Genomic DNA, 144,179 nt, shown 5'->3' with positions numbered 1-144,179 from the left:
GAAAAAGAGGCAAGGCATGGTGATGCATGTCTGTAATCTCTGCTGTAACTAGTAAATCACCTGAATTTGGGAGTTGAGCTATTATAGCAGGACTAAAGCTAAATGAGGGACCACACTAAGTCTAGCAACAGTATAAGTACTTGGAGCAGGTCACCAGGCTGACTAAAGAGGGGTGACTGAGTCTAGTTCAGAAGAATGGAGCTGGTTAAAGTTTCTGTGCAGATAGGTATTAGAATCCAGCCCAAGACCGGTTTCTGGAGTTCCAGCCTGGGGAAGACAGACTCCATCTCAAAACAAACAAAAAACCAGTAGGATTATTACAGTGAATGACACCTGATTATCAACTTATATCGAACTTGTAATCAATTAAAACCTCTAAGGTTTTTATTGATTGCAATTAAGTTGGCTCTTTCTCATCCTGTACTTGTGCAGTTTTTTTTAACCTAAGTAAAAGGTTTTACATTTATCCCTATTAAAGTTCATTTATTAGTTTGGCACATCACTATAGCCTACAGAAATCTGTTGAGTCTCAATACTGTCGTTTAATACGTTGATCCATGAACAAAATACTCCTCTGGCTCCAGGTAGCCTATCTGGCTGTCCCCCATGTCTCCCTCTTCAACTCTGATTACTAACCTCCCTGGCTTCCTTTAGGTCCCGACTAAAACCCCACCTTCTATAACAAGCCTTCCTCAAAACCTTTCTATTCCAGTGGCTTCCATATAATAATTATTTCCTATTTATCCTGTATATGGCTTGCTGTGTCTCTATGTTTGCATGCTGTCTCCCCCAAGAGATGGAAAGCTCTTTGAGGGCATGGATGGCCTTTTGCCTCTTTTTGTATCTCCAGTGCTTAGCACAGTACCTGGCACATAGTAGGCACTTAATAAATGGGTACTGATTGATAACTGACTACTGATAGATCAATTCACTGAATTTCTCCATGATGTGTGTCTTTCTGCATGAAAGCTAAATAGGACTTCTCTGCCTTCATTCAAACTATTTATGAACAAAATAGATTCCTGTGGAATACCTCTGTACACAGATACTTTCAGTGATTAGGGCTAATGAGGATCTGTAATCTTCCACAGAGAATGCTTTTAATAAGAAACTAGAATCTTTAGATATAAATTCAGAACTCAAACAGTAACTTTATACACACACACACAAGTTTGTATTTAATTTTTCTAGACAGAGTATGTAATTCCCCATTGGAAAAAGTGGTTTTCTTTCATTTTTCTAAGTGAAGTTTTTTGAGCCCCCAAAACTGGATTTCTAATACAGTCCCAAGAAAATTTTATCAATACACTGCTTCCAAATGCTACATAATATGAAGTTGAAAACCTTAATCTATATCTTCAAGCTTTAACATTTCTTGAATTTATTTTTGTGCATATGGCTCCATCCTTCAGCTACCAGAGTTTCAAAAGAAAAAAGTATAAGCAAGATTTTTATGCACATTGGATACAAATAAGGAATATGAAGTGAAAGCATGGTATGACAATAAAGAGCACTATACTTGAAGTCAGGAGACCTGGTTCTACCACCATCTCAGGTGTTAACTAGAAGTGTAACTTGGGCAAGGCACCTCCCCTCTACTTATTTTCCCTAGCCTATCAAACAAACGTGCTAGCTAAGATGATTCTGAGTTTCCTTCTGTCTAAAATTCTACATTGTTCTAGCACATCTCAAAGTAAAACTGATTGAAATTCATTAGTACTTCTTGTAATGTATGACTTCCATATTACTGTGAGCCTCTATCTTTCAAAATGCAAAAATGTTTTGTACATGGTATAAAAGAAAAATACTTTAAGTTCTTGAAACTACTTGTTAAAATGGCAACTTTATTTTTTAATGCCTGAAAATATTATTGCACCATATCTGAATAGTAAACTCTGAATTTAATAAAGACTAAAAATAGTTTCCATCATTAAGTACACACCTCAAAATTAAAGAGGAATTAAATCAGCTTGAGGTGCTGATAGGCAAAAGCAGTATGTCAACAAATTATATTCAAGGAGAAATACTGTATAACCAAGTCCCACCTGAACATTTGGAACTTTTACTCACTTTAAAACTGTGGTGATATCCAAAGTTGGCTCGCTAGCAAGATGAGGAAGGAGATCTCCCATTATCTGCCATTTCTGCAGAGGGAGATTTTTAAATAGAAAGTTATATTTTTCTTATTTCCCACAGAAATCTTAAGCGTCAAAAATTTTTGTAATGCTCCCCCAAAACAAATTCCAGAAGTGTACATTTCTACCATGTCCTTCAAATGAGGGGGGAGAATACAAAGCTTTGAAAAAATAATCTTTACACCTCAGGTTTGTATTCTATATAGATATTAAAATGGGCATGTTAATTTAAAATCCAAATTTGCTAAGTTATTGTAATAGCAAACAGAAATCTACAAAGCCCAGCTCATATTTCTAAAAATGTCTTCATATAATTTAGCCTTTTATATAGTGATTTTCATCATGAAAATTATAAGAGAATTAGAAAAGGAACAAATACAGTTAACAGGACATGAAAACTTATATTATTTTCCCTAGCTAGTTCCAACTTATTACAGCTTTGTTGGAACAGGAAGAGATGACTGACACATCACATATCATAAGATGACATATCATCAACCATTCCAGTCTCATTTTGACTAATGGCAGCAGAATTTAGACTGCTTATGGTCAACCTTACAGCTATGTGTACCTCTATTTAACTTTGGGTGATAAAGCTAAGAAATAGACAAAATAGGAGTCAAGGGTCATATCTTTTATTACTGTTGGCCCTCGTTAGTGGTAGTTCCCAATTTGAAAAGGAAATACAGTTCTTCTCCCTTGCTTTTCCCAGACATCTCCACAGATTCCTTAGTCTACTGAGGTGGGAGAGGGAGATTATAATAGAACATGGCTAGTAGTCAAAAGAATATAACAGAATATACAGAAGTCAAAAGAAAGAGCATTTCTTTAATTCTAATCTCTAGCCAACTACCAGTGATAATGACTGCCAGCTTAGTTTCATATAGAATGTTTTTGTTGCTGTTCACACATGTCTCAGACTTCATGACACCATGGACCACAGCATACCAATGCTGTCCAAGGGGTTTTCTTCGCAAAGATACTGGAGAGGTTTGCCACTTCCTTCTCCAGTAGATTAAAGCAAATAGAGGTTAAGTGACTTGCCCAGGGTCACACAGATAGTAATTGTCTGGGCCAAATTTGAACTCAGGTCTTTCTGATTCCAGCAGCACTCCATCCACTAAGTCACTTAGCTGCCTCCTAGGCAAACAGAGGTTAAATAGCATGCCTAGGGTTACACAGCTAATAAGCACCTGAGGTCAGATTTATAGTCAGTTCTTCCCGACTCCAGGTACTCTATCCACTGAGCCATCTAAGCTACCCATTGCATGGTGGTTGTTTTTTAGCTGTTTCAACTGTGTCCAATTCTTGTTCCCAAAGATTCTAGAGTGGTCTGCCATTTCCTTCTCTTGCTCATTTTATAGATGAGGAACTGAGGCAAACAGGGGTAAGTGTCACACAAGCCCAAGGTCATGCAGCTACCAAGTGTCTGAGGCCAGATTTGAACTCAGGAAGATGAGTTTTCCTCACTTCAGGCCTGGCACTCTATGCACTGTGCCACCTAGCAGCAGCCACCCTGCATATATATATATACATATATACACAAACAAATACACACATATATATGCATGCATGTATGTATGGAGATATATATACGTATATATATCTACATCTATTTACAGTTATATATATTTGTGTTAGTGTTTCTTATTAACACTATGGAAGACTTGAAAGAAAAACCATGTTTACAAAAGTGAGATATGACATTAGTCAATTTCATCTCAATAATTTATCATCATCATTATAACAACATCTGCAAACACAACTTCTTGACACTAAATGATTATTCCTACCACAGCCTCCAGAAATCTGTGCCAAAAGTTTACCACCCAACAACACAGTGATATCCCAGATTAATATTATTGCTGTCGGCAAAACAGAACACTGAGAAACAGTACTCTGGTTTAGACAACACAAGTCTAAGGTTTTATTTTCAAATGGAGGAAAATATCAATTCAGAGGAAAATATCAATTAGCTCATACATGAATACCAAAGAGCACAAAACAATATTAAAGACACTAATTTCAAGATTATAGCATGCTCTATGTAGGTGCATTTAACACATGTCTCAGAAAATTTAAAATATAGGTACTAAAAACCAAATTTAAGCATATATAGAGTAGAGCTTCTAGGATACTGAAGGAGAATTTCGCCTCTAAAAATAAGGCATAACACTCCTGGAATATCCACTGAAAATTTAGACTGGCTATTTTAGGCTAATGTTTTCTTCTAAGTCAAATTAACTAATTTTCACAACTGTAGCTGTTAACAGTCACAAAAATAGGCTAATGCTGAAAGTAGCAAAAAGCAGAAGGCAGTAAGACCCTTAAATCAAGAAAGCATGAATCAAAAACACTCACTGATTATTCTCTGTGCAGGAAGCCTGTGCTACAGATGCTTTTTTATTTACCATTTATTATCATTCTGATTCATTTCAATCTTGAATGATGGGGTAAGTAAATCTTGAAAAATCTTGAAAAATACCTTAAGTATCTAACCTTATGTATTGGTATACTAAGAAGCAAATCAATTCAAAATTTTGGATGAAAATATGAAATGTGGCTTTTAATCCTAAATCATATACATAATTCATTTCCTCAGTTCAAGGCAAAAAAGAGTATAACCTAATTAATGATTTCAATTACAAGTCATAGCAGTGTGCAAGAATGGAAAGAGAACAGAGAATTAGGAGTTCTAGGTTCAAGTCCTGCCTCCATCCCCATATAGCCATATGACCCTTTATAGTCACTTTACCTCTCTGGGTCTCCATTTTTTCATCTGTAATATGAAGATAATACTTGTTCTGCCTATTTCATGGGCTGTTAGGAGGATCAAAGGAGAAAAAGGACATCAAAGGGCTTTGTAAACAAACAAACATGAGGGATCATGGCATTAAAAGTACTACTCAAATAAGGTTTACCTTTTCTGCAATACTATATAAAACTTCATCCATTTTCATACAAGTAGGGTCCCAATCATGTCCAAACCTAATAACAACAACTCGGTCCTCTTCTGAAAGAATCGCTTGATCCACCTGCCAACCATTGTGCAAATGTGGAAGCATGTACGACATCCTGAACAGTCAGTCTGAGTCCTGTGGAGGAGAATTCACTTATCAGAAAGCATGCTTTCTTATCGTGCATCCCATTGCTTCTAACATTAAGAAATAATCCTGGCAACGGCAGACGATTAACACTTCAACACAGACTAGGGAGAATCGAAACACTCCCCAAGGCCCCTCACCGTCCCAACCGCGCCTACAACTCTACCGCTACAAGCTATACTCCTCCACACGCCAAGGAAGACCCTCCTCCTCCTCCTTCCACTCGAGGCCCACAGTCTAAGAAGCCCCTACAGAAGACTAAAAGGCAAACCAACTCAACATTTTGGGTCTTCATGGAAGACGCTGGCTTTTAATACCAGGTCATCCACTTTCCTCATTTCCTTAATTCAAGGGAAAACATAAACGTTTAAGAATCGAATTAAGGAGCTCAATGATGGGTGGCAGCAGCGTACAGTAACGGGGAAAGCAAGGGAAAACGAGGGGCTGCGAGTCCCACTCTGGCCCGCGCCCCTCCGTGTCCGCGGGGTCCTGCACAAGTCGTTTTACTTCTCTGCACTCAAGGCCTTGGCAGCCTCGGACTGACCTCCGGGGGGTCGCTAATTCATTCACACCACGGGGGAGGTCGCTCCCACTGCAGCTTTTCTGAGTCTGCCCTGCTGTCTAAGGGGGGCCGCGGCCGTGCACCCCGGCGCTAAGGACAAGGGCTGCGGCGGCATCCGTCACCGACCTCGGCCACGCGAGACCTCAGGGGCCGGCGGCGGACAACACGCTCCCGTCCGGGCCGCCAAACCGAGGCCGCGCGTGCCCAGAGGGCTACACCGGAGCCGAGCCTCGGAGAGCGAGGCGAAGCGAGAGAAGAAAAGGGCTCACAGCCGCAGCGGGGCCGGGTCCTGACGAAAGGAGGTGACGCACAAACCTGCCGGCAAAGAGAGAAGATCCAGCTCCGGGAACCGCCGGTGGAACCGCTGGCCCGACGTCTTCTCCGCCCCTAACGCGTCACACGTATGTGCGTAAGAGCGCAGAGCGTGCGCGCCCCCGGCCCAGTTGGGGGAACGCGCTCCCTGTAGGGCGCGCGCGCGCGTGCTTAGACCCGGGCGGATCGCTCTGCAGCTCCATCTCCAGCCTTATCTGAGCTAGCGTGGTTGCGCCGGTTCCTATCTATCCAAAGGGACAGAATGATGGATCAAATCCTCTAGGAGCTTACCTTTCATTAACGCTGTAAGGTTTGCAGAGCACTTCCCCCCCATATCAATCACGTCCCCCGCTGAATGAACAAGCGCCTACTTTGTGACCCTGCGCCAAGGACTGGGACGGTAGATCAGCAGTCCTTCAGGAGCTCCATTTCTACAGGGCAAGTCAGCGGTCAGATGCCTCTACACACGCCTTAGGTGCAGTGTAAAAGGAAGCAACCTCAGGGGGAAGGCCCTGCCAGCCGGAAAGAGAGAGGTGACCTCTGAGAATCCGAGGGGGCGCAAGCGAGGAGCGAGACCCCGGATCGATCAGAGCGCTACCTCCAGCGTCTTAGTGATCTTCTCAGCAACCGTGGTCCAACAGTGAGGCCCATAATGAAAGTATCACCCTCATTTTACAGAGGAGAACGTTTGGGGGTAGGTCAGCGGAGCAAGACGCGAATGACTGTCACTGACATGTAGAAAGAAGAGCTGGGTGAGGAGTGTGGGAAACAAATCAGGAGACTGGCGTAGGGAAGGGATGAGGACCGCGACAGGGGACTTCACTTATCCAGACATCCAGTTAATCAATAACCATTTACTAAGTGCCTACTGTGTGCCCAGCACTGTGCTAGGTGCAAAGGATAAAGCAAAAAGCAAAAGACAGTCCCTACCCTCAAAGAGCTCGAAGTCTGATGGGGAAGACAACATGCAAATACATACAAGCTATATACAGAATGAATAGGAGGTAATTATAGGAAAGGCTTCCTGTGAAAGGTGTGGTTTTGGTTGTAACTGGAAGGAAGCCGGGAAGCCAAAAGATAGAGAGAAGAGGAGGTAGAGCATTCCAGCGCACAGAGACAGCCAGAGAAAATGCCCAGCTGAAAAACTGAGCATCTTCTTTGTAGGAGAGCAAAAAGATCGGTGTCGTTGGGTCAAAGTGATGTGGGAGTCGGAGGGTGTTAAGTGTAAGAACTAAGTAAGAAGACTGGAAGGTAGATGGGGAGGTCTGTGTTTTGAACAGCTTTGAATGCCAAACCAAGGATTTTATATTTCATGAGGGAAGTGGGATGAGACACTGTTGTTCATTGAGTGCATGGGTGACATGGTTGGACAGTTCCACTGGTTAGAACTTTCTCTCTCTCTCTCCCTCCCTCCTTCCTTCCCTCCCTCCCTCCCTCCCTCTCTTTCTCTCTCTGTCTGTCTCTCTCTGTCTTTCTCTGTCTCTCTGTCTCTCGATGACAAAAGCAGAGCAGCTAAAGATCGCTTGTTTTTGCTTAGTGGTAATTTCTTCCTTCTAAAGGTAAAGAAACCAACGGGGAGAAATTCTATTTTGAATTTGATTCTCACTAACCACAAGGAATTGTTTGCTAGAGTAAAAATAATGAGATCCCTGGGGGAAAGTTACCACTTTTTCCTACAGTTTGTGATAGAGGAGAGGAAATACATCAATCTGACTTGCACTTTAGGTGTTTGAGAAATCAGGTTCAAAGGATTCACAAGAAAGATAGATAGAATCCCATGGACTAAAATGCTATAGAAATAGTCAGCCCGGGGGAATGGGAGTTACTCAAAAACAAAGAGAAACTCCTCATAAAAAGGAAAAAGATATGTAGAGAAAGAAAACCGAAACAGGACAGGTAATGGAGGATGAATATAAAGCAATGTGGTCCTAAAAATAATACGGAGTATCCCAAAAGACAATGCAGTTTTGAGCTTGAATTTAATTTAATAATAATAAATTTTAATTTAATTTAATAATTTAGTGGTTCAATTATTAAACCACTAATTATAAAATAATAATTAAAGGTTTAATTTTAATTTAATATTTAAACTTAAAACTACACTAAGACTTTTTGGGATATCCTATATGGTTAGGAATGCAAAAACTCAGAAAGAGCTGAGGCTAAAAAGCTAAGGACAAAGAAAAGGTTTGGGTTTTTGTTTTGTTTTGAATTAGTATTCATACTATATTGGGAGAAGACTAACTATATTTCCCTCCATCCTATCCTGCCCCCCATTTATTCTAGTCTCTCTTTTGACCTTGTCCCTCCCCAAGAGTGTTGACTTCTAATTGATCCCTCCTCCCATTGCCCTCCTTTCCATTATCTCCCCTGCTGTGCTTATCCCCTTCTCCCCCACTTTCCTGTGTTGTAAGATAGGTTTTCATACCAAAATGAGTGTGCATTTTATTCCTTCCTTAGTCAAATGTGATGAGAGTAAACTTCATGTTTTCCCTCTCACCTCCCCCCTTTTTCCCTCCATTGAAAAGTTTTTCTCTTGCCTCTTCTATGAGAAATAATTTGCCCCATTCCATTTCTCCCTTTCTCCTCCCATTATATTCCTCTCTCACCCCTTAATTTTATTTTTTTAGATTTGATCCCTTCCTATTCAACTCACCCTGTGCTTTCTGTCTCTCTCTCTCTCTCTCTCTCTCTCTCTCTCTCTCTCTGTGCGTTTGTGTGTGTGTGTGTGTGTGTGTGTGTCTAATCCCACCAACTACCCAGATACTGAAAAAAATTTCAAGAGTTACAAATATTGTCTTTCCGTGTAGGAAAGTAAACAATTCAACTTTAGTAAGTCCCTTATGATTTCTCCTTCCTATTTACCTTTTCATGCTTCTCTTGATTCTTGTGTCTGAAAGTCAGATTTTCTTTTTAGCTCTGATCTTTTCATCAAGAATGCCTGAAAGTCCTCTATTTCATTGAAAGACCAATTTTTCCCCTGAAGTATTATACTCAGTTTTGCTGAGTAGGTGATTCTTGGTTTTGGTCCTCGTTCCTTTGACTTCTGGAATATCCTGTGCCATGCCCTTTGATCTCTTAATGTAGAAGCTGCTAGATCTTGTGTTATCCTGATTGTATTTCCACAATATTTGAATTATTTCTTTCTAGCTGCTTGCAATATTTTCTCCTTGACCAGGAAACTCTGGAATTTGGCTACAATGTTCCTAGGAGTTTCTCTTTTTGGATCTCTTTCAGGAGGTGATTGGTGGATTCTTTCAATATTTATTTTGTCCTCTGGTTCTAGAATATCAGAGCAGTTTTCCTTGATAATTTCATGAGAGATGATGTCTAGGCTCTTTTTTGATCAAGGCTTTCAGGTAGTCCCATAATTTTTAAATTGTCTCTTCTGGATCTATTTTCCAGGTCAGTTGTTTTTCCAATGAGATATTTCACATTATCTTCCATTTTCTCTTTCTTTTGGTTTTGTTTTGTGATTTCTTGGTTTCTCATAAAGTCATTAGCCTCCATCTGTTCCATTCTAATTTTGAAAGAACTATTTTCTTCAGTGAGCTTTTGAACCTCCTTTTCCATTTGGCTAATTCTGCTTTTTAAAGCATTCTTCTCCTCATTGACTTGTTGAACCTCTTTTGCCAATTGAGTTAGCCTATTTTTAAAGGTGCTATTTTCTTCAGCATTTTTTTGGGTTTCCTTTCACAAGTTGTTGACTTGCTTTTCATGCTTTTCTTGCATCTCTCTCAATTCTCTTCCCAATTTTTCCTCTACCTCTCTTACTTGATTTTCAAAATCCTTTTTGAGCTCTTCCATGGCCTGAGCCCATTGCATATTTATTTTGGATGTTTGGGATGCAGAAGCCTTGACTTTTATTTCTTTCCCTGATGGTAAGCATTGTTCTTCCTCATCTGAAAAGATAGGAGAAGATATCTGTTCAGCAAGAAAGTAACCTTCTATAGTCTTATTTTTTTCCCCTTTTTTGGGCATTTTCCCAACCAGTTACTTGACTTTTGGGTCCTTTGTCAAGATAGGCTATACTCTGGAGATCTGTAAGATCTCAGTTCCTCCAAGGTGGCACAATCAAGTGTGTGCACTGGTCTGGGAGCAACAAGAGACTTTTTTGCCCAGAATCTGTGAGTAGTTCAGTTTTCTCTCCACAACCACCTGGCCTCCAGTTCTACCAAGCCAGCACTGGGGGCTAAGATTCAGATAAGCTGCTCAATTCCCCTGGGGCTTTAGGTGGGGGCAGGGCTGCCATACAGGGCTGAGGTACGGATCAACTTTTCAGTTCCCCCAGGGGCTTTACAATTCAACAATGGATGCAGGTTGCTGTGGAAGCTGGTGCCACTGATGTGGCCTCTGCCGCTGACACCTGAGGCCAGAGCTATGGGAAGACCCTGCTCCCTTCTCAGCCAGCTGAAAAAACCCTCTCACTGACCTTTGTTGCCTGTGGGTTGAGGGATCTACAAACTGCCACTACTGCCACTGGGGATTCTGCCCCTGAGGCCTGCTTGGGTCTTCCTCCCATCACGCAGCCAAGGCTAAGCTGGGCTCCACTCCGTATTTAGTGCGACAGACCTTTCCTGTTGGCCTTTCACGTCACCCTGGGCTGGAAATTTCCTCCCCTCTGTTGTTCTGTGGCTTCTCCTGCTCTAGAATTTGTTGAGAGTCTTTCTTTACAGATATTTTATGGGCTGTGGGGGAAGAGATAGTGTATGTGCACCTTTCTACTCTGCCATCTTGGCTCTGCCCCCCCCAATTTCCAGATTAAAGGTGAATCCTGAAGTGCTCCCAGAGAGAGAAAAACTGGTTTTAAAATCAGGAAGCAACTAAAAAGTAAGTAAAGTTTAATGTTCGCTGTGAAAGCTATGATGTTAGGTTAAGAAAACAGAAGAAATGAACTTAGCCTTTGAATGATTTGAAAGGAAATACAGAAAAAAATTATACCTTGAACTGTATCCCAAAGAGATCATAAAAATAGGAAAGGGTTTCACATGTGCAAAAATATTTATAGTAGCTCTCTTTGTGGTGGCCAAAAACTGGAAACTGAGGGATGCCCATCAACTGGGGAATGGCTGAACAGGTTGTTGTATATGAATATAATGGAATACTATTGTAAAATGATAAACAGGAAGACTTCAGAGAGGCCTGGAAGGACTTATATGAACTGATGCTGAGTGAAAGGAGGAGAGCCAGGAGAACTTTGTACACAGCAACAGCCACAGTGTGGGAGGAATTTTTCTGGTAGACTTAGTCCTTCAGAGCAATGCAAAGACCTAAAAAATTCCCAATGGACTCACAGCAAAATGCCTTCCACATCCAGAGAAAGAACTGTGGAACTGGATTGCAGAATGAAGCAGACCATTTTCTCTTGTGTTATATTTTGTTTTGTGGTTTCTCTCATTCGTTTTTTATATTAATTTTATTTTTAGTCTTCTACAATCACTACCATAAAAGTTAGATATTTTCCCCCCAGCTGCCCCCCCCACTCCTCCCTCCTTGAGACAGAACGCAATTCTATGTAGGATTTACACATACATTCCTACTGAATACATTTTCACTATAGTCATGCTATGTACAAGAACTAAAATAAATGGGAGAAATCATATAACAAACCAAAACATTAAACACACACACACACACACACAAATGATCTGCTACATTCTGCGACTGAATTCCATAGTTCTTTCTCTGGATGCGGAAGGCATTTTGCCTTAGAAGATCATTGGGAATTTTTTTTTTAAGTCCTTGCATTGCTATGAAGATCCAAGTCTACCAGAAAAAATTCTCACACACTGTGGTTGTTGCTGTGCACAAAGTTCTTCTGGTTCTACTCCTTTCACTCAGTATCAGATCATATAAGTCTTTCCAGGCCTCTCTGAAGTCTTCTTGTTCATCATTTCTTATAGTGCAATAGTATTCTATTACATTCGTATACCATAATTTATTCAGCCATTCCCCAATTGATGGGCATCCCCTTGATTTCCAGTTCTTGGCCACTACAAAGAGAGCTGCTATAAATAGTTTTGTACATGTGGGACCCTTTCCCATTTTTATGATCCCTTGGGGATTCTCCCATTCATTTTAATTCTTCTATGCAACATGACTAAGGTGAAAATGTATTTAATAAGAGTGTATGTGTAGAACCTACATAAGATTGCACACTATCTTGGAGAGGGAGTGGGAAAGGAGAGGGAAAAAAAGGGGAGGGAAAGAAAACAATCTAAGATATATGGAAGTGATTGTAAAAAACTGAAAACAAATAAAATAATTTAAAAAATTATATCCAGAACCCCTCAGAAAATTTTAGTCTTCATCAGACTGAAAGAAATGATTCACTGAGGACCCTTACTCAAACTTTAATCAGTATTAGTTCATTATGATTTTATAAAGGATAACAATTATTTGTAATTATTTTAATATGGTCATCTAGTAATAAATATCTAGTCAATCACCTAATAGTAGGTATAAGAACAAGCAATGTGTTAATCCCTACTTTGTGTAAGTCATGTGGGAATATAGATTCTAATATAAGTGTCCTAAACTAGGTCTCAAACTTTAATTCAATGTTCATTAGTTGTGTACTAGCTATGGAGTTCACTTGTGCAACCACAAGTCTCTTGGTACTTTAATCTGCTTTTATTCTAAGTTTTGATTTCCAGTATAAGTGTCTGGCCTCTCATAAAGGTACTAGTCCTTGGCATTCAAAGGAAATGCCATATTCTCCTGCAGTCTGAGGACTGCTTCTGGGAAAGTTGAAGGAGCAACCTTTTCAAAGTGAAGGTAAGAGTGTCTTGACTTAGTTTCCCTATTTTGGAAAACAAAGACATTTTCCCATCTAGGTATATCTGAGCCAAGCTGTGATACTCTGTGGCTCCTAATGAGTACTTCTGTGTGATTAGCTATTCACTATGACCCATAGCTTAAACCAAACAGAATTATGGAACTATAGGACATCCCTATTTTTTTTAATCAAATAGCAAATTCCATGGATAAAGACAAGTGTATAATGATACCTCAGTTTTTCATTGTAATATACATAAGAGATAAATCCTATTGTTGACTTTCTATTGAATAATATGTACTAGTATAGAAAAATTATAATTAGGAATAATTTTAAATTGTCATTTGCATTACTAATAATGGAGACCATTATAACTCTGTTAACAACAGAGGAGATACTTCCCTGACCTTAATTGATAGGGTATTTACTTAATAGCAGATCAATACTACAACATTCTTTCACTATGTTAATATAAATAGAAGGGGAATAAATTGGAATCAGATTTAGATAAATATAAATGAAGATAAATGAAAAAAAGGGGCTCATTTTATAAGTCAGATCCTGATACATTTCTTTTAGGATGGACAACAGTGATCATATAAGATACAAGGTCTGGATGATACACAGAGATACCCAGGGCTTAAATACTCTGAAGTTTCAGGTGTGGATTCCTAATTTGATGTTACTAAATTGTATTATTAAAATCTGTTTTTTAAAAGGCTATAGTAGGAACACCTAGGAACCTCTCCATTGACCAAGCAGCCAATCTCTAAAGACATACCTTCAAAGCTGCCATCAACTGAGACCTATGCTAGAATGAGACCATGAGAAATTGTTTTCAGGGACCACACAAATACTTGAAACATCTGAAACTCAACTGGAGATTAAATGGACATTGGGAGTAGGACATGTAAATTTTACCATTTTCTCTGTAAGGTTAACTTACTAAAGGAAATTGCCCCTAAAGAATTTTGTCAATGCATGGGCTATAGGTAACAAGGCTCTAGGACCAAAGCTCTCTGGAATCATGGGAGTCTATTCCCATTAAGACTCCTTTTGCTGGGTCATTTGTAAAAGTCAGCCAGCACCAGTAATAATAATCAAACCTCTCATGGTTGACCTTGTATAAAATGTTGAACCTTGTAATTGTTTCTTTCCATTGCCTCATTACTAATTTAATTCCAGTGGAGTCTGATCATATAAATTTCAATTCAATTCAATGGAAACATGGCTCTATAGAATCAAAGGGAAGGGAGAAAATGTGAAATTATTATTGATTATAGATTAATAGTTGAGAGTTTTAGTAACCAACATAACCAATTTCTAGGGCTTAGATTTGGATTTATTCTGATAGGCCTTGGTAGAAAAGTTTGGAAGAAACTATGTAAGAGATTGTGCATGCAGCTGAGACTGAACCTGCTTCCTGAGGGAGATAGGAGAAAATGAATGAAAGATGAATCAACCTGGAAGGAGATGTTTTTCCTTGCACTGGGTATCTCTGGTAAAGGAGTTGGCGGGGGGGGGGGGGGGGGGGGAGGGTGGCGTGGAATGTGTTTGAGGACTTTCTGGATGATGTTGAACTCTTTGTTTTCCTCGTAACTACGGATTTTGGAGGACGCCTCCCATTTTGCAAGTCAACATAATCATAGACCAATTACAGTCTGAGTTTAGTTGGCACCAGTAAACCTTATTAACAAGGTGGGTCTTTGATCAACTGTGTGTGTCTGTGTGTGTTGTGTGTGTGTGTGTGTGTGTGTATGTGTGCAGGGGACTGATTTCTATTATTGGCAGCTGTAAGCCTTGCCAATAGATTATGAGATTATGCTTGGACTTTTGTACCTCAGTTTCTCTTCATCATAGATTTTTATCATGACACTGTCATCTTTTCAAAGAAGGGAAGAAGGTCTATTCTCAAAGTTCTCCCTTTGGGGCCAAAACTTGGTCATTATAATTTCATAGTATTAAGTTTCTGTTGCCCTTTTATTCTTCCCATTTTCATGCTATCATCATTGTGTATATTGTTTTCCTGCCCTGCTTATTTCATCTTCCATCAATTTATGTCTTCCCATACTTCTCTGCTAGTTATGCTCTTCCTACTTTCATACCCATCAAAGGGTATGAATATTTTAATCACATTCTTAGCACAATTCATTATAGTTATTTCTTATATCACAATAATATTCCATTATGTTCACTTGTCACACATTGTTTAACTATTCCCCATCTGTAAATATCCACTTTATTTTCAGTTCTTTGCAACTTCAGAAAGTTCTGCTATAAATATTGTGGTGTATATGGGATATTTCTTTTTTATAATTGTCTTGGGGGGGCGGTGTTATATACTTAATAGGATCTATGGATCAAAGAGCATGAGTACTTTTGTCGTTTCCTTAGCATAATTTCAAATTGCTTTCCAGAATATTTGAAAAAATTCACAGCTCCATTAGTGTGGCTGACTTTTCAAAACCCTTATCCCACTTTTTGCCACTTTGTCAATTTGCTTCAGTTTGCTGGTCTGAGATGAAACTCTGAATTGTCTCAATTTGTATTTCTCTTATTAGTGATATGGAACATTTTTTCAGAGTTAACAATTTGAGAGAGAGAGAGAGAGACAGGAGAGAGAGAGAGAGAGAGAGAGAGAGAGAGAGAGAGAGAGAGAGAGAGAGAGAGAGAGAGAGAGAGAGAGAGAGAGAGAGAGAGAATACTATGCTATAACTGTAGACTATTACTTATTTCATTCTGTGACACTGAAAGTTTTTTTAAACCACTGGTGATCACAGTACCCACACTAACAAACTTAGCTCTTTAGTACAAAAGTGACAGACATGTTGGCAGACATGTCTAAAAATTATATCCGATTCATTTAAACAAACATTTATAAAGGAAAAATGGAGACACTGGGGTATACGTACTCAGCTCACACCCACACCAATTCACACAGAATTATACTGCCACCTGGTGGTCTTATAATATATTATACCCAAGCATTTTTGCAACTCTAGACATAAATTGAAATACTATAGCCCTTCGGGCAATTTCTCCTGTCCCATGGGGCAAATAAGTCAGGGGCCAGATGCAGCCTGAGAAGGAGCCTTGTGTACCTGGCTTTTATAGCAGTTAAAGTAATAGAATGGCCCCCTAAAACCACTAGTCCACATGTCTATGATCTGAAGAGCATAGAGTCCCTGATGTATACTCATGCATAGTTATGAAATAAGTGACTTTTTTCTCACCTCCCATGTGTAAAGCTATGTTTTTAAGACTCTGTAGTGCTCCCTCCTGTTGGGTAATCATTTCTTTAAGATATGTTTAAAACAAGGTATAGAGGCTCAAGATTGGCTTATAATTAAGAGCCTATCCCCTTGGGAACCACAAAAATGCTTACAATACTGAACAAACGACTTTAGGAAAAGAGAACATTCATCTTTGGACCCTTTCCCTTCCTGGAAGATGACTCAAATCTAGAAAAAATAGGCAACATATTGGATGCCAGTGTTAGAATATCAAAATAAGGATCTTGGTTGACTAGAATATGGAACTAAGTCTAGTTTATAGAATTAGATAGAAATTAATGAATAGTCCTATATTTTGATTTCAAAAAATCAACATCATAAACACAAGTGGGAGAAGCATGAGTAACAACATTCTTGTGTGTAAAATATCTAGGGATTTAATTGGACTGCAAACCCAATATGATTCAGTAGTGACAGCAAAAAAAAAAAAAAAATACCATCAGTTTTAGACTGCATTTTAAAAGGCATAGCATATGGAATGGAAGGCAATTACCTTTTTGTATTCTGCTATAGTCAGACCACATCTAAGTTCATTTCATAATGTTGAAGGAATAGGGAACATTTAGCTTGGAGAAGAGAAAACTAAGGGGAGAGGGTAGCAGTGTTCACATATTTGAAGGAAGAGGGATAATACTTGTTTTGCTTGAGTGTAGATTCAGCAACAATGGGTAAAAGTTGTAAAATTAAAGAATGATTAGAGACCTCTTAAAAACATAAAATCAAATGTTATCAATTAATCTGTCAAAGTACAAATAGTGTGGAATACATGATAAATTAGATAGGAATGTAGAGGAGGGGCAGAGTTACAGGTATCAATAGTAGGGTAATGCTTTTGGTTTGTTTCATATATCATGGATCGAGAGAGTGATCTGAAAGGTCATCTAGACCAAATTCTTCAGTTTACAGATGACTAAATTGAGACCCAGATGTCAAATGGATGGAATCAGCCTCTTACCTGTGGGTGACTGGAGCCTAACAGAGCAGGCAAGAGAAAGGAGAATCAGGAATCAAACAGAAGCATGATTTCAAAGGGAGGGAAATGTCTTGAAGCAAATATACACATGCCAGAGCCCTGCCCCTCACTGGGGGACCTGAGGCAGTGTGGAGAGATCTCAATATTTATACGTATGTCTATGCAGTGAGCTGTAGCCCTGATAGTGAGAGGTAACAACAATGATGAGACAAGTTTGATTCATAGCAAGGTTCCAAGACCAGAACATGGATATAGCAGGTACTTTTCTGAGCTCAGAGAACACTTGGTGCTAGTCAAATTAATATAATAATTATGTGATTTTACCAGAGGCTGAGATCATCCAGAGGGTGAGTGCAAAGGATTGTTGTTATGCCAAGCTCAGGGCACAACTTGCTTGCTGGGAAACTCTCTGTAAAACAGGGTATCTCCTAATATCTTGACATTTCCCTCTTTTGGCCAAAAGGAGTGGGTCTGAAAGAGCCCCTGCACTTATGACCAATAAAGGAGAAGGGGGTATAAGCTGAAATACCATGAGAGGCCAGTTGAGCCAGGATTAGATATTGCCCAGAGGATTAGATTGAGGGGACCTATTGGGGAAGTGTGCCCCAGGTATCAATGCTAGCCATTGTTTGCTTGCAAGGAGAAAAGAGAGAGGAATCAAAAATATAGGGGAAGAAAATGCCAACACATGCTTGAATCAGGGCCTAGGTGGTTGGGCACATAACACAAGGGAAGAGGAAAAAAACTAGGAAAGTATAATCAGCCATTGTCTGGAATCTTGGGAAAGCTGTCTCATCTAGATGTCTTCTGCTTCTGGGTCCTTGTAATGGCAAGTAAAATAGAATCTTTTGCTGTTTTTGTTTTTAGTATAATCAAGAAGTATAATGCTTCTATATGAATGTCACTAAGGAGGATCTTTCCTACTCATTGTGAAGCCTGGGAAGATTTGTAGGAAGGTCCATGGCTTTTGTTAATGAAACATGGATGCTCAAGAGTTGTGATGCCCTCTGGCTCTAAAATGTGTATAAAGACTCCAAGGGTGAGGTTTTGCTTGGGGGCTTATTGACTGGAAGTGTTTGTTTGGCCAGATGAAAACTCTGGGAAGCCACTAAAGGAGCCCCCTGGCTTTGAGAACCCAGATGTTGGTGCTTCCCTCTCTGTTAACTGTGGTCAGACAGTTGGACTATCTGTTAAATTATGGTCAGGCAGAGGAAACCATGTCTGTTCATTTTTTAATTTCTCTGTATTTTCTTTGAAATTCAGGGTGCTGACTCCCCTGAACCAGGTGAATGATGTATGTGTTTGGTTAAAGAAATGATATATGTGCTTGATTAAAGTGATTGTTAACTCCTTGAAAGTTGCTTTCCTTTTATGAATACAGATCTAAGAATCTGTGGTAGCAGGGCCCCCTGTGTATGTTGGGGTGTTTACTGATACATTATGATGATGAGGATGGGATCTGCATAAATTAAAAGGAAAGTATAGGGATTGGGATGATTGTCTGTTATTTCCCAGTTGTTCTAGCTATGATTCTGTGGAACCCTGGAATGTGGGGATGTTCAGAGCCAGGGTGAGTGGATTAACCCGACTCTGGCCTGGGCTGGAGGAGTGAAGGTTTTTAAAGTGTATTGTATTCAGAAACCAGACCAGAGTGGTGACAATTTGGAATGGAACCCTGGAACTTGAGTGGAAAACTGTCTTCATACTGATCCAGCTGACCTTGGTGAGGTGAGAAGAATGGGAGCACAGAGCTGCCTTTGCACAGACTCAGGCAGGAGCTAGGAGCAGATGGCTTCTGCTGGAGGAGGAGGAACCCAGGAGCTCAGAGTTCAGCTCTTCCTTTGTGTAACCTTGTGCATTTGACTCAATTCTTTATATATTTTAGAAATGAGGCCTTTATCACAGACATGAGTTGTAAAAATTCTTTCCCAGTTTTCTGCTTCCCTCTTAATCTTGGTTGCATGAGGTTTGTTTGTGCAAAAACTTTTCAATTTTATATAATCAAAATTATCCATTTTGCACTTTATGATGTTCTCTATCTCTTGTTTGGTCATAAATTTCTCCATTCTCCATAAATCTGAGAAATACACTATTCCTTTCTCCCCTTATTTGTTTATAGTATCAATCTTTATACCTAGATCATGTATCCATTTGGACTTTATTCTTGTGTACAGTGTCAGGTGTTGGTCTATTCCCAGTTTCTACCACACTGTTATCAAGTTTTCCCAGCAGTTTTTGTCAGACAGTGAGTTCTTATGCCAGAAGCTGGGGTTCTTGGATTTATCAAACAGTAGATTGCTATATTCATTGACTACTGTGTCTTGAGTACCTAACATATTCCACTGGTCTATCCCTCTGTTTCCTAGGCAGTACCAAGTGGTTTTGATGATTGCTGCTTTATAATACAATTTGAGATCTGATAGGGCTGGGCCACCTTCCCTAGCTTTTCTTTTCATTAGTTCAATTGATATTCTGGAGTTTTTGTTCTCCCAGATGAATTTTGTTATTTTTTTTTTCTAGCTCTAGAAAATTTATCTGATACTTTGATTGGTATGGCACTGAATAAGTAAATTAATTTAGGTAGAATTGTCATTTTTATTATATTAGCTTGGTCTACCCATGAGCAATTGATGTTTTTCCACTTACTTAGATCTGACTTTATTTGTGCAAAAAGTGTTTTGTAATTGTGTTCATATAGTCCCTGGGTTTGTTTTGGCAGGTAGACTCCCAGATATTTTATAGTGTCTACTGTAGCTTTAAATGAGATTTCTCTATCTTTTGCTGTTGGGCTTTGTTAGTAATATACAGAAATGCAGATGATTTATTTTGTAACCTGCAGCTTTGCCCAAGTTGTTTATTATTTCAAGTAGTTTTTTACTTGAATCTCTGGGATTCTCTAAATATATCATCATATCATCTGCAAAGAATGATAACTTAGTTTCTGCTTTGCCTATTCTAATTCCTTCAGTTTCTTTTTCTTCTCTTATTGCTAAAGCTAATATTTCTAGTACCATATTAGATAACAGTGGTGATAATGGACATCTTTGTTTCATCCCCGATCTTATTAGAAATGCATCCAGCTTATTCCCATTACATGTAATGCTTGCTGATACTGCTTATTATTTTATGGAAGACTCCATTTATTTCTATGTTCTCCAGTGTTTTCAATAGGAATGGGTATTGGATTTTGGTAAAAACTTTTTCTGCATCTATTTAGATAATGATATAGTTTCTGTTATTTTGTTGTTCCTATGATCAATAATGCTGATAGTTTTCCTAATATTGAACCAACCTTGCATTCCTGGAGTAATTCCTACCTGATCATAATGTATTATTCTTGTGATAAGTTGTTGCATTCTTTTTGCTAATATCTTATTTAAAAATTTTGCCTCTATATTCATTAGAGAAATTCGTCTATAATTTTTTTTCTCTGTTAGATTTATTGAGTTCAGAGATGGGGAGGTTAAGGTCCCCCACTAGTATAGTTTTGTTGTCTATTTCTTCCTGTAACCCTTAACTTCTCCTCTAAGAATTTGGATGCTATACCACTTGGAGCATATATGTTTAGTAGTGATATTGTTTCATTGTCTGTGGTGCCTTTTAGTGGGATATAGTTTTCTTCTTTATCTCTTTTGATTAGATCTATTTTTGCTTTTGCTTTGTCTAAGATTAGGATTGCTACCCCTGCTTTTTTTACATCAGCTGAATCATAATATATTGTGCTCCAACCTTTTACCTAGCTTTTAAAGTGGATCTCTGCTTCTGGGGGCACAGGAAACTCTGTCCCATGGTTCTTGTGCTTGGAACTTGAGACTTTGTGTATTGTGGCCTCAGGTTCTTTCAGCCAGAAGCTAAAATGCTGCTGTGGCTTACCTGGTACTGAGCTGGCTGGTGTGCCAAAATATAGGCCAGGTGAAGTCTTTCTGAGTTTTCCCAGAGTTACCCTAGACCTTGCTGTGCTGTGTAAGGTGTGAGGAAGGGGTGGTCTGGCCATAAGAAGCCTCCTCTCCTGAGCTGGAGCAGAAGCAGGCTCAGCAGTTTGTGAACCCTGTCTGTGCTAGTGTATTCCCGATTGCCCTGTTCTGTGCTGAGGCATTCCTGGGTGTTGGCATTTATGGACTCCACCCCACCTTGTACTCAGGATCTCCTTCTGGTTCACTGACATGGGGCTGTCTGGAACAGCTCTGATCCTGCTCTGGTCCCCTTCAGTCACAGCAAGAGGGACCCCCTCCTTAGTGATTTTCCTAGCCCCATGGGCTAAGAGATTGTTTACCCCTTCAGGAGATCCGACTGTTCCAGGATTTTTCCTGGGGAAATATTCTCTGGGTTTTTCAAAGTAAATAAGGGGAGGGGGATAGCATTTACAGATCACTCCACCATCTTTGCTCCTGGAAGTTCAAGTAGGTGACTTACAGACATTTGATCTGCAGGCTGATAGTCTCAGGAGCTGTTGTTGCTGCTGTTACCTTGGGTTCTGTGCTTCTCTTTCACTCAGTTCCACTGCACTCCCACCCTGGGCTGATGTGTTTGAGAATCTGCACTGCTTCAGACCACCTAGCGCTTCTTGCTCAGCTTTACTATGGTGGAGTCTGTGCTGATACAGCCTGTGCGCTCTGTGCTTCTCCAGCCCTGTGCAACACATCCTTCCTGTCAACCTTCCAGGCTGTCTTGTGCTGGAAATCTGCCACCTTTGTCTCCTATTGGATTGTGCCACTTTAAAATTTGTTCAGAGTCTCTTTTATTTGAAGGAGTTTGTCTTAGAGCTTAGGTGAATATTTGCTCTCCCTGTGCCATCTATCATTTCTCTTTTCCCAACTCTCACTTTTCTGTATGACAGTTAACTCACTCTTTCAGGAAAGAAGGTCTCTTAGTCCTTTTTCTCTGCGAATGACTTAGTCTCTCAGTCACAGCAGTTAATTCCAGATAACATTTAAACTGTAACTTTCCCCAAGATGCTATTCCTCCTTAAAGATATAGTAACAGTGCCTTTAATCTCCAAAAGAGGAAGTAAAATATTATATATTTAAATACAATTGATTTCATCTATGTGATATTATTTGGTGTATGTTATGTTCAGTACTTTTTCTTTTCTTTTCTTAAAGAAAGTATTCATGATGCATTTCTTTCTGTACAATCTACAAGTCTTTGATCTTTCTTATTCCTTATTCCTGGTCTATACTTTATTAACATATTTTTAGCTAACCTTGCCTATTTTGACCTTTGCATTGAAATCACCAACTAACAAAGTACATATAGATTTCATTTGGAAAGTTTCATTGAATTCTTTGTAGAATTTTTTTTATTTCATTTTCTACCACAGAAATTGATGCCTGGGATATGATTATTCTGATGGTCATCTTTTTGTAAATAGTTATCACTAGTAGCGCAATATTAGATAACCAGGTATTGAAGGAAATTATATTTGTTGACCTTGCATGTACAATCAAAGCAATTCTACCAACTCCTTTATTTGCAGTTCCAAGGGGAAGCTGTGAAACATCATTCCATTTAATTGGAACATTCATCTCTCACCTAAAACAGGCTTGTTATATTTAAATTCTTGATACATTTCAGTTGTTTCAGTAGCATGTTGACTTGTGCATTGAACAAGATTCCATATTTAGTATGAGCATTTAATTAGATTTTATAGACATTCTAAAAAGTATATGATCCTTATTACCATTTATTCTCCTTTACTCTACTCTACTACTCTCACTACAAAAGGGGAAGAGGCCTATGCATTCCTGAGAACCATTAAATCTTTTGTTTGTTTCTTTGTTTCATGGGTTGCCATGGCCAAGTTGTTGTTGTTATTCAGTGTTGAATTTTGCTAAAGAATATTAGCTAGTAGTAGATTGTCATGAAGTAACAGATTTTTGCTTATTACTATTTACCAGATAGAATTAGTATACATGTAAAAAAAATACACATATGCTGATAAACAAATGTTTTCCTGTCCAGACCTGAGGGAATTTCATTAAAAGATGGAAGGTTTTCTCAGTGAGAAAACTTCATCAGTGTAGTTATACAACTCAGAGTCTTGAGAGGACTGCTGAGGACAGTAAGGGGGTTTAGTGGCTGCTGGATTATGGCCACACTTCCAGTAAATACCAGGTGCTGAACTAGAACCCAACTCCTAAATCAAAGGGTAGACCTTTTTGCTCAACATTACTCTGGCTCTCACTTAGGGTACAGCAGTCAGTATAATGTACAAATAACCTTAATAAAATTTAAAATAAATCAACCACATGAGTCAACTGAAGATAATATTGCAGCATGAAATTTCAGTATTTGAAGCAAGACACACTAAGAAAAATCATCTGCTCCCAAGTATCTTGAAGAAGCTTTTTCTTTGTCCAGATGTTAGCAACATTCATGGCACTTATATGGAAAACTGAAAAAACTGGAACCTTGACAAATAAATTTAAAACCCATAAAAGAAAATTTTAAATTATCCAGAATGAAAAATATTTCAATTTGAAATACATTTGATACATTATCTCCAGACAAGTATTTGAATTGTAAATCTCCATAACAATTTTTTACTAATTTATACTAATTTTGATTATGGACAGTCTAGTAACAAATCAGATATAAATGGGAGCAAGTAGGGAGAAGGGCAAAGGTCAAAAAAAGCAATGAATCTAAGTATGTGGCCTAGCATAATTTCTAAAGGAATGGATGTCTTTTCCTTTCTGACAAGTAGTAAGAACATTGTATTTTTACTAATTTTGCTTAAGCAAGTCTAGTTTTAGTGTTGAATGAATTATTTCATTTAGCAAATTAAAGCTTATTGTTCTTTGGGGTATTTTTGACATTGAAGATCCGTTTCTTAAAGTAACAGTCACTTATCTGCTAGGAGTCTTCTAAGTTTACATGGTTTCTTTCTCCTGTTTTTGTTTTAATAAGATTTTCTTAGTCCCTTATTAGGAAAAAAAATCAAAGCTGGAAATAATTTCTTATCCCTATTGGATACTCTGTAACAGTCATTAGTTCTTCTTTCTGTACATCATCCTGCATGTGCCACCTCCTTCCATTTTATATGACTGCACTTTTTACATCACTGTTTCACATGTTAGTGATAGTAAAACTAACAACAACAAAATTGTAACAAATTCTAAGATATTCTACTTATATATCCTCTAGGATGAAATCCAGTGGCCATTTTATACAAGAAACAAAAATTATTTTGATACAATTCAATAAAAAAAATAAACTATAGATATCTTTTAGGCAAATTTTATTTAGTATAGCAAAGTATTTGAAGACATAAGATTAAGAAAATATTATTAAATTGAATCTTAGTTTGGGATTTACAATACAAAAATGAAAAATGAACAGAATTCTATAGTAAATCAAGAAAAAACAAAGACATGAAAACAAAATCAGGATACATATATTCCCCCAAAAGAAACCAAATGCACAAATATTAAAGTAGAAAGTCAGGTAGATTATATAATTGATATAATTATATAATTTTTCATGAAAACGATACAGCAATACCAATGGGCAGAACCTGAAATGCAGGGTCACATGCTGGTTGAGTCGCTGGAAATTCTGCCTTCAGTTCCTTCCTCTCAGGTTTCTGAATGATTTCATCTTGCAAGGTGGTAGCTATGTCATGGTATATGTTTACAGTAGCAACATTAGTCAAAGAATTTGGGTTTTCCAGGGGCAGAACTATATAAAGCTTACTACTTCCCTTTCATTACTGGTACTTATCATTTCAGTAGCATCATTAAACTGTTGAACTGACATTAAATAATCTAGTAAGGGATTATTATCTGGTTCACTGTTAGAGCTATCTTTACTCCATTCACCCTGCTCTACATGAGTATCTTCTTTATTTGGATTCTTACAACATCCAACTATTTCTATGAAATTATCTACTATAAAATTCCTGTAGAATTTATTTTAAAATCATGAGAAATTTACAAGTGATCTGTAAGGGAGAAATGAAAGCCAGAATCTGGAAACTGTAGGAGGGATTTTTCAAGTGGATCTGACATCTGAAAAAAACCAGTCAGAATAAGCAGCAGAAGAAGGCTCTTGATTTAGTGTGGTTAATGGAGAAGGCTTGAATGACACAGTACTTGACACAGGAACATGATACTGCCAGACAGAATTGAGGTAGTGGTTCACTGAAAGTTGCCAGTTTTGTGGGGATTTTATCTGAAAACAACAAGATAAGGTCTTGTTACGGATGATGAAACATTTCATAACCTATAAGGTATTCTATAAATATGTGATAACCTTAATATTACAAAGTCTATCTATGCTGGACAATATTGATAATATATTACAATGTAAGACGTTTCTGATAATCACGTAAGGTAAAAGAGGTTCTTTAAATGATTTAAATGCCCTTCTCTTTAAAAAATAAAGATGTTATTCCAAGTTCTTGCTCAGATGTCTTTTACTCAGATTTTATTGTAATAAGATCTGATCTATATCTATAAAACATAGGTTGGGATTCTTAGGACAGACAGTGTAGGCAAAGATGTCCAGTGTTGTGTTCAAATCACATTAATGTGTGATTTGAACTCAGAAAACGTAGGCAAAGAAAGCTCAAATGTGGTTGCTGATGTCAGTTAGAAAGAAATTAAAGCACTTCTCTCTCTTCTTTATTTCCTTTATTCTTTTATCTTTGCTTACCTGGTCCCAAAGGATTTTGACAGCTTACTTTGGCACAAGCTTCTGCATGTATTCTTCACTTCTTTCTTTTTTTCAATCTGTAGTAAAACAATATATTTCAATATATTTACTGATGTAAATAAAGCAGACTATTCTAATCTGTGTTTATTTTTTAGGGCCAGACCCGTGATTTCATTGGCATAAGAAACTCCTACCACAGGGTATCAGCAGCTGTTTTGCAATTTATAGTCTTAGAGAGGTAGAACTGCCCAAGGGGCTGAGAGGTGGGTGACTTGCCCAGGATCACACAGCTAGTACATAGCATGATTGAAAAGTGAACCCAAGTCTTTCTGACTTCAAAGCCACTTCCACCTCCATTAGGGGGCATGTTGTTCCCTGTATTCAATACTACAGTTTATTGCAAAAATGAATTTACTGGAATTTAGTAATATAGCTTTTCCACTTTGTAATAAGATCTCTTAAATGTTAGAATAAGCTTCAGTAATGAAATAAGCTGAGATGTTTGAATAAAGAGTAGCAGCTGGATAAACACTACAAGGCACAATCCATTTTTTTATAGGAATGCCAACATCAAAAGGAATGTCAATCACAGAAGCATAAAACAAGGTTTAAGATGGCTCTGTTTGTATTTTTGGGAAGTAGACTGTAAAGGACACAATCAATTATATATTTTTTCTGATATTTTCAGGCTTACATGGAATCTGTGCATCCTATTTTCAAAACCAATAAAAAGTGATAATGTATATAACTTGTCCTCTTAAGTTTAATGAAAAAGAATACAAACTATGCATTTTCTCATATGAGAATTAAATAAAGTCAATGGTCAGCAGAAAATGGAAATGTAACAAATTATGAATTTCATTTACCCATATCCAGTTAATTTGTATATATTTCATTGTTATATTTATATGGGAAATATATGATTTCACAACATGTTTGATGGATAGAAATGGAAGTTGAAATAAATTCTTTCATTACTCTCCAACACAAGTTATTTAAAACAAAATCTACTATTTCATTAAGTGAATTTGTGTCTTGGGCCACAGAACTTAATAAAGTTTGAATCCAAACTGCTATATTTAATGTCTGAAAAATTCTAACCTTTTGCCATTTTTGAACTTTCTTTCCCCATTCTCTCACTCCTGTAACTTAATAGTTCTTTTAAAAATCTTTTTATTCTCTTTATTTCCACTTGAATTATTTCTTTCAATTATTTAGTCACTTCCTAATTTTCCACACCTAAAAACAAATGGAGGCTGCCTAAAAGTCCCATGGAGAACTTTCTACCAACCAGGATGCACAATGTCTTGAATCTTGGCTATAAGGATTCAGTTTCCAGACTAACAGAAAGGCATGAGACAAGACTTCTGACCCACCTCTGTATTTCAACAGTTAAGCAGATGATGTGCTCTTGCATTCTACTGAGCCAAATTCATATCGTGCATCTTTAGCTTGAAGGATATGGCTTCTTGTGAAGAATTTCCTCCAGCAGGCCAAATTTGATTGTTGCTTCATTCATTTTCTGAAGAGCAGCGCTCTCTTGGTCCACAGCCATAGCTAGCTCAGATAAAATTCTGCAAGCGGATTTTTCTGAAATGGTTTTAGATAACATTTCATTGTTATTCAGTTCTGTGTTGGACATACTGTAACCTTCTGTTTTTAAAAGAGGAAGTACCATAATAGTAGCTAATACTGAACTATAACTAGGTATTGTTAGGTTAGGGCAAGGCAATATTCTACCTTATTTTCTTCTGGATTGGCCTTACTTTTCTGTGCTTCATTTGAAGTTTCTTCTGCAGGCCATAAAATCTCTTGTTCATCATTATCCACAGCATATCTTTTACCCTCATTCACAGATTCAGTCATAGCACCATCATCTTTTAGGTTCAAGTGAAATGGACGGACCAAGACAAGCACAGGCAAGAGTCAATTGAGAATTTGGGAGCGTCTTTATTAGCTGGTGGCTGTCCTTAGAGGAGGCAGCCCCGAACAAAGGTGTGTGTGCCTTTTAAGATCTTAGCACTTCCTGGTACAGCCTTGTGGTTTCAATAGCACACATTTTTCATAGAACAGTTTTGACAGGGGCTCCTAGGCGCTGCTAGGCAAGGGGGCACAACAGAGAGGGGGGCCCAAGCAGCTGCCAGGCAAAGGGGTACAACAGAGAGTGGCTGCTACAACAGAGGTGGTGGGGCTCCTAGGCGCTGCTAGGCAAGGGAGCGCAACAGAAAGTGGCTGGGCCCAACCCTGCCTAGAAACTCAACAGACATTTCTCAACCCAGGGCTCCGGGGCGGGGAGGCGGGGAGGGGCGGGAAATAACATCCACTTCAAGCACCATGTGCTATCAGTTCAATGATAGGAGATACTGGAGAAAACCCTGAGGCAACAGGCACAAAAGTAGACTCTAAAAGATAGAAGATTACAGTTCAGCTTGTCTTCATCTGTCTATCTTCCAAGAAAATTCAGAATGAGAATGCATTTCAGTTTGTACTGACTGAGCCAAGTAAAGTATTCTTTCTTTTTTCTTAATAGTATTTTATTTTGAAAGTCATGATTTAAAAAAAAAGAGCTTAGACATCAACTTTCAAGAAATTATCAAGGTAAATTGCCCTGATATTCTAGAACTGGAGGGTAAAATAGAAATTGAAAGAATCCACCAATCACCTCCTGAAAGGAGTACCAAAATGAAAACTACCAGAAATATAATAGCCAAATTCCAGAGTTCCCAGGTCAATGAGAAAATATTGCAAGCAGCCAGAAAGAAGCAATTCAAGTCAGTATAACACAAGATTTAGCAGCTTCTACATTAAAGGAATGGAGGACTTGTAATATGATATTTCAGAGGGCAAAGAAGCTAGAATTACAATCAAGAATCACCCAACCAGCAAAATTGAGTATAATCCTTCAGGGGGGAAATGGATATTCAGTGAGACAGAGGACTTTCAAGCATTCTTGATGAAAAGATCAGATCTGAGGAGAAAATCTGACCTTCAAATACAAGACTCAAGAGAAGCACAAAAAAGTAAAGAGGAAGGAAAACCATAAGGGACTTAATAAAGTTAAATTGTTTATATTCCTACACGAAAAGATGACACTTGTAACTCAAAAGACCTTTCTCATTATTAAGGTAGTTAGAAGGAGCATATATAAACAGAGGGCACAGTTTCATATGAGTTGCATATAAAGCAATGATATCTATGACTTTAAGGGGTGAAAGAAGAATGTTCTGGGAGAAAGAGAAAGGGAGAGGTAGAATGGGGTAAATTATCTCGCATAAAGGAGGCAAGAGAAAGTTTTTGTAGTGGAGGGGAAGAGGGGCAAGGTAAAGGGGAATGAGTTAACCTTACTCTCATCAGAATTGGCTCAAAGAAGGAATAACATACACACTCAGTTGGGTATAGAAAATCTATCTCACATACCCTACAGGAAAGTAGGAATTGAAGGGAATAAGAGAAGGGGGGAGAGGTGATAGAAGGGAAGATATATTGGGGTAGTCAGGGGTAGTCAGAAGCAAAACACTTTTGAGGAGGCACAGGGTAAAAGGAGCAAGAGAACAGAATGAGTGGAGGGAGGAATACAATGGAGGAAAATACAATTAGAAATACTAATTTTGTGAAAAATTTGAAGCAAATTTCTCCTATAAAGGCTTCATTTCTCAAACATATAGAGAACTGACTCAAATATATAAAAATAAGTCATTCTTCAATTGATAAGTGATCAAAATATATGATCAGTTTTCAGATGAAGTCATCAAAGCTATCTATAGCCATATGAAAAACTACTTTAACTCACTATTGATTGGAGAAATGAGAATTAAAACAATTTTGAGGTATTATCTCCTACCTATTAGATTGGCTAACAGGACAGAAAAGGTAAATGACAAATGTTGGAGAGAACTTTGGAAAAAATGAGACTTTAATGAGCTGTTGGTAGAGTTGTGAAGTGATTCAACCATTCTATAGAGCAATTTGGAATTATGCCCAAAGGGTTATAAAACCATGCATACCCTTTGACCTAGAAATACCACTACTAGGTCTATATCTCAAAAGATAAAAAAACAAAGAGGAAAAGAACCTAAATGTACAAAAATATTTTTAGCAGCTCTTTTCTGGGAGTGAAGAATTAGAAGTTGAGGGGATGCCCATCAATTGAGGAATGGCTGAACAAGTTGTGGTATGTGATTATGATGTACAATAAGAAATGATGAGCAGTATGCTCTCAGAAAAACCTGGGAAGACTTGCATGAGCAAGTAAAATGTACTGTGTACAAAGAAAAAGCAACATTGTAATCATCATTATCAGCCACGAATGGCTTAGTTATTCTCAGCCATACAATGATCCAAGACAACTCTGAAGGACTTATGATGAAAAATGCTATCCATCCCCAGAGAAAGAACTGTTGGTGTCTGAATATAGACTGAAGCATATTTTATACTTTATTTTTCTCGAGTTTTTTTTCTTGTCTATTTTCTTTCACAAAATGACTGTTATAAATATGTTTTGCCTGACTACACATGTATAACCTATAGAGAATTGTTTGCATTCTCAATGGGAGTCCGGGGAGTGAGAAAGGGAGAGAATTTGGAATGTTTTAAAATGTTTGGAGAGTTTTAAAAATGAATGTTAAAAACTGTTTTTACATTTAACTCAGGAAAAAGAAAATGCTAAATAAAAGCTTGAAAAAACCTTGAGTTAATTTCCTTCAAAAAAACCAGTCCTGTACAACTTGCATGGGCCACTCATGGCCCACCAAAGTCCTCTACATACTACAGATGTTTTCCTCTATGTTTTTTGACAACCATCTAAAATCATTTGGTGTTCTGCAAGAAGCCTGCAGGTTACAAGTTGTGCAGGCTTAGAATAAACATTCTGCTACAATCTCATTTAGATTATCAAGAAAAGAATAGGATTTTATTTTTTTCCAGTTACATGTAAAGACAGTTTTCCACAATCATTTTATAAAATTTTGAGTTCCAAATTTTTCTCCTTCCTTCATTCCCCTCCTGTCTCCCCACACAGCAAGCATTCTGATATGTTATACATGTACAATCACATTAAACATTATTAGTCACATTGTGAAAGAAGAATCAGAACAAAAGGGAAAACGGAAAGACAAAAAACAGCTGAAGATAGATTGCTTCAGTCTGCATTCAGACTACAAAGTTCTTTCTCTGGATGTGGTTGGTGTTTTCCATCACTAACCTTTTGAAACTGTCCTGGATCATTGTGTTGCTGAGAAGAGTTAAATCTGTCATAGGCAATCATCTCTTGGTTCTGCTCACTTCATGGTGTCAGTTTATGTAAGTATTTCCAGCTTTTTCTAAAATCTACCTGCTTATAATTTCTTTTTTTAAAATTATTTTAAAATTTTCAATATCCACTTCCATAAGTTTTAAATTTTCTCCACCTCCCCCACTTCCCTCCTCCCCAAGATGGCATATGATCAGATGTAGGCTCTACATATACATTATTATTAAACATGTTTTCACATTAGTCATGTTGTATAGATGAATTAGAACAAAGGGGAGGAACTATGAGAAAGAAAAAACTAAACTAAACTGAACTAAACAAAAAAGAGAGCAAATAGTATGCTTCAATCTGCATTCAGACTCCATATTTTTTTCTGTGGATGCAGATGGCATTTTCCATCATGAGTCTTTTGGGATTGTTGTAGGTCATTGCATTTCTGAGAAGAGCTAAGTCTACCAAAGTCAGTCATCACACAATGTGACTGTAACTATGTACAATGTTCTCTTGGTTCTGCTCACTTCACTCAGATTCAGTTCATATTCTTTCCAGATTTTTCTGAAGCCTGCCTGCTCATCATTTCTTATAACACAATAGTATTCCTTTACATTCATATACCACAACTTGTTCACTGTTTACTAATTGATGAGCATCCCATCAATTTCCAATCCTTTGCCACCAGAAAAACAGTGGTTATATATATTTTTGTGCATTTGGGTCCTTTCCCCTTTTTTATGATCTCTCTGGGATATAGAGCTAGAAGTGATATTGCTGGGTCAAAGGATATGCACAGGTTGGTTGCCCTTTGGCCATAGTTCCAAATTGCTCTCTAGAATGGTTGGGTCAGTTCACAACTCCACCAACAATGCATTAGTGTTCCAATTTTCCTACATCTTCACCAATATTTATCATTTTCCTTTCTTGTTACATTAGCTAGTCTGATAAGTGGGAAGTCATACCTCAGAGTTGTTTTAATTTGCATTTCTCAAATCAGTGATTTAGAGCATTTTTATATGATTATGGATAGCTTTAATTTCTTCCTCTGAAAACTATCTGTTCAAATCTTTTGACCATTTATCAAATGCGAAAAGACTTGTGTTCTTATCAATTTCACTTAGTTCTCTACATATTTTAGAAATAAGAGCTTTATCAGAAACACTGACTGTAAAATTTTTTTCCCAGATTTTTGCTTCCCTTCTAATCTTGCATTGTTTTGTTTGTGCAAAACCTTTTAAATTTAATGTAGTTGAAATTATCCATTTTTCATTTCATAATGTTCTCTGTCTCTTGTTTGGTCATAAATTCTTCCCTTTTCATACATCTGACAAGTAAACTATTCCTTGCTCTCCAAATTTGCTTATGGTATCATACTCTACGTCTAAATCTTGTACCCATTTTGACCTTATCTTGGTATAGAATATAAGATGTTGGTTGATGCCTAATTTCTTCCATACTATTTTTTGGTTTTCCCAGCAGTTTTTATCAAATAATGAGTTCTTATCCCAGAAGCTGGAATCTTTGATTTTATAAAACAATAGATTACTACAGTCACTTACTACTATGTCTTGTGTACCTAACCTTTTCCACTGATCCATCACTGTATTTCTTAGCCAGTACCAAGTAGTTTTGATGATTGCTGCTTTAGTTTTAAATCTGGTACGACTAGGCCACCTCTTTTTGCATTTTTTTATTGATTCCCATGAAATTCTTGACCGTATCTTCTTCCAGGTGAATTTGGTAATCATTTTTTCTAGCTCTATAAAATTATTTTTGGTAGTTTGATTGGTACGGCACTGAATAAATTAATTTATGTAGAATTGTCATTTCTGTTATATTCACTCAGCTTACCCATGAACAATTTATATTTTTCCAATTGTTTAGATTTGACTTTACTTGTGTGAATGGTATTTTGTAATTGTGTTCATATAGTTCCTGGGTTTGTCTTGGCAGGTAGACTCCCAAATATTTTATACCTTCTACAGTTATTTAAATGGAATATCTTAAATTGAGAGAATTTCTCTCCATCTTTTACTTCTGGGCTTTATTGGTAATGTAGAGAAATGCTGCTGATTTATGTGGGTTTATTTTATATCCTGCAAGTTTGCTAAGGTTGTTAACTGTTTCAAGTATTTTTTTGGTTGATTTTCTAGGATTCTCTAAGTATACCATCATATCATCTGCAAAGGTTGATACTTCTGTTTCCTCATTGTCTGTTCTAATTCCTTCTATTTCTTTTTCTTCTTTTATTGTTAACATTAACATTTCTAGTACAATACTGAATAATAGTTGTGATAATGGGTATCCTTGTTTTATCCCTGATCTTACTGAGAATGCTTCTACTTATCCTCATTATCTATAATGCTTGCTAATGGTTTTAGGTAAATGCTGCTTATCATTTTAAGGAAAAATACATTTATTTCTATGCTCTCTAATGCTTTTAATTTTGTCAAGAGATTTTTCTGTATCTATTGAGATAAACATACATTACTTTATCATTTTTTATCATTGATATAGTCAACTATGCTGATAGTTTTACTAATACTGAATTCGCCCTGAATTTCTGGTATAAATTCCACCTGGCCACAATGTGTTATCCTGGTGATAAATTGCTGTACTTCTTTGTTAGTATTTTATTTAAAATTTTTGCATCAATATTCATTAGGAAATATAATAGTCTTTTTCTTTTTTGGCTCTCCCCAGAAGAAAGGTAGTCTTAATAGCATATGAACAAGTAACATTGATGCTTTCTCATATCCAAGAATTTATTTGGATATCAGATTTTAGAAAACACAAAATTCCATTTAGATCACTAATTATTTATCTATCTTCTATTCAGTCTTAAATAAAACTCCCTAAAAAACAATAGAAGGCAATGAATTGCCAAAACCATCTCACTTTAATATTCCACATAAGTCTTACAGTTTAAAAAAGCAGTTTAAAAGCATACCAGCTAATAGTTTTTAATATTTACAACACTGGTCACAACATTATAAGTTGTGTAAGTGATATAATCTTGCTTTCTGGTTCATAAAAATGTTGATACACTGAAGATTCTTTATTTATAATAACAACCATCATAATAAGTATCCCTTTTCCTATCTAAACACTTGAGAAAAAACAAAAAGAGCAACATGCATAAAAACAAATGTGAGGTAATTGGTAAGGCTGATTTTTATTTATGGTTTGTAGGATCATCCACTAACTTTAGGGTTATGTCTTTATGTAGTACATTTGTTCTTTTAATGAGCAATCCATATAACCATTAAAATAAAATCACAGTAGTAGATTGGGATTTTACCACTCTCAACAAATATGACATTCTTGAGCTGGACTAAAGTCTTCAGGTTCAAGAGATGCCCCTAATTGTCTGGGACTGGAGAATGTGAAGACTTCTTCCTTTGGAGCTTGACATATCAACTGCCTCTTGTGGAGCCTAAAATCCGATAATATTTGGATGTTGGTAGGTAGACATCCACAAACTTTTTGCTAGTATCCCCCTCACCCTTTCCAAAGCTCTGAAAACTCATTTTAATGAAGCAGATAAAAAATGTTAGGAAAATAATTCATAAAAACACACTTGTACACCACACACACTTAAAAAATGTTGTCCTGGAATAACTTGATCAATGAAACCCAAAGTAAACACTTATAAATATGATGCTTTGAGTATGTCTATATATTATATCTATCACACACATATACTTAGCAGATACATCATATTTGTATATAATATTTAATCTAACTCCACCATATTGTGCAGAACGTCTGCTTGGCTTTCCTTCCCATAAGAAAAAAAGGGAAGGGAACAGGATCCCAAGGTTGCAAGAGGCAAAAATGAGAAGCTGCAGCTGTACTGCATTGATTTGCTCCTCCACAGTCTCAAAAGAACAACAGCTCTCAGCTCCTCTAAGTTCCTCAAAGCCTAGCAGAACTCCTTTTGGGATACATAATTTGCATATGAATTTGAATGATTGCATTCTTTCTTAAGAAGGAAAGATACTTCAATTAAAACTATTCTTTGAAACTTTATCAGTTATTGATTTAGACTTACCTTTGCTTGCTCATCATCTTCTTCAGCTTAGCATCTTCTACAATTTGAAGGTCCACTGTAGAGGCAGGAGGGCAAACAGTAGCCAAATACTGGATCAATTGAATGGGTTGACCAGACCGATATAAACTTCCTTTGCCTGAAAGGCTGAAGACATATTATAGTAATTAAACTTAAATTGCATCACTGGAGAAAAATATTATTGCCACCATTCTCTATCAGTTTCTCTTTATTCCATTAATCAATCAATTAGCATTTATTAAGTATCTGCTATGTCCCAGACTGTGCTAGAGACTGAGATTTTCTTTGATAAGTTAATCTTGATTCTTCTAGCTTATAAGATTGAATTTAGATAGCTTTACAATAAAATACTTATTAAATAAAATACTGTATTAAGCTAGTTATGCAATCAGGAAATCTATGTCAAAGGTTAAATTACTTATTTTTGCAGTACTTGGCTTTTGTGAAACCAAGTCAACATAGTCCCTCCTTTGTTTCCCAAGTCAACATTTATCATTTGTGGTCAGCTAAGTTAACACTCTAGACTACATGTAGTACAGCATCAGAATGTTTAAGTTACAGCAATATTTCCTTGATGGACAGACTGATTGATGCAGTACTGTGACTGATTAGATGGAGAGCCTGGTGAGTGTCCCTCCTCCAAATGCCCCATTACACCCCCAATAGGCATACACCTAAAATGTTGGCGATAGAGAATTATTTTACAAAAAAGAAAACAATTTGCATATTAAACTCTGATAATCAAATAAAATACATCAAGATTATTTTGAACAATCTTTTTTTTTAACTCCTTAAAAAATCTGAATCTATACTTAGAGAAAAACATGAAATTTTAAAAGTAGGCAATGTTAGGTTTATGGTGTTAATATATTTTGCAAAAGCTTAAGACAAGCATGAACAAGATTTGGAGCAAGCACTGAATGACACTGTCATGAAACACAAATGTATTGTCTTTGTGTCATTTTAGTTAAGTCAACTGAACAGACATCTCTTATGTGCTTGGCACTGTGTTAAGTTCTGGAGATACAAAGTATGGCCAAGAGAGTTCCTTCTCTAAAGGAGCTCATAATCTAATGAAGAGGACAATATGTAAACACCTATGTACACAGAATGAACTGGAGATGATCACAGAGGGAAGGCATTATTAAGTGGAGCCAAGTAAGATTCCTTGAGGAACCAGTTTTAATAAATTTACCACTTTCTAATGAATAGAGGCTGAGATAATAGATCAATTTTGTTTTAGGTCACTTGATGGTAAAGATATCTTATCAAATGAATCATACATACAACTTATAAGCATTTAAGAACTAGCAGCTTTTTCACTAATGCTTTATTATCTTGTCCAATAAACCAGAAAAGCCATTATTGCAAATGAGTACTTTAGGTGGTAATGCTATATTTCAAATTAAAAATGGTTTTAACACTCATCTGTAGTTATTACACAGAAAATCATAGAGCGAAGAGGTCATATTCACCTTTCTTTCTGAGAAATCATATATCCATCCAGGGCTTTGAGATTTAGGCACCAATCAACAGCATATGGTGGATAATTAAATCCTAGAACAGATGGCACAGCCATTACACAAGGATTGTTTCTTATTGATAACTGTTCCATCTCAGAAAGGGATGACAAGAAAGAGATCTGTAAGAAAAGATGTGTCTGTTGAACCGAAAGAGACTCAGTGTGAAACAGTGGGTAAGGTTTAATTATCTTCAGCATTTACAAGTGCAACAATTTCTCCCTTGGTCTAAAAATAAGTTTCTTTTCCATCTGCCAAATTTAAACCAACAATATTATCATATCTACTCTATTTTGGATGGATCCTTGGAAAGTATTATCTCCCTTCACCTTTTCTGTCAAAAAAGACAAATGGAAGTTTATTTTAAAAAACTTGTCTGGAAACCTAGAGATAAGTGGTTATTCCTTTTAACTTCTTTTACTCTGCTGGTCAAAGTACCACAGATTAATAAACAATATTATAAATGAGCATACATAAAACTCAGACTTGCCTTCTGCAACCATTAATGTGTTGAACAGAAATAGAAATTAAACTTCAGTTCCACACATTATTTCACATTTATGTGGCACCCTTCTATGCTGCACAACATTTGACGCAAATCCTTTTAAATCATGCTTTCACCCTTTTGGGATGAATGCACTAGTAAGTGCATGAAGCCGAATTTGAACTCAGGTAGATAAAACTTCTTGACTCCAGGCCTAGAACTCCATCCACCGTGCCACCTAGTTGTCCCATGTAACTTTTATGTTGGCACATTTCTCTTCATTTCTCATGTTGTCAGTGCTCTCTTTTCAAATCATCAAGCATGATTGTAAACTTATCTTGTGTGACTTTTATATCCTCCAATAGAATTTAAAGTTCTTGAGGGCAGGAATTATTTTTTTCCTGTGATTTTCAGTGCCTAACAAACTTTTTTTGGCATATAATATGCATTTGTTAAACAGAAAAAATAAATAGGAAGTTTATATTCTATTTCATATTACAGTTATTTGTGTATGTACTATGTCCCCCTAGATAAGATCCATGAGGGCATATACCATGTTTTATTTATGCCTGAATCTCCCCCAAAACTTAATGTAAGCTTTTAAATTGGGTTTTTCAATATTATCACAGCATCTGATTGTTTGAAATCTTTTAGAAAAAATGTTACTAAAAATATATTCCTGTTGATAGTAGCTGAATTACCTATTGTCTTCAAGGCCAAGAGTCTGCCTACTGCTCCTGATGTCAACTGGGAAAGTAAGATAAAAAACAGTTGTATGAAATTCTAATAGTGATTCCCAGATGTTATGTTTTTTAAAAATAATGTTTCCTTCCCTTTCTCCAAAGATCTGTATATCATATTTATAAAATTTAATTTAAAAAACTTGAGAAAACTAAAGATATCCTGAGATGCAACAAGACTAAATTTACATTTGATATTTACAGCTCTAGAAGCTAACTTAAAAACACTTAATTCTCTGACCTCAAAGATAAACTCTAATAACCTAGGAAGACAATTTTTTCATTTATGAAGAATAGGACGTAAGGCTCGTGTCTAAGAGTGTCAGTTTTCTTCCCTGTTTCACTTTAAGAAACTGACATCAAAAAAAGAGTTATGAAGGGCAAAACAAAAAATTCCATAGTTAAATTCCAATTTTAGAGGAATTTTTAGAGATGTTAGAATAGTACTGGTCCTTAGTGTTAGAGACATGCTTGACACTAACAAGGTATCAAGGAAAATTTATTGCAACAGAGTTCAGAGGAATTGAACACCTTTGGCCAAAAGCAGGCCTATCAGCCTCCTTAGGAAAGAAGGGCACTGAATACAGAAGTGAGATGAGCTATATACTGTTAGTTCAAGATAGATCCTCCCACCAGGAGATGAATTGGTCCATTCTCCATTAGGTCACCCTCTTCTCTACATGCCCATTATGTAACCACCCTTAGTGTGATCTCCCCTCTCAAACATGCTTTAACATAAGACTCATGATCAGAAAATGGAGGGATAATTTTATGCAGGGTGTGTTTCCTTATATGCATGAGATTCATCAAGCAAGCACAGTGAAAAAAACTTTCTCCAGGTTATTCTAGATCATTTTCTCCTGACTGGCTCAGGTTGATTTCAGGCCAGGACCTTCTTATCAAAACGTTTGTGAATTTCTGAAGGCCATTGTCTGTCTCCTGATTGGTTGAGTCCACCTGCAGTCTGCTGGTTTTCATATTATTTGACTTATTCTCAATGACTTCATCAATTAATAACTTCTGTGGAAACTTAACTTTTTGCTATCTCTCACATTAGGGACACATTCCCTAATGGTGGAAAACTAGCTTCTGACAGTCAGATAATTTGCAATGTATCTTAGGAGGGGAAGTGAGGTTGGTGACCTTGCACAGCCCTCCCTCACTCTAAACAAAGTCAAGTGCAAGTCATGTCATCATTTCTTTGATGTCATGATCTTCTTCATAAATGAAGAACGAACACACACACACACAGAACATCGAATCTCAAAGGAGCCTTGAGATCAGAAAAATACACATACCTTTTTGAGAATTGATATTGTCTGACAAATCAAAGTGTTGTAACGTTGTGCAGTTACTAATTCAATCTGTGGCCTATGAAAAAAGAAATTTAAATCACATTAGTTGTACTGTGAATTTCAAAAAGTAAACCACAATCCCAATTCCTTCATTATCTCCCTTAAAGTTTCATTTTCTGGTTACTATATGGTTTTTTTTAAAAAAACTGAAAATTGGAAGGAAAAGATTGAGCAAAAGGAGTTGCATGATTCAGGAAATCATAGACCTTTCTCTGTAACCCTACACAAACAATGAACTACTTCTTCTAATCTGGTATAATGAAAAGAACCACTGGACTTCAGAATCTGAAACTCAGTTTCAAGTTTCACTTTTTCATTTAACTAGCTATATGACTAAGTGAATTTATTTGACCTCTCAGAGTCTCAGATTGATCATCCACTAAATGAGGATAATTATATCGCACTACTTTCTTCACAAAGCTTTTTGTAAAGAAAGTGAAATATAAAATATAAATAAAAATGTATAAGTGTGAGCTATTGTTAATTGACAGAGTTTTAGCAAATTGACTCTCATTTAGCCTCTCTTCTTGAAAATGCACATTTTGAAAATTTTTTCTCTTCAAAAAGTTTGAATCCTTGTATCTGTTTTAAAATTATTTCAGCATATATACATTCAAATAAAATAAAATACATTATTGTTCGTTAGATTTGAAATAATTCCATTACTTTTCATTCAGAAACTAGATTTTATTTTAAAACAAAAAAAATTACCATGAGATTATTTCCTTCCAAATTGAGTCATTCCAAGTAAACTAGCTCTTTTAGGCCCTCCACTCAACCAGTGCAGATATGAAGCAAATTCAGCACTCAGAGCTGAGTTGACTTGGCCACACCCATCATTCAAATTAACTGGTTATTAGCTACTGATAACTGACATAACCAAAGAAAATATTATATTCAATGACAAAATACAGAGATCTCACATTTTTAAAAGAAATGAGGATTATTAATATCAAGAACTACTTTTAAATTGTGCCCCTATCTTTAAAATAAAACATACAAAATGGTCATAGAATGCCTATGCACATCACATTCCCTTTCATTCTTTTATTATTCATGTACCTGTACATTCATTTTTAGTCACATGTAACTATATTGTTCCAAATCTGCTTTCCTCGCTAAAAGTCTTTCTAAACTTCTCTGTATTTCTATTTTTATCATTGGAGTAGCATCAAAGAATTTGAACAAACAGTTCTCAAAAAAACCATTGCAAGTTATCATAAATTATATGAAACATCATTCAAAATCACCAATAAGATAAATGCAAATCAAAATATCTATGAGATTCTGTCTTTCTTACAGTGACATACAAGTTTGTCGAGATGTTCCCCAACTGTTGTACATTTAGGCCATTTTCTTTAAATAGTATCATAGGGGCAGCTAGGTGGTACAGTGGATAGAGCACCAGTGCAGGAGTCAGGAGGACCTGAGTTCAAACCTCACCTCAGACACTTGACTCTCACTAGCTGTGTGACCTTGGGCAAGTCATTTAGCCCCAACTGCCTCATCCTGGGTCATCTCCAGTCATCCTGATGAATATGTGGTCACTGGACTCAGATGGCTCTGGAGGAGAAGTGAGGCTGGTGACCTGCACAGCCCTCCACTCACTCAAAACAAAGTCAAGTGCAAGTCATGTCATTATTTCTCTGATGGCATGGTCTTCTTTGGCAATGAAGAACGAACACACGCAAATAATATCATATATATATATGTACACATATATATTACTGCAAAATATATCTTTTGATAGGTAAAACTTTTGATATGCATTCTCTATAATGGGATTTTAAATTCAAAATATATGGTGATTTTTGTGATTCTTGCTGCTGATGACCAATGTGCTCTCAAGGACTTTAGCAATTTGCAATTCCATCAGCAATATATAAGTGTACCAGTTTTCCCACATGCCAATCCAGACTAAGTTTTGATTATTTTCAATAATTCTTGTCAATTTGAGCAATATAAAATGGTACCAAAATGTGGTTTTTCTCCAGTTATTAATGAGGTTAAATTCAACTATCACTTTACATTTCAAATATAACACTTTTTTATTATTGTCCTTTTTCTCCCTATACCATGCATTTGGTTTTAATCTTCCCCTCCTGTCTCCTTCCGCCATCCCTAACTGAATCCTTCCTCTAAAAGTCTATATAGTTATCCCTTCCATGATGGGGCAGCTTTCCCCATCACAGTTTTGATCTGTGGTGGGGCTGCATAAGAAATTAAGGGGGAATTTGAGGGGAAGTTTTGTGGAAGCTGAAGACAATAAGCAAAGGTCAGCAAATGACACAGAGGCTATGACCTTATGATACTTAACCCAAATTTTACAATAAGGTACTACTGTAAACATCCCATAAAAGAAAAGGAAAAAAATTAGATTTCTTCTCTGGTACAAAAGAAAGGCCAAAAGATTTTTCAGGTAATGAGTGCCCCACACCCCTAAGCCCCATTATGTGGAAAGGACAACTGTGTTGTATTCCACATCTATAAGACTGAACCTTTCTCTTAAAAGGAAGGCAGGTACATTACATCATCTGCTTGACAGGACCAAGATTAGTTACTAATAATTACTCAGAGTTCAGGTTCCTTTAATTATTTTTTCTCAAATTATTTCTTTTTGTTCAAATTGTATTGGTCATTGTGTACATTGTGCCATTACAAGTTTACCTCTCTTTGTATTACATCATACAATTTGTTCCAATATTGCCAGGCCTAGAGGCCTGAGGGCTACCCGAGTCTTACCTTACCTATAGCAGGTCTTCAGCTGGCCAAACCGGATAAATGTATGAGAGAAGAGACTTTCCAGAGTCGAACAAGGGTTAGGCTTTATTCAGGGTCTTGGTTACATGTGCAGGGGGAACTCTTCCTTAGGAGAGAGGGAAATCTCCCAAGGAGGCAAAGATCTTACAGTAAGACAATGAAAGCAGAAGTGGAAGTGGGGAGAGAGGGGAGAGGGAAGAGCGAAGAGAGGAGAGAAGGAAGAGGGGCCTTCTGTCCTCTAAGGGCCCCTCAGCGCTAAGAGCCTTTCAGGCTCTCCTGACCCTACTTAAGCTCTCCTGCCGCATAGTTTGCACCTGAATACCGTGCCTGTTAGATAGCAATAGGTGTGCTCAGATCTGGGCCAATCTCGAGGGCGGGGATGTTCTCTCCCAGCACTTTTCTCACGGGAAGAGGCGGAAATGCACGAGATAGCTCGGTCTCACACCTCAATTCCCTGCTGTTCCCTGGGGGGCCTCATGAGAACTCTAAGGTTTAGAAGCTCTCACCTTTACCCGCCCGAGACTGTCCACATGGAACTGAGCTTACACCCCCAACACAATATTTCTCTGAATTCCACAAATTCATTCTTTTACAATAGTATTATATTATGTTATTTCACTGCTATATAGAATTCTTAAGTAATGAAACACCAATGCAGGTATTGTATTGTGATATTGACATATTGTGACATATCAGCAACTTCTCTGAAAATTATGGCTCAGCCCTAGACAGCTGTCTAGAGTACTGCCAGGTTAAGTGACTTCCTTGATGACATAGCCAGGATGTTTCAGAAGTGGGACTTGGACCCAAGTTTTCCTGGCATCAAGGCGGGCCCTCTATCCATGACATCATGCTGTCTGCCTCTCAACACATTCATATGCCACAGTTGTTGTTGTTTGCCATTCTTAACTTGATGAACATCCGTTTTGTTGCAATTTTTACTATCACAAAATGTTACAATGAATATTTTTGTTACACATAGGTAGGGCTGTGCTGGAGTCAACCCTAACTAGCTTGAAGTTGCATGTTAAATTTTTAGTGAATATCTACCCTTTCGAAATCAGCAAACTCTGCAAATCAGGGACTGATCAATCGTTTATTTTTATTTATCAATCAATTACTTAAGGAAATTTGAGAAAATGTTAATAATGCAGATTACACATAAAATGTCCTGTGTACTTTTTTTTTTTGGAGAGTCAGTTGTCAAACATTTACTGGCACAATTTTGCATATAGCATTTTTCTTTCTGTTATTGACCTTGTTTGAGGCTTATGGCTAGATGTGAGACCTAGTTCAAAGGACATGAAGTTTTATAATTTTTTTCAGACTGTTATATTGATTTTATTAATGTAAAAGTTTTTCAGTTTTATTTAATAAAAATATTTTATTTTACCTTTTATAATCATTTTTATGCACCCTTGCTTGGCAAGACATTATCAGATAGTCAAAGTTGTAAAATGCTTCCTCCTATTTTTGTTGTTTTTGTTGTTTGGTGGTATAACTTTGTAACCATTTGGAATTTACTTTCTTTAAATAATATTTGCCTTAAGATGTTAGTTTCAACTTAATTTCTGCAAAGTACCTTCCAGTTTTCCTAGCTGTGGGAAATACACTTGAGTTTACTGAACACTTGAGTGTTATCACAATGTTTATTTTCTGTTTCTCAGCAAAGGAAAGCAGAGACACAACAGCCAAAAGGCTGGAACAACTTTATGACTCAGTCACAGAGGAAAGCCATAATAATTTTGATCACAGTGGAGGAATTTATTTCTCATTATGAGAAGGGAAAATATCTTGAGATTTTAGTACAAATATTTTCACATCAACCATTTCTATTTTAGTAATATAAAAATGGTATAAATATTATCATTATAATAAATTGGTTTTATTCTTGGACATCTAAAATCAGTGCTTTACAACTTTACATAGATTTTTTAAAATAAGTAAGTTACTAAATAGTAATTTCCCTGAATTGCATACAATATCTGCAATAATGTTCTAAATTTCTCAAGATTTTGCAATTTAATAATTTAATTTTCATCAAGAATTAAACTAAGGATATTAGCTTTACAAGGCAAAATTGGATCCAATTTCTGTATTTCTTGATCTTGGAGAAAAGAGAAGGGGAAAGTATTATAAAGAAGAAGTAAAATAAGTACAAAAGATTTTGCATGGAGATAGAACTGTGGTTAGAATTAAAAAGCGAAAACATCTGAGATCTCAATGAATTAGCCATATAAATATTTTCTCTAAATTGCTCACTTTCACTATTTATGATATATGAGTTTTTTAAAAAATCAAATGCTCCAAATTTGGTAACCTCCAACAGTAATTTTGTATTGCAGACAAAATTATTAAGTAGAAAAAGGAACAATAAGAAAATCTGAGATCTAGTTCTAAATCTTCCATTAACTCCACCGTACAACTATACAAGTTGTCTTGAGGCCTCAGTTTTCACATCTGTAAAAGGAGAAGGTCAGATTAGATCAGAGGTTCTTGCCCTAGGGTCTGTGACCTTAAGAAAAATATTCTGATAATTCTATTTCAATGTAATTAACTTTATTTGTAATTGCATATATTTTATTTTACGCATTTAAAAACATGATTCTGAGAAGGGCTCACCATCAGCTTCACCAGACTGACAAAGAGGGTTCATTACTTACAAAAGGTTAAGAACCCATGAATTTGATGGTTTCTGAGATCCTTCTCTAGCTCTAAAGTTCTATTATACAATAAATATTATTTTAAAATATTGTTTTTGGTTTTTCAAAATAAGCAAAAGTAGTATCAGGATTATCTTGGTAAATGAACAGTTCCCCAAAATCCTTCTGTGATACCTCATTTTGGCATCAGTGACTCAGTGTTCTTGAAGGTTTTGCCAGCAGAGGGCAAGGCTCTTCCATCCTCAAAGGCTTCCAGTACAGACCTGGAATCACACTGCTTTGTGAGGCTCAACCTAGCTGAGTATTGGAATATTTATCGCCAATAAGCTAGCCACTTGGTGACAGTTTCTTCGGCTATGGCAACCTATAATACATCAAAATATAGAGTTTTGCCATATTCTATGGATGCTGAACTGAAATAAATTGTCACAGTGAGGCGCATAAGAGGGCACAGGTAAACACATAGAAATTGCCTTGGTCAGCACTTTATCTCTTGGACAAGTAGAAAGATATAGCAGCCAAGGTCAGTACTGATTCAGAACATAAGTTCATTTGTAAAATCTTATGGAGGAGGATGGTGGGAAAGTGTGAGCAGTATTACCCAATAAAACATCAAGAAGCCAGTCCCAGACACTCATTTTAGAAATTAAGAAAATAAGTCCTAAAGATGTTAAATGACTTATGCCATGTCACATAGTGAATGGCAGACCTAGGGTTGGAATCCAGGTTTCTGACTTCAAGTTTGATCCTTAGGTTTATTTTTATTAAGTTCACTTTATTATGTACACACACATATTTAAAGGTAGTGATTAAAATAATGGTCCAAAAAAAAATTCTGCTTAAGTACATAAAAATATGTGAAAACTTGGACTTTTCACCTTTTGTGTTTACTTCATGTACCAGATGGCAGAATACTTATTGGACACTTTTCTGAGACAAAGTTAGAATTCCATAGATTCATAGCACCTTGGAGAGGGCATTTGATTCACCTTTTATATCTACATGTACTGACATGATTCAAGGCCTAAAAGAAGACCTTCATGATGCTAGTAAATAGTAGCTGCCATTACAGAGACTGCTTCTTTGCTGATAGAGATGTTGAGAAATCAATAACATAATACTATCTTTTATACATAAAGATGTACTGATCCATCAATTCATTCGATAAGCATTTATTAAGGGACTACTATGTACAAAGTATCATACTAGATTTGGGAGGAAGATACAAAGGTAATTAAAACAAGATGCCTGGCATTCCTGAACTTAAAATCCAGTACAATAACAAATATGCAATATTAAAAATCAATTACAATACAGAATACTATATAATTAAGCATAACAAAATTATAAAGTGTTATTAAAAATTTGGAGGCAAGAAAACATTTCCAACTTGGGGGACAAGGAGGAGATCAGTGAATGCTTAATTGATGAGGTAACATTTGGGGTGGGTCTCAAGCCACAAAATTGCTAAAAGTGGAGATTTGAGGGTAAGAGAAAGGGCATTTCAGGATTAGGGAACTAGACTAGCAAAGGTATGGAGTGAAGGAAATGCTACATGTGTACAAAGACTATCTAGTAGTGGTTTAGCAAGACCATAGTGCACATGGAAGAGCATAACATGGTGTCTGTCAAAAGTTAAGAAGTTTAAATTTTATTCTGTAGATGGGTCATGACCAGGTGTATGGGTAAAGAAGATTAATCTGACAGTAGTGGCAAGAGTAGACTGGAAGCACAGAGAGACAAGGGATGTGGAGATCAGAATTAGGAGTCTATTGCAGTAGTTCATGCAAAGGGTAATGGAGTTCTGTAGGATTAGAAAGAAGACACCACCTGTAAGACACATAGGGAGTTTCATAAGTATTATAATTGTTTTATTACAATCAATTATTGCTATGCTTCTGTCTTGGTTCTTCCTTTATAACCACTTATTCTTATTTTGGTGGTTGGCAAGGGCTGGGAAAACCAGAGAATTTTAGTTGGAAGAGAACACAGGAACCATTTCATCCAACTCCCATGTGCCTCCCCCCCAAAAAAAATCCTCACTGTAATACACATGATAACAGATAAACGGTCATCCTGCCTCTGTTTATCAGCCTTCAATGAGGAGAAACTCACTAACTCCCAAGCAACCCATCTACTTCTGAATGTCTCATTATTAGGAAACTTTTCATTGTAGCAAAGCAAAAATTGCTTCTTTCCAGCTTCCATTTATTGCTCCTGGTTCTTCACTCTGAGGTCAAGCAGAACAAGCTTAATCTCTCATCCATATGATACCCTTTCAAGGGCTTGAAGACAGCAATCATTCCCACCCTTAGCCATGTCCCTATTCCCTAGTCTTTTTTTCTCCAGGCTAAATATCCTCCTCAACCCCCTTTCCCCTTTCTTTGAGCTAATCAATGCTGATGACATGCACTTGAAGCCCTTTTTCATCCACATTACTCTTTTGGATGCTCTCTAGCGTTCTGATACACATACTAAACTGTGACACCTACAAAGAATAAAATACACCAAAAGTGGTCTGGCCAGGGTAAAGTGCAACAGGACTTTCACTTCCTTATTCCGAGAAGCTAATCTTTTCTTAATTTAACCCAAGATTTAACCCAAGGATGCCATGGCACATTGATTCATATGAATTTGCAGTCCACTAAACCAAGATTTTCTGACAAACTTCTGCCTAACCATATTTTATGTATTACTGAATTTGGGTTTCTTCTTACTAATCAGAGTTTCAAAGTCTTTCTAAGTTGATTTTCTTTATAATATTATTATTATGCAAATTGCATTAATGATCCTGTTCACTTTACTTTTCATCTGTTCATGTGGGTCTTCCTAAGTTTCTCTGAAGCTCTCATTCCATACTTTCTTATGGTGCAATATTATTCCATTATATTCACATAACATTTTGCTTAGCCATTCACTAAAAGGTGGCAGCCCCCTTAGTTTCCAGTTCTCTGCCACCACCAAAAAAACCCTATAAATGTTTTTGTATATGTATATATGCCCGATTATGTGAATATATTACTTATAGGATACTTGGATTCACTTAATATGACATGTGCTTGAATATATGTCCCTAATATATATATATATACATACTCACTTCCTAAAAACACATAATTTAAAATTATGATTAATAAGAAAATCATTACCTGAAAGATCCTTCACTGGCTCATGACTAAAAACAAACAGCTCCCTTTACATTGAAATAGTCCTAGAAGCATCCACTATTAGGAGACAGAATTAGGAACTCTAGTTCCTTCTCCCTCTATCAGCAAGATAATATCACAGAAATGACTGGAAAGTCTTTGCTTGATTTGGTTGTTTTAAGATTATTGGACAATATTCTGAAGAAGATGTCATCACAAGATTTTTGGTGTCAGCCTGTTAAAAGTGAATTTAACATTGCAAGTTATCTGTGTAACATTTCTTTCTTTGGTAATCTGCTATGAAACTTAAGTTTTTCATTATTTTGGACTTTTTGTTCTTTGTATATGAAAATGTTTGTTGAGGTTTATCTATTCATGAATCTCATTATGCATAGCTTATTTTTATAATGTTTTAAAGTACATATTAAATTCTCCTATACCACCATCTGTTCTCTTTTGTAACTTTTAAAATACTTCATTCATATATTTTTGTATTGCTATCCCTAGCCCCTCTCATTAACAATTCTATCTCCCCAATACCTTCCCTTGCTAAAAAGTTAGTATATGTTGTCCATATCCAAAGTTGTATCGTATTCTGCATTTCTTGTTCATTACTTCTCTGTGAGGTGGGAGAGGGGTGGGGAAGAGAGAATATTCCATCATTGGTCCCCTGACTTGCACTCGTTTTAATGTCCTGTTCCTGACTCTGGACTTCTCTACAATTGTCCTGAAACTTTCTCAACCGGGAAGATTCTTCCATCCTTACTGCCCCTTGGTCCAACTGACAAGTTCCTTTCCAGAAAATGCCCAGACCAGTAACGCTTACTCCTTCATTTCTCTCCCAACTCTGCTCCTCATTCTCTGGACTTGTCCTCTCTAGTTACTTTCTCTTCTCCTATTCCCCACCCCACAAACTTATTTTCTTCTGTTACAATGGCAAGGACAATTTTTTTCTTTTTTCTTGCATTTGTATTCCCAGTGCTTGTTAAAGTACCTGGAACACAATAAGTGCTTAATAAATGGTGGATATCTTCATCACAGGAACTATGGCTGGCTATTTCATTGGTTAGAGGTCTTAATTCTTTCCAAGTTGCTTTTCTTTTTTGTTATTAGGTTGTTTCTGTCATGTCCAACTCTTTATTACCCCATTTGTGGTTTCTTTTGGCAAAGATACTGGAAAAGTTTGCAATTTTCTTCTCCAATTCATTTTATAGAAGAGGAGCTGAGGCAAATAGGGTTAAGTGACTTGCCCAGGGTCACAGGACTAGTTGCTGAGACTGGATTTGAATTCATGAAAATAAGTCTTACCAATTCCAAGAGCAGTGATTTAACCACTGGGCTACCTAGCTGCCCTGGCTCCCCTGCTTTTCTTTACAACATTGTTAATGTATGAATGTTGCAATTACTGTATAAATTGCTTTCCTGGTTCCGATCAACTCCTTCTGTATCAGTTCCTAAAAGTCATCCCATGTTTCTCTACATCTGTCCCTTTGATCTTTTCTTATGGCGTAAGAGCATTCATTCTATTATATTCATATGCCATATTATGGGCATCATCCCTCCCCTGCCCCCACTTAGTTTCCAGTTGTTTGCTTTAAAAAAAAAATACTACTATGAAAATTTTTATTCATCTGGGGTATTTCCTCCTTTTTTTTCATCTCCTTGGAATATATGCTTAATAGTGTATTTCCCTTACTACTAGTTTGAAACTTTTTAAAACAAGGTTCTTAAAAGCATACTCTCTTCTTTTGAGAATTACCTGCTATTTACCTATTGGGGAACAACACTTTATATATCTGAATCAGTTCCTTACATAGCTTCAATATCAGACTTTTATTAGAAAGATTTGTTGTAGTGGAGCCAAGATGGTGGAGCAGAAAGACACTAGCTCTTACCCCACAACCCATAAAATACCTGTAAAGAAGAACTCTCAACAAATTCTAGAGCAGCAGAAACTGCAGAACAATGGAGTGGAGGAGATTTCTAGCCCAGAGTGGTCTGAAAGACCAAAGGGAAAGGTCTATTTCACCAGACCTGGAGCAGAGCCCAGCCCAGCCTTGGCCACGCAGCACCTGGAGAAGAAGAACCCAGTAGGCTTCAGGGACAGAATCTCCAGCAGCAGTGCAGATCCCTCAACCCACAGGCACTAAAGGTCAGTGAGCAGGTTTTTTCAGTCAGCTGAGAAGGGAGCAGGGTGTCCCCATAACTCGGGCCTCTTCAGGTGGCAATAGTAGAGGCAGCAGCAGAAGGGGCTCCCAAAGCAGGCAGTAGCCTGCATCCATTATTGAAGGTCTCATTGTAAAGCCCCTGAGGGAACTGAGCCCTGTGTGGTGGCCCTGTCCCCACCTGAGCAGCTGATCTTAATCTCACACTGAATAGCGGCCCTGCCCCTGCCTAAACCCTGGGAGGGACTGGAGCAGCTCATCTGGATCTCAGCCCCCAGTGCTGGCTTGGTGGAACTGGAGGCAAGGTGGTTGTGGACAGGAAACTCAGAAGTGAAGTAACTGACTGGGAAAATGCCCAAAAAAGGGAAAAAAAAATAAGACCACAGAAGGTTGCTTTCTTGGGGAACAGGTGTCTCCCCCCATCCTTTCAGATGAGGAAGAACAAGGCATACTGTCAGAGAAAGTCAAGGCCTCTGCCTCCAGGGCCTCCAAAGGGAACTTAAAGGCAATAGAAGAGCTTGAAAAATGAGTTAGCAGCTTACTAAAGGAGAACCAAAAAAAATGCTGAGGAAAATAACAACTTTAAAAAGAGGCTAACTCAATTGGAAAAAGAGGTCCAAAAAGCCAATGAGGAGAAGGAGGTTTTAAAAAGCAGAATTAGTCAAATGGAGGAGAAGGTTCAAAAGCTCACTAAACAAAATAATTTGTTAAAAGAGAGAATTGAGTTCAGGGAAATGAATGACTGAGATAAACCAAGCAGTTAGTAAACAAAACCAAAAGTTTGAAAAAATAGAAGATAATATGAAATATCTCATTGGAAAAACAATTGACCTGGAAAATAGATCCAGGAAAAACAATTTAAAAATTATGGGACTACCTGAAAGCCATGATCAAAAAAAGAGCCTAGATATTATCTTCCATGAAATTATCAAGGAAAACTGCCCTGACATTCTAGAACCAGAGGGCAAAATAAATATTGAAAGAATCCACCAATCACCTCCTGAAAAAGACCCGAAAAGAGAAACTCCTAGGAATATTGTGGCCAAATTTCAGAGTTCCCAGATCAAGGAGAAAATACTGCAAGCAGCTAGAAAGAAACAATTTGAGTATTGTGGAAATATAATCAGGATAACACAGGATCTGGCAGCTTCAACATTAAGGGCTCAAAGGGCTTGGAATGGGATATACCAGGGGTCAAAGGAACTAGGATTGAAACCAAGAATCACCTACCCAGCAAATCTGAGTATAATACTTCAAGGGAATATATGGTCATTCAATGATATAGAGTACTTTCAATCATTCATATTGAGGAAAAGACCAGATTTGTATAGAAAATTTGACTTTACAATACAAGAATCAAGAGAAGCATGAAAAGGTAAACAGGAAAGAAAAATCATAAAAGACTTTCTAAAGCTGAACTGTTTACATTACTACATGGAAAGAAAATATTTATAACTCTTAAATCTTTTCTCAGTATTTGGGTAGATGGAGAGATTGTACATATACACACACACACATACACATATATAGACAGAGAGTACAGGGTGTGTTGAATCAGAAGAGATGATATCCACACACACACACACACACACACACACACACAATAAAATAAAATAAAAATTAAGAGGTGAGGAAGGAAAATACTGGGAAGAGAAAGGGAGAAATGGAGCGGGGCAGGCTATAACTCATAAAAGAGATAAGAAAAATCTTGTTCAATGGAGGAGAAAAGGGAGAAGGGGAGAGGGTGAAAATGAAGCTACTTTCTCCACATGTGGCTGAAGGAGGGAATAACATGCTCACTAAATTTGATATGAAAATCTATATTACACTACAGGAAAGTAGGGGAAGAGGCAACAAGTGAGGTGAGAGGAATGATAGAAGGGAGGGCAAATGGGAGAAGAGAGTAACTAGAAATAAACACTTTTGAGAAGGCACAAGGTCAATTGAGGGGGAAAAATAAGGGGGGATAGAGTAGGACAGAGGGCAATATAATTAGTATTACACAACATGATTATTATGAAAGTCTTTTGCAAAATGACACATATTTAGTCTGTATTGAATTGTTTGTCTTCTCAGTGGGGTTGAGGAGAGAGGGGGGAGGGAGAGAAGTTGGAATTCAAAGTATTAGCAATGAATGTTGAGAATTTTTATTGCATATAATCGGGAAATAAGAAATACAGAGAATGGGGTATAGAAATTTATCTTGCCCTACAAGAAAAGAGAGAAGATGGGGATAAGGGAAGGGTGGGGTGTGATAGAAGGGAGGGTACATTGAGGGAAGGAGTAATCAGAATGCAAGGTATTAGGAAGTGGGGGGAGGAGAGTGATGGGGAGAAAAATTGGACATGTTACAAAGTGAGGTAAAAGCAATTAGTATTAAAACAATTGACTGAATTAATTATTGAGAATAAATCAATGACTTCTTTAGTTTGGGGGAAAGAATTTTAGTCTAAATTTCCTAGAGGAAGGTAACCTTGGGTAAAATTTGGCATTGATGGAAAAGTTAAGGTTTTAATGGTAAATTTGATTTTATGATTGCTATTTAATCAAGAACTAGAACATGTATAGAAAAGCATGTCAGCCACTTAAGACTTGCCTCAAAAGATGTTCCTTAGCCAAAGTGAAATTATAATCATATTTGAAACCTGGTTATTGGAACCTGCCATTTTTAGATGCTATGGGACTATTAAGTGACTGTTCTTCTGAGTCTAACTCCAGGTATGGGAAGCAAAAAAGGCGGTCTGAGCCTCCAATCCATGATGCTAGTAAGCCTATAAGATGCTGGTATGAATTGCAAAAGGTGATCTCATGAGAAGGGTGGGAGAACGACTGTTCAGTTTGGGCTGAGGTAGGATTATCCTGACTCAATTTCCCCACTGACACCTGACAGACTTTAAGCCTGACTGAATGCAAGTGGACAATCTAATCCTGCCTGGAATTGACATGAAGTTGGGGAGATATTGTATCCCTGCAATGTCCCTACTCTTGGTGGCAATTTCCTATAGTAAAAAGGTTTGTAAGCTTAATACCTATTAAATTATATTATATAGATCTATTAAATTATATATTATTGGTAGGGGAACATCTGAGGTTAAGTCTAAAATTAAGCTATTAGGCATAGAACTTTAGACCAACAACAATAAGTTAGGGTCCTTTAATTCTTAGTAATACTGTGGAGACAATCAGTTCAAGAGCTTGTGAAGTTAGCAAACATAGATATTATTTGTGTCTCAGTTGGTTAATGTTTAAAAAAAATTCTTTTGTTTTCCATATTGTAAATGCTTTAAAAAGAAGTATCACCTGACCAAAAGTTTGAATTGTTTTATCTGTTATAAATTGTGTTAAAAAATGAAAAATAAAATTAAAAAAATGATTTGTTGCAAAATTTTTTCTTCAGTTAATTCTCTCCTGACTTTAGTTGCTTTGCCTTTGTTCATGAAAAGTTTTTCAATTTTATGTACACTTATAGGCATTTAATCATAATCCTACAGATGGTAGCTTTGTCTTATTGGCTTCTCAGCCAAGCAGATATCTGAACCTGAGGTTCTTCAGTCAAACACATACACCAAATGTCTAAACTTGACATTCTTCTCATAATGAATGGATTACTATGACAGCAGCTCATCATTAGTAGGGTAAAACTAAGTTGTTTCATGATGTTGGACTAGGTCCAACTCATGTTTCCTATTATTGGGTAAACAATCCAACACTTGGTGAATTTTGCTTCAAAATGATGGAAAGAATCAACAGTGAAGAATCAAAAAGCAATGATGCTATGAATGCTTGGCCACCATAAGCAGCATGAGATGTTTTCTGATTTCTGATTTCTGTCTGATGGCTTTCAAGTTTTTCCAGCAGTTTTTTGTTGAAGAATGTAGCCCTTTCCTTAGTAGGTAAAGTCCAGGGTGATTTCCTTCCTGGGTCTCCATTTTGGGGAAGGGGTTCAGGCCAGCTCATCTTCATTCCTCTTGGGCTGTGCTTCTGACTTTCGGGAATTCAACACTATCACTTTTCTCCTTCCCTTAGCTTCCTTTGTGTAATATTTTCCCCCATTGGAGTGTAACCCCTTAGAGAGCAGAGATTGTTTTTCTTTTCATTTGTATTTGTACCCCCAAAGTTCAGCACAGGTCCTTTGCATCCAAGTTTTCATGACTCCATTTGGGGATTTTCTTGGCAAAGATACTAGGGTGGTTTGTCATTTGTTTCTCCAGATCATTTTACAGATGAGGAACAAAGGTAAACAGGGTTTAGTGACTTGCCCAGGGTCAAACAGTGTCTGAGACTGGATTTGAACTCATGAAGATGGGTCTTCCTGATTCCATGCCCAATATTCTCTTCACTGATCCTCCTAGTTGCTCCTGGAACACCGTAAGTACATAGTAAATGTTTGTTGCCTTGCTTAACAAACATTATACTGTTGTATTCATTTACTTCTGGATCTTGTGTCCCTAAGCTGTCTCATTAAAAATTTTCTACTTTTTAAAACCAGTACCAACTCATTTTAATGACTACTTCTTTGCCAAGTAGTCTAATATGATATTTCTAGGTCCTTTCTTTACCACTTTTTTCATTATTTCCCTTATGATTTTTGATCTTTTGTTCTTCCAAATGAACTTTGTTATTTTTCTAGCTCTATCAGCAAACTTTTGGTAGTTTGACTGGCATTATACTGAATAAATGAATTAATTGAAGAAACATTATAATTTTTATTATATTGGCACAATCCAACAATGAACAATTAATCTTTCCAATTGTTAAGTCTTATCTTTATTTTTGTAGTGTTATGTAGTTTTATTAACATTGCATATATTCTAGTTATTTTTTTATTCTTTGATTTATTTATTTTTGGTTTTCAACATTCATTTCCACAAGATTTTGAGTTCCAAATTTTCTCCCCCTCTCTCCTCCCTCTCTGGAATGACATGCATTTTGAATACTATTTCCCCCAGTCTTCTCTCCCTTTTATCATCCCCCCCTTGTCTTCTTCCCCCTTACTTTCTTGTAGGGCAATATAGATTTCTATACCCCATTGCCTATATATATCTTATTTCCCAGTTGCATATAAAAACAATTTTTAACATTTGTTTTTAAAACTTTGAGCCCTAAATTCTCTTGCTTCTTCCCTTCCCTCATTGAGAAGACAAGCCATTCAATATGGGTTATACATGTGTAGTTAAGCAAAACACTTCCATAATAGTCATGTTGTGAAAGATGAACTATATTTCCTTCCATCATATTCCACCCTCCACTTATTCTGTTTTCAACTTTGACCCTGTCCCTTTTCAAAAGTGTTTGCTTCTGATTATCCCCTTCCTCAACCTGTTCTCCCTTCCATCATTCCTCCTCCATCCCTTTCCCCCTTACTTTCCAGTAGGGCAAGACACCCAATTGGTGTGTATGTTATTCCCTCCTTAAGTCAAATACAGTAAGAATAAGTTTCACTCATTCCCTCTCACCTCCCCCCTCCTTCTTCTCCATTGTGAAACCTTTTTCTTGCCTCTTTCATGTGAGATAATTTACCCCATTCTATTTCTCCTTTTCTCTTTTTCCCAATATATTATTCTGTTACCCTGTATTTTTATTTTTTAGATATCATCCCTTCATATTCAACTCACCCTGTGCCAAATATCTATCTATCTATTCATCTATATTTCCTCCAACTACCCTAATGCTAAGCAAGGTCTCATAAGTTACAAATATCATCTTTCTATGTAGGAATATAAACAGTTCAACTTTAATAAATCCCTATGATTTCTTTTTCCTGTTTACCTTTTCATGCTTCTCTTGATTCTTGTATCTGAAAGTCAAATTTTCTATTCAGCTCTGGTCTTTTCCGCAAAAGTGCAATTAAGTGACTTAGGGGAATGGGAAAAAGATATATTTCCTCATGAGAGAAGAGAAAATAACCAGTGGATTCAAAGTCAGCATAGACTAACAAAGAATTGTTTATTGCTTCATTAAGAGCAGGGATAGATTTTGGAAGAATCTCAGTAGGAGGTAGTTATAGAAGAAGAGACCTTCACCTCTTACCCCAAGGGATTTTGGGTACCATTCACTTGAGGGGGTAATGATGAGGTGCTTTTGCTTAAGCCCCCACCCTAAGATATTTTTATGTGTTTGTTTTGTGTTATCCCTTTATATTGTTGTGAAGTTATGTCTATACTTGTTCCCCCTAAACTCCCATTGACCTATTAATGGACACAAAAGACCTTGGGGCCTCATGTAATGTTAAGCGAATTTGAAGATCTTCCCTGTCCCTTAATAGTCCCATGTGATCTGCTTTGAGGTCTGGCCCAACCCATAGATTGAATCATATGGCGCTGATGGTATGAGGAGCTTGCTGAATGGGTGGAGCAGGAAGGGTAGAAGAGGGAGAGAGAGGAGGCAGAGCATAGCAGAGCAGCCAGTGTGAGTGAGAGAGTGAGTGATTTTGTCTAAGGGAACTTATTTGTGGGGAGGCCTAGGGAGGGAAGGTTTGGGGATGGTGGTCCTCTCTGTATTGGCAATGTATACAAACTTCATTGTTACCATAGTGGAATTGGCTTTCTGGTATCTGAATAAATATCTTGGTTTTGTCTTTGAAGAAGAGAGTTTATATTTTGTGAACTTACCCTAGAAATATACATGCATATCCACAGAGGCTGCTGCTGAACTGGCATTACAGCGCTTAATGAAGGTTTACAGGATAGAATGAGAAGTATATATAAAAATATATACAACATAAAGTTATTACACCCATGAAACAGGTAATTACAAGTAATAAAGAGTGCACTGGCACTGGATAAGAGTCAAGAAATGTTTAATGAAGAAGACAAAGCCTGAAGTATAACTTTATTTTTTTTTAAACAGCATTTGTATAACACTTGACGTATGTTACCTTATTCCTCGTGACAACCTGATTTGGTATGTGGTATTATAATCCTCATTTTACAAATGAAGAAACTGAGGTTGACAGAGATGAAGTGACTAGCCCAAGGTCATACTGCTAATAAGTTTCTGAGGCACTATTTGAACTCAGATTTTCCTAACTCCAAGCTCAGCACTATCCATTGTACCATCTATCTGTCTCAGCTGCAGCTTAAAGAAAACTCTACAAGGAGGAGATAAAGAGAGAGTGAATCCCAAGCAAGGAAGATGGAAGATGGGAGTTCTGTATTTAAGAAACAGAGAAGAAGCTGGCTTGATTAGGTTACAAATGAAGGGGAATAATGTCTAATGAGGCTAGAAAGATAGACTGGGATCACATTGTGAGGACTTTAAAGGCTATACAGAGGAATCAGTATTTTACCCTAGGCATAATAGGAAGCCACTTGAATTAGTTGAGTAGAGGAGTCATACAGTCAGATCTGCACTTCAGGAAAATACTTTGACAGAAGTATATAGGATAGATTGAAATGTTGAGTGACTCAAAGCAGAAAGACCAGCTGGGAGGCTGTTGCAATAATCTAGGCAAGAGGTGATAAGGGTCTGAATTATGTGAATGAGAAAGGATCAGGTTTGAGAAATGTTGGGAAGGCAGAAACAGGAAGATTTAGCAATTGATTAGATATGTAAGGTGAGAGGAAATGAAGAGTTCTGGATAAATGCTAAAATTATGAACCTGAGACATTAGAAGGATGGTGGTACCTTAGACAGAAATAGGGAAGTTTGGGAAAGAGGAACATTTAGGGGCAAAGATAATGAGTTCAGTTTTCAACATGATGAGCTTAATATCTCTCTAAGATTTCCACTTTAAAATATTTACTAGGTATTTGGTGGTCTAGGATTGAAGGAAGAGAGATTAGGGCTAATTATATAAATTATAAGTCATGTCATGGAGCATATGCATTTACTACTGATGTTGGTTTGTTATCTATGGTTCTTTTTAGCGTAACGTAGTTTTATATTGTGCTTGTTTTTACCTTGTCTGATAGCATGCCTGCAGGTCCTGCCTTCTTTCAAATTCATGTGAAGCAAAGTAAATTTTGTTCCAGTTCATCATTTTTATTCTGTATGTTTTTGTTTTTTAGGTATGTTTCATATAAGCAACAGATTGTAGTTTGATTTTCTTGCCCAATCTGTCACTTTTTTATTGGATTCAATCCATTCATAGTTAAAGTTATGAGAGCTAGATTTTCATTTTCTTCCATTTGCCTATAATTTTTTTGAATAAGTTTTATGTTGTTGTTGTTATTGACTCTCTTTCTCTGTAAAAAGTTTTTTCTCTCTCATTATTTTTGTTTAGTCTACTCTAAGGCAATCCTTTTTCCACAGTCATCTTACCCTCAAGTTCAAGTTTCCCCTTTCCTGTTTCTCACCCCTTACTCTAGTTTTAGATCTTTATTTAACTTTTGAGTAAAATTGCCTTTCTCCCCATCACCTTGTTCTAAAAATAATTTTCTTCTTTTTTCCCTTTGCTAGTTTAGATTTTAATTTTTTAGTTGTTGTATTCCCCATAGAATTAAAGATTCTAAATGATATATTTTTAAGTTCCTTCTAACAGCTTCTATGTTGTTACCTTGCCAGTCTTGCCATACCACTCCTCCAATTTTGGTTGTCCCTCACTCTTAGAAGTATTAATACCTGCAGGAGATAGAGGGGATAGAAATACTGCTGCATGGTAGAAATGTTTCTGTATACCTGAGTGTGCAGTTGTCTCTACTTACCCTCCCCATTGCTAGGAATTCTGAGTTCAAACTTTCTCACCTTTCTGGATGTTAACTGTTCAAAGGAACTCTGATTCCCTTTCTCCTGAGATAGGGCCCTGTCTCTAGAGACACAACACTCTCGGAAACAGTGGTCTCTATAAGCACCAAACGTCTGCAGATTTTACACACTTAGGCCCCCATTTCATCTCCCTTGGGAGTTGTTCTTTAGCAGAACCCCACCCCCCTTTCCACCACTACAATGAGTGATGAACCTTTCCATTCCCTCTATTTCAAACCCTTCCTTTGCCACCTCATCTATTCTCTCATTGCCCCACCCCCTTATTACTAACAAACTGTAACCATTGTTGTGCTTGTCCTTCATTGCCAAAGAAGACCATGCCATCAGAGAAATGATGACATGACTTACACTTGACTTTGTTTTGAGTGAGGGAGGGCTGTGCAGGTCACCAGCCTCACTTCTCCTCCAGAGCCATCTGAATCCAGTGACCAGATACTCATCAGGATGACTGGAGATGACCCAGGATGAGGCAAATGGGGTTAAGTGACATGTCCAATGTCACACAGGTAGTGAGTGTCAAGTGTCTGAGGTGAGATTTGAACTCAGGTCCTCCTAACTCCTGCACTGATGCTGTATCACTGCACCACCTAGCTGCCCCTGTAACCATTGACTTGATTAGAGAATGTCACACATTCCCCTCTATTTTCTTTCTCTTCTTTCTCCTTTTGTATACTTTTATATACTCTCTTGTCTTTCATTCTGTAGTTTGGTCCCACCAAAGACACCAATTCACCTGCAAGTGGGTGCTGTAGGTTTAATCTATGGTGTTTTGGGTCTATTCCTTCATCTATTCTTCTATTTAAGTTACACTTGCATGCTTGCCTCTTTGTGAACTTTCAGAAAGGAATCTCTTGATGTGCCTTCCATCATTATTCTGTTGTCTTCTAGGTTTTTTATGAGGTTATTTCATTGCTAATGCCTTCTTTGGTTGCCATGTTTATTTATTTTTCTTTTTTTTTTGTTGCCTGTGGTATTTGCAAAACAAATAAACTTTTCGAATCTGGATTTCTTTATAGGAATGCCTCACATACCTTAATCACAAATTTCATTTTCCTTGATGATGAAGCTTCACTTTGCAGGGTATGTCACTTTGGACTCCTTTGCTCTTCAAAACACATTGTTCCATTCCCTCATGCAGTTTCTGGTATTGTTATTCAAATTTTCTTTACTTTATAATTGAAGGTCTTTCCTTAATTGGCACTTTATTTTCTATGTTCAGAAATTCAAGGTAGTTTTTAAGGGGAACTGAACCTACCTGAGATGAGTTTAGCCGAGCCTAGCCTTGCTGTAGCCTAGCTGACCTTGCCCTAGCCAAGCCTAGCCAAGCTGAGCTTAGCCGAATCTAGCCAAGGTTAAGTCGGCTTGACTAGGCAAGGCTAGGCTAGTATCATCTAGAGTAGACTGGGCTAGGCTCAGCTAAGATTGTGTTGGCTAGGCTCAGGTTGGCTAGGATTGGCTTGGGTCAGCTTGGCTTAGGCTAGGTTTGCCCACCTCAGCTCAGATAGGCTATGTCACATAGCTCACATATGCCACACATGTCACATGTGTCACACATGCCACTTGTGCCTCTGGTGTCACATGTCACATGCTTCACAAATGCCACATGTGCCAATTGTGTCACATTTGTCACATATTCCACACATATCACGAGGATCGACTACGCTATGCTAGATTCAGCTAACCTTGGTTAGGCTAGGTTACGTTCAGGTAGTTTATGTTAATCTTGGCTAGGGTTGGCTCAGCTGGGCTTCCCAAGGCTAAGCCCAGCTCAGTTAGACTCCATGAGGCTCAACTAGACTAGGGGCTAGGCTTGGTTCAGCTAGGTTCAGTTTGTCTCAGCAAAGCTAGGTTAGGCTAGGATCATCTAGGCTAGACTAGGATTAGCTAAACTTGAGTTTTCTAGTCTCAGGTTGACTAGGACTGGCTCAGCTCAGTTCTGCTCAGCTGGGTTAAGCTCTGCTCAGTTAGGCTCGAGTAGACTCAGCTAGGCTAGGGCTTGGCTCGACTTGGCTATGTTTGCCTCCCCTCAGCTCAGCTAGGCCATGCCACATAGCTCAGATATACCACGTGTCACATATGTCACACCTGCCACTTGTGCCACCATGTTGCATGTGTTACATGTGCCACATATGTCACACCTGTCGCAAAGCTCAGCTAGGCAAGGCTCAGTTCAGTTAACCTAAGTTAGGCTCAGGTAGGGTCAGTTACTTTAGGTTAGGCAAGGCTATGTTTGCCTTGACAAGGCTTGGCATGTTGAGGCTCAGCAAGGCACAGCTCAGCTAGGCTTGGCTAAGCTCAGTTAGGCTCATCAAGGCTAGACGCAGCTAGGCTCAGATCAGGTAGGCTCAGCTCAGCTAGGCTCAGTTCAGCTCAGTTAGGCTCAGGTCAGGTAGTGTTGGCTCATTTAGTCTTAGTTAGGCAGACTCATCTAGATTAGGCTTGGCTCAGCTAGGCTCAGCTTGACTAGCCTTGGCTAGGATCATCTACGCTAGGCTGGGCTCAGCTAAGCTTGGTTGGCTAGGCTAGGCTTGGCTGGGCTCAGGTTGGGTCGACTTGACTGGGTTAGGCTCAGGTCAGTTAGGCTTGGCTAGGCTCAGCTAGGCTAGGGATAGCCTCAGCTTGGCTAGGTTTGCCTCCCCTTGGCTTGGCTTGGCCATGTCACATTGCTCAAACATGCCACATATCACATGTGCCGAATATGTCACTTGTGCCGTCTGTTTCACATGTGTCACCTTTTAAACATGTGCCACATGTACCAATTGTGTCACACATGTCACGAAGCTTGGCTAGGCCATGTTCAGCTAGGCTTGGGTAGATTCAGTTACTTTAGGTTAGGCTTGGCTCATCTAGGTTCAACTAGACATGGCTCAGTTGGGCTTGGCTAAGCTCAGTCAGGCTCATCCGGGCTAGACTGAGCTAGGTTCAGATCAGGTAGGCTCATCTCAACAAGTCTAGGCTCCTCTAGATTAGGCTCAGTTCATCTAGGCTTGGACAGGCTAGGTGTGGCTTGGATAGGCTAGGCACGACTCAGCTAGGCTAGGTTTGACTCAGCTCATTTAGGCAGGGCTAGGCTAGGATCATCTAGGCTAGGCTAGGCTTAGAGAAGCTTGGGTTGGATAGTCTTAGGTTGGCTACACTCGGCTCGGCTCTGCTTGACTAGGTTTGACTCAGCTAGGCTAGGGTAGGATCATATAGGCTAGGTTAGGCTCAGTTAAGCTTGGTTGGCTAGGCTTGGTTGGGCCAGTTAGGCTCAGCTCAGCTAGGTTGCCTCCCCTTGGGTTGGCTAGGCTATGTCACATAGCTCTCATATGCTACATATGCCTCCTTGTCACATTTGTCACACATGCCACATGTGTCAGATGTGTGACATATGCCACTTATGTCACACATGTCATGAGTGTTGGCTAGGCTAGGATAGGTTCAGCTAACCTAGGTTAGGCTAGAGTAGATTCAGTTAGTTTAGGTTAGGCTTGGCTAAGCCCACCTTGGCAAGGCTGGGCTCAGCTCAACTTGGGAAGGCTTGGCTTGGCAAGGCTCTACTCCTCTGTGCTTGGTAACTCATGTCTCAGCTAGGCTTAGCTAAGCTCAGTTAGGCTCATCAAGGCTAGACACTGCTAGGTTCAGATCAGGTAGACTTAATCCAGCTAGGCTAGGCTCAGCTAAGCTTGTCTTGGCTCAGTTAGGTTTGGCAATGCTAGGCTCATCTAGATTAGGCTCAGTTCGGCTAGGTTTGCCTTAGCTCAGCTCATTCAGGCTAGGCTAGGCTAGGCTAGGCTAGGTTCAGCTAAGCTTGGGTGGGCTAAGCTTGGCTCAGTTAGGCTCTGTTAGGCTCAGCTAGGTTAGGGCTTGGCTCGGCTTGGCTAGGTTCACCTCCCCTTGGCTCAGTTAGGCTATGTCACAATAGCTCACATATGCCACATATGTCACAAAAATGAAAATGACATCTTTAAGAACGCTGAAATTCTTGAAATAATTTCATCAAAAGGTGATTTCCTTTTCTTTTTTTAATGCTTAGTAGGAGTTAATCTCTAAGCAATCCAAACTTCAGGTTACAGTCATCAGTATCACATACTGTTAAATACCTAAATTATCATTCAGTTAAGTCGAAAGAATATGTATAAATTCTTTTTCTCCTTCTAATTTTGAAGTATAGGTTTTAATAGTATAGCATACTGTCTCATTGGTGAACATATCTTTTGACCTTGAAAAATGATATTTATTTTTGCATGTTAATTATCTAAAGTCTGTTTTTATTTAGCAGTTAAAAGAGCATTCTTTACTTATCAGGGAAACTTTCAGTCCAGTGACTGAGCCTAGATCTCAAGTTAGAAAGAAACTTCTGAACCAAACAAGGGATAGAGGTGAGAATAAAAGAGAATGTAAGCAATTTTTCTCAAATTAAAATGAAAAGAGTTTTACATGAATCAAATCTCTGCAGCTAGAATAAGGGAGAAAATGCTGTTTGGTTAAAAAAAAAAAGGAAAAAATTTTTGCATCAAACCTTTTTCATAAAGCCAAGTATCCAAGACATGTGAGACCAAGAATTATTCTCCAATAAATAAATGGCTGAAAGTTATTAACAAATGCAAACTATTGACAATCATATTTTGTTTTTTTTTATTTAATGGTGTTTGAATTAAAAAAAAAGTTTTGTGAACTTGACAAAATACCAGATAATGTGGGCATTTTCATATACACAGTAAAACAGGAAAAAGGAATTATACACAGCAGTATTATGAATTGCTATTCTATACAACTTCCTTTTCTTTTAAATATGTACTTCATCTCATATATTCAAAACTGTCCTGATTGCCTCTAATTTCTCTGCCTTTCTATTTTCTTCTGTCTTTAAAAAAATGCTTCAATGGCCACTTTAATTCCTTTTCTTTTTCTTATAATGGTTAACTCATTTGAATTCTTCCCCTTCAACCTCCTCTCACCAACTGAAAAATAAACCCTCAACAACCCTTGTAACAAATGTGCATAGCGAAATAGAACAAATCACCATTGACTCAGAAGAACAGTCACTTAGTAGTCCCATAGCACCTAAAAATGGCAGGTTCCTATAACCAGGTTTAAAATATGATTATAGTTTCACTTTGGCTAAGGAACATCTTTTAGGCAAGTCTTAAGTGTCTTACATGTTTTTCTATACATGTTCTGGTTTCTGATTAAATGGCAATCATAAAATCTAATTTACCATTACAACCTTGACTTTTCCATCAGTGCCAAATTTTATTGGAGGTTACCTTCCTCTTGGAAAGTTAGACTGAAATTCTTTTCTACAAACTAAAGATGTCATTGATTTATTCTCAGTAATTAATTCAATCTATTGTTTTAATATTAATTGCTTTTACCTCACTTTGTAACATGACCAATTTTTCTCCCCATCACCCCCCTCACCCCACTTCCTAATACCTTGCATTCTGGTTGCTCCTTCCCTCAATGTACCCTTTCCTCCACCACACCTCACCCCTGTCCTATCCCCGTCTTCCCTCTTTTCTTGCAGGGCAAGATAAATTTCCATACCCCTATCCCTGTAATTCTTATTTCCCAATTATATGCAGTAAAAATTCTCAACATTCATTTCTACTACTTTGAATTCCAACTTCTCTCCCTCCCCCCCTCCCTCTCCAACCCCACTAAGAAGGGAAGCACTTCAATATAGACTAAACATGTGCTGTTTTGCAAAAGACTTCCATAGTAATCATGTTGTGTAATATTAATTATATTGCCCTCTGACCTACCCTATCCCCCTTATTTTTCCCCCCTACAATTGACCTTGTCCCTTCTTGAAGGTGTATATTTCTAGTGACTCCCTTCTCCCATTTGCCGTCCCTTCTAACATTCCCTTCGCTCCACTTGTTACCTCCTCTCCTACTTTCCTGTGGTGTGATATAAATTTTCATATCAAATTTAGTGAGCGTGTTATTCCTTCCTTCAGCCACATGTGGGGAGAGTAGCTTTATTTCCCCCCCCTTCCCCTTCTCCCTTATCTCCTCTATTAAATAAGATTTTTTAAATCTCTCTTATGAGTTATAGCCTGCCTTGTTTCATTACTCCCTTTCTCTTCCCGGAATTTTCCTCCTTCACCCCTTAATTTTTATTTTATTTTATTTTATTTGTGTGTGTGTGTGTGTGTGTGTGTGTGTGTATGTAGATATCACTTCTTCTGATATAACACACCCTGTACTCTCTTTCTATCTATGTGTATGTGTGTGAGTGTGTGTGTACAATCTCTCCAACTACCCAAATACTGAGAAAAGATTCAAGAGTTAAAAATATTTTCTTTCCATGTAGCAATGTAAACAGTTCAGCTTTAGAGAGTCTTTTATGATTTTTCTTTTTTTCCCCCTATTTACCTTCTCATGCTTCTCTTGATTCTTGTCTTGGAAAGTCAAATTTTTAGATACAGATCTGGTCTTTTCCTCAATATGAAATCTTCAAATTTGTCTCTATCACTGAATGTCCATTTTTTCCCTTGAAGTATTATATTCAGATTTGCTGGGTAGGTGATTCTTGGCTTCAATCCCAGTTCCTTTGACTTCTGAAATATCCTACTCCAAGCCCTTCCATCCCTTAATGTGAAACTGCCAGATCCTGTTATCCTGATTGTATTTCCACAGTACTCAAATTGTTTCTTTCTAACTGCTTGCAGTATTTTCTCCTTGACGTGGGAACTCTGAAATTTGGCCACAATATTCCTAGGAGTTTCTCTGTTAGGGTTTCTTTCAGGGGATGAGTGATGAATTTTTTCAATATCCATTTTGCCCTCTGATTCTATAACATCAAGTCAGGTTTCCTTGATAATTTCATGGAAGATAGTATCTAGGCTCTTTTTTTGATCATGGCTTTCAGGTAGTCCAATAATTTTTGAATTATTTCTCCTGGATCTGTTTTTCAGGTCAGTTGTTTTTCCAATGAATTCTTTCACCTCATCTTTTATTTTTTTAAATTTTTGGTTTTGTTTACTAACTTCTTGGTTTAACTCATAGTCATTCATTTCCCTGGACTCATTTCTCTCAACGAATTATTTTGTTCAGTGAACTTTTGAACCTTCTCCTCCATTTGGCTAATTCTGCTTTTTAAAACCTCCTTCTCCTCGTTGGCTTTTTGGACTTCTTTTTCAAATTAAGTTAGCTCTTTTTAAAGCTGCTGTTTTTCTCCACGTTTTCTTGATACTCCTTTAGTAAGCTGCTACCTTGTTTTTTAAGGTCTTCTATTTCCTGAGCCAAGTTTAAGTCCCTTTTGGAGGGGGGGCCTTTGACTTCCTCTGAAAGTATAACTTGTTCTTCGTCATCCAAAAGGATGGGGGGAAACACCTGTTTCCAAAGAAAGTAATCTTCTATGGTCTTATTTATTCCCCCCTTTTCTGGGCATTTTCCCAGCCAATTACTTGACTTCTGAGTTTCCTCTCCACACCCATCTCACCTCCAGTTCTGCCCAGCTAGTGCTTAGGGGCTGAGATTCAAATGCTGATTCCCAGCCTCAGGGCTTTTGGAGGGGGGCTGCTATTCAGTGTGAGATTAAGTTCAAGTGCTCAGGTGGGGGCAGGGCAGCCACATGGGGCTCAGTTCCCTCAGGGGGTTTACTGGGAGACCTTCAACAATGGATCCAGGCTCCAGTCTGCTTTGGGAGCCCCTGTCTGCTGTTGCCTCCTGAGGGGACCTGGGTTATGGAGACACCCCGCTCCCCTCTTTGCAAGCTGAAAAGACATTCTCACTGACCTTTGGGGCCTGGGGGTGAAGGGACCTGTGTTGTGGCTAGAGATTCTGTCCCTGAATCCTGCTTGGATCTGCTCCCATCGGTGTCACCCAGCCAAGGCAAGGCTGGGGTCTGCTCTGGGTCGAGTGCATGACAGACCTTTGGTGTAGGTTTTTCAGATCTCTCTGGAACAGAAACCTCCTCCACTCCATTGTTCTGTGGCTTCTGCTGCTCCAGAATTTGTTGGGAGTTCTTCTTTACAGGTATTCTATGGGCTGTGGGTTAGGAGCTAGCATATGTGTGTCTTTCTACTCCACTATCTTGGCTCCTCCCCTCCAGAAAACTAATTTTTTTAATGAAATCTGAGTAATTTTTTAAAATGGAGGGGGCGGAGCCAAGATGGTGGAGTGAAAGCAACGACTCACCTAAGCTCCTGGACAAATTCCTCTAGATACCTCTGAAAGGAGAATCTGACCAAACTTTGGAGGTGTGGAATCCAGTGGATGACAGACTTTGACGGATTTGGAGCCTAGGTTAGACTGGAAGGTCCACGGGAAGGATCTGTTCCGCGGGGGTGAGCCCCCAGCACACAGCGCAGCTCGGTCAGCGCAGCAGGGCAGAAGGGACCTGAGAAGCCTGAGAGCGGCGGGCGGAAGCAGCGGAGCAGGAGACCAGCCAAACCGAGCCGGTGAGAGCCGCTGAGCTCCAGATATCCATGCAGCAGCCCTTGAAACCTTCAGCCTGAAGACTAAACTTCGGTAAGTCACGTACTTGAACTTCCAGGAGCCAGGATGGCAGAGTGATCAGTAAATGCTCTCCCCTCCCCCCTGATGACCGTGAAAGAACCATAAAATATGTCCCTGGAAAAATCCTGGATCAGTGGGAACAGCAGAAGGGGGCAAATAGTCTCATAACACCAGAGGCTAGGAAAATAGCAAAGGGGGATTCTTCCTACTGTGGTGGAGGCGATCTGGAAGGACAGAGGACCCAGGGCAGAGAAAATTCGCACTGAGACCCAGGCAAGCCTCACCTCCGCAAGACGAGCCCCAGGAGGGGTGGGAACACGCATTAGCATCTAGGCGTGCCTCAGCCCTCCAGGGGAAAGGGAAGACAATAGGGAAGCTGGGATCACCATCCCCAGAGGTTGCCTTTGCCTCAGTACAGCTGAGGAAATCTCCTGTGACCAGACCACCCCTCCCACACACTTAACAAGCTAACCCCAGGTTTGATCTGGGAAACAAAAACCAAAAACCTGCTTTTAGCTTTTTCACACATCAGCTCAATCCAAAGTTCTATACCTTCTGACTGAAAGAATCAGAAGCTACAACACTCAGCCAACATCATGAATAGGAAAAAGCAGAAAGGAGAAAAAAACATAGAATCTTTCTATGGGGATAAGGACCAAAACACAAACACCAAAGAGGTCAGAGATGAGACTGTACTTCCAACTTCAGAAGGGATTATGAACCTCTCGCAAGCACAACTAGCTTTCCTGGAACAGGTGAAGAAGGAAATAGAAGAAAAACTGGCCAATGATTTTAAAATTATAAAAAAAGAATTCACTGATGAGAACATAACTTTGAAAAGGAAAATTGAACAAATGGAAAAGGAAGTTCAAAAGTTAACTGGAGAAAATAATTCCCTAAAAGGAAGAGTTAATCAAACGGAAAAGGAAACTCAAAACCTAATTGGGAAAATTGATCAAATGGAAAAGGAAACACAAAACCTAACTGGGAAAATTGGTCGAATGGAAAAGGAAGTACAAAAATTAAATGGAGAAAATAGCTCCTTAAAGGGAAAAATTGGTCAGATGGAAAAGGAGATGCAAAAGTTAACTGAAGAAAACAATACGATGAAGATTAGAATTGGGCAAGTAGAAACTAATGACTCAATGAGGCAACAAGAATCAGCCAAACAAAATCTAAAGAATGAAAAGATAGAAGAAAATGTAAAATATTTAATTGGAAAAACAACTGACCTGGAAAATAGATCCAGGAGAGAAAATTTAAGAATTATTAGCCTGCCAGAAACCCATGATGAAGAAAAGAGTCTGGACAATATCTTCCAGGAAATCATCAAGGAAAACTGCCCAGAAGTACTAGACTCAGAGGGCAAAATAGTCATCGAAGAATCCACCGTTCCCCTCCCGAAAGGGATTCCCAAACTCAAAACCCCAAGAAATATCATGGCCAAATTCCAGAGCTATCAAGTGAAAGAGAAAATACTACAAGCAGCCAGAAAGAAACAATTCAAATATCAAGGACATACAGTCAGGATCACACAGGACCTGGCAGCTTCTACATTAAAAGATGGAAAGAATTGGAACCCAATATTCCATAAGGCAAAGGAGTTGGGACTTCAACCAAGGATCAACTACCTAGCAAAGTTCAGCATAACATTTCAGGCAAGGAGAAAGTCATTCAACGAAATAAGGGATTTCCAGAGCTTCCTGACCAAAACGCCAGAACTCAGTAGACAATTTGATCTTCAAATGCAGGTCTCAAGAGAATCATAAAAAGGTAAACAGAGGGGAAAAAACAAAAACAAAAACTTGTTACTCAATTAGGGCAAACTGTTTACCTCCCTATAAGGGAAGATGATACCTGTTAATCTTGAGAACTGTGTAGCTATTATGATAAAAGGGATATACATGGAGGGAATGGGTATAAAGTAAATGATGTCATGTCAAAAATATGATTTAAGTATGAGAAGGGATTGTAATAGGAGGTGTGAAAAAGGGGAAGCAGAAAATGGCAAATTACATCACAGGAAGAAGTACAAAACTATAGTAGAGGGAAGGAGGGGAGGGAGATGAGCATTGTTTGAGAGGTACTCTCATCTGATTTGTTTAAAGGAGGGAACAATAATCTTAAGTAGATAATCCTAACTAGCTCTATAGGAGGGGAAGGGGGAAGAAAGGCGAGGGAGGCTAAAAGGGAGGGAAGAAGCAATAAGAGTAAAGGGGAGTAAAAGGGAGGGGGGCTAAAAGAAGGAGGGGAAGGCTGCAGGAGGAGGGGGTGAAAAGTGAGTACTATTGAGGAGGGGAAGGGAGACAGGAGAGCTAAAAGCACAAATGGTGGGAAAGAGGATAGAGGGAAATACACAGATTGTAATCAAAACTGTGAATGTGAATGGAATGAATTCTCCCATAAAACGGAGATGGATAGCAGAATGGATTAAAAGCCATAATCTAACAATATGCTGCTTACAAGAAACACATTTGAAACGGGGGGATACACATAAGATAAAGGTCAAAGGATGGAGCAGAATATATTGTCCTTCAGCTCATGTAAGAAAGGCAGGAGTAGCAATCCTAATCTCAGACAAAGCAAAAGCAGAAATAGATCTAATCAAAAGGGATAAGGATGGAAACTAATCTGCTAAAAGGCACCATAGACAATGAAGCAATATCATTACTAAACATGTATGCTCCAAGTGGGATAGCATCCAGATTCTTAGAGGAGAGGTTGGGGGAGTTAAAGGAAGAAATTGACAGCAAAACTATACTAGTGGGGGACCTCAAACTCCCCCTCTCTGAACTTGATAAATCTAACCTCAAAATAAACAAGAAAGAGGTTAAGGAGGTAAATAAAACTCTGGATAAGGTAGATATGATAGATCTTTGGAGAAAATTGAATGGGAATAGAAAGGAATATACCTTTTTCTCAGTGGTACATGGAACATTTACAAAAACTGACCATGTACTAGGACATAAAAATCTCACAGTCCAGTGCATAAAGGTAGAGATAATCAATGCATCCTTCTCAGATCATAATGCATTAAAAATTACATGTAATAAAAGGCCATGGAAAGATAAACCAAAAATCATTTGGAAACTAAATAATCTAATCCTAAAAAAGGGTTGGGTTAAAGAAGAAATCATAGAAACAATCAACAATTTCATTCAAGAGAATGACAATAGTGAGACAACATACCAAATCTTATGGGATACTGCAAAAGCAGTTATTAGGGGAAGTTTTATATCTTTGAATGCTTACATCAATAAAATAGAGAAAGAGGAGATCAATGACTTGGGCTTGCAGTTGAAAAAGCTAGAAAAAGAACAAATTGAAAATCCCCAAGTAAATACCAAATTAGAAAAACTGAAAACCAAAGGAGAGATTAATAAAATTGAAATTAAGAAAACTATTGAATTGATAAATTAAACCAATAGTTGGTTTTATGAAAAAACTAATAAAATTGATAAACCTTTGGTCAATCCGATTTAAAAAAAGAAAGAAGAAAATCAAATTACTAATATTAAAAATGAAAGGGGTGAACTCACCTCCAATGAGGAGGAAATTAAAACAATAATTAGAAACTACTTTGCCCAACTTTATGCCCACAAATTCGATAATCTAAATGAGATGGATGAATATTTTAAAAAATACAAATTGCCCAGATTAACAGAAGAGGAAGTTGAATACCTAAACAATCCCATCTCAGAAAAAGAAATTGAACAAGCCATCAATGAACTCCCTAGGAAAAAATCTCCAGGGCCAGATGGATTCACAAGTGAATTCTATCAAACATCTAAAGAACAGTTAATTCCAATACTATATAGACTATTTTTGAAAATTGGGGAAGAAGGAGTCCTCCCAAATTCTTTCTAGTATACAAATATGGTTTTGATACCCAAACCAGGAAGAGACAAAACAGAGAAAGAAAATTATAGACCAATTTCCCTAATGAATATGGATGCAAAAATTTTAAATAAGATTTTAGCAAAACAAATATAGCATCTTATCACGAGATTAATACATTGTGATCAGGTAGGATTCATACCAGGATTACAGGGCTGGTTCAATATTAGGAAAACTATTAGCATTATCCATCACATCAACAACAAAGCTAACAAAAACCATGATTATCTCAATAGATGCAGAAAAAGCTTTTGACAAAATACAACACCCATTCCTACTAAAAACACTGGAGAACGTAGGAATAAAGGGAACTTTCCATAAAATAATAAGCAGTATCTGCCTAAAACCTTTAGCAAGCATTTTATGCAATGGGGGTAAGCTAGATGCATTCCCAATAAGATCAGGGGTGAAACAAGGATATCCATTATCACCATTATTATTCAATATGGTACTAGAAATGTTAGCGGTAGCAATTAGACAAGATAAAGATATTGAAGGAATAAGAATAGCCAAAGAAGAAATTAAGTTATCACTCTTTGCAGATGATATGATGATATACTTAGAGAATCCCAGAGATTCAAGTAAAAATCTACTTGAAATAATAAACAACTTTGGCAAAGTTGCAGGTTACAAAATAAACCCACACAAATCTTCTGCATTCCTATATATTAGCAACAAAGTCCAACAGCAAGAGATAGAAAGAGAAATCCCATTTAAAGCTAGGGTAGACACTATAAAATACTTAGGAGTTTACCTGCCAAAACAAACCCAGGGATTATATGAACACAATTACAAGACACTTTTTGCACAAATAAAGTCAGACTTAAGTGGAAAAACATCAGTTGTTCATGGGTAGGCTGACCTAATATAATAAAAATGACAATTCTACCTAAATTAATTTACCTATTTAGTGCCATACCAATTTAACTATCAGATAATTATTTTCTAGAGCTGGATAAAATAATATCAAAATTCATTTGGAAGAACAAAAGGTCTAGAATATCAAAGGGACTAACGAAAAGAAATGTTTGGGAAGGTGGCCTAGCGCTACTAGACCTGAAATTGTATTATAAAGCAGCAATTATCAAAACCACTTGGTATTGGCTAAGAAACACAGGGGTAGACAAGTGGAATAGACTTGGCACTCAAGACACAGTAGGCAAAGAATATAGCAACGTCCTGTTTGATAAACCCAAGGACCCCAGCTTCTGGGATAAGAACTCATTGTTTGACAAAAATTGCTGGGAAAACTGGATAACAGTGTGGCAGAAATTAGGTATAGACCCATGCCTGACACCGCACACAAGAAGAAAGTCCAAATGGGTACATGATTTAGGTATAAAGATTGATACCATGAATAAAGTGGAGAAGGAAAGAATAGTGTATTTATCAGATTTATGGAAAAGGGAAGAATTTTTTACTAAAGAAGAGACAGAAAGCATTATGAAATGCAAGATGGATAATTCTGATTACATTAAACTGAAAAGTTTTTGCACAACCAAACCCAATGCAACCACAATCCAGAGGGATGCAGTAAATTGGGAAAGAATTTTTACAGCTAAGCTCGGGGATAAAGGCCTCATTTCTAGAATATATAGAGAACTGACTCAAATGTATAATCATACCAGTCATTCCCCAATTGATAAATGGTCAAAGGATATGAACAGGCAATTTTTGGAAGAAGAAATTAAAGATATCTATAATCATATGAAAAAATGCTCTAAATCACTGTTGATTAGAGAGATGCAAATCAAAACAACTCTGAGGTACCACATCACACCTATAAGATTGGTAAACATGACAGAACAAGAAAATGATAAATGCTGGAGAGGATGTGGGAGAGTAGGAACACTAATTCATTGTTGGTGGAGCTGCGAGCGCATCCAACCATTCTGGAGAGCAATTTGGAACTATGCCCAAAGGGCTACAAAAATGTGCATACCCTTTGACCCAGCAATATCGCTACTAGGACTGTATCCCCAAGAGATCATAAAAATGGGAAAGGGTCCCACATGTACAAAAATATTTATAGCAGCACTCTTTGTAGTTGCCAAAAACTGGAAGTCAAGGGGATGTCCATCAATTGAGGAATGGCTGAATAAATTATGGTATATGAATGTAATGGAGTACTATTGTGCCATAAGAAATGATGAACAAGAAGACTTCAGAGAGGCCTGGAAGGACTTATATGACCTGATGCTGAGTGAAAGGAGCAGAACCAGGAGAACTTTGTGCACAGCAACGACCACAGTGTGTGAGAGTTTTTTCTGGTAGACTTGGAATTTTGTAATAATGCAAGAACTTCTTAAAAAAAAAATAATAAAATCCCAATGGTGGTTCTCTAAGGCAAAATGCCTTCCACACTCAGAGAAAGAAATATGGAAGTCATTCGCAGAATGTAGCAGATCATGTTTGTGTATGTGTATGTGTTTGTGTATCATGTTTTGATTTGTTATATGATTTCTTCCATTTATTTTAGTCTGACTACATAGCATGACTATAGTGAAAATGTACTCAATAGGAAAGTATATGTAGAACCTAAACAGAACTGTATGCAGTCGTGGGGAGGGAGGGGGGTAGTGGGGGGTAGGTGTGGGGGGGATAAAATCTCAATTGTATGGCAGTGATTGTTAAACATTAAAAAATAATTTTAAAAAATGCATCTGTATTTCAGATCTCATCCTTTATTAAAGTTAAAACGTTACTTTAACACTTCATGTAAGAGTTGGGACTCATCAGTGTCTAAATCTCATTATGGAAAATATAGTTGAAAGCCCTCTGACTGCTCTCAGAGGCCTTCCTATCCCTAACGAAGTACAACTTAAATGATTTGTTTGGGTGAAAAGATCACAGTGATGAAAACTTGATAGACTGAATGATGAAAGCTTATTTTTACTTGTTAGTCATACAATCATCAGTTAGGGAATTGGGGCCTCAGGATGTAGTTATCTTCAGGATGATACAGCAGCTAGTTAGGAGGAAGGGAAGAATTCCAGATAATAGGTTTGGGAGAAGTCCTCTATCTGTTTTTGAAATAATAACTTCATGGATCAAGTGTGTTATCTGCATCCAAGTGAACACATAGTAACTGAAGTCATAGATTAAAACAGGTGTGTGGGATGGCTCAGGTCCCTACATAAATCAATTACTCAGAGGCCTCTCAAAGTGATGACAGAAAAGAGATTTATTCAATTCTCGAGAAGCGGGGCTAACCTGTAGGAGTAGGAAAGCCGAAGACAAAGAAAAGGGCAGTGATTTATATAGACCCTAACGCAAGTCCCTCCTCCCCCCACTGACCATTATCCTCATTAGCTAAGAATATGATCTTACATTCTAGACACGAAATCTAACCAATCCTTTTTGAAATGAAGACATCGAGGAATTATGTGAGTTTTGTCCAATCATTGAGACCCTTATACACTACACAGTTTTATATCCTTATATGGAACTATTCTATTCCAAAAATATTGTAACCCTGAGCCTTTAGGCCTTACCTCACCCCTGGGGGAAGAATTACAATCTGAGAAGTCTTCACTAAACCTATCCCACTCACAGGGGTGTGGAACCTGTGGCCTCAAGGCCACATGTGTCCCTCTGGGTCCTCAAGTGTGGCCTTTTGACTGAATCCAAACTTTGGAAAAGAAATCCCTTTAATAAAAGAATTTGTTCTATAAAACTTGGACTCAGTCAAAAAGTAACACCCAAGGACCTAGAAAGACCATGTGTTACCTAAAGACTTCAGGTTCCCCCAATCCACTGGATCAGATCTCACAAAGCCCCCTTGTTAGCCAACCTTGAATAAATCTGGGAACATTACACTTTAACAATCCAGTTCCCTTCAAATGATTACTGCACAAAATGATGCCAGAGTTTTGATCTGGAAATGTGGGTAACAAATAATGCTCTCTTTTCATTAATTACAACCAAAAAAGGAGGAGAACTTTAAATGCACATCAGGGATGAGACTTTCCTATACAAAAAGGAAAAACTACGAATTCCTCTTTGGAGCTGCTGTTCTACCACTACCCAATTTCAGACTTGGATCTGGAAGAATATAGTATGCCATGATCATCTCTAGCCTTTTGGCAGTCTTGGTAGGTTATATAGAATACCCTTTAATCAGTTTTAGACTCATAAGCAAAGGGATTTGATGAAGTATCATTAATGAGGAAAGATCCAATAAAGCATTTCCCACATTGACTTGGGACATCCTCTTCCATAAATTCATGCTCATCATCAGCAGGAAGAGTGTAGGTCATAGAAGGAGAGGCACACTTCTAGGGAATACCTGCTCCAGGCAACGTTACTGTGAGATTCCACCTCTAGATTCCACCTGGCTTTCCCTCTGTGGGTGTGTGATTGTGGAGCTTTTATTTGTTTTCAGTATCACTGAAGTCATTGGCTATGGTGCTATTACTTCCTCTTGAATGAAGTCATCTCTACATATGAAGGTGTCCCTTCCCTTTGACTAAGCCACTAGGTCTATACTGCAAAGAGATCAAAGAAAAATAATAAAAATGTTTTAGTATGTTTCTTTGTGGAGACAAAGAATTAGAAACTCAAGGGACGCCCACTATTTCAGGAATGGTTGAATAACATATCAATTTGATAGAAAACTAAATGTGATGTAAGAAATGATGAAAGGCATCAGCTCAGTGATTTGTGACTTTTGAGGTAGTTATTTTGGAGTTCTTTCAGAAATTGTACCAACATTGATGTCACTTTCATTAATTTCATATTTTTTATCAGCTTATTTAGACCATTTGGTTTGCAGTTACTATAGTCTCAGGCAGTGTCCTCTCATCTTTATCTTAGAATCATAGAATCTCATTTCTAACTCTGATAAAAACAGAATGACCAACCACAGTTCCAAAGGCCTCATAATGAAACGTGCTATCCACCTCCATATAGAGTTATGATGAACTCAGATTGCAAATTGAAGCATATGTGAGGAAAAAATTTATTGTTTGGGAAAAATTATTTTACTATTTAAATCTAACCTTATATGATTAGAGATTGTCTTTCCCCAGAATGTCATCTGACTCTAGTAACTCTATAGAAATGGTGGTGATGGCCATCAGGTGGTGGTGTTGGTGGTTGTTTGTTGCCCTAGATCCTGGATCCACCTAAACCATTTTTGTTTTGGGTTACTACATCCAGGACTTTTGATGAATCCACCTAAACTTCTATTTTTGGTTCCCTTGTGTTTTGGCCTAACCCAAATTTTATTGAATGTTTACAGTAATTCTTTCCTGTCTTAGTCTACCTTGTTTTCAAGTTGGCCTGTCTCATCAATTTTGCTTAACTGTGTATAGGTGGTTATTGCGTGGACACCTTTGTCTAAATCCTGTATAAGGTAAAGCTTAAGGAGCCTGGAAGAGAGGGAGGCACACCTCCTTTCCAGCTCACTATCCTCTACTAAATGACTTAATAAATTTCTTTCTAAAACTCTTTCAGATTTTGAAATTTGTTCTCATAAAAAATACATTTTCTTGTCTTTATTTCTTTTTCCTCATTTTCATTTTCCCCTCTCTGGACAAGATTAATTGGAGAATTTGTTTTGCTGAACTATACATATTTGTAATTGTTTTTTTTTCTTGCCTTCTCAATGGATGTGGGAGAGGGAAGGGAGAGAGAATTTGGAACTGAAAATGAGATTGAATTTTAAATGAAAGTAGAAAAATAAGAAAGTGCTATTCAATTTAAAACCCTGAGATGTTTTTTCTCTTAGAAAAATAGAAGGTAGCCTTGGAATAGCAGAAAGTTTTCCTTAAAACCTCCCTTGTTGGGCAAAAACATCCTCCTGGCTTTTTTTCAAGTCTGGTTTATTGAAAACAATTTTTGTCTCAAGGTCACAGAGGCACAGGCTTGTGGGGCTCTTAGAGCTTGGTCAGACTCTAAGAGGCCAAGGTCATCCACAGCATCCATTACCAATACTCTTGACTTTTGTCATGCTACTGGACTTCAATGACTTTTGAAGAGAGAGTGAGTCTGAGGACTTTGTGCAATTCTGCTCACTTAAATCAAATTCATCACTTCATGATGTCCTTGAAAACTAAAAATAGATAAATAAATTTTAAAAAGAGAATGTTTGAAAATCATCTATTTCATTGAATGATCATTTCCCCCCCAAAGTACTATACTCAGTTTTGCTGGGTAGGTGATTCTTAGTTTTAATTCTAGCTCCTTTGACTTCTGGAATGTCATATTCCAAGGCTTTTGATCCCTTAATGTAGAAACTGCTAGATCTTGTGTTATCCTGATTGTATTTCCACAGTACTTGAATTGTTTCTTTCTGGATGCTTGTAATATTTTCTCCTTGACCTTGGAACTCTGGAATCTGGCTACCATGTCCCTAGTATGTTTTCTTTTCAGATCTCCTTCAGGACATGATGGGTGGATTCTTTCAATATTTATTTTACCCTCTGGTTCTAGAATATCAGGGCAGTTTTCCTTCACAATTTCATGAAGGATGATGTCCAGGCTCTTTTTCTGATCATGGCTTTCAGATAGTCCTATAATTTTAAAATTGTTTCTCCTGGATCTATTTTCCAGGTCAGTTGTTTTTCCAATGAGGTATTTCACCTTGTCTGCTATTTTTTATTCATTTGGCTTTGTTTTATAATTTCTTGATTTTTCATAAAGTCATTAGCTTCCATCTGCTCCATTCTAGTATTTAAGGAATTATCTTCCTCAGTGAGCTTTTGGATCTCCTTTTTCCATCTGGCCAATTCTGCTTTTTAGGGCATTCTTCTCCTCATTGGCTTTTTGGATCTCTTTTGCCATTTGGGTTAGTGTATTTTTTTTAAATGTTATTTTCTTTAGCATTTTTTAAGGGTCTCCTTTAGAAAGCAGTTGCCTGTTTTTCATGATTTTCTTGCATCTCTCTCATCTCTCTTCCCAATTTTTGCTCTACTTCTCTAGCTTGGCTTTCAAAATCCTTTTTGAGTTCTTTCATGGCCAGAGACCAATTCGTATTTTTCATGGAGGCTTTGAATGAAAGAGCTTTGACTTTGTTTTCTTCTGTTTATGCTTTGTTCTTCCTTGTCACCAAAGTGAGATTTTATAGCCTGATTCTCTTTTCCAGTTTTTGCTCATTTCCCCAGCCAATTACTTGACTTTTGAGCTCTTTGTCAAGGTAGTTCTCTGCTTTCAATGGACATTCAAGGTGTACTTTCAGCTGCTCCATCCTCCCCCCACCAAATCTCTGGGCCTAGCCCTCCAGAAACAGTGGCTGCAGCTGCCTCTTCTGCTGCTGTGGCTGCCGACACTTCCTCTACCCACTCCCCCCTCTGCAGCCCTGGGGCTTGGGCTGGACCACTCCACTCTCCTGGTCCCACAGTCTTTTCCAATGTGGAAGGTCCCTCATTAAGCTTCCAATATATACTCAGCATTTTGGGGTCATGAAATCTGGAAACCACTACAGGTGTGAGAGATTCAGTCTCCCCATGGCCTGCTCAGGTCCCCTCTGTGCATTTGTGACTGACACTGGACTGTGCTCTGCTCCCTGCATGGCATGATAGACCCTTCCCAGTGACCTTCCAGGCTGTCTTGGGCTGGAGATTTGCTTCACTCCATCATTCTGTGGGTTCTGCAACTTCAGAATTTGTTTAGAGCCATTTTTTACAGGTATCTGGCTGGGCTTGGTGGGAGTGCTCTAGAAAGTCCATGCTGGGGGGAGGAGCCAAGATGGCGGAGTAGAAAGATACACATATGCTAGCTCCCAACCCACAGCCCATAAAATATCTGTAAAGAAGAACTCCCAACAAATTCTGGAGCAGCAGAAGCCACAGAACAACAGAGCGGATGAGATTTCTGTTCCAGAGAGCTCTGAAAAACAGACACCAAAGGTTCATCATGCACCGGACCTGGAGCAGAGCCCAGCCCTGCCTTGGCTGCATGGCACCAAGAGGAGCAGATCCGAGCAGGCTCCAGGGACAAAATCTCCAGCAGCCCCGCAGGTCCCTCCACCCACAGGCACCAGGGGTGAGTGAGAGAGTCTTTTTGGCTCACTGGGAGGAGAGTGGGGTGTCTCCATGGCTTGGGCCCCCTCGGGAGGCAGCAGCGGAGGCAGCAGCAGACAAGGGCTCCCCAAGCAGGCAGGAGCTTGGATCCATTGTTGAAGGTCTCCCAGTAAACCCTCTGAGGGAACTGAGCCTGTGTGGCAGCCCTGCCCCCACCTGAGCACCTGAACTTAATCTCACACTGAATAGCAGCCCCGCCCCTGCCAAAGCCCTAAGGCTGGGAAGCAGCATTTGAATCTCAGACCCCAAGTGCTGGCTGGGTGGATCTGGAGGTGAGGTGGGTGAGGAGAGGACACTCAGAAGTCAAGTAACTGGCTGGGAGAATGCCCAGAAAAGGGAAAAAAATAAGACCATAGTAGGTTACTTTCTTGGTGAACAGATATCTCCTCCCTTCCTTTCGGATGAGGAAGAACAAGGCTTACCATCAGGGAAAGACACAGAAGTCAAGGCTTCTATGTCCCAAACATCCAGAATAAATATTCAATGGGCTCAGGCCATGGAAGAGCTCAAAAAGGATTTTGAAAATCAAGTTAAAGAGGTGGAGGAAAGTCCATGCTGTTACTTCACCCTGGTACCATTATCTTAAAAACACTCACTTATTTTTTCCCTGTCTTGGGAGAATCCTCCCAGTTGTCCCAGGGATTTCTCCCCTCTTTAGGTACCTTAGAATTTTTCCCTCCCATTCTCATGCCTGTCTTTAGCCCATGGCAGGTTCTGATAGTCTCTCTGAATAGGGAGTGTCCTGGCTATCAAAAGCTGTCCCAGCTATCAAAATTCATTCTGGGGATTCCTCCCCACCCCCTAGGTGTAGAACCCATTCCTCCCACCTGCAAATCCATTAAGACTGACACTGCCCTCTGCCCAGAGATGAGCTGTAGGGTTCCCAAGGTACCTCTTGATTGACAAAGGGTGTTTCTTTCTTTTGCTCAGTATACCATCTTGCTAGCAAGGCTTCCTCCAATTCCTCTGAAATCCCTAAACATGGTTAAAGGTTGTGTACCTGTATGGGGCAGAATCAACATACAGGAACTGTTGAAATCAGCAGAAGTACTCTTCCTGTCATATCTTATCTCACTCTGCCTAAGTCAGCAAGTCAAGCCCCACATTGGGCACCAAAATTGTTAGGCACATGCTTGACACTGAAAGATATCAAGGAAAATTTATTAAAGCAGAGTTCAGAGGAATTGAACACCTTTGGCCAAAAGCCTCCTTTATGGGAGGAGGGAGTGTTGGATACAGAAGGAAGAGCATTTTATACTGTTAGTTCAGGATAGATCCTCCTATCAGAGGACAGACTGGTCTGTTCTCTTTCAGGCCACAATCTTTTGACACTCCCACTGTATGTTTGCCCCTAAGCATATGCACCCCTCCCTTGTCATAGGCCCCTTGATCAGAGAATGGAGTGATAATTTTATGTGGGCAGGGTCTGCTTATATGCATGAGGTTCATTAAGCAAGTGCAGTGAAGAAGAGCTTTCTCCCAGTTATTCTAAATCATTTTCCCCTACTGGGTGAGGTTGGTTTCCTTTTATCAAGAACTTTGTGATTTTCTGAAGGCCACTGTCTGTGTTGTGATTGGTTGAGTCCACCTGCAGTGTGCTAGCTTTCTTATTATCTGATTTATTCTCAGTGATTTCATCAACTAGTTTCTGTGGAAACTTAACTCTTTGCCATCTCTCACAGTTCCATTTGCTGTTTCAGACTAGAAAATGCATACGCCATGGAGGAGGCAAAGAAAAGATAGGGAGAGAGAGAGAAGGCTTACATCTAGAAAGTTTTTCCAGGTGGAATTTATCAAAAACCGAGTTGGTGCAAAATGTCTTTTAAATATCACAAATCCCCAAATGCCACAAAGCCAAAATTCTCAATAATCACAAATTCCTAAGCACCAAAAGGTTTTTATCTTGGTGAGGAAGTTCAGTTTTTTCCTAAGGCAAGAACATATCCAATTAAACAATTCCCAGCTCCAAATAACATTTTACTTCCTGGGGCTGGAGTTCTCTATCCCCTTACTTATCAGATAAAGAGCATCCATTCCCATCCTCACAGGAATTCAAACTGCATGTATTAGAAAATACACATAAAGTTTTAAGTTAACACCACAGTGTACAGAGACCTAAAAATTGGGGCACAGGGACCCCTCCAAGAAAACCAGGCTCAGAGGTCCACTTACTTGCCTCTCCCAATGTCCCACAGGGGAGGGGAAGGAACAATACAGAGTAAACCAGGGTGAAAGGGAGAACAACACAGGGTAAAAAGTCTGCTCAAACAGAGCAAGGTGCCTTTTCTTTAAGTTTTGGAGACCAAATTTCTTACTAAGCTTGTTTTGTTTAGAAATCTCCTCCACAAATTACTGTTCTGGATTATACTGATGAGGCTTATACTGAAGGAGGGGAGTGAGACTTCTGCAAAGACCAGAGTACAGGGGCAGGTCACCTGGAATGATTTTGTAGACTCAAGCATTCTTGAGGTCAAGGTAAAGATATATTACACTTTTCAGTGGGCAAGAGTTCTTAGAGAACCTGCAACCTTAGAGTGGTACAGGTAAAGTCTGAATAAGATATTCTACAGTAAAACATGTGCCAAATATGCTAACTAGGTAATTCAGGGTGGGATTAGGGAGTGGTTGAGGAGGGTTAGCTCTTAAAGGAACATGCACTTTTGGTATCTCCTGTGCAGGTATTTTACGCTGAGTTCATCTGGAAATAGCCCAAGGGGCAGGGGGGCTACATGGAGGTATAGTTTTAAGCCTGAAATGTCACTAAGTTAACTAACAGTCAGGGCTGACTGAGAAATGGCAGGATGTTCCCACCAACATCTTGTTAGACAAGATAAATGTAAGGGAGTATAGGTATGTCTAAGTCTAGGATAAGTATGATTGGTCAGTGAGTAGCAAATGTCGTTGTGACCCAATACACAAACTGTTCAGCCAGTACACAGCTGGTTCAGACTATCAAGTTGTATAGGTGCAGCTGGCTACTATATCAGAAAAAAGAGAAAACAGTTGCTGCTGGGGCAGGCTATGTTCTTGGGTTGGAGAGAAGCTTCCTGGGATAGTGTTTTGAGGCTAGGGAGAAACGTGATTTTAGGATTAGGTCCAAGCACATGCACCCAAGCACCCTATAATTCTCCTCTTAAACAGATGGAAACCAAAATCTTTTGTGGTAAGGGATGAAGACCTCAGCTTCTGAAACTGCTTCATGCTGAAAGAGTACGTAGAGCTGTCCGTGTCTCACAGGGTTCTGCCATTTGAGGAATTGCGTCTATAGTCAGTGTGATGCCAGGTCCAGAGGGTGATGGGTGATGAGTCATGGTCTTGGACAGCATTTGGTACCCAGAGTGAGCTGTTATCTGCAAGTGTAGGTACTGAACCTACAAGATACAAATCTGGCAAAGAGATTAAACAAACATGGACCAAAAAAGAATAGGAAGGAATTACTAGAAATGGGGTGAGAATCCTGTCAAACTTCCTCACACCCTCTCAACTTAGCAATTATCCAGGGATAGGAGGGGCTTGGATCACCCCCACTTGTCCCAAACCTTCTTATCTGCTTTCCATATTTTTGATCAAGCCTTTATTTATTTTTTCAAATCCTTTGAACTCATTGTATAGATTGCTTCACTTTCCTTTATATTTCTACCATAGACAAGATAGCTCACAAGTTATTACTCCTCACTAGCATAAATGTACTGCCTTAAACAAAAGAGGTTTCTAGCTTGAACCTCACCTGAATAGATATACACCCTTGTTTCACAGGCTTGTTTATCCTTCTCTGACTATGTTCACTCTGGAAGAGAAACTTTAAAAATTAAGTGTTTTACATAAGATAAGTTCAAATACTAATTTTAACTCTTGCTTAGACCAGGAAATGACTCCAAATGCAAATCAAAACAGCAAGATCCCTTCTGCTTTATATATCATTACATTAATTTAGACATGCATTATCTTGAAAATGAAAATTTCACAGGCCTTACAAGAGAGATTTTTTCAAAAAACATTTCTTCTAAAAATATTTCCTTTCCTTTTAAAACAGTTTAAAATTTGTCCTGATGTTAAGAGAATCACTAAACTTTTATAAAGAAAATTAGTTGAAAACCTTTAAAATGATAGCTCTTTTTTCACCTTAAAGCAAAAATAAACCTTTAAAATTGAAATTCATTAAAACTTAGTTGGTATAAAAATGTCCTTAAGTAGAATGAATTTCCAAAGTATTATAACAAACTAAATTCTTAGTTATTGCAGAATTCCTAGGTATCACTCTAGTGCAGACTGAATAGTCCCTGTCTTGACTCCCTGGTACACAAAGGGAGTCCATTTTGTGGGGCAAACAACATATTATGTCACCTGGGTTGGGGGGGACTTCATCGTGGAAATGTTAAGGGTCTCTTGCATACTCTGGGTCCAGTATTTCTGGAAAATATGGCAACTAAAAGCATAAGTTCAGGGGACCCCTGAACAATTTATACATCACAGTGTTATAGTGTACATGACAGTGTGTGGTGACTACAATTGTCTTTCAAATTAAAATCCCAGTAGTTAAAATAATATATATTAAGTATATTTGAATAAATAGACGCATATGTATTTTGTATAGAGAACTGTTGTTTCCCCTGAAGCTTTGCTCTACTTAGTAAAGCTACTTATTTAAAGAAATTACAAGAAGGTTCTCACATATTCTTAATTCCTGAGATTATTAAGTGATCCATCCAGTCAGAAGAAGTCATACAATAATTTTCCTGGAACACCTAAAATCCATAGAGAAGCTGGGAAGAGAATACCTATTGAATGTCTCTGGAAGAAGACAAGGTAGCATGGTGTTGTGTAGAGACCATAGTCAGACAATAAGCCTTTATTAACCACTTCATATGTATCAAACATTGTGTGAAGCGCTAGGGATACAAAGACAGGCAGTAACATTGTCTGCCTCATAGAAGTTTTCATTCTAATGGGTAAGACAGCAAATGACTAGATACAGAAGAGATATATGCAGAGTAGAGGCAAGTCAAGGCAGGAAGGCGTTAATCATTAGAAGCTAGGTGGTACTGTAGAGAAAGCACTGGGCCTGAAGTCGGGAAAACATCTTCCTTAATTCAAGTCCCGCCTGAGACAGTTACTATCTGTATGACCCTGGGCAAGTCATTTAACCCCCATTACCTCCAAACAACAGCCACAAACTGAGAGATACCTGTTTTAAAAGGTAATATTTGAGGTGGATCTTAAAAGAAGAGCAAGTAATACGTATAGGAGAGCATTGTGGGCATGGGGCACAGCCAGCGTCATGCAAAGGGATACAAAGGGAGTTAGAGATGAGTCATAGTCAAGGGACAGCAAGTAGGCCAGTGCTGCTGGATTATAGAGTGGCTGGAGGGGAGAAAATTTAAAGAAGTTAGAAAAGATAGAAAGAAGTCAATTGTGAAGAGCTCTAAATGTCCAGCAAAGAACCTGGTATTTGATCCTAGAGCTCACTGCATAGGGCGTGATATGGTTAAATGGGATTGGAACTCAGATCTTCCTGATTTGGTGCCATTAGGTGACACAGTGAATATAACACTGGGCTTGGAGTCAGGACGACATCTTTCTGAGCTCAAGTTCAGCCTGAGACACATTGTGTGAGCCTGAGCAAGTCACTTAACCCTATTTACCTTAGTTTCTTCATCTGTAAAATGAGCTGGAGAAGGAAATGGCAAACCACTCCCATATCTTTGTCAAGAAAATCCTAAATGGAGCCACAAGGAGTCAGACACAGCTGAAAAAAATGACTGAAACAAAGAGCTTTGTGATTTAAGTTCAGAATTCTATAATAGCTCTGGCTGCTAGTGTCATCCTTCCCCAAACCTTCTACGAATTATATGTATGTATGCATAGATCTTTATATGTGTGTTCATGTGTGTTTTTGTATACATATATGTTGTCTCTCCCATTAGGACGCATGTTCACTTGCCTGTACTGCTTTGCATTTGAATCTCTCAGACTGAGCAGTGCTTTGAATATAGCAAATGCTTAAGAAATACTTGCTGAAAGCAAGGTAGCAAACGCTACAGATAAAAATAAAATCCAACTAGAGTTGGAAAGGCTAAATATATGTTCTAAATACAGTCATATATGGTAATCTAGCATGCTATATTCTTATTTTCCCAGTCCTTCATTTTTTAAATACATATTTATTAAAGTTCTACTGTGTACAAACCCCAACTATTTACTATTTGTATCTCCAGTTGCCTAGCACAGTCAATGGCACACAGCAGGGCCCTAATAAATGCTCATGGATTGAATATAAACTCCAGTCCTTGCCTGAAGACCAGTAGATGAAACTGCCAATCAACCTAATTCTCAGATTTATGATTTATTTTTGTTAGTAAGGCTATTAAAATGTCAAGGAATCTAATGCATTTTCTTCACAAGCCTTGCTTTCTCTATCTCCCACATTTTTAGGAATGAGGCTTGTACCTGGAAAAACTGTCTCAGTGAAGGTAGAAAATGCATGGGTGACCACAGAGCAATTTCCCTGACTTTTGACAAAGGTCACATTCTGTGGGTTAGTCTTCATCATTATTTTTCAACTAGGGCAGAAGTTCTTAATCTGGCATCCATTAAGTTGTGGTTTTTTTTTTTTAATATCCTGATAATTGCATTTTATTGCTTTCTTTATAATCTCATGTATATTTTGCTTTTGAAATTAAACTTTAATCAATTATTTTGGGAAGGTTTCACAGGCTTCATCAGAAGTGGTTCCATCTAGAATACAAAAAGCTTGATCCAGGGGGAGTGAAGATTTACTGACTTTTCTCTCCTGATAAACATATCTGTGAAATGGCCCATTTGGTTGCAAGATGTTAAGCCTATAGTTCCAGCACTGGAAGAGACCCCATAGGCCATCAAGTTTAACTCCCTCCATTTTACAGATGGAGAAATTGAGGCATATTATTTTGTCTGAGGCAAAATTTAAACTCAGGTCTTCTAGCCTCCATGTCCAGCTCTACTCACTGTCTACACCAAATACCATGGAGCCAAGAGGCCTAAATTCTTACCACTAAATCAGAGCCAAGGCCCCAGCAGTGATCCTTGATTTCCCTGTCCCCCAAATCCCCTTTCCTTTACTCATTTCCTTTCATGTCTCCCACTTCCATTCTGCCTCTTCCTTCCTCAGGTGTTCATTCCCTCATGGGTCATTCCAAGGGATGGAAGAGGGAGGAAAGGGAAGGAAATGGGGCAGGCATTGCAGGTATTGGTCATTTAAATAGGAAGATCTTTCTCATTCATTACTAGGTCCATGTGACCTGCATGAGTCATATGGAACCTGTGATGGGAGGAGTTTGCCGAACAGGTGACACAGGAAGGGTGGAATAGGAAGAGGAGGAGTTAGAGCAGAGCTGAGAAAAAATCGGTCATGAGAACAGTCAGAGCTAGAAAGGATGGAGGCAAGCAGGCAGCTGGCTAGCAAGTGAAAGAGCTTGTTTGTGATTTTGTGTAAGGGAGCCTGCTTGTGATTTAATTAATGGAGCTGGTTTTTTGGGAAGCCTAGCAGGGGGAAGGCTTGGTGATGGTGTTGTCCTCTGCGTTGTTAATGTGTATAGATTTTTGTTACTATGATGGATTTGGCTTTCTGGTATCTGAATAAATATTTTGGTTCTGGCTTCTGTCTGGACAGTCTGTTGTATTTCATGATTCAGAATTGCACCAGAATGTTCATGGCTACCATAAACTCTGTGAATGTTGCATTGGTGTTACAACTGGTGATAGCTTCTTCCCTAAACCAGGGGGGGTAGCTGCTACTACTGAAAAAATACAATGCTAGCTAGGCTCAACATTATGGAAGCCCTAACTAGATAGAGATAGCCCTGCCTAGCCCTATTCTCCACTGTCATTATACACAGCACTTATCTGTTGGTACCTCTGACAATCAGTGGGCTGTACCAAGAAGCCTACAAAGACTGCATGTGATGCACACATGTTAGAAAGAGCTACAGTGTCACCTAATATAATACATTTTCTTTCTTTACCTCCCATGTTCAACTCAGGGTCTGATAACCAAGAGTCAATGCTGGTATAGGATTAAAGAGCTGGCCTTGAAGTAAGGAAGTCTGGGATTCAAGGATTTCTTCTTGAAGAGGTTAGGGATTGCTGGGATGCTGAGAATACCAAGACAGAGTCACCTGGAATGAATCCACACACTCAAGCCATCTTTCAGTCAAAAGACAGTTTATTGTAATGCCAAAAATAGCAGACAAAGCTCCTTTGGGGAACTTGCAACCTGTTGGGGGTGAATCTGGAGCTTATATAGAAAAGGGGCCTGGAAAGGAATGCAAAGAATACTAATTAGGTAATCTATGGGTCCAGGTGTCTTGGAAGCAGATGCCATCAATTTATGGATTTGAAAATGTAGGGAGTCTGAGGAGATAGCTCTGTTGATATGAGACACTGGGGGAGTGGTTAGAGGCATGGACTTTAGGAATCTGGTGCCAAGAGAATCCTTGATCCAGGCAGGGACAAAAATCCTTGGGTCAATATCCCTGTGTCTGCTCTGATAAGGGAATTACAGAAGCAGGCCTGCAACAAGGGAAAATTTTCTCAGGGAAAAATTAATTCCTTCCAGAGAGTGGTGTTAGATCGGGAGCCCAAGTAAAAGCACCCACTCATTCTGACACATTTGTTTACCCATTTTAGAAGAGGACGAAGGATACCCATGAGGTGAAAGCTTGAGAATGAATTGGATTTAGGTGAGCTGAGGTGCACAAAGTCTTCAGTCTCACTCTCTCTTCAAGAGTCTTCTAAGTCCAGGGGCAAGATAAAAGTCAAGAGCACTGGCAATGGCCAAGGAGGCAGTGGATAACCTTGGCCTCTTAGATATCTGACCAAGCTCTAAGAGCCCTGCATGCTGTGCCTTCATGGCCTTGGAATAAATTGTTCTCATCTGCCCATTGAGGGTCTGAAGGTGTGGGGGGTGATATCTCTGACATACACATAGACTGAAACAACATATTGCTTAGCTTCTCAGTGCTCTGAACTCTATTTGGAGGTGGAAAATTTTCTAACCAAGACTCTTAAAGGTGCAAGATAGACCAGCCCTGGAAGAAAAGCCAGGAGGGTTTTTTTTTTAACTACCAAGGCATGCTTTCTGCCATTCCAAGGCTACCTGTTATTTTTCCAAGAGAATTGTAAAACATTTCAGGGCTTTAAACTGAAATAATACTTTTTAATTTTTCTTCTCTCATTTAAAATTCAATGTTATTTTCAATTCCAAATTCTCTCTCCCTACCTTCTCCCAAATCCATTGAGAAAGCAAGAAAAAAAAATCAATTACAAATATGTGTAGTCTAGCAAAACAAATTCTCCAATACTCTTGTCCAGAAGGGGAAAAAACAAAATGAGGAAAAAAGAAACAAAGATAAGAAAATGTGTTCTTTATGAGAACAAATTCCAAAACCTGAAAGTTTTAGGAAGAAATCTATTAAATCATTTAGTGGAGGACAGTGAGCTGGGAAGGAGGTGTGGCTCCCTTACATGCAGGATCCTTAAGCTTCATCTTATATAGGATTTAGACAAAGGTGTCCATGCAATAACCACCCATACACAGTTAAGCAAAATTGATGAGACAGGGCAACTTAAGCAAGGTAGACTGATACAGAAATGAATAACTGTAAACGTTCAATAAAATATGGATTAAGCCAAAACACATGGGAACCCAAAATAGATGTTTAGGTGGATTCATTAAAAGTTCTTGGTGTGGTAATCCAAAAAAAAAAAAAAATGCTTCGGGTGGACCCAGGATATAGGGAAACACAAAACTGATGAGGTTCAGACTCTGGGAACTTCCCTGAGTTCCCCTGGAATTTCCTCACTTAACTTGGCTTTTCATACTCAAATTGAGCTCTCTTTGCTTCTCCTCACAGAATCTGACCTTTCATACTCAAATTGATCTCTTCCTGTATCTCCTCACAGAATCTGGTCTTTCATACACAAATCTGTGATCATTGTCTGTTATCCCCTGATTGCCCTACCTGCTTCCCACCCAAACCCTCCATTGTCTATCTCCTGATAGCCTCCAGCTGCTTCCAGCCTCTGACCCTCCTTGGACTTCTCCTCAAGACCCTTCCTAAACCCCTCCTCCCATCACCCTGGACTACCAGACCACCCCCCCAGATCCCTCCTATACTCTTTTCTGTATTTAAGTCCCACCTTGTCTCTATGAAGGCGCTCAGATGCAATCCAGCTCAGACTCTGTCTAGCTGGGATTGTGTCTGGCCCGCTTGTGAATACAAGCATTACAAATGCTTAGGCTCCTTAAGAGGCAACCCAATTAGGCGAATCCTTAATAAACTGTTTTCTTTGGCTTTAAAAAGGCTTGAGTCGAATTCATTCGAGCACGACCCGGACCGTCAGTATATTTTGGGGTCCCCCATCACCATAAACCTCATCAAAACCACCACCAACAACTCCTGGTATCCATCTCCACCATTTCTAGAGAGTTACTGGGGTTAGGAGACATTCTGGGGGAAGATAATCCTTACGCATATAAAGTTAGATTTCAACAGAAAAACAATTTTACAAAACAATAAATTTTTTCCCCACATATGCTTCAATTTGCAATCTGAGTCCATCAGTGCTCTATATGGAGGTGGATAGCATGTTTCATTATGAGGCCTTTGGGATTGTGATTAGTCATTCTGTTTTTATCAGTTAGAAATGAGATTCCATGATTCTAAGATAAAGATGAGAAGACACTGCCTGAGACTATAGTAACTGCAAACCAAATGGACTAAATCAGTTGATGAAAAAAATGAAACTGATGAAAGTGACATCAAACCTGGTACTATTTCTGAAAGAACTCTAAAATAACTACTTCAAAACCTAGGAATCACTGAGCTGATCCCTTTCATCAGTCCTTACACAGCATTTAGTCTTCTATCACATTCATGTAACTTTTTCTGCCAGTCCTCAAATGGTGGGCATCCCCTGAGTTTCCAATTTTTTGCCTCTTTCCCCAATGATAGACTCTACATAAGATCTACACAGATTAGACCCTACAAAACCACTATAAAAAGAGCTACCATAAACATTCTCTGTGCATCTGGGTCTTTTCCTCTTTCTTTGATCTGTTTGGGGTATAGACCTAGTGACTGGGTCAAAGGGAAGGGAACAGTTTCATATGCAGAGATTACTCCATTCTAGAGGAAGAAATAACACCATAGAAAATGACTCAAGTGATGTTGAAAGCAAACAGAAGCTCCACAATCACATGCCCAAGGAGGGAGAGCCTGGAGGAAACTAGAGGAGCAGAATCTCACAAAGACCACATCCCCAGTAACATTGTTGCCTGGAGCAGGTGTTCCCTAGGGGTGTGCCTCTCCTGTGAGCTACACTCTTACCACTGATGGTGGGTGTGAATTTATGGAGGAGTATATCCCAAGTTGATATGGGAAATGCTTTATTGGGTCTTTCCTCAGTGATGTTACTTTATTAAATTCCTTTGCTTATGTGTCCATAACTGATCATAGGATATTCCATAAAACCAAAGAAGCCTTCCAGAGGGCTAGAGGTGATTGTGACATGCTACATTCTTCCAAATCCAAGTCTGGTACTGGGTTTGTGGTAGAACAGCAGCTCCAAAAGTGGATTCCCAGTTTTCCCTTTTTGTATAGGAATGTCTTATCCTTGTGTTAGAAACAGGCTTGACACTAATAGATTATCAAGGAAAATTTATTACAGCAGAGTTTGGAGGAATTGAACAACCCTGGCCAGAAGCAGGCACAATCCTTCTTTATGAAGAGAGAGAGCACTGGCTACAGAGGGGAGAGCTTTATTAGACTGGTAGTACAGGACAGATATTCCCATCAGGAAACAGAATGGTCCATTCTCCATTAGGTCACCACCTTCTCTACATGCCCATTATGTAACCACCCTTGGTGTGATCTCCCCTCCCAAACATGCTTTAACATAGGACCTATAATCAGAAAATGGAGGGATAATTTTGTACAGGATGTGTCTGCTTGTATACATGAGGTTCGTTAAGCAAGCACAGTGAAGAAAAGCTTTCTCCAGGTTATTCTAGGTCATTTTTTTCAGGCTGGTCCCAGGCCTGGACCTCTTTATCAAGAACTTTGTGATTTTCTGAAGGCCACTGTCTGTCTCCTCATTGGTTGAGTCCACCTGCAGTCTGCTCACTTTCTTATTAACTGTCTTATTCTCAATGATTTCAACAACTAGCAATTTTGTGGAAACAACTCTTTCCTGTCTCTCACACTTCGTATGTATTAAAATTTGCCCTTCTCTTCTGGTGGTATTTGATGAGAAGGAAGGCATTATTTGCTACCTCCACTTCCAGATCAAACCTCTGGTATCAGTGCAATAACCAGTTGAAGGGAACTGGAGTATTAAAGTGTAACGTTCTCAGATTTATTCAAGGTTAGCTAAGAAGGGGTGATTTTCAGGGTCTAATCTATGATTTCAGTTACTATGTGTGCACTTGGATACAGATGGAGACTTGTTCAATGAGGTTATAATTAGGAAAAGAGAAGGAGGATCTCTCCCAGATGCATTGTCTGGACTTCTTCCCTACCTCCTAACCTGCTGCTGTATCACCATGAAGATAGCTACATCCTGATGTCCCAATTTCCTGATTGATGCCCCAATTTTCTGATTGATCTACATCCTGATCCCTAACAGATATGAAGAACACAAAGTAAAGGCAAGTCTTTGTCAATTTTTCATCATTAAGATCTTTCTATGAAAATACATCATTTAAGATATACTTCATTAGGAACAGGAAGACCACTGAGAGCAGCCAGAAGATTTTCAACCATATTTTCCTTCATGCGATGTACACTTTGATGAGTTCTGCCTCCCATATGAGGTGTTAAAATAACATTCTTTAACTTTAATAAAGGATGTGATCTGAAATAGAAATGCATTCTTAAAATTTAGGTTTCATTATTTTTTTAAAAAATTATTTTGCTGTTGTTACATTTTTATAGTTGTAGCAAGATAAAAATTTGTAGATGAAAATAAAAATACAAGAAAATTCCAGTTGATTCACGGGCTAATAACATAATCTTGGAACCAGACAAAACCTTAAAGATTGCCTAGCCCCGTGTTTTCATTTTACCTATGAGGAGCCAGAGGCCCAGAAAAAGGACACAACGCAAGAACCTAAGACCCCCAGGTTCTAAGTCAAGGCTCTGGAAGCTCACCATTGTCTTCAAAATTATCTCAAAAGAATAGAATTCTGAGTGAAAACTAGGTATTAATTTGAAGAATTAAATGGAAAGATACGCATTTAAGTACAATAATTGAACTACACAAAACAGGTTGAGGTCCATATAGCTTGTAAAGAGTTAATAAGAAAAAAGTCTGAGCTACCACTTCGTGTTCTAATTGACTCAATAAGCTGACCAACTTAGTAATGTGATGGATCTTTTCATAATTTTTTAAAAAGTTAATACAACTGTCAGGTGCATTGTACTGGGAAATAACAATCACTTCATACAGTGCTCTGATCACATTTCACGTGTTCCATTTGCCAAATTTTAAGAAGGACTTCAAGAAAACAAATTGTAATCAGAGGATGGCGACCAGCAGGGTAAGGAGTCTGAAAACTATCACTTAAGGAAGAGTTAAAATTAAGGCAAGTAATTAGCATGGAGAAGAAATGACTGACAGAGATACAATCTGACTTCAGATATTTAAAGTGTTAGTAGATGAAACAATACATTTATTTTATGTTGCTAGTCATGGCAAAACCAGAACCAATAGATAGAACTGATAAGTTTTAAATTTTAATTATAGACATAGAGTTTGAAGCGTTGTTATATAGCATAATTTTGTTACCTTTAACAAAAGATGAGATATGAAATACTCTGCACTGAGAAAAACTGTTCCAGTTTTATTGGTTTCTTTTAGAATTATTCTCAAATTGTAGTTACATTTTTAATATTTATACAGATAAAAATATAGATTAAAAATAATTCAAGAAAATTCCATTTGATTCATGGAAGAATTATCCAATCTTAGAACTAGAGAGGCTCTGAAAGATTTTTTTGTGCAGAAGTTCTTAAAGTATGGTCTGAGAACCCTTTGGGAGTTCCTGAGACCTATCTGAGGGATCCACAGGGTCACAACTATTCAAATGCTAAGATGTTATTTGCTGTTAAAATTCTCCTCCATTTTCCAACTCCCTATCTGTGAGAAACAACTAATGCAAAATACTGAATACAGAGTCAGATATGAAAATTCACCTGTCTCCTAGTAAGTCAGACACTGGAGAGATTTTCAAAAATAAGTAAAACAATGCCATTCTTCTCACTAAATTTTGTGTTTTATAAGATTTTTTCATAAAAATATGTTACCATGTCATGAGTCTATATTTTTAAATGAATTAATAAAATATTTTAACACTGTTATTAATTTTAATGTGAAATACAGTAAAATGTTAATAGATATAATAAGATGTTAATAAATACAACTATCAATTATTTTAAGCATCTAAAGGATACTTAAAGGAAATACTGATCTGGTTGAATATTTTCATTTTGCAGATGAGGAAACTAGATAGTCTGCCTGGAGAAGAAAAGGCTATATAGAGACACAAAATCTGAGTTCAAAAATGTGAAGTGTATATATAGATGAAACCATAGATTTGTTTTGCTAAAAATGGCAGTTCTAGGACCATTGGGAAGAACTGACAAGGAGTTATTTCATATATTGAACCAAAAATCTGTTTAAATATTAGAATTGTTCAACAATGGGATGGATTGACTCATAGGAGTATCAAATAATCTGTCACTGCAGATATTCAGTTCTAAGTCAGGCAAATAACTCTCAGTGATGCTATGAGAAGAATACTTATTTGGGGGGAACTGGATAGTCAAAAGTCAAAGAACATGTATTAAATGCCTGCTATGTTCCAGGTACTCGCTGAGTGCTGGGGATAAAAAAAGAGGAAAAAAAAAGTCCTTCGCTTAAAGAGCTAATGATCTGACAGGGGAGGAAAACACACAAGGGAAAGATGGAAGGTGTGTTTGGGATGGAGGGGAAAAAGTACTCAATCTGGGGGCCTGAAGGAGAAGGTAGAGAAGGCCCAAAGAGGGCAACCAAGTGGGAAAGCAGGATTAGAAGAGCTCTAAAACTCTGTGACCATGTGGGTGAGATATCAGCCAAAAGAAACTTTTTTCTTCAAATACTGTTGGAAAATGTTCCTTCTATTTTTATTTTTCACAAAAAATGCAGAGACAGGTTTGCTTTGTTTTTACCTGGGCAGGGGTTCAGGATAAGTCACATCCAGTCCTGCAGCTTTAATAATCCCAGTCTGAAGAGCTTCAACTAGGGCATCTTGATCAACCAATTGACCTGAATTAACATACAGTATCTTTGTCAGTATCATATACTTACATCTAATGTGTAACAGAAAAGGAATGTTCACATTTCAGGCTCTTTCAATAACGTCTTTAAGACTGCAGAGTTATCTATGTCCTAATTGACCAAAGAATATTGAATATTAAATGAATATTAATTATTATTATTAATGAATATTAATATGAATATTAAATTACATAAAAGCAAATGACAGTGATAAAAATAAAAAATGCAGCCTAGAAAACTATAAGTATGGTTGCATAAGTTAGTTCTTTTCAGTGCAAAAGGATATTTTTTACGATTCAAGGGGAACTTTACATTTAAAACTTAGTTGAGAGAGAGTGTTCTAGTGGAAGGAAAATCAGCCTTAGAAATGAGAGACTTGGGGTGTCAGTTTCTCTCACATTGCCTGGTGTGTGTCTGTGAGCAAGTCACAGTTTCTGGGTTTTCAGCTTCCTCATGTACAGAATCAGATTAATAACTACAAAAACCACATTACAGTGTGGTTGGGAGGGAAAAAATGAGACAACGTGTGCAAAATCAATTTCCCAACCTTAAACTGCTGTCAAAATGCCAGCTACTGATTGTGATAACTCAATATCAGAGATTTGGAACTGGAAGAGATGGATCTCCAAGGTCATACAGTCCAGTTACTTTTTTTGCAGACATGGAAACTGGTGGTGAAAGAGGTTGAATGACTTGGCCAGGGTCACACAGCCAAAAAGTGTCTGAGACAGTATTTAAACCCAGGTCTTGCTGACTCCAAGTCCACTAGGTCATGATGCCTCTCATTTCATTTCAGGTTCAAAATGACATGCCTATGTCCCATCAAGTGCTGCTTAATTGGAGGAAGAAACTCTTTTACTTTATGCTTAGAAGCTTGACAGACTTAGAGGAAGGTTTTATGATGCTCTTTCTGAATGTCAATGAGTATTCAGTAAATGCCTCACTCCTTTTCTTTTGAAGACCAGTTCTTTCAAATAGTGTTCTTCTGTTTGTTGTAATAATAGTCTGGTATTTATGATAGTAATAGCTTTCAGAATTAAGGTTATTTACATGTCTAGTGTTTAGTGCTGTTAGAGCAGCAATCTTTACCCTTTAACGCATCTTCCATGAGAAGTAGTTTTCTGCTTGCTGAAGATGGTCACCTAGGCACTTGGAGTAAAAACTAATATCATACAGAATGACAATGCTACACATATAATATATTGATGCGCTCTTTATCTCTACTTAGATATAATTAATATAATGATAAAGATTATATACTCATTTGCTTTCTTTTATATCTTCATAATATAAATTCTTAATTTTCAAAGAAATTTTACCTTAATTAGTGCTTGTGAGTGACAAATTCCAGATATTATCATAAAAATACATACATATATATGTATATGCACACACACATAAAGAAGTGAAAGCACGAAGATTACTCAATGCCATAGTTAGTAGCAGAACCAGTCCTAGAACCCTGTTTTCTAAACTCCACTATCCAGTTTCTGATCAACAGTAAATTAATAGTGACTCATGCAATCAGCATTCATTTCAGTTGTGTCATTTTAATGTCAATAAAACATTGTCTCTCTCTATAGTAAATTATGTAAGATTTCTCAGTTTTATAAGTTCAATGATCAACTCAGGATTTACTTTTGTCTATTATGAGTAGATATTTAAATTAGGTATTACAAAAATTTTAAGGAAGAAAAACTGATTTACCCGAGAAAATGTGACAAAACACTGAGAAATATATAATTAATTGAACTTAGAAGATATCCAATATAGTACACTTTTTTTCCCCACCAAAGGCATAAAAAGCATATGAATTTAAAGATATTCTTTTCTTTTTTTTGATAGATAATTTATTTTTCAGTTCCCAACATTCATTTCCACAAGAATTTGACTTCAAACTTTTCTCCCCAATTTTCCCCACCCCCAACCCAGGACAGCATGCACCCCATCCATCCTTTTTTCCCATCTGTAGTACCCTCTATTACCCACCATTCTTACATCCCTCTTCTCCTCTATTTTCCTATAGGGCAAAATATATTTCACTACTCTATTGCCTGAATAACTTAACTTCAAGGTGCATGTTAAAATAGTTTTTAACATTCATTTTTAAAACTTTGAGTTCCATATTCTCTCCCTTCCTCTACACCCACACTCACTGAAAAAATAAGCAATTCATTATAGGCCACACATGTGTAACAATGCAAAGCACTCCCATAATTCTGATGTTGTGAAAGTGTAACCACACTTCCCTCTGTCCTCTCCTGCCTTCCATTTATTCCATTCTCTCCCTTGACCTTTCCTCCCACAATAGTTTTTGCTTCTGATTATCCCTTTCCCCAATTTGCTGTCCCTTCTATTATCTTCCCTCTCCTATCCCCTTCCCCCTTGCCTTCCTGCAGGGTAAAGTAGATTTCCATATCCAGTTGGTGTCTGTTATTCCCTCCTTAAGCCAAATCCCATGAGAATAAAGCTCAATTATTTCTTTTCATCTCCCCTCTCTTCCTCTCCATTGTAAACACTCTTTCTTCCCTCTTTCATGTGAGATGATTTGCTACATTCTACCTCTCCCTTTCTCTTACTCCTAGTACATTTGATTCCAGAGTAAATTTTATTTTTTTTAGGTATTCTCCCTTCATATTCAGCTTACCCTGTGACCTCTCTCTCTCTCTCTCTTTCTCTCTCTCTTCTTCTCTCTCTCCATATATATGTATATTTATAAGCACACATATATATATACACATGCAAACACACATATATACATATGTACACATGTATATGCACATGCACATATATACATACACAATACACCCATTACATATACATATCTACACATATATAATATACACATATAAACATACCCTTATACACCTACATATATATGTATTCCCTCTAACTACCTTAATACTGAAAAAGGTCTCATGATTTACTAATAATATCTTTCCATGGAGGGATGTAAACAGTTCAACTTTGAAGAGGTCTTAAGGATTCTCTTTCCTGTTTATCTTTTCATAGTTCTCTTGATTCTTGTATTTGCAAACCAAATTGTCTATTTAGCTGTGATCTTTCGAACAAGAATGCTTGGAAGTCCTCTATTTCATTGAAATTTCATTTTTTCCACTGAAGTATTATACTCAGTTTTGCTGGGTAGGTGATTCTTGGTTTTAATCCTATCTCTTTTGACCTCTGGAGTATCATATTCTAAGCCCTTTGATCCCTTAGTGTAGAAGCTGATAAATCCTGTGTTATCCTGATTGTATTTCAACAATATTTGAATTGTTTCCTTCTGGCTATTTGTAATATTTTTTCCTTGACTTGAGGACTCTGGAATTTGACTACAATATTCCTAGAAGTTTTCCTTTTGTGATCTATTTCAGGAGGTGATCAGTGAATTCTTTCCATTTCTGTTGTACCCTCTTGTTCTAGAATATCAGGGAAGTTTTCCTTGATAATTTCTTGGAAGATGTTATCTGGGCTCTTTGTTTGAACATAGTTTTCAGGTTGGCCAATAATTTTTAAATTATCTCCCCTGGATCTATTTTCCAGGTCAGTTGTTTTTCCAATGAGATATTTCATATGGTTTTCTATTCTTTCAATCTTTTGGTTTTGTTTTATAATTTCTTGGTTTCTCATAAAGTCATTACCTTCCATATGCTCCATTATAATAAAGAATAATAAAGAATATTTTTTTCAGAGAGCTTTTGAATGTCTTTGCCATTTGGCTAATTCTTCTGTTTAAACCATCCTTCTTCTCATTGGATTTTTGGACCTCTTTTGACATTTGGGTTAGTCTATTTTTAAAGGTGATTTTTTTTTCATTATTTTTTGTAGTTTACTTTAGCAAGTTGTTGATTCACTTTTCATGATTTTCTTGCATCTCTCTCATTTCTTTTCCCAATTTTCCCTCCACCTCCCTTACTAGGTTTTCAAAATTCTTTTTGAGTTCTTCCATGGTCTTGCATATTTGTTTTGGAGCTTTTGGATGCAGAAGCCTTGACTTTGATGGCTTCTTCTTATGGTATACTTTGTTCTTCCTCATTTAAAAAGGATGGAAGAAAATAGCTTTACACCAAGAAAATTACCTTCTATAGTCTCATTTTCCCCCTTTTTTTTGTCATTTCCCCAGCCAGTTACTTGTCTTTTGAGTCCTTTGTCAAATGGAGGGTATATTCTTGGGAACTGTAAGTTCCCAGGTCCTCCAAAGTGGTCTCCTCTGGGAGCAAACATAAGCACACTTTTCTGCCCAGGAACTGAGAGTAGGATTCCCTCTCTAAAGCCACCACCAGCTCCATCACATCAGTACTCATCCCTACTACAGGACTGTCGCTCTGGACCGATACCTAGATCACCTGCTCAATTCCCCCAGGGTGTTTAGACCAAGAGGTCCAAAAGTGGAAGCTGTTCTGCAGTGGCTGCAGCTGCCCTGTGACTGGGGCTAAGGCCCCACCACACACCACTCTCACTCAGGTGAAAGACTTTTCTCACTGACTTTTGAAGCTGTGTTTGGAGTTTGTGGGTTGAGAAATCTGGAAACTGATACTGCTACTCATGACTCTGTTCCCTGAAGCCTGCCACAGACCTGTCCCTGCTGTTCTGCAGTGGACTGCGCTCTACTCTGAGTGCAGTGCAATTGACCTTTACTGTCAACCTTCCAGGCTGTCTTGAGCTGGAAATCTCCTTGCTATGTCATTTTGTGACTTCTGCTGCTCTAGAATTTGTTTAGAGTCATTTCTTACAGGTATTTTATGGGCTGTGGGGGGAGAGCTAGAGCAGATTTGCCTTTGTACTCTGCCATCTTGGCTCTGCTGTGATATTCTTTTCTTGACTTATTAATAACTTGTGTTAAAAATACATTTGCAAAAGGTCAAAAACTTATAATTTGTAGGTAAATTTCAACTCAATTGCTTACAAATTTGAGTTATTCTCTTAACCATGAAACTATAAGAGAAGAAAGTTAACAGAGAATACCAAATATTTCAGATTTATTGCTGAATATTTTAAGTGAAGGAGAAAATTATTTTGGTTGTCATATCTCTTAGTATCTATTACCTCTGCCAATGTTTATAAGAGTAGCAGTGGGCTTCATTAGGCCTAGTTCCCTCTTTCCAATCATCATATGAGTCTCATGGCTCAAAGGGAGCGCCAGCAATACAAAGTCTGAATGCTGCAGCAACTCATCCAACATTGCACAGTAATGGGCCCCAACTGTTTGTTCCTCTTCCACTGTCCTGCCAGATTAAGCAAAGAAAAAATAAAGTGAGTTTCCTCATCAGAAACCACCCAACATGCCCAAAGAAACCTCAAGTGACCAAAAACAAACTCCAGGGAAAAGTCACTGTAAAGGAACCCAAAACAAGATAAAATAATTCATATTATTTAGACTAAGGGTTGCCAATTAAGTTGAGATAGGAGAAAAGTAGTGTGGAGCCAGTGTGGCATAGTGGGAAAAGAAGTGGATTTGGAGTCAGAAAAACTGTGTTCAATTCCTATCTCCAATTGGTGCCTTTTAAATCAAAGGGACTTTAAAAGAAAAAGCATGGGAGAGGGAGAAAACAGCTTATGTATATTCACCAAGACAGATATAGAGTAAAAGTTCTCAAAGAGAGATCTATAGAAACTGAAGGATTTGGGACACCCTTTTGGGGATGGGGGAAAGTGCTCTGCAAAGTCAAAATTACTTTTATAAGACATTATTTGCTATTAAAATATTCCTCCCTTTTACACCCACATATCTGTGGGGGAACAGGATAGGTAAAGAGGGATGGAAGTAACCCTATATATTCAGAAGATACACCTTTGAGGGAAAATTCAGCAATTCGAACAAAGAAGGAAAGAAAAGAAGACTGAAGGCTATGGAGAAAGACAAAGGAGGAATTTTATCATTATACCATGATGGGGCAATAAATTGAATCATGTGTTTCCCTGAGAGAGGTACAATTCAGTTAAGTTTGGAGTTTTATTTTGTGGAAGTTTTACCTGCGATTCCTGTTGTGATACAGAATCTTCATTTCAAATCCTTTGGCTCGCTGAGCAACCTTATAGCCAATCTTGCCCATACCTATGATTCCCAGAGTAGATCCAGTCACTTCTTGTCCCATCCCGTTAAAAGTAAAATATTTAGTGTTTGGTGAAGTAGCTACCTCATTCCCTAAAAATCCAAGAAGCAAAATTGAGCCATGGAACTGTCTCCACAAACAATTCTATTATGTTCTTAAGACAAGAAATGAAAGGAAAAGTTGTGATTTGCATCTTGCTGTACAATCTTGATAAAATGAGTTGTTCTGAAAACTCATGCTCTAGAACACAGGACTCATCCATTTCTACGTGAAGTAAAACAAAAGTTTCAGCATAAAACAAACCACATCATATTGAGAAAAGATAGTAGTTTTTTTCTCATGGTACAAACCAGAATATTCTGGCAAAAAAGTTACATTATAACATTTATTCTAAACTAGCATTCATCTCCGCCAAGGTTAAGAGCTTAAGCTTGAGTCTGGGAACTTATACTAAAATTTTTCGATAACAGTATTAAAGTAGAATTGATTTCCTTCATAATCCTATAGATTTTAACCTATTCATTAAAAAACATTATCCTGGGAAGACTTCCAACAACTTCCTAAGATGTTATGTAGGAATCAGGACAATATGCAAAGGATTTATATTTTAAAAATATCAGTTTGAATACTTTAAAAATTATTTTTGCAAATAATGTCTCTTTAGTTAACAATTACTATGAAATTAAACGACTAAAAAGATCATTTTACCTTCTAATATTCTCCGGGCTGATGCCAGAAGTAAGGCAATTCCCAAATCTGCAGTGCTGTTAGTAACAGCATGTGGAGTGTTGGCCACTTTCACCCCAAAGCTGGCAATCATGTCCAAGTCCAGATGATCCAGGCCTGCTCCTGGGCTTACAATAATCTTCAAATTAGGCAAACTCTGAAGCAGCTCCAGGTCAATATGTGGTTTTCCTTCCCAAATATATATAGCTTGTATCTTTTGACTGAAATATGTTTTGTTTTCAAGAAATTCTTGCATGGAGATAAGATTAAAATGTTTCTTAAGATCTCTTACATGATCTTCACTCAAACTATACTGTCCTTCAAAAGCATTTAACAAAACATCAGGTAGATTTTGATCTTGCATGATCTATGGAGAAAAATAAAGGATTTCTGTAGTAAAGGAAAAAAAATCTTTAGGAATGTTGATTTTATTCTTTAGTTGATCACTGACTTCCTGAATTCCAAGAATAGAATGGGATTGTTTGAGGATTGCGATGAAATTTCTAGAATTGCTCACAGTTCCTAGGAGCTCCCACTGCCCTGAGTGTCCATGTGTCCTCTACTTTCTCCTGCCTTGACTGCTCTCTGTTGTAAAATTTGTCATACCATTAAAATGAAGAAAATTGTCATTATGTTTTAAATTAAATAAAATTGTGTGTTCCTGATGCTTAAAGGTCAGCAAAATAGAACATTTTATATCTTAAGTAAGAAATTCTTTTTAAGTGTAGCAAGGAAATAAATTTGGCCTTTCTCTCACTGGCCCTTGATGGAAAAACAATTTTTCCTTATGGAATTTTTATAAGATTCAGTTGAGAAAATAAAGTTTAATATACTTACCAAGTTGCAAATGTATTCAGGTTATAATAAATAGAGTATAAAGTAGTCAGGATATATTTACATATAGGCTAATATGTGTAAATACATACTGATTTGTATATATTGATACTGATTATATATAATTGTATATGCTGCATATACACTATAATACTATATATATAATACTAATGAGAATATATTTAATCAACATATATATAATAGAAACAATGTTTATTTTTGAACCTTTAATAAGAAGTTCACCTTTATTTTTTTCCTCTGACTTCAGAGTTAATGATCTCTCCAGTGTCCTACACTGCTTTCATGGTACTAACACAGAAACCTGTGTCAGCCAGAATAGATAATACAAGTTAGGGATTAAGCCTTCAGTTTTTGAAGTTGAATTTTGAAAGCCAACATTTTGAATTTCAAATGACAACAAGAGCTTAACAAAACTGAAAGCCAAAGAACTCCAATGATATTAATAAATAAAATGAAGGGCTGCTTAAAATTTTTAAAATCTAATAAAATAATCACTAGTGTGTTGAAAAAACAAAATTATTTTAATCAAAGGTGAAAAACAGGATATATGAGAAATGAAGATGAAATCAACTATTAAAAGCTATTTTGCCCACTTTTATGGCATAAAAAAATTGGTAACAGAGAAAATGGATGAATATAAAAATAAAATATGCAAATTAACAGAACAAGACATAGATTTAGACTATTTACAAAACTCAGTGTCAGAAAAGCATCAAATCTTCCATTAATTAAGTTACAGGGACAAATCTAGGGGCAGAACCAGATGAATTTCCAAGTGAATTCTATCAAACTTTCAAGGAACAATTAATTATACTATTACATAAACTATTTACAGAAAAAAAAAGGTCCAGGGGAAAGGTTCCCTTTAAGACTCTATGATACAAATCTCTTAATGACAACTAAATTAGGTAGAGACGAAACAGACAAAATTATAGACCAATTAACCAAATAAACCTCAACATAAAACGTTAAATGAAGCATTGGCAGGGTGGCTTCCAAAAGATAAGTGACCATAGTGAGCATAGAGTTTTCAAAGGATGAATTGCAAAGTATTCACAAGCATAAGAAAGAATTTTCTAGATCACTAGTAATAAAATCATGAATAATAATAGAATACAAACCAAAACAGCCTCAAGGAAATTATTAATAAGAAGCCCCCATATATATATGTATATATATATATATATATATATATATACATATATATATATATATATATATATATATATATATATATATATATATATATATATATATATATATACCAAAATATTTGTAGCAACACTTTCTGTGACAGAAAAGAAATAGAAACAAAGTAGATGTCAACTGATTGGGGAATGGCTAAAGAAATTCTGATACATTAATATAATGGATTGCTACTGGATTGTAAGAGATAATGTATGTGATGAATACAGAAAAGTATGGAAAGATCTCCATGAACTGATGCAGAATGAAGTAAGCAGAGCCGAAAAGTGAAATACACAAAATCTACAACAATGTAAATGGAAAGAACAGTCGTATAGGGAAAAGTAAAAAAAAAAAAAGTAACAAAATTATGAAGATCAAGAATGACTTGAGTGAAGAGATATGAAGACAGCTCCCAACCCATGTCTTAAAGTAGAAGGTCCATAGTTGTTACACATTATACCTGTCTTCAGATAATTTCAATGTATTTATCAGTTGTGCTGATTTTTTTTTTTTACTGTTTTTACTCTTTATTTGTTATATATGACATGCTTCTTTGGGAGGAGAAAGTATCAATACTGAGAATAACTATGATGATGTAAGAAACAGAACATATTAATAGAATTATTTTTTATAAAAAGAGACTAAATTAACATAATAAAATGACTTTAAGCTATAACCTGGTTTGGATATATGCCAAGAATACTGGGTTGGTTCAATATAATAAAAACTATAAGCATAACACACAATATTAATAACAAAAGTACATGATTATACCAATAGAAGCTGAAAACTCTAATATTTCTTAAAACATAGGAATAAATGGAACTGTCCTTAATATGATGAGCAGTATTTATCTAAAACCCAGATGCTGCATGTAATGGAGAAAGGTAGAAGTCTTTCCAATAAAATCAGGTGTAACACAAAGATATGCATCATCAGTATTACTTAACATAGGGCTAGAAATCCTAGCCATAAAAATGTCCAGAAAAAAGTACCAAGGAAATACACAGAAGCAAAGAGGAAACAGAACTATCACTTTCTACAAAGGATACTATGATACCCCCAAGACATAACTAAAAATTAATTGAAACAATGATTCCAGCAAAATTTCAAGATATAAAATAAAAAAGACTAAAGTAATAGTACCCAACATGTATATATGTCTTAGTTTGTGCCAGGAATTGCGTTAAGTGAGTCGTGATGATCTCATTTGGTCCAAACAACAATCCTGGGAGGCTGATACCTTTATTACCCCCATTTTACAGATGAGGAAACTGAAGCAAACTAAGGTAAAGTGATGTTCCCAACATCACCAAGCTAGTTAATGTCTGCAGTCCGAAATTGAACTCAGGTCTTTCTAACTCTTGGCCCAGTAGTCTCTCCCCTGTACCATTGAGTTGCCATAGAAATCAACATCATTTCTCTACGTTACCTGGAAATCTCAATGGAAGAGAACTTCCATGTAAAATAATTATGTGACACATGAAATATTTGTGACTCTAGCTACTAAAATTCACATAAAATATGGGAAAATTGGTGAAGGAGTCCTACCAAATTCTTTTTATGATGCAAATATGGTTCTGATACCTAAACCAGGAAGAGCCAAAACAGAGAAAGAAAATTTTAGACCAATTTCTCTAATGAATATAGATGCAAAATTTTAAAATAAGATATTAGCAAAAAGAATACAGCAAGTAAGTTAACCAACAGAAAGAAAAAGAAAGAGAATTAAAGTGGGTCACTGGAGTGCTTTTTTAAAGACACAGAAGACAACAGAAATTGGGAAGGGCAGTGGATCACAGGCAATCAGGACAGCTTTGAAAATATAAGATAAGCTTATTTAAAAAGAAAAAAGCTACACAGACTATCAATTCACAGTTCCACATATAATCATCTCTTTCTATTTTAATATATATATAAAAATGCCCAAATTATTTGGTGTCTGCAAAGTTCACAAAAGTAGCGTTGAAAAAAATTAAACATCATGAAATAAAAAAATGAAAAAATAGTTTCAATTTGTAGTTTTTTATTTGATAATACCTTTTGATCATTATTTGTTTTTATATGTCTTGGATGTATAGGCTTCATCAAGGATATTTGATGCAAAGATTTCATCTTACAAATTACATTGTCTCCCTTATCCTAGCTGCACAGATTTGGTTCAGGTAAGGCGTTATCATTTTAATATAAGAAAAATTGCTTTATTGTGTAATGATGAATTGTGAATGACTTACCTCTTCTCAGCAATACAGTGATTAAAATAAAAATAAAACAATTCCAAAGGGCTTGTGATGAAAAAAGATATCCACCTTCAAAGAGAGACCTGATGGGAAGTCTGAAAGCAGATTGAATTATATGATTTTGCACTTTCTTTTTTGTCTGTTCTTTTTTTTTTTGCCTCTGCATTCTTTCACAACATGACTAATATGGAAATATATTTTGCATGACTACACATGTATCACCTATATCAAATTGCCTGCTGTCTCAGAGAGGGGAGAGGGGAGGAAGAGAGGGAGAGAACTAAACTCAAAATTTTTAAAAATGTATGTCAGAAAGTATTTTTAACATGTAACTGAGAAAAAATAAAATATTATTCAAAAATTGTTTATATCCTCTTTTACACTTACCTCTATCCCTTGCTTGGTTAAGAAGTCTCTCTCTAATCAAAGATGTTATAAGTACTTTACTCCAAATTCACCTCTAATCCTATAGATTTTCAGTACTTTCGAATCTGACTTCTGATTCAGGTATAGGACTGAAAGTGTCTGTCTTAGGTAAACAATGCTCTTGTTCAGTCTTTTCAGTCTTGTCTGTCTCTTCATGACCCTATTTGGGGTTTTCATGGCAAAGTTGCTGGAGTGTTTTGCACTTCTATAAAACAATGCTCTCTTAACTACTTAATAATAGGATTTATATCAAAAATATGAAGAAGTAAATACTTTTACTTTTTAAAGGCCAAAAGATAAGGACCAAGTGAGACAGTATGTTATACTGTTAAAACCTACCCTTCAAAATTAGAAGAAAAAAAGAATTTCTACTTATTGTCTTGACTTAACCAAATGTGGAGGACAAACATACAACAACAACCAAATGATAATTTAGTTTTTTACAATATGTGATACTGATGATTGCACCTTGGCCTTTGGATTGCTTAGAGATTAACCTCCCCCCTTATGTGTGAAATGATTTAAGAATTAAACGTAGAAAAAGAAATTACCTTTGTTGAAATTGTCTTTAAGAACTTCAGAGTTCTAAAAGATGTTATTGACTTGATGCTTCTGCACAATTCCTATGCAAAGAGACAAATAAACTGTGGGAAACAACAAGGGAAGAAGAGTTTTACATTCAAAGAGGAGTTTCCTAGTAATGACAGTGAGAGGGAGAGGTTGAAACTATAACCTATCACGTGGTAGCAAATATTACGAAGTACAAGCTACTTTTTTAGTGAGTAAAACATACTTTTTAAAATTACTAACTACTAAACCAGAGAAATATATCAATCTTGAATCATATGCGTTAGAAGAGCTCTAAAGCTTTATGTAGCTGCTTTTTAAAAACATTGAAATTCCATGATTCTAAGATAAAGATGAAAAGACACTGCTTGAAATGATAGTTACTCCAACCCAAGTGGTTTAAACAAGCTGCTTAAAAAACATGAAATTTATAAAAGTGACTTCCATCCTGGTGCTATTTCTGAGAGGACTACAAAATAATCTGCTCCCAAACTACCGCAAACCCACAAATCACTGAGTCGATCCCTGTAACATTTCTTCCTTCACTTTTAGTATTCCATAACATCCATATGGCATAACATATTTAACCATTCCCTAATTGGTGGGCATCCCTTCAGTTTCCAATTCTTTTCCTCCACGTAATGCTGCTACTTTGAAGATTTCTATGCATCGGAGTCTTTTCTTCTTTATTGCTATTTTTAGAATATAGTTATAGTGGCTGCATCAAAGGGAAAGGACACTTTCGTACCTTTTTTCCCAGAGCATGCTCTTTTCAAGAAAACAAGAGACAGTTCTGTAACCAACTTCTCTGAGTGACACTTAAAGGAAACAGAAGTTCCACAATCACATACCCAAGGGGCAAGGCCTGACAGCACAAAGAGAAATAGCATGAGAAAACCACCTGCCCCAGGAACATTGTTGCCCTGACCAGGTGTGCTCTAAGGATGGGTCTCTCCTCATATGACCTACACTCTTCCTACTGATAGTATGTGCATTTATAAAGGAGTAGGCCCCAAGTTTATCAGGAAAATGTTTTCTTGCGTCTTTGCTCATTGATGTTACTTTATTTAATTCCTTTGCTTACATGCCCTTCAATGCTTAAAGATATTCTGTACTACCAACCAAGGTTGCAGGAGGGATAGAGATGGGGTGGGGTACTACATTCTTCCAAATCCAAGTATGGAATTATTTCTTGTTGCATAGTGGGCATCATCAGACAGTTAGCAAGCCTTTATTAATCATTTAATAGGTGCTAAGCCCTGGGGATAAAAAAACAAACAAACATAAGAATGTGTATACTTGAGGAATTTCCATACTAATGAGGTAAGTAGGAACATAAAAGACATATCCAGAAACAAAGGAGTGGAAATTCCAGCAAAGAGGCCTTTAGTCAACTGGGTGGTGAAGTAGATAGAGTGCTGAGCCTGGAATCAGGAAGACTTATTTTTGTGAGTTCGAATCCAGCCTGAGACCCTTACTAGTTGTGCAACCCTGGACCAGACACTTAACCCTGTTTACCTATTTCCTCATCTGTACAATGGACTGGAGAAGGAAATGACAAAGCACTACAGTATCTCTGCTAAGAAAATTCCCAATGGGATCACATGACTGAGCACCCACAACAAATGGGGAAGCGCCTCTTGCCAAAGTTAATATGTGAGTTGGGTATTAAAGGAAGCCAGGAAAACCAAGAGGTAGAGGGATGAGGGGAAAGCATTATGGCTATGGAGGACAGCCAGTGCCATGCATAGGGATGCAAAGGAGACTAGACGTGATGTCATGTTCAAGGGATGGCAATTAGGCCAGTGCTGCTGGATTGGAGAGAGGCTGGAGGGGAGAAAAGTCAAAGAAGTTGGGAAAGACAGAAAGAAGTCACTTTGTGAAATGTCCAGCAGAGAACTTGACATTTAATCCTGGAGTTCACTCCAGTGATATGGTTAGACTAATACATTAGAAGAATCACTTTGGCACCTGTAGCCAGGAGACACTTGGGCTTCAGTTATGTCTCTGACACATAGAAAATGGATGAACAATCACAAGTTCTTTGAACCTTTGAAATTGATGATAATGATACCTAGCTCACAGGGTCATGGAGTGAGAAATGAGATGTCACCTCCACAATACCTTGCATCTATTCTCTTCTCTCCACTAACAAGACCTACTTGGCCCTCATTATCTATGTTGAAAGTGGTAATCAGAAGGGGCTACCTTCACTGACCCCATGGTCACAGCAGTTCTTGTGGTATCTCAGGAAACTTACAGCACCCAGAGTCCACTATCCTGACTAAATTTCAGGTGCTCCCCACCCTTTTGGCTGTTTTGCAAAACAGCTTAACTCCTCCCTGTTGCTAAAGCTCCAGAGAACTCTTCCCAGTTGAAGTGTATTTAAAACCTACCCCTTCTGCTTCATTTGGGCCCTCCTGTACACTGGTTCTGTGTGATGTCCCAAATTACAAATCTCTCAACTTGATGAAAGATCCTACCTTCATTGTCTTCTTCATTTCAGGTTGGCACCTATAACTTACCTAGACTATTATTGTACCAGTCTCAAAACTGATCTTCCTGATTCCAGGCTCTCCCTTTTCCAGTCAATCCTCTATATAGCTGCCAAAATAATCTTTGTAAAGTACACATCTGACCATGTTACTCCACTGGTCTCCAGAGGCAATTATCTCTCATATAAAATGCAAATTTCCCAGATTGGCTTTTAAAGCCTTTAACAGTCTGGCTTGAGCCCACCTCTCCAGACTTATTTCACATCCTTCCACTTCACCCACTCTGTTATCTACTCAGATTATCCTACTTGCTAGTCTCCAAACTGTGTAATCCATTTCCTGAATCCACAACTTTACAAAGGTTGCTCTTCTTCCCCACTCCTGTACTGCATTGCTTCATTTTTCTGTTTTAAAAACCTTCAAGCTTTAACTCAGGTACTTTTTACTTGGAGAAGCCTTTTATGATGACCCTAGTTGTGTTTTTTCCCTACTCGAATTAGGTTGCACCTACCTATTGACATAAGTGTTGGCTCTATCCTTCCTCTTTATCAGTAGAAGGCAAGCTTCTCGATAGAAAGACCTGCTTTTTTATGTCTTAGTATCTCTTGAGGTTCGTATACTATCTTGACCATAGTAAGTACTTAATAAATGCTTTGACTCAGTGCCTAACAAAGTGCTTATCATACAATAGGTACTTAATGTTTTTTGATTGCTTGTACACCTGTAAATTTTAAAATGTTGTATAAATATTGAAAAATACCATGGCATATAGGAGATAGAACTGGTCCTCCCATCAGAAAGGGGATGGAGGTGAGAGAATAAGCATTTATATAGCACCCATTCTGTGCTAAGCACAGGGCAGCTAGATGGCATAGTGGATAGACTGCTACACCTAGAAACAGGAAGATTCATCTTCATGAGTTCAAATGTGGCCTTAGACATTTACTAACGATGTGATCGTGGGCAAGTCACTTAAACCTGTTTGCCTCAGTTCCTCAGCTGTAAAGTAACCTGGAAAAGGAAATGGCAAACCACTATAGTAGTCTTTGCCAAGAAAATCCCAAATGAGGTCATGAAGAGTCAAACTCGTCTGAGATGACAGAACAATGGTAACAACAGAAATATGCAGGGCACTGTGCTAAGTGCTGGAAAAAAGCACAATAAAGATTATCTCATCTGATCCTCACAACAACCCTGGGAGGTGCTATTGTTACCATCATTTCGCAGTTGTGAAATTGAAAACTGAGTCTAATTTATTTTATTTTACTTATTATTTATTGATGGAGAATTGTATCTAATCAAGGTATCAATACTTATGGATCAGATCTGGACTTGATCATAGAGGCCTCAGTGGCAGAGTCTGTAAGAGTTTAGCTTCCTTATTCCTGCGGGCTACAGGCTGACTGCAAAGACTCAAAACTTGTAAGTTTTTGGAAGGGAGGAAGGGGAAAGGGAAGATAAGTCAACCTCATCATAATATGTTTGTCTACCACAAGTCTTTCCACAGGATAAGAGTCAGTCCTGTGCTTTTCCCTTTTGCCCTGGGATATGGAAATGTGCTCTCTGAGTCAAATCAAATATAAGCCCACTCATCATCTTCATGTTAAACCAATCACGGTCTTAGCTTATTCTGTATCCCTGATGCCTTAAGTAACCAACTACATAAAAGACTTACTCTGCCTGTCAGAGAGGTCCTTGGCCATGGAGAGGCCTTGGATTCCACTTACTGGCAATTTCGTGCCTTGCCAATAAATTGGTCAAGCTCTGAAATTGTAGCCCAGTTTGTCTTTATCACAGTTTATTTTTTATTGTGAAATTGTTTAGCAAACTGAGACAGAGATTAACTGACTTGCTCAGTACCTGTTTTAAAGTCCTGCCTCTGAGAGGAACCACCTGTGTATCCTTAAATAAATCATTAAGTCCTTAGTGCTCTAGTTCTGAGATATCACATAGAAAAGTGGATCACTAAACCATACATAATGATAAGGATCCCTGCAGCTACATCTTGTCTTAGGAACCACACTATTTACCTGTTTCTTTTTTATTATCAAAAAAAAACCAAAACACATTACAATCAAAGACGAACTACATTTGAATCCAGTTCAGACACATACACAAGAAAGTTGTTGGACAATTTTTTACAAACAAAATTGTACAGATAATATTAATTAGCATTGGTACAAGGAATTTCCTTACCCTAGAGTTTCTTATAGAACTCATGTCCCAGTCACTGTGGTAAGTACTGGGAGTATGAAGAAAGGCAAAAAAGGGGGTGAGTGGAGGGGAGACAACATTCTAACAACTAGGTATATCACAAATATAAACAGGATAAATTGGAGGGAATCTCAGAAGAAAAGTACTAGCATTGAGGAACACTGGGGAAGCTTTCATATAGAAGGTGAGATTTAAATCTTGAAGGAGGTCATGAAAGCCAAGAGGTAAAAAGCAGGGAAAGTTTTACAGGAAGAGGGAAGAGACAGTGGATAAAAGCAGAGGTGGAAATTAAAGTGTCTTGTTTGAAGAATATCAAGGAAGCTTGTGGCAGTAGATGGAAAATACATGTAAGGGAGTAAGGTGTAAGAAAACCTGAAAGGTAGCAAAGAACCAGATTATGAAGAGCATTTGATATTTGATCCTGGGAGCTTTTGGAAATGATTGAGTATAGGGGTGATGTAGTCAGTCAGAGCTATCCTTTAGGAAGACAATCTTGTCAGCTAAATGGAGGATGGAATGGAGTGGGAAGTGACTTGGGACAGGGAGACCAACCAGGAGGACATTATAATTGTTCAGGACTGAGATGATGAGAGCATGGACAAAAAGGAAAGGAATAAATGAGCTATGTAGAAATGGCAGAACCTGGCAACACATTAGATATGGGCAATGAAAGTGAGGCATCAAGGACACCTACATTGGGAGCTTGGGCCCAAGTCACTCAACAAGGATAGTGGTCACCATGACAGGAAAAGGAATTTTGGAAGAGGGTAGACTTCTAGGGGAAAGAAAACATGTTCAACTTTTTGACACGTTAAGTTTAAGATGTCTAGAGCACATCCAGTTTGAGATATCCAATAGATAGCTGGAAAATAAGGCTACAGCTCAGGAGAAGCCTTGGGGCTAGATACATGGATCTTCAAATCATCACTAGAGAGATGAAAGTGAATCTGTGGTAGCTGATGAGCTCACCAATCAAAAGAGCATAAAAGGAGAAGAGGGTCTTGGGAGTCAAGCACAGTTAGCAGATACAACCTGGATAAAGATCCAACAAAGTAAACTGAGGAATGGTCATGCAGATAAGGGGAGAACTAGGAGAGAGCAGTGTCAACCTAGAAAGAAGAGACTATCAAGGATCAGATAGTGATTGATTGTGTCAATGGCTACAGAAAAGACAAGAAGGATGAAGATTGAGAAAAGGACACTAGACTTGGCAATCAACAGAACATGGTACTCATTACTCAAATGAAGAGATATGACCAACCCACCCATTCATGGAAACAGGAAGTCCATTGGTATTGCACATTATATATGTTTTCAGACTTCTCTAAGGTATTAATCAGATATACTGAGTGTTTTCTCACTCTTTTAAAAAATACCTTGTTATATGAGGACAGTTCTCTGTGAGAGGGAGGTAAGAGGGGATGACACTGGGGACAACTATGATGAGGTAGGACAAAGAAGACATCGACACAAACTTATTAAGCAAAAGGAAAAAATGATATAATTAGCAACTTTGAAGAGATCAGTTTCAGCTGAATGATGATGATTTTGGAAGTTCAAATGCAAAGAGACAAGAGAAAGAGAGAAAAGCAAGTGTAGATATTCACTGTGGACAGCTTTTTCAAGGAGTTTAATCACAAGAGGGAAGAGACTTATGGGAAAATAGGTAGCAGGGATGGACCAATGAAACAAGGTCTAGTTTTCTTCCCTTTTTAAATCATTCTAAAAGCTTCAATTCCTAATATCCTCAGCCTATTCTTCTACTAGCATCATTTCAAAAATGAATGGGGTCTCTATAGGACAGAAGGACATTTTGTAGTTTTTTTTTGTTCAGTAGGTGGCCATGTACAAATAATTCATCACCTAATGGCCAGCCTCCTGGTGATGTACTTAGCTGGGCTGCTCCTCTGGAAGCAGTCTCTCAAGGGTGACTGTACTCAAAATCCTTCCAGAATGACAGGATAAGAAGTTCAGCTTTAGACCAGAAAGGCATCACTGAGACAATAAGGAGCACTGTCATGACTGGAATCCATATTCCTTGACTCCAAATCAAACTCCCTAAAGTTTATACTCTGATGGTACAGCCTCCAAAAACATATTGATTATTTTATTATATTTTTATTGTATTATGTTGTATATTATTATGTGTATAAATGTCAACAGATGACATAAACAAATGCTCAAAATATAGTATATTCAATATACTATGAGAACTCTGTCTGCTCAGTCACCACCCTAGTACAAGACCTCATCATTTCCCATCTGGACTATTACAACAGGTCTGGTATCGGTGTTCCCACATCATCTTTCCCCTTTCCAATCCAACCTCCAAGCCAAGAAGTATTCACTAAATGCTTACTATGTGTTGAGCCCCAAATTAAGTACTGGAGATATAAAGGCAGATAATATATTCCCTGCTGACACAGAACAGACAACATGGAAATAAATATCTATGTATATCCATGACACATTCTAAATGGAAGTAGTCTCAGAGGGAGGGACCTGGGAAAGATGTTTTGAAGAAGGTGGAATCTGAGCTAAGCCTTGAAGCAAGCCTGTTATCCTGAGGGAGAGGTGAGGAGGAAGAGCATTTTGACCCTGAGAGAAAGTGAAACTGCATGGAATTGGGAGATGGATTGTCATGTGGGAGAAACACCAAGGAGGCTATTGTAGCTGGATCCTAGAATAAGGGAAGGGCAGTAAAGTGTACAAAGATTGGAAATGTAGGAAGGGGCCAAAATGCAAATGCTTTAAATGCTAATTGAATTCTATATGATCTTAAAAGCAACAGGGAGCCTTCTGAGTTTTTTGAGAAGGTAGGATTGATGTGGATAAAAACAGTGCCCAAAGAGTTAAAAATAATACTTATGCAGCCAACCTGCAGGAGCTGAAGCTTGAAATGTGGTTATCTCTTTCCCTCCCCCTCTCCCCCTCTTACTGATACAGCATCAGAGAAACAGATGCACAGGACAGAGAATGAGAGAGAGAAATCCTAGACTGTTTAGTTTATATGATGACTAAAGGCAGTGTTAGGACAGAAACAGAAAGAAATAAGTTGTGTGCAGTCTTAAAGGGACTTTAAGCAAAACCCACCAGAAGGGAATAAGCATGTAGGAAAGAGAATAGCATGGGAAGAAAGTTTAAGGAAAGCATGCAAGGTCTGGAAATTTCTGGAAAATTATGGGTAAAATTCTCTCTCTCTTTCTATCTTCTAACTCTGGCCAGGTTTTGAAGGTGATGGAAAGGCAAGAAAGATGGAAACTTTTCCCCTCGATCAGAGAGACAGATTGACTAGCACTTAATCATTTCATGCCTCACATTAAAAAAAATTTTTTACGTAATGGAACACAACCAAAAGGTAGATAAATACATTTTGGTCATATTTTAAGTGAAAATTGTCACTCCTGATTGGGTGTTTATGATAGGTCAGAATTTGAAGGTGGCAGAGTGATCAGTAATTGCTATCTCTCTCCCCTCGTTGATCTTGATGAGCCCACGCAATATCTCCTCAGGAAAAACACTGGAACACTGAGAGCAGCATAAGGGGTAAACAGGCTCTTAGCCCGAGGCTGGGAAGATCAATAAGGAGGGTTCCTCTTGCTATGACTGAAGGGCACCAGTGCAGGATCAGAGCTGTCCCAGAGACCCACATATCAGCAAACTGGAAGAAGATCTTGAGCCCCAGGGGGGTGAAGCAAGCAACTACCAACCACAGGATCCCAGGCATGCCTCAGCAGCCCAGGGGAATCGAGAAGACACTAGCACAGCTAGGATTATCATCCTCTGAGCTTGCCTATGCTCTAGCTCAGCAGAGGAGACCTCCTGTGGCCAGACCACCCCTCTCCCACACTAAACAAGTTAGCTCCAGGGTAACTTTGGGGAAACCCAAAAATACCTCACCTGTCCTCTGCTTTCCAATACCAGACAGCTCAGCACCAGGTAAGTTGGAGCATTTTAGCTTCTAGCTGAAAGAACCAGAGGCCACAATACACAAAGCCTCAAGTTTTAGGCACAAGAATTGTGGGACAGAGCCTCCTGTACCCAAGATGTAGAGATCTACTTTAAAAGCCAGGAAAAGGGTGATTATCATGAGTAAGAAGCAAATCAGAAAAGAAAAGACCATAGAATCTTTCGATGGAACAAGGACCAAAACATAAATACCAAAGAGGTCAGCACTGAGACTGTACTCCCATCTGAAACTTTAGAAGGGAATATGAACTGAAGCTGAATGGTCTGAAGCACAAAGAGCCATCTTGGTGGAGCTCAGGAAGGATTTTAAAAGTCAAATTAGAGAAATAGAAGAAAAACTGACCAATTACTTTAAATATATGAAAAAAAGAAATCATAGAAGAATTTAAAATGATAGGTCACAATTTGTTATACTATTTGGCACTAAGACAAATTGGGAAAATGCATAGATCCAAAAAGGAGAAACCTCAGAGCCTTGAACTCCCTAGTAAAGGACAGGAGATTAGGCATCACTGGATCTTTTTCCAGAGTCCCCCTCACCTCAACTGGCAGATTTCCAGCCCTCTCTTTCAAAGAAGTTTTTAAGAAGTAGACCTAGAACTGAAGTTTACTTGAGTAATACTTAGAACCATTAAAATCTTCACCCTAAAGTCCTGACTCTCACCACTGACCTAGGGCTTCAGTGAATAGTTAGAACAGCTAAAAACTTTTTTCACATTCTGTTAACTCCTCTCATCCCAGATAATATCAAGGGAAGAGAGTGCTAAAGAATAGTAGAACATTTGAGTTAATCTCCCTCATAGACAAAGAAGGGAGGGGGGAGGCATGGAAACTATATCTGGACTTCACTATCAACAGCCTTGTGTCTCTGGACATCCTGAAGTCCACCCCTGTAGGCAAGCAGAGGAACTTCTCTCAAATGCCCCCAGTCCTAGCTCCCATACCACCTCAGCCTAGAGCTTCTGCTAGAAATTCACTAAAGCTGAACAAACTCTACCAGGAAGCTCATAGATTCCTCAAGGAACCTCTTCATTATCCATCATATCTCCCTCTTCAACGATCCCCCAAACTTTTAATTCATTTACTGGACCCCACAACCTCCATGCACTCTGATCCTTAGTCCCTTTTGCTCCTCCTTCCCAAATCCCTGACTCCCCCATAACCAGTCTCTGCAGTTGTGGGGAGAGAAGAGGATTGGTCAGGGCAAGTCAACCAGCTTCTATATTTGGTAAGCTCAATCTTGTATTAAAAAATTTTTTATGTGATGGTTTGGAAATGCAATTAATGTCCTCTAAAATTTCCTGTTTGTGTTACTTTGTGTTTCTAAATTGTAGTATAATTCTCTTATATTGTAAAACATTCAGACCACTGTAAGCCTGAAATGGTGTTAGACAAAGAAATATTTAATCTGAATTCTGCTGAAACTAAAAGATGCAGCGATTGTGTAAAACCAGTTATGTTACTTTATCAGCCTTGCTAAACTTGTCCTAATATTTTATAACTACCATTTAGAAAACCAGATATTTTCACCTTTGTCTGTTAAAGGGGTTAAAGCTAAAACAATTTGGCTATTTCTTAAGCAAGTTGTAAAATTATTGACTAAATGATTTGAGGTTGCTGTTTTAATGCTAAAACACAAAATTTTTAATTAATTACTGTGCACTGAAGGGAGGAAATTGGGTGAAAACTTTAACCAGATTGGATAATTTCCCATTCAGAACAGTCCTCCTGTATGGTGGCAGGCAGGAGCACTAGCTAGCGTCAGCCTCCTCCCTGAGGTCCATACCAATTTCCCTGACTTTGTAAAATTAGTAAGGCTCCTGGAAACCATCCATATGGCAAAGCCCCAGGAAAGGAATTGGTTTTGGTTATGTAGTTCCTAAACAATGAATATGACATGCTCAGAAGTTGTAATAGATAAAAAGATTTTTAACAATTGGTTTTTACACCTGGACAAATTTTAAATTTGAGAAGGAAAGATGTTAAATGGAATCCCTTATGTATGTGAGTACTTGTAAACCTTTCTTGCTTACTGCAACTCCATGAGAGCAAAAATAACTGTATCTGACTCTAAACTGTGATTAGTGAAACTTGCTGTTTAAGGTAAAAGGCATTTGGGACCATAACTATTTTTGTTTTGAGTTTGAATTTGGGTATAGTTGTCAGCATTAAATTATTATCTGATTGAAATAGCACTAATTACTCAGAGGGAATGTGATTCTGTACTGTTAACAGGTGAAGTTTCCATCTGGAAAGGAAAGGCTGAGGGGACAATTCTAGCCTCAATTTAACATGGGATCCTCTGGGCTTGGTTTCCCCATTGAATTCCTTTAAAAAGGGGATGTTTCCCACCTGACTATGCCTGAGTCTGGGTAAGAAACAGACCCTGCATGATTGAAGAATTTCACTCTTATCTGAATTCTAACAGAGTTGAGGATGTTTTATCCTGTCATATTTGGTATGTTACATGTCCCTGCTTTTTTCCTTCTATAGCAAATTTCTAGAATCAGAGCAAGTACTCAGTAAACATATGAGCTTCTTTGTGTAATCTTACTGGGAAATCTAATTTTTTTATCTAGAATTAGAACATGTGCAGAAACTCATATAAATTACTTAAGACACACTTTAAGACATTCCCATAGTTTTAAAGGATTTTAAAAGCATTAGTATTTTCCTGTGATCAGTCTCCTACTGTTACCAATGTGAGATTCCATTACAACACCTTTTTGATGATATCTAGCATTTTGTGACATCTAGGAATTCTGCAATAACTAAGAATTTAGTTTGTTATAATACTTTGGGAACTCATGTCACTGAAGGACATTTTTATACTAACTAAGTTTTAATGAATTTCAATTTTAAAGTTTTATTGTGGTTTTCTAAAGTCAAAAAAGAGCTATCATTTTAAAAGTTTTAACTAATTTTCCTTCCTGACTTCTGTGGGCTCCAGGATGGCCCAAACCAGATAGCACTAGATGCAGGTGTGCTACACATCCACCCTCTCCCTATCAATCAACAAACTAAATGGTTTTTACTCTTTGCAAAAACAAAGATTCACCACAGCTCCAGAAGAATTCACCAATTAAAAGGAAAAATCAATTTAGCCACAGCACAAGCTAGTTTCCCAAACTAGGTGAAAGGGAAAAGATAGTTGAGATTCAAGATACAGGACAGCTATTTATCCTATTTATTACAAAAGGGACACTCAAAACACTGCAAAATGCATAACTGTACATTGACTGAGACTTGAGATGGGTAGCATTAACTCTGTCATGCCTCCCTGGAAGGCTAGGATATAAAACAAGAAAAGAAAACCTTGGTGAGATTGGTGAAGTACCATCTTTCCTTCCCTTTTCTTCCCACATCTCCCAGTGGCTGGTTATCAGAGCCTCTCCTCCTGGACACAAAATAGCTGCTAATCCTACAAAGATCCCTATTGGAACTGCTCAGAGAAAGAATCCCAAAGAAGCCAGAGCCTTGAGTTCCACTTGACGCCAGCAGCAAATTGTGGAGGAGGCCCTACCTCCTCCAAATCCAAAACCATACATTCTGCAAAGAGGCAGGCAGTCAGCACACATTCATTAAGGACCTCCTCTGTGCCAGGCATTGGGTTAAGTACTAGGAAGCAACAGCAAAGCTAAGACAGGGTCCCTTTCCTCGAGGAGTCTATTGGGAGAGACAATACACAAACAGCAGGTACGTACAAGATAACAAAGTAGGATGAACACGTGAGCAGTGGAAGAGGCTGGCACAAGGTAGCCATTGAACTGAGCCTTGAAGGACATGGAGGTGAAAGAGCATTACAGGTATGGGCAGCAAAAAGACGTGAAGACAGGATCGCAGAATACGTGTAGTGAGGGAAATGGTGTAAAGAACATGGAAAAGGTAGAAACAGCAAGGCTATAAAGAGCCTTGAATGACAAACATAGGAACTTGTATTTGATCCTGGAGGTCCTGGAGAGTCACTGAAGTTCATTTAGGGGGATGTGAGGTACTATGCAGAGGGGGGTACAACCTTGGTAGCTTAGTGGGGGATTGAATGGAGTGGGAAGAGACTTGTAGCAGGAAGACCAGTTAAATGGCTATTGCAGTAATCCAGGTGAGAGGTGATAAGGGCCTTGGTAGGGTTGTGAGTGTGTCAGAAGAGAGAAGGGGACATACAGGAGAGATTTTGTGAAGACAGAATCAACAGACCTTGACAACAGATTGGCACTGGAGGGGTAGGAGGTGAGTGAGAATACGGAGTTGAGGATGGCCCCTAGATTGTGAACTTCAGTGACTGGAAGGATGATGATGTCCTTGACAGTAATAAGGAAGGTAGAAGGAGGGACTGAGCTTTGAAAGGAAAGCTGCATCGTTGTGTTTGAGCCCCTCAGGAAGATGCAGTGAGCTTATGTGCTCATGTTTTTATTTGCATCATTTTCTAATTCCTTCCATTTTTCTCCCTTCTTCTCCCCTCCTCCCCCATCTCTCTGTTTCTCCTCTTTCAATCTCTCCATCATTTTTGAACAGATTAGCTAAGGTTTGTTGGTTTGATATTCTTTTGGGGGAAAAAAAGCCCATTTGGTTCTTCCTTTGGTTTATCATATCTATCATTATTAATTTTGGGTTTCCATTTTAGATTGCTACTTATGTGTTTCTTTTGAGATGGCGATTTTTTATTTTCTTTTTTTGTCAAAAATGACATACTCAATTCGTTAAATCTCTCTTTTCTGATTTCTCAAAAAAAATCCCCAAAACACCAACCTTCACAGCTTGTCCCTTTCTCACCTTTCCGTCTTCTTACATATTCCTTTCTTTTTCACATGCTTTGATCTAGCCATATTAGTCTTCCATGCCTGGAATACAAACCTTCCTCTCCTCCACACCTTGGAACTCCTAGTTTTGTTCAAGACTCAGCTGAACTTCCAATTTCCAACTTAAGGTTCTTAATCTAGGATCCGTGAACTTGTTTTTTTTAATAGTTTAATAACTGTACTTCATTGTAATTGGCTTCCTTTGTATTCCTATATATTTTAAATGCATTTAAAAGCATGACTCTGAGAATATGGTTCACCAGACTTGTCAAAGGGATCTTTGACACAAAAAAGGTCAAGAACCCCTGCTTTATATGAAACTTTTCCTGAAACGAATATTTGCTAGTATTTGAAAAACACTTTAGGTTTTTCAAAGTGCTTTATGTGTCATCTTATTTGATCTTGCAACCATTCTTTACATATATTATCTTATTTGATCTTCAAAATAACTCTGAGGTAGGATTTCATTACTATCTCCCTTATTACAGAGAAGGAAACTGAAGCTGAGAGTTCATTGATTTGTTCAATGTCATACTGATATCAAGGGTCTGTTAATTTGGGGCAGTTAGGTGGTATAGTGACTGAAACACTGGGCCAGGAATAGGGAAGACTCAACTTTCTGAGTTCAAATCCATCCACAGACATTTACAAGCTATGTGACCCTGGGCAATTCAGTAAAACCTGTTTGCCTCAGTTTCCTCATCTGTAAAATGAGCTGGAGATAACAAACAACTCCAGTATCTTTGCCAAGAAACCCTAAATGGAGTCCTGAAGAATCAGACACAACTGAAAAAAATGACTGAAACAAAAACTTTCTGATTTAAGTTCAGAGCTTTATCTACTATACTAGCTCTGGCTGCTAGAGTCCTTCCCCAAAACTTTTATTAATTGTGTATATACACAAACACACACACATGTACATAGACATATATATGTGTGTGTATGTATGAATTCTTATATATATATAGTCTCTCCCCTTAGAATATATGTTGAAGGGCCTGCTCACTTTTTGCCTTTGAATTCCTGGGAAACAGCTTTGTTTTGAACATAGCAAATCCTTAATAAATGTTTGTTAAAAGCAAGTTAGCAAACGGTACAGATAAAATATTCACACTACATAACGACTAAATACATGGCCTAAATGCAGTCATACATGGTAGTCCAGCAAACTATATTCATATTTTCCCCTATTTAAGACTTTTATTACTAATCCCCTCCATACCTCCTTCTCTTATTCAATAGGCATTTATTAAACACCTACTATATGCAAACCCCAACTGTTTATTTGTTTTCCCAGTTGTCTCGCACAGTACATGGCACATAGCAAAGGCCTGATAAATGCTTATGGATTGAGTATAAATTTGTCTCTGCCTACTGACCAGCACATGAAACTGCAAGTCAACCTAATGCTAAGATTTATGATGTCCTTTTTGTTAATGAGTCTATTGGGATTTCTTTACAACCCTTGCTTTCTCTAGTTCCTTCCTTTTCAGGAATGAGGCCTGCACCTGGGAAACTGTCTCAGCGAAGGTGGAAAATGCATGGGTGACCACAGAGCAATTTCCCGGACTTTTTACAAAGATCCCATTCTGTGGATTAGCCTTATCATTAATTTTCAACTAGGGCAGAAGTTCCTAACCTGTCCATCAATTTGTGTTTTGTTTTTTAATATTCTGATCATTGTATTTTATCACTTTTCTTTATAATCTCATATATTTTATTCGTTTAAAATAATAAAAATTGTTTTGGGAAGGTGTCCACAAGCTTCACCAGAAAGGGTTCCATCCAGGACACAAAAATGCTTTACTTCCAGGGAATGGGGATTTGCAGAATTTTCATCTCCTGAGAAGCATCTCCCTGGAACTACAGCTTTGGGGTGCAGGATCACAGGCTCATGGTTCTAGGGTTGGAAGGGGCCCCACAGGTCCTCAAGTCTAACCTGATGCAGTTTTGTATATGAGGCTGAATTTGAACTCAGGTCCTCCTGCCTCCAGGTCCAGCTCTATCCACTGTCCACAGTACATGTGTTCGTACTTCAATGTCAAAGACCATGCCATCAAAGATATAATGACATGACCTGCACTTGACTTTGTTTTGAGTGAGGGAGGGCTGTGCAGGTCACCAGCCTCACTTCTCCTCCAGAGCCATCTGAATCCAGTGACCAGATATTCATCAGGATGACTGGGGATGACCCAGGATGTGGCACATGGGGTTAAGTGAATTGCCTAAGGTCACACAACTAGTGAGTGTCAAGTGTCTGAGGTGAGATTTGAACTCAGGTCTTTCTGATGCCTGCACTGGTGCTCTATTCACTGTACCACCTAGCTGCCCCTAGGTTACATGTGATTGAAAACTGAAGTGTATCTTTGAACTCTTAAGTCCTCACCAAAACTCCTAGTTGAAAAGAAAATGAAGAATCTCAGTGGTTCTGGCATCATCAACCAACATGTAGCACACTCTTCTGATGTAGGGTAGCAAACGGTTTTAGGTTAGGTAAAAAAGAACTTTTTGCCCTTTGTTCCATCACTGATAATTGAGCCAAGTTATAGCTCTAGCTACTCCATAGGAAACTTCTTTCATTCTACATAATGATGTGATCTACATCGAGTGTCATGAAAACCCTGAAGGCCTAGATAACTATGAACTGTTAAATTGATGAGGCTGACTACTAAGGCATCCCTGGGATCTACTCTACAGGTAAAAATAGCTTAGAGTGAGATGATCTTTTTCAGAAGCCCAAACTCCCCAGAGGGTTCTCTCTAGAAAACTTACTGTGATTTCACTATGAATTCTACTTTGTGGAGGACTGGACTTCAACAAGACCCCATTTTAAAGGAATTATTCCCAAATACAAAAAGAAAGTAAAAAACCCTCAAAAACCTGATGCAAAAGTAAGGAGAAAACAAAGCAAAGTGTATTTGAGAATCTAGGAGATGTCCCAGGGCGTATATAAGTAAATGCTCTCTTAGTGATACACAAATGTATGGAAGGACACCAATCATGAGAGGGGAAAAAAAGAAGCACAAAACCTGCTCATGCCTTCTTCTGGAATGGTGGCAAATCCTCCTCAACCTTTCCCTTCAGCCAAGGATAGCACTGATTCTACAATGAATCTGGGAAGGATGAGCTTAATCTGATGCTGTTGTAAATGTGACTGATATAGCCTCCCAGGATGTGGATGGCCACTCCAGCTAGCCAGTCACTTATATGAGGAATCAAATATAACCAGGATTCTAGTCTCCTTTGTACTACTGACAGTTCCTGAGAGACTGAGTCTGTGCCCTATTTTCCTCACTGTGGCATAGTAGATCAGAGACAGTTAGCCTGGAGCTAGGAAGAGACTTCAAGTCCTCCAGGAGCGTTTTCTAGTCTCAGAGGGAAAAAATTAACAAGATCTATTTTCATCTATCTAGAATTAGAGCCTATGAGTTAAATGTAGGTTAGTCATTAGCACCTAGATGAGAATATCAGCACAGAGGGAGCCTAGACACTAAGAAGTTATTTTCAGTCATGGACATAGGCGTTGAAAGGCCATCTAGTCCAGCCCCATCATTTAATATATGTGGAAAAGGTTAAGTCTACTTGCCCAGTGTTACATGGTGAATTGGTGACAGAACCAGGCCTAGAACCCACGTCTCCCTGTCTTTGCGCTATTTTGGCTTTTTGTTGTTGAATCACTCTTCAGTTGTGTCTGACTCTTCAGGATCCCATTTGGGGTTGTCCTGGCAAAGACACTGGAGTGGTTTGCCATTTCCTTCTCCAGCTCATTTTAACAGATGAGAAAACTGGGACAAACATGACTCACTCAGAGTTACACAGCTAGTAAATGCCTGAGGTCAGGAAGATTAATGTTTGCAACTCCAGGCCCAGTGCCCCGTCGACTGCACCACCTAGCCGCCATTCTCTGCCATGCTACCAACCAGCAGCTTCTCATTGCAACACCTAGGCCAGGAGTATGTGGGTCGAGAAGTTAATGAATTCCCAGCTCCCTCTAGCACAGGAGTAATCTTAACCCAGAGTTAGTTAATTGAAAAACAATCATCACTGTACTTTAATATGAATGATTTCCTTTATGATCCTATTTACTTTATTTTAAAGACTTAAGCTTCACTGAACTGCCAAAGGGGTCCATGACATAGACAAGAGGAAGAACCGCTGCTTTATTAACTCCCAGCTAACGTTGTATTTCCACGTCTAGAATCAAAGAATGAACTTCAGAGCAGTAGATATTGGCACAGTGGGGCAGGAGACCTGAAGCACACACTGACCCACACCCTAAATTCTTGTCATTAACTCAGAACCAATTTCCCATAGCGCTGTTCCTCCTTTCCCTCCCACCGCCTCCGCATTCCCCCTTCTTCAATTTATCTCCTCTGCCTTTTCTGCCCCCCCCATCCCACCCTTCCACCCCACCCCCTCAGGCAGGGGGTCCCACTTCAGCCATTCCAGGAGAAATAAAAGAGAGGAAAGGAGGCAAGCTCATGATGGTCACTTCCCAAAACCCGAGCTCAGCCAGCCTATGTGCAGAAGTGCCACACTGGGTCAGCTCCCCAAACACCCCACTTCCAGAGGGAAGCAGCCTCACCCCTCCCACCTGAACCCTATTGCCCTGCCACCTGGGCCCTATTCCCCATCCTGCCTCCTCCATGTACCTCACTTCCAATGGTGGCTCCACTTCCTCTAATTGGTGGGTTGGGCCTACGGACCCACCTCTGGACAGCAGGTTACAAACACCTGCAGGCTCCCTGTGCTGCTCTTTCTGACCCAGGTGGAGATACTTTCTTTCTCCAAATCTTGGTCTCAGCCTGGCCCTGATGCAGGATGTGGGGGTTAGAGAGCTGCTCTTGTAGTCAGGAAGACTGAAATTCAAGTTCTCTCCGACACACGTGATGTTGTTTGTCCTTCCTTTCTCCAGTGGGGCTTGATGTCTGAGTGCCTCTTGGAGATGGAAAGCTTTCTACCTAAGACACTTAACAGAAAGGGTCAAGAGAGAGTCACCCAGGAAGAACAGCCAGCAGAAGTTTAAAGTCCACCAAGGGAGGCTTGGTGCTGCTCCAAGGTTACCTGCTCCTTTTCTGAGAGGTGTGAAACCCCTCGGGGCTTTCAACTGACATAGCGCTTCCTCATTTTTTCCCTTTCTTTTTAAAAATTCAATTTTATTTTATTTTCAGTTCCAAATTCTCTGTGTCCCACATCGATTGAGAGGTCAAGAAAATAAAAACCTATTAGAAAAATGTATACTTCAGCAAAAAAAAAAAAAATCTCTAATTAGGCTTGTCCAAAGGTGGAAAAAATGGGAAGAAGATATATATTGTTTGTGAGAACAAATCCCATAATCTCAAATAGTTTTGGAAAGAAATTTATTTGATCTTTTAGTAGAGGATAGCAAACTGGAAAAGAGGTGTGGCTCCCTCTCTTCCAGACTCTGGAAAATTTATATCACCTAGGATTTAGACTAGGGTGACAGACAATGTGATGCATTGATCCTTTTCAATATAGAAAGCTGACCAACAACAGTTCCAGTAGCTTTGTTGCCTTGAGGAGGTATTCCCTAGGTATGAGCCCATCCTTCAATAACATACACTCTTCCCACTGATAATGTGTGTGCAATTATGAAGGGGTATGTCCCAAGTTGATAAGGGAAATGTTTTATTGTTTCTCTGCTTCTTGATATTACTTTATTAAAGTAATAAAATTATCATTTATTTATTTATTTTTATTATTATTTTAATTTATATTCTTTATTAAAACCACCACCAACAACCCCTGGTGCCCATTTCCACCATTCCTAGAGAGGTACTGGGGTTAGGTAACATTCTGGGGGAAGATAATCTTTAATCACATAAGGTTAGATTTAAACAGTAAAATAATTTTTCCCAAACAATAAATTTTTTCCCCACATGAGCTTCAATTTGCAGTCTGAGTCCATCAGTATTCTGAATAGAGATGGATAGCATGTTTCCTTATGAGACCTTTAGGATTCTGGTTGGTCATTCTGTTTTTATCAGTTAGAAATGAGATTCCATGATTCTAAGATAATGATAAGAAGACACTGCCGGAGACTATAGTAACTCCAAACCAAATGGTCCAAACAAGTTGATGAAAATAATATGAAATTAATGAAAGTGACATCAAACCTGGTACTATTTCTGAAAGAACTCTAAAATAACTACTTCAATACCTAGGAATCACTGAGTTGATCCCCTTCATCATTCCTCACACCACATTTAGACTTCCATCACATTTATGTAACTTATTCAGCCAGTCCTCAAATGGTGGGCATCCCCTGAGTTTCCAATTTTTTGCCTCTTTCCCCAATGATAGACTCTACATAAGATCTACAAAGATTAGACCCTACAAAACCACTATAAAAAGAGCTACCATAAACATTCTCTGTGCATCTGGGTCTTTTCCTCTTTCTTTGATCTGTTTGGGGTATAGACCTAGTGACTGGGTCAAAGGGAAGGGAACAGTTTCATATGCAGAGATTACTCCATTCTAGAGGAAGAAATAACACCATAGAAAATGATTCAAGTGATGTTGAAAGCAAACAGAAGCTCCACAATCACATGTCCAAGGAGGGAGAGCCTGGAGAAATCTAGAGGAGCAGCATCTCACAAAGACCACATCCCCAGTAACATTGTTGCCTGGAGCAGGTGTTCCCTAGGGGTGTGCCTCTCCTGTGAGCTACACTCTTACCACTGATGGTGGGTGTGAATTTATGGAGGAGTATATCCCAAGTTGATATGGGAAATGCTTTATTGGGTCTTTCCTCAGTGATGTTACTTTATTAAATTCCTTTGCTTATGTGTCCATAACTGATCATAGGATATTCCATAAAACCAAAGAAGCCTTCCAGAGGGCTAGAGGTGACTGTGACATGCCACATTCTTCCAAATCCAAGTCTGGTATTGGGTTTGTGGTAGAACAGCAGCTCCAAAAGGGGATTCCCAGTTTTCCCTTTTTGTATAGGAATGTCTTATCCTTATGTTAGAAACAGGCTTGACACTAATAGATTATCAAGGAAAATTTATTACAGCAGAGTTTGGAGGAATTGAACAACCCTGGCCAGAAGCAGGCACAATCCTTCTTTATGAAGGGAGAGAGCACTGGCTACAGAAAGGAGAGCTTTATTAGACTGGCAGTACAGAACAGATCTTCCCATCAGGAGACAGAATGGTCCATTCTCCATTGGGTCACCACCTTCTCTACATGCCCATTATGTAACCACCCTTGGTGTGATCTCCCCTCCCAAAAATGCTTTAACACAGGACCTATAATCAGAAAATGGAGGGATAATTTTGTGCAGGATGTGTCTGCTTGTATACATGAGGTTCGTTAAGCAAGCACAGTGAAGAAAAGCTTTCTCCAGGTTATTCTAGGTCATTTTTTTCAGGCTGGTCCCAGGCCTGGACCTCTTTATCAAGAACTTTGTGATTTTCTGAAGGCCACTGTCTGTCTCCTCATTGGTTGAGTCCACCTGTAGTCTGCTCACTTTCTTATTAACTGTCTTATTCTCAATGATTTCAACAACTAGCAATTTTGTGAAAATAACTCTTTGCTGTCTCTCACAGTATTAAAAGTTCCCCTTCTCTTCTGGTGGTATTTGATGAGGAGGAAGGCATTATTTGCTACCTCCACTTCCAGATCAAACCTCCGGTATCAGTGCAGTAACCAGTCGAAGGGAACTGGAGTATTAAAGTGTAACGTTCTCAGATTTATTCAAGGTTAGCTAAGAAGGGGTGATTTTCAGGGTCTAATCTATGATTTCAGTTACTATGTGTGCATTTGGATGCAGATGGACACTTGATCAATGAGGTTATAATTAGGAAAAGAGATGAAGGATCTCTCCCAGATGCATTGTCTGGACTTCCCTACCTCCTGTGAAGATCACTGTATCACTGTGAAGATAGCTACATCCTGATGTCCCAATTGCCTCACTGATGCTCCAATTTCCTGATTGATCTACATCCTGATCACTAACAGATATAAAGAATACAAAGTAAACATGTCTTTGTCAACTTTTCATCATTAAGATCTTTCTTTCAAAACAAATCATTTGAGATGTACTTCATTAGGAACAGGAAGACCACTGAGAGCAGCCAGAAGGTTTTCAACCATATTTTCCTTCAAGCGATGTAGACATTGATGAGTTCTCCCTCCCAGATGAGGTGTTAAAATAACATTCTTTAACTTTAATAAAGGATGTGATCTGAAATAGAAATGCATTCTTAAAATGTAGGTTTCATTACTTTTTTAAAAAATTTATTTTGCTGTTGTTACATCTTCATAGTTGTACGAAGATGAAAATTTGTAGATGAAAATAAGAATACAAGAAAATCCCAATTGATTCACAAAGTAACAATGTATTCTTAGAACCAGACAAAACCTTAAAGATTGCCTAGTCCAGTATATTCTTTTTACCTATGAGGAGCCAGAGGCCCAGAAAAAGGACACAATGCAAGAACCTAAGACCCCCAGGTTCTAAGTCAAAGCTCTGGCAGCCCACCATTGTTTTCAAAATTATCTCAAAAGAATAGAATTCTGAGTGAAAACTAGGTATTATTTTAAAGAATTAAATGGGAAGATATGCATTTAAGTACAATAATTGGACTACACAAAACGGGTTGAGGTCCATATAGCTTGTAAAGAGTTAATAAGAAAAAAATCTGAGCTACCACTTCAAGTTCTAATTGACTCAATAAGCTGACAAATTTCGTAAGTCAACAAGGTGATGGATCTTTTCATAATTTTTTAAAAGGTTAATACAACTGTCAGGTGCATTGTACTGGGAAATAACAATCACTTCATACAGTGCTCTGATCACATTTCACGTGTTCAATTTGTGAAAGTTTAAGAAGGACTTCAAGAAAACAAATTGTAATCAGTGGATGGCGACCAGCAGGGTAAGGGGTCTGAAAACTATGACTTCAGGAAGACTTAAAATTAAGGCAAGTAATTAGCATGGAGAAGAAATGACTGACAGAGATACAATCTGACTTCAGATATTTAAAGTGTTAATAGATAAAACAACACACTTATTTTATGTTGCTAGTGATGGCAAAACCAGAACCAATAGATGGAAGTGATGTTTTAAATTTTAATTATAGACATAGAGTTTGAAGAGTTGTGCTACAAACCTGAGGTATTAGCATAATTTTGTTACCTTAAACAAAAGATGAGATATGAAATACCCTGCACCGAGAAAAACTGTTCCAGTTTTATTGGTGTCATTTAGAAGTATAATCAAATTACAGTTACATTTTTAATACTTATACAGGTAAAAATATAGATTAAAAAATTCAAGAAAATTCCATTTGATTTATGGAAGGATCATCCAATCTTAGAACTAGAGCAGCTCTGAAAGATTTTCTTGTGCAGAACCCTTTGGGAGTTCCTGAGACCTATCTGAGGGATCCACAAGGTCACAACTATTCAAATGCTAAGATGTTATTTGCTGTTAAAATTCTCCTCCAAAGTGGGAGATAAGGGGATAAACAGGGTGGGGGGGATGATGGAAGGGACGGCATGGGGAGGAGGGTGCAATTTAAGGTCGACACTCACGGGGAGGGACAGGATCAAAAGAGAGAATAGAAGTAATTGGAGGCAGGATAGGATGGAGGGAAATATAGTTCGTCTTATACAACACGACTGTTATGGAAGTCATTTGCAAAACTTCACAGATTTGGCCTATATTGAATTGCTTGCCTTCCAAAGGGAGGGGGTGGGGAGGGAGGGAGGAAAAGAAGTTGAAACTCAAAGATTTAGGAATAACTGTCGAGTAATGTTCTTGCAGCTAGGAAATAAGAAATACAGGTAAAGGCGTATAGAAAGTTATTTGGCCCAACAGGACAGAGGAGAGGATGGCGACAAGGGCAGAGAGGAATGATGGAGAAGAGAGCAGAGTGGTGATGGGGGCAATTGGATTGCTCAGTGTTTTGGGGTGGGGGGAGGGGACAAGGGGGGAGAAAATTTGGAGCCCAAAAATTCTGTGAAAATGAATGTTAAAAGTTAAATAAATAAATTAATTTTAAAAAAATTCCCCTCCATTTTCCAACTCCATATCTGTGAGAAACAACTAATACAAAATATTGAATACAGAGTCAGATATGAAAATTCACTTGTCTTCTATTAAATCAGACACTGGAGAGATTTTCAAAAATAAGTAAAACAATGCCATTCTTCTCACTAAATTTTGTGTTTTATAAGATTTTTTTCATAAAATTATGTTGTTACCATGTCATGGGTTTATAATATTTTTAAATGAATTCATTAAATATTTTAACACTGTTATCAGTTTTAATGTGAAACACAGTAAGATGTTAATAGATATACTAAGTTATTAATAACTGTCAATTATTTTAAACATCTAAAGAATGCTTAAAGGAAATACTGATCTGGTTGAATATTTTCATTTTGCAGATGAGGAAACTAAATAGTCTGCCTGGAGAAGAGAAGGCTATATAGAGACACAAAATCTGAGTTCAAAAATGTCAAGTATATATAGATGAAACCATAGATTTGTTTTGGTAAAAATGGCAGTGCTAGGACCATTGGGAAGAACTAACAAGGAGTTATTTCATATATTGAACCAAAAATCTGTTTAAATATTAGAATTGCTCAACAATGGAATGGATTGACTCATAGGAGTATCTAACAATCTGTCACTGAAGACATTCAATTCTAAGCCAGGCAAATAACTCTCAGTGATGCTACAAGAAGAATACTTATTTTGGGGGGGAATTGGATAGTCAAAAGTCAAAGAACATGTATTAAATGCCTACTATGTACCAGGTACTCTGCTAAGTGCTGTGTACAAAAAAGAGTAAAAAAAGAAAGTCCTTGGCTTAAAGAGCTAATGATCTGACAGGGGAGGAAAGCTCACGAGAAAGAAGGAAGGTGAGTTTGGGAGGGAAAGGAAAAAGTACTTAATCTGGGGGCATGAAGGAGAAGGTAGAGAAGGCCCAAAGAGGGCAGCCAAGTGGGAAAGCAGGATTAGAAGATCTCTAAAACTCTGTGACCATGTGGGTGAGATATCAGCCAAAAGAAACTTTTTTCTTCAAACATTGTTGGGCAACGTTCCTTCTATTTTTATTTTTCACAAAAAATGCAGAAACAATTTTGCCTTGATTTTACCTGGGCAGAGGTTCAGGATAAGTCCCATTCAATCCTGCAGCTTTAATAATCCCAGTCTGAAGAGCTTCAACTAGGGCATTTTGATCAACCAATTGACTTGAATTAACACACAGTATCTTTGTCAGTATCATACAGTTATGTCTAACATGTAACAGAAAAGCAACGTCCACATTTCAGGCTCTTTCAATAACCTCTTTAAAACTGCACAGTTATCTATATCCTCATTGACTAAAGAACAGAAACTCATGAATATTAAATTACATAAAATCAAATGACAGTGATACAAAATTAAAAATGGAGCCTAGAAAACTATAAGGATGGCCACAAAACTTACTTATTTTTTCAGTGCAAAAGGGTATTTTTATGATTCAAGAGGAACTTAACATTTCAAACTTAGCTGAGAGAGAATGTTCTAGTGGAAGGAAGATCAGCCTTAGAAATGAGAGACTTGGGGTGTCAGGTTCTCTCACATTGCCTGGTGTGTGATCTGTGAGCAAGACACTTAATTTCTGGGTTTTCAGTTTCCTCATGTACAAAATCAGCTTAATAACTACAAGAACCACATTACAGGGTGGTTGGGAGGGAAAAATGAGACAATGCGTGCAAAATCAATTTGTAAACCTTGAACTGCTGTCAAAATGTCAGTGACTGATTATGAGAACTCAGTATCATAGATTTGGAACTGGAAGAAATGAATCTCCAAGTTCATAACAGTCCAATTACTTCTTTCTGCAGACATGGAAACTGGTGGTGAAAGAGGCTGAATGACTTGCCCAGGGTCACACAACCAAAAAGTGTCTGAGACAGTATTTAAACCCAGGTCTTGCTGAATCCAAGTCCACTAGGTCATGATGCCTCTCATTTCATTTCAGGTTCAAAATGATATGCCCATGTCCCATCAAGAGGTACTACTTAAGTGGAGAAAGAAACTCTTCTCCTTTATGCTTTGAAGCTTCTCAGACTTAGAGGAAGGTTTTATGATGCTCTTTCTGAATGTCAGTGAGTATTCAGTAAATGCCTCACTCCTTTTCTTTTGAAGACCAATCTTTTAAATACTGTTCTTCTGTTTGTTGTAATAATTGTCTCCTATTTATATTAGTAATAGCTTTCAGAATTGAGATTATTTACATGTCTAGTATTTAGTGCTGTTGAAGCACCAACTTTTATCTTTTAATCCATGAGAAATAGTTTTCTGCTTCCTGAAGATGGTCACCTAGGCACTTGAAATAAAAACTAATTATCAATACTACACATATAGTATATTGATGTATTCTTTATCTATACCTACATATCATTTATATAATGAAGGTTATATAGTCATGTGTTTTTCTTTATATTTTCATTGCATAAATTCCTAATTTTCTAAAACATTTTCCTTTATTATTCCTTGTGAGTGACAAATTCCAGATATCATCTTTAAAGTATACATATATATGCACACACATACACACACACACAAACTCACATAAAGGAATGAAAGCACAAAGATTACTCAGTGCCATAGTTAGTAGCAGAGCCAGTCCTAGAACCCTGTCTTCTGAACTCCATTATCCACTTTCTGATCATCAGTAAATTCATAGTAACTCATGCAATCACCATTCGTTTCAGTTATGTCATTTTAATGTCAATAAAACATTGTCTCTCTCTATAGTAAACTATGTAAGAGTTCTCAGTTTTTAAGTTCAATGATCAACTCATGACTTACTTTTGTCTATTATGACTAGATATTTAAATTAGGTATTACAAAAAACATTAAGAAAAAAACTTTTTACTGAGAAAACATGACAAAACACTGAGAAATATATAATTAATTGAAGTTAGAAGATATCCAGTATGGTGCACTTTTTTTTCCCCATGAAAGGCATAAAAAGCATCTGAATTTAAAGATATCCTTTCCTTTTTTTGATAGATAATTTATTTATTTTTCAGTTCTCAACATTTATTTCTACAAGAATTTGAATTCAAAATTTTCTCCCCATCTCTCCCCATTCCCCAAAACAGGACAGCATGTACCCCATCCATCCTTTCCTCCTGCCTGTCCTCCCTTCTACTGCCCTCCCTTCTTACATTCCTCTTCCCCTCTATTTTCCTGTAGGGCAAAATAGATTTCTATACTCCATTGCCTGTATAGCTTAATTTCCAGTTGCAGGCTAAAACAATTTTTAACATTCATTCTTAAAGTTTTGAGTTTTGTTTTCCCTCCCTCCCTCTACACCCATCCTCACTGAGAAAATAAGCAATTCAGTATAGGTCATACATACATAACAGTGGAAAGCACTTCCATAATAGTGATGTTGTGAAAGAGTAACCACATTTCCCTCTGTGCTTTCCTGCCCTCCATTTATTCCATTCTCTCCCTTGACCTGTCCTCCCACAATAGTCTTAGCTTCTGATCATCCCTTTCCCCAACTTGCTGTTCCTTCTATTATCTTCCCTCTCCTATCCCTTTTCCCCTTGCCTTCCTTCAGGGTAAAGTAGATTTCTATATCTAATTGAGTGTGTGTTATTCCCTCCTTAAGCCAAATTCCATGAGAGTAAGGCTCAATTATTTCTTTTCATCTCCCCTCTCTTCCCCTCCAATGTAAAAGCTCTTTCTTCTCTCTTTTATGTGAGATAATTTGCTACATTCTACCTCTTCCTTTCCATTCCTAAGTAAATTTTATTTTTTTAGGTATTCTTCCTTCATATTCAACTCACCCTATACCCTCTCTCTCTCTCTCTCTCTCTCTCTCTCTCTCTCTCTCTCTCTCTCTCTCTCTATATATATATATATATATATATATATACGTACATACACACATACATATACATATATACACATGTATATGCACAAACACATGTACATACACTCCTGTACATATACATACCTATACATGTATAATATACACATACATACATATCCATACACACCTACATATATATGTGTATACGTATATATGTGTGTGTGTGTGTGTGTGTGTGTGTGTGTGTATATATATATATATATATATATATATATATATATATATATATATATGTTTTCCCTCTAACTACTCTAATACTGAAAAAGGACTCATGATTTACTAATAACATCTTTCCATGTAGGAATGTAAACAGTTCAACTTTAATGAGGTCTTAAGGCTTCTCTTTCCTGTTTCCCTTTTCATGCTTCTCTTGATTCTTGTATTTGAAATTCAATTGTCTATTCAGCTTTGATCTTTGCAACAAAAATGCTTGGAATTACCTTGAAATTTCATTTTTTTCTCCTGAAGTATTATGCTCAGTTTTGCTGAGTAGATGATTCTTGGTTTTTATCCTGTCTCCTTTGACCTCTGGAATATCATATTCCAAGTCCTTTGATCCCTTAGTGTAGAAGCTGATAAATACTATGTAATCCTGACTGCAGTTCCACAATATTTGAATTGTTTCTTTCCAGCTGCTTGTAACATTTTCTCCTTGACTTGAGAACTCTGGAATTTGGCTACAATATTCCTAAGGAGTTTTCATTCTGGGATCTTTTTCAAGAGGTGATCAGTGAATTCTTTCCATTTTTATTTTATGCTCTGCTTCTAGAAAATCAGGGCAGTTTTCCTTGATAATTTCTTGGAAGATGATGTCTAGGCTCTTTATTTGATCATAGTTTTCAGATTGACCAATAATTTTTAAATTATCTCTCCTGAATCTATTTTCCAGGTCAGTTGTTTTTCCAGTGAGATATTTCACATTGTCTTCTATTTTCCCATTCTTTTGGTTTTGTTTTATAATTTCTTGATTTTTCATAAAGTCATTAGCTTCCATCTGCTCCATTCTAATTTTTAAAGAACTATTTTCTTCAGTGAGCTTTTGAATGTCCTTTTCCATTTGGCTAATTGTGCTTTTAAAAGTATTCTTCTTGGGAGGAGCCAAGATGGAGGAGTAGAAAGATACACAGACGATTAGCACCTACCCCAAAGCCCATAAAATACCTGTAAAGAAGAACTCCCAACAAATTCTGGAGCAGCAGAAGCCACAAGGACAATGGAGTGGAGGAGATTTCTGTCCCAGAGAGACCTGAAAAACCAACACCAAAGGTCTGTCGTGCACTGGACCCAGAGCAGAGCCCAGCCCTGCCTTGGCTTTGCAACACTGAGGGGAGCAGATCTGAGCAGGCTTCAAGGACAGAATCTCCAGCCTCAATGCAGGTCCCTCCACCCACAGGCGCCAAAAGTCAGTGAGACAGTCTTTTTGGCTCGCCAAGAGGGGAGTGGGGTGTCCCCATAACCCAGGCCCCCTCGGGAGGCAGCAGCAGACAGGGGCTCCCAAAGCAGGCTGGAGTCTGGATCCATTGTTGAAGGTCTCCCAGTAAACCCCCTGAGGGAACTGAGCCCCATGTGGCTGCCCTGCCCCCACCTGAGCACCTAAACTTAATCTCCCACTGAATAGCAGCCCCACACCCCCCAAAAGCCCTGAGGCTGGGAAGCAGTATTTGAATCTCAGCCCCTAAGCACTAGCTGGGTAGAACTGGAGGTGAGATGGGTGTGGAGAGGAAACTCAGAAGTTAAGTAACTGTCTGGGAAAATGCCCAGAAAAGGGGGAAAAAAATATAAGACCACAGAAGGTTACTTCCTTGGGTAACAGGTGTCTCCTCCCATACCTTTGGATGAGGAAGAACAAGGTATACTGCCAGAGGAAGTCAAGCGCCCTTCCTCCAAAGGGGACTTAAATTTGGCTCAGGAAATAGAAGACCTTAAAAAACAAGTTAGCAGCCTACTAAAGGAGAACCAAAAAAATGTGGAGGAAAATAGCAGCTTTAAAAAGAGGCTAACTCAATTGGAAAAAGAGGTCCAAAAAGCCAACGAGGAAAAGAGGTTTTAAAAAGTATAATTAGCCAAATGGAGAAGGTTCAAAAGTTCACTGAACAAAATAATTCCTTGAAAGAGAGAATTGAGTCCAGGGAAAAGAATGACTATGAGTTAAACCAAGAAGTTAATAAACAAAACCAAAAATTTAAAAAGATAAAAGATGATGTGAAAGAACTCATTGGAAAAACAACTGACCTGGAAAATGGATCCAGGAGAAATAATTTAAAAATTATTGGGCTACCTGAAAGCCATGATCAAAAAAAGAGCCTAGACACTATCTTCCATGAAATTATCAAGGAAAATTGCCCTGATGTTCTAGAATCAGAGGGCAAAATAGATATCGAAAAACTTTATCGATCTCCCCCTGAAAGAAACCCAAACAGAGAAACTCCTAGGAATATTGTGGCCAAATTTCAGAGTTCCCAGATGAAGGAGAAAATACTGCAAGCAGCTAGAAAGAAACAATTTGAGTACTGTGAAAGTACAATCAGGATAACATAGGATCTGGCAGCTTCAACATTAAGGGATGGAAGGGCTTGGAGTAAGATATTTCAGAAGTCAAATGAACTGGGATTAAAGCCAAGAATCACCTGCCCAGCACATCTGAATATAACACTTCAAGGGAAAAATTGGACATTCAGTGATAGAGACAAATTTGAAGATTTCATGTTGAGGAAAAGACCAGATCTGTATTTAGAATTTTGACTTCCCAAGACAAGAATCTAGAGAAGCATGAAAAGGTAAACAGGAAAAAAAAAGAAAGAAAAACCATAAAAGACTCTCTAAAGCAGAACTGTTTACATTACTACATGGAAAGAAAATATTTTTAACTCTTGAATCTTTTCTCAGTATTTGGGTAGTTGGAGAGACTGTACACACACTCGCACACATACACATAGATAGAAAGAGAGTACAGGGTGTGTTATATCAGAAGAGATGATATCCACATATACATATACACACACTACACAAAAATAAATAAAATAAAATAAAATAAAAATCAAGAGGTGAGAAAGGGAGTAATGAAATGGGGCAGGCTATAACTCATAAAAGAGATAAGAAAAATCTTATTCAATAGAGGATATAAGGGAGAAGGGGAGGGGGGAGAAATAAAGCTACTCTCCCCACATGTGGCTGAAGGAAGGAATAACATGCTCACTAAATTTGATATGTAAGTTTATATCACATCACAGGAAAGTAGGAGAGGAGGCAACAAGTGGAGCGAAGGGAATTTTAGAAGGGACGGCAAATGGGAGAAGGGAGTCACTAGAAATATACACCTTCAAGAAGGGACAAGGTCAATTGTAGAGGGGAAAAATAAGGGGGATAGGGTAGGTCAGAGGACAATATAATTAATATTACACAACATGATTACTATGGAAGTCTTTTGCAAAACAGCACATGTTTAGTCTGTATTGAATTGCTTCCCTTCTTAGTGGGGTTGGGGAGGGAGGGGGGAGGGAGAGAACTTGGAATTCAAAGTAGTAGAAACGAATGTTGAGAATTTTTACTGCATATAATTGGGAAATAAGAATTACAGGGATAGGGGTATGGAAATTTATCTTGCCCTGCAAGAAAAGAGGGAAGATGAGGATAGGACAGGGGTGAGGTGTGATGGAGGAAAGGGTACATTGAGGGAAGGAGCAACCAGAATGCAAGGTATTAGGAAGTGGGGGGAGGGGGTGATGGGGAGAAAAATTGGTCATGTTACAAAGTGATGTAAAAGCAATTAGTATTAAAACAATAGACTGAATTAATTACTGAGAATAAATCAATGACATCTTTAGTTTGGAGAAAAGAATTTCAGTCTAACTTTCCAAGAGGAAGGTAACCTCTAATAAAATTTAGCATGGATGGAAAAGTCAAGATTTTAATGGTAAATTTGATTTTATGACTGCCATTTAATCAGGAACTAGAACATGTATAGAAAGACATGGAAGCCACTTAAGACTTGCCTAAAAGATGTTCCTTAGCCAAAGTGAAACTATAATCATATTTTAAACCTGGTTATAGGAACCTGCCATTTTTAGGTGCTATGGGACTACTAAGTGACTGTTCTTCTGAGTCTAACTCCAGGTATGGGGAGCAAAAAAGGAGATCCGAGCCTCCATTACAAGATGCCAGTATGCTCATGAGATGCTGGTATGAACTGTATAGGTGATCTCAAGGAAAGAGTGGGAGAGTAGCTGTTCAGCATGGGCTGAGGTGGGATTCTCCAGACTCAATTTCCCCACTGACACCTGGCAGACTTTAAGCCTGACTGAATGCAAGTGGACAATCTACTCCTGCCTGGAATAGACATGAAGTTGGGGAGATATTGTTTCCCTGCAATGTCCCTACTCTTGGTGGCAATTTCCTATAGTCAAAAGGTTTGTAAGCTTAATACCAGATTTATTCAATTATAGATTATGGGTAGAAGAATATCTGAGGCTGTCTAAAACTAAGCTATTAGGCATAGGACTTTAGACCAACAACATGACGTTAGGGCCCTTTTATTCTTAGTAATACTGTGGAGACAATTAGATCAAGAGTTTGTGAAGTTAGCAACATAAATATTATCTATGTCTCAATTAGCTTATGTTTAAAAAAAAATTCTTTTGTGATCCATATTGTAAATGCTTTAAAAAGATGTATCACCTGACCAAAAGTTTTAATTGCTTTATCTATAAACTGTGTTAAAAATAAAATGAAAATAAAAAAATAAAAGTATTCTTCTCCTATTTAGCTTTTTGGACTTCTTTTGCCATTTGGGTTAGTCTATTTTTTTTTTATTTTTCATTTTTAACACTGTTCATTTCACACAAAACAATTTCAACTTTTGGTCAGGTGATATTTCTTTTAAAGCATTTACAATATAGACCACAAATGAATTTTTTTTTAACATTAACCTACTGAGACACAAGCAATATCTATGTATGCTAACTTCACAAGCTCTTGACATAATTGTCTCCACAGTATTACTAAGAATTAAAGGACCCTAACTTATTGTTGTTGATCTAAAGACCTAAGCCTAATAGCTTAATTTTAGACTTAACCTCAGATGTTCCCCTACCAACAATCTACAATTTAATAGATCTGGTATTAAGTTTACAAACCTTTTGACTATAGGAAATTGCCACCAAAAGTAGGGACATTGCAGGGAAACAATATCTCCCCAACTTCATATCAGTTCCAGGCAGCAGTAGATTGTCAACCTGCATTCAGTGAGGCTTAAAGTTTGCTAGGTGTCAGTGGGGAAATTGAGTCAGGAGACTCCTACCTCAGTCCAGGCTGAACAGCTGCTCTCCCACCCTTCCCATGAGATCACCTTTTGCAGTTCATACCAGCATCTCACAGGCTTACTGGCATCATGGATTGGAGGCTCAGACTGCCTTTCTTGCTATTCATACCTGGAGTTAGACTCAGAAGAACAGTCAGTTAATAGTCCCATAACATCTTAAAATAGCAAGTTCCAATAACCAGGTGTCAGATATGACTATACTTTCTTTTTGGCAACATCTTGGCATCAAGGAACATCTTTTGAGGCAAGTCTTAAGTGGTTTACATGCCTTTCTGTACATGTTCTAGTTCCAGTTTAAATAACAATCATAAAATCAAATATACCTTTAAAACCTTGACTTTTCCATCAATGCCAGATTTTTCCCAAAGTTACCTACCTCTAGAGAATTTAGACTAAAATTCTTTTCCCCAAACTAAAGATGTCTCTGATTTAGTCTCAGTCATTAATTAAGTCAATTGTCTTAATACTAATTGCTTTTACATCACTTTGTAACATGTCCAATTTTTCTCCCCATCTCTCTCCTCCCCCACCCCCTAATACCTTGCATTCTGATTACCCCTTCTCTCAATGTACCCTCTCTTCTATTATACCCCTCCCTTTCCTTATCCCCATCTCCTCTCTTTTCTTGTAGGGCAAGATAAGCTTCTATACCCCATTACTTGTGTTTCATATTTCCCAGTTATATGCAATAATAATTCTCAACATTTGTTTCTAATACTTTGAATTCCAACTTCTCTCCCTCCCTCCTTCCCTCCCCCTCCCCACTGAGAAGGCAAGCAATTCAATACTGACTAAATATGTGTCATTTTGCAAAAGACTTCAATAATAATCATATTGTGTAATACTAACTATGTTGCCCTCTATCCTACCCTATCCCCCCTTATTTTTATTCCCTCATTTGACCCTGTCCCTTCCCAAAAGTGTTTATTTCTAGTTACTCTCTTCTCCCATTTGCCCTCCCTTCTATCATTTCCTTCACCCCACTTGTCACCTCCTCCCCTACTTTCCCGTGGTGTAAGATAAATTTTCATACCAAATTTAGTGAGCATGTTATTCCCTCCTTAAGCCATATGTGAAGAGAGTAAGCTTCACTTTTCCCCTCTCCCCTTCTCTCTTTTCTCCTCCATTGAACAAGATTTTTCTTATCTCCTCTGACACTATGCCTTGTTCTTTCTCATCCAAAAGGATGAGAGGAGACACTTGTTCACCAAGAAAGTATCCTTCTATGGTCTTATTTTTTTCCCCTTTTTTGGGCATTTTCCCAGCCAGGACTTCTGAATCTTTTGTCAAGAGGAAGGTCCCATTACTCCTCCTCTCCCCAGTATCATGTTCAAGGCTGATTTGACTCATCTGCTTGATTCCCTGGGGCTTTGGTTGGGGGTGGGGCTGTCACTCAGGGCTGAGGTTTAGATCAGCTGCTCCTTACTGCCAGAGGCTTTAAGCTGAGCTGCCTGGACAATGGACCCATGTTGCTTACCAGCAACAGGCCTACAGCCTGCTGCTACTCCTGCTGCTGGTGCTGCTGCCTGGGGCTATTACTGGAGGAACCCTGTTCCTCTCTATCCCAGCTGGGAAATCCCTCCCACACTGACCTTTGGAGCTTTCTTTGTTGTTTATGGGTTGAGGGATCTGGGACCCTCCCTGCTGGGAACTCTACCTCGGAGGTCTGTTCAGGTCCTGTTCCTCCCAGTGCTGTATGGCCAGGGCTGAGCTTGGCTCCACTCAGCATCCCATCAGATATACCATTTTTATTGGCCTTCCAGGTTACCTCTGGCTGGAAACCTCTTTCATTCTGTTGTTGTGCTGCTCTAGAATTTGCTGAGAGCCATTTTTACAGGTATTGTGTGGGCTATGGGGGAATCATTAGAGTATATGTGTCTTTCTACTCCACCATCTTGGCTCTGCCCCCCCGGGTTAGTCTATTTTTAAAGGTGACTTTTCTTCAGTATTTTTAGGGGTTTCCTTTAGCAAGCTGTTGACTCACTTTTCATGCTTTTCTTGCATCTCTCTCATTTCTCTTCCCAATTTTCCCCTCACCTCTCTTACTTGATATTCACAATCCTTTTTGAGCTCTTATATTTTTTGGAGGTTTTGGTTGTAGAAGTCTTGACTTTGTTGTCTTCCTCTGATAGTATGCTTTGTCTTTCCTCATCCTAAAGGATGGAAGAAAATACATTTTCACCAAGAAAGTAACCTTCTATATTCTTATTTTTTTCCCTTTTTGGGGCATTTTCTTAGCCAGTTACTTTACTTTTGAATCCTTTGTCAAGTGGAGGGTATACTCTAGGGAACTGTAAGTTCTCAGTTCTTCTAAGGTGGCACAATCAAGGGAAAGGCATTTACTCCTCTCCTGGCCTGTGCTCTGGTCTGGGAACAACCAAGAGCACTCTTTTCTGCCCAAGAACTGAGAGTAGGATTCCTTCTCTAAAGCCACCACCAGCAACACTTCTTCTCACCCCAGGACTGCCACTCAGGACTCAGACCCAAATCAGCTGCTCAGTTACCCCAGGGTTTTTTAGCCAAGGGCTCCAAAAGTGGAAGCTCCTGCTTCAGTGGCTGCTGCTACAGTGTAGCTGGGGATAAGGCCCCACCACACACCCCTCTCACTCAGGTGAAAGAGTTTTCTCACTGACCTTTGAAGCAGTCTTTTGTGTTTGTGGTTTGAGAAATCTGGGAACTGCCACTGCTACCTGTGATTCCATTCCCTGAAGTCTACCCCAGATCTGTCCCTGCCTTGTGGCTATGGGCTACGCCATACTCTGAGCCCGGTGCAATTGGGGTCTTTTATTGGCCTTCCAGACTGCCTTGAGCTAGAAATTTCCTTCACACTGTGGTTTTGTGGCTCTTGCTGCTCTACAATTTGTTTAGAGTCATTTTTATGGGCTCCGGGGGAAAAATGGAGCAGGTCTATTTTTCTACTCTGTCATCTTGGTTCTGCCCCTATATTCTTTTCTTAACTTATTAATAACTTGGGTTAAAAATACTTTCCCAAAAGGTCAAGAACTCTTATAATTAGTAGGTACATTTTAACTCAATTGCTTACAAATTTGAGTTATTCTCTGAACCAGGAAGCTACAAGAGAAGAAAGTTAATAGAGAATACCAAATATCTGAGATTTATTACTGCATCTTTGAAGTGAAGGAGAAAATCAATTTGGTGGTCATATCTTTTAGTATCTATTACCTCTGCCAATGTTTATAAGAGTAGCAGTGGGCTTCATTAGTCCTAGTTCCCTCTTTCCAATCATCATATGAGTCTGAGGGGTCAAAGGAGGGACCAGCAATACAAAATCTGAATGCTGCAGCAGCTCATCCAACTTTTCACAGTAATTGGCCCCAACTGCCTGTTCCTCTTCCATTATCCTGCCAGAATTAACCAAGAAAAAATAAAATGAGTTTCCTCATCAGAAACAGCCCAAGATGCCCAAAGAAACCTCAAGTGACCAAAAACAAATTCCAGGGAAAAGTCACTGAAAAGGAAAGAAAAACAAGGCAAAATAATTCATGTTATTTAGGCTATGGGCTGCCAATTAAGTTCAGATAGGATGTGTGTGTTCTTCTTTCCTTGCTGAAGAAGACCATGCCATCAGAGAAATGATGACATGACTTGCACTTGACTTTGTTTTGAGTGAGAGAGGGCTGTGCAGGTCAACAGCCTCACTTTTTCTCCAGAGCCATTTGAATCCAGTGACCAGATATTCATTAGGTTGACTTGAGATGACCCAGCATGAAACAATTGGGATTAAGTGACTTGCTCAAGTTCACACAACTAGTAAGTGTCAAGTGTCTGAGGTGAGATATGAAATCAGGTGCTTCTCACTCCTGCACTGGTGCTCTATCCACTGCACCACCTAGCTGCCCCCCTCAGATAGGATAAAAGCAGCATGGAGACGATGTGGCATAGTGGAAAAAGAACTGCATTTAGAGTCAGAAAAACTGTGTTTAATTCCTCTCTCCAATTGGTGCCTTGTAAATCAAAGGAACTTTACAAGAAAAAGTATGGGAGAGGGGGAAATCAGCTAATGTATATTCACCAAGACAGATATCATAGAGTAAAAGTTTTCAGAGAGAGATCTATAGAAACTGAAGGATTCTGAGTACCCTTTGGGGGTGGGGGAAAGTGTTCTACTTTTATAAGAACTTATTTGCTGTTAAAATATTCTTCCCTTTTACAGCCACATATCTGTGGGGGAACAGGATAGGTAAAGAGGGATGGAAGTAACCCTATATATTCAGAAGACATACCTTTGAGGGAAAATTCAGCAATTCAAACAAAGAAGGAAAGAAAAGAAGACTGAAGGCTATGGAGAAAGACAAAGGAGGAATTTTATCATTACACCATGATGGGGCAATAAATTGAATCATGTGTTTCCCTTAGAGAGGTACAATTCAGTTAAGTTTGGAGTTTTATTTTGTGGAAGTTTTACCTGCGATTCCTATTGTGATACAGAATCTTCATTTCAAATCCTTTGGCTTGCTGAGTAATCTTATAGCCAATCTTGCCCATACCTATGATTCCCAGAGCAGAGCCAGTCACTTCTTGTCCCATCCAGTTAAAAGTAAAATATTTAGTGTTTGGTGAAGTAGCTACCTCATTCCCTAAAAATCCAAGAAGCAAAATTGAGCCATGGAGCTGTCTCCACAAACAATTCTATTATGTTCTTAAGACAAGAAATGAAAGGAAAAGTTGTGATTTGCATCTTGCTATACAATCTTGATAAAATGAGTTGTTCTGAAAACTCATGCTCTAGAACACAGGACTCATCCATTTCTACGTGAAGTAAAACAAAAGTTTCAGCATAAAACAAACCACGTTATATTGAGAAAAGATAGTAGTTTTTTCTCATGGTACAAACCAGAATATTCTGGCAAAAAAGTTACATTATAACATTTATTCTAAACCAGCATTCATCTGTCATAAGGTTAAGAGTTTAATCTTTAGTCTGGGAACTTGTTCTAAAATTTTTTGATAACAATATTTCAGTAGAATTGATTTCCTTAGTAATCCTATAGATTTTAACCTAT

At 38.0% G+C, this 144,179-nt stretch overlaps 3 protein-coding genes and 2 pseudogenes across 16 annotated transcripts in view; all 5 read right to left on the bottom strand.

The window, feature by feature from the left end:
* TXNL4A (thioredoxin like 4A) overlaps positions 1–6,642 on the bottom strand; it is a 14,517-nt gene extending 7,875 nt beyond the window's left edge. Inside the window, exons 1-3 of one of the 9 annotated variants that reach the window (XR_011965976.1) lie at positions 6,117–6,203; positions 5,057–5,230; positions 2,071–2,144 (exon numbers count right to left, since the gene is read on the bottom strand). Coding sequence is in view for 6 of the 9 variants with exons in the window: in XM_072604028.1 (XP_072460129.1) it covers positions 5,057–5,209 (153 nt within the window). In the remaining 3 variants the exon portion in view is untranslated. Of the gene's footprint in view, positions 1–2,070; positions 2,145–4,890; positions 4,956–5,056; positions 5,231–5,783; positions 6,260–6,404 lie in introns of those variants that run through there. The other 8 variants (XR_011965977.1, XM_072604028.1, XM_072604024.1 and 5 more) reach the window with 8 other exon arrangements.
* A 17,995-nt stretch (positions 6,643–24,637) lies between these two features.
* LOC140502396 (centrosomal protein of 97 kDa-like) lies at positions 24,638–31,075 on the bottom strand (annotated as a pseudogene).
* Positions 31,076–33,503: 2,428 nt separating this feature from the next.
* Positions 33,504–86,039, bottom strand: LOC140502395 (centrosomal protein of 97 kDa-like; annotated as a pseudogene).
* Positions 86,040–90,717: 4,678 nt separating this feature from the next.
* LOC140500933 (glyoxylate/hydroxypyruvate reductase B-like) lies at positions 90,718–124,908 on the bottom strand. Of its 6 annotated transcripts, none has more exons than XM_072604017.1 (8): positions 124,572–124,908; positions 106,430–106,522; positions 105,447–105,547; positions 101,152–101,536; positions 100,364–100,535; positions 99,437–99,615; positions 94,282–94,378; positions 90,718–91,927 (listed from the first exon to the last, which is right to left on the bottom strand). In XM_072604017.1, the coding sequence occupies exons 4-8, from the start codon at positions 101,531–101,533 to the stop codon at positions 91,771–91,773; spliced, it is 987 nt and encodes a 328-aa protein (XP_072460118.1). In that variant the 5' UTR covers positions 101,534–101,536; positions 105,447–105,547; positions 106,430–106,522; positions 124,572–124,908; the 3' UTR covers positions 90,718–91,770. The 6 variants fall into 6 exon arrangements, with proteins under 6 accessions (XP_072460118.1, XP_072460119.1, XP_072460120.1 ...); XM_072604018.1 differs by having other exon boundaries at positions 106,430–106,501; XM_072604019.1 differs by having other exon boundaries at positions 124,630–124,892.
* A 3,066-nt stretch (positions 124,909–127,974) lies between these two features.
* Positions 127,975–144,179, bottom strand: part of LOC140498318 (glyoxylate/hydroxypyruvate reductase B-like) — a 16,777-nt gene continuing 572 nt past the window's right edge. Inside the window, exons 2-5 of the mRNA XM_072599484.1 lie at positions 143,582–143,753; positions 142,339–142,517; positions 131,056–131,152; positions 127,975–128,131 (exon numbers count right to left, since the gene is read on the bottom strand). Of these exons, the coding sequence (XP_072455585.1) occupies positions 127,975–128,131; positions 131,056–131,152; positions 142,339–142,517; positions 143,582–143,753 (605 nt within the window). The remainder of the gene's footprint in view (positions 128,132–131,055; positions 131,153–142,338; positions 142,518–143,581; positions 143,754–144,179) is intronic.

This window comes from Notamacropus eugenii, chromosome 4, assembly GCF_028372415.1.
Source record: "Notamacropus eugenii isolate mMacEug1 chromosome 4, mMacEug1.pri_v2, whole genome shotgun sequence".
Classification (NCBI taxonomy): Eukaryota; Metazoa; Chordata; class Mammalia; order Diprotodontia; family Macropodidae; genus Notamacropus; species Notamacropus eugenii.
This window is presented reverse-complemented; position numbering and strand designations above follow the sequence as displayed.

Excerpts from the sequence above, each read along its gene's own strand:
- LOC140500933 (XM_072604017.1), bottom strand. The coding sequence starts at position 101,533 with ATGCAAGATCAAAATCTACCTGATGTTTTGTTAAATGCTTTTGAAGGA. Across the intron at positions 100,536-101,151 it reads AGCCCGGAGAATATTAGAAG|GGAATGAGGTAGCTACTTCA; the intron begins GTAAAATGATCT and ends TTGGATTTTTAG. Across the intron at positions 91,928-94,281 it reads TATCCTGAACCCCTGCCCAG|ATCACATCCTTTATTAAAGT; the intron begins GTAAAAACAAAG and ends TTTCTATTTCAG.